Below are 142,038 nucleotides of genomic sequence, written 5' to 3' on the forward strand. Positions count from 1 at the left end.
AAATCCTAACTCCCAGTATCCAGAAACGTGACCTTGCTTGGGAATAGGGTCTTTGTAGGTGCAATTAGAGATCTCAAAATAAGATCATTCTAGATTTAGGATTGGTATCCTTATAAAGTATAAGGACAGCGAGGTTTGAGACACAGAGACACAGGAGAGGCAGTGCGACCACAGAGGCAGAGACCAAAGGGATGCAGCCATAAGCTAATGAACACAGGAGCCACCAGGAGCTAGGAGAGACAAAATCCTCCCCTCCCCACCCAAGAGCCTTTGGAGGGAGCACAGCACGCCAATATCTTGATTTTGGACTTCTGGCCCCCAGAACTGTGAGAGAATGAGTTTCTTCTGTTCTCCGCCACTGGGACTGAGGTAGTTTGTTACTGCCGCCACAGGACACTGATAGGGCCAGGAACGCACCTGCCCTCACAAGGAGAGTAGCAACCAGTAAGGGTTGGAGGGAGCTGCATTCTCAAGTGCAGTGTGGGACCCCACACCCCGCACTGGAGACCCTCGAGACCTTGTGGGCACCCCCTGACACGCAGCTCACAGCACCAGGATTGGCAGAGAATTCAGTCCCTCGGCCCTTGCCTTTGGTGGAGAGGGTGTGCTGAACTACACAAAGAGCCTGAGAGATGCAGTTTTAGGCTGAACAGAAAGCAGCCTCTGAACACTGTGGGCAGTATGTACATGGAGCAGTTCGCCTCTTGAGAGTGAAATGCACTTGCTGGAAGTACAAACAGGTCCTCTGGGGGCTTCGCTCACATGAAGGTTGATGGCTCCATGATGTGATATGAAAGAATCATATGTTTCAGGATGAGGGTGCAGGGAAACAGCCACCTGAATGCACTCCTTCCCAGAAATCAGCCCCCAGGGCCACTTCCTGATGGAGGACCCAGGCTGGCTAAAGCAGAGTTTTACCTCAGCTGGGAAATTCCGGGCCCTCGGACTACAGTGAATCCAGGCCACTAGTTCTGGAAGAATGAATGGGTTTTCCACTCACACCCCCTCCCTAGGACCCAAAGAAAGGGACTCGTGTGTATAAGCACTAGCACTGGTTTCCCCGGTGTCTCCTGGACGCCATTCCACTGAAAGCTTAAAGAGCAGAATTAACAAGACAGGCTTGAGTTTTGCTTCCAGAGAAGTGATGGATTGAGACCTCTCCATGGAGGTTGACATGGGGAAAGTGAGTCCTAAAGTGAAGAGGAGGTAATATCTGAGGATGAGGGAGAGGATGCAAGCTCCAGGACTTGAATTACCCTCAAAGGCTTCTCTTCTTGGAAGCTGGAAGTGGTTGTGTATTCAGACACACACACCAAGGAGGGGGAAGAGATGGGGTTGTGGGGCCATTTATTTGACCGCAGGCCTCAATGCCCAGAATGTTCCTCTCTTTCCTCCCTGCTGATGGTAGCTCTGTTTGGTTGTGGCTTTTCCTCTATGAAGAGTGAGGTGCTCTCCGGCACACCCTCTATCTGAGCCATCCTCATTTACCACAGTCTCTTTCCCGCCTCCCACCTTCCTTCCCTGCTGGTCAAAGTGAGACCCAGACCACTGTCAGTGCCTAATGTCTCCCTCCTGCTTCCGGTTTATTCTTTAAGAGGATATTCTTATTGAGGACTACCTCAGTTTCTCTCTCAATACCAGGGAGAGAGTTATATGGCTTTGTGCAGGACTGAAGCAGAACAAGGTCTCCCTAACTCCTTCTATCCTTTCCCTCTCTAGTTCTATCTCCTGGCCAAGCCCCTTTCTTCCTCCTCAGCTGGGAAGGCAGGCATGTTCAAGGTAGGGGGATGCCAGCTGTGTGTATATGTGTGTCCGCACACATGGAGCTCAGCACGCTAAGCACACCCTGTCTCTGCCGGTGGACCCTGTTTGCAAGGTCACTATCCTTCCCCTTTGCAGCACACCCTCATCAAGCTTTTAGAGCAAAACAAGCCACAGGGAGGGTTTCTGGGCCGCATCCAAGCAGCACTCTCTCGTGTTCTCCTCAGGCCTCCCCCACAGCTGTCGGGCCTCCATGAGGACCACATTATGCCCAGTCTCTTACAGCCATCGCCTCCTATATCGTTACTGCTGGAGGGGCCTGGAAGGAGCTGACTTGGCCCCTTGTGTTTCAGATGAGGATGCTAAGGCTGAGGGAGGGACACAGTTGTCCAAAGTCATGCCTGGCAGAGCCAGAGTCAGGGCCTGGACCAGTTATGTATGTACTGGGCAGGCTGTATTTTGATACCCTTTAGATTGGCTTTTTTTAAATTTTTTTAAAAAATTTTTGAGAGAAAGAGAAACAGAGACAGGGACAAAGTACAAGCGGAGGAGGGGCAGAGAGAGAGAGAGAGAGAGAGAGAGAGAGAGAGAATCTGAAGCAGGCTCCAGGCTCTGAGCTGTCAGCACAGAGCCCAATGCAGAGCTTGAACCCATGAACTGTGAGATCATGACCTGAGCCGAAGTCAGACACTCAACCAACTGAGTCACCCAAGTACCCCCAGCTTGACTTTATTTTTTAGTGGGGTTGGGCTTGGTGCTGGAGAGAAGTGTTGGGGGTTTCCTAACCAAGCCCTGTCCATTTCAGTGGGAGCAGGGTTAAGTTACTGTCAAGAGATTGGAGTTATTTGGAACCATTTTACTTCTTTATCCCAGTGCTGTTTTTGTGCCCTTTACAGATTCATGCCCAGTTGGCCTGACTCTTGATGCAGCCCCGTGTTATGAGAACCCCGCACTCCTGCCTCACCTCTCCAGTCCACCCTCTCCTTAAATGTCAGCATCCACTCAATGCACTGGGACACCATCTGCTGCAGGGACTCCTGTCTCCAGGGGATACCAAGATGACCTAGTGCTCTCTCCAAGTGCCCCCCTCGTCCCATTACCTGGCTTTCCTGCTCCTCTGGCTGCCCCTCACCAGCCCACCCCTTTCCTCTGACACTTACCTCTTAGAGCTCTCTGGCCTAGAAGCTGCTGCCACATTTTCTTCCCACTTGTATCTCTAAAGCTCGTGCTTCAGATCCACTCATTCCCACGGTGATGACAACTAAATCCACATCTAAGTCTCATCTGTATTTCCTGTTGCCGCATGCTGGCTCTGGTGTCCACCCCCCTCCCCGCCCCGGTCGTGGGGAACATGTGGAATGTAACAGAGGCCACCAAACTTCTGCTCAGTGTGTCTGATTACTTGAAAGTTTCTCATGAGAGACTCATTTCTTTGGCTTAAATGCTAATGCGCCTAGGAATGCTCATACATGAGGCCATTGCCAGTGTTGGTATCTTGAAGAATAGAAAGGGCTTTATTAGTGAAAATGATAGGGCATCTATATTTCAGCATAAGCTCAGAATATAAGAGTGAGGCATACCATTCAAGAATCAGTAGCAAGTACAGGGGTGCCTAGGTGGCTCAGTCGGTTTGGTGGCCGACTTCGGCTAAGGTCATGATCTCATGGTTTGTGGGTTCAAGCCCCACGTCGGGCTCTGTGCTGACAGCTAGCTCAGAGCCTGGAGCCTGTTTTGGATTCTGTGTTTCCCTCTCTCTCTGACCCTCCCCTTGTCTCTCTCTCTCTCTCAGAAATAAATAAAACGTTAAAAAAATTAAAAAACAAAGGAATCAGTAGCAAGTACAGATTTTCTAGGGCAGGGGTCTGCCAACTTTTTCTGTAAAGGGCCAGAAGTAACCAGCCTATAGATGGTAAAATTTATCTGTAATAGTCTTTGTGGACCATATGGTTTCTGTCTCACCGACTCAATTCTGTTGCTGTAGTGCAAAAGCAGCCATAGGCAGTGTTGTGGGCTGTTGTGTCCTCCTGATCTTTATGTTGAAGTCCTAACACCCAGTATCTCACAATGTAAATGTAATTGGAGGTGAGTCTTTAAAGAGATGATTAAGTTAAAATAAGGTCACTTGCTCCAATATGACAGGTGTCCTTATAAGAAGAGGAAATTTGGACACAGACAGGTACAGAATGCAGACCATGTGAAGACACGGTGAGAAGATGGCCATCTACTAGCCAAGGAGAGAGGCCTCAAAAAACCCAGCTCTGCCAGAACCTTGGTTCTGGACTTCCAGCTTCCAGAACTGTGAGAAAATAAATGTCTGTGGAGTAAGCCCCCATCTGTGGTACTTTGTTATCACAGCCTTAGTAAACCAAAACAGGCAGCATGTACACAAATGAGTGTGGCATTGAAAGGTGAACTTTGTATTATTTTTAAGCATCACAAAGTATCGTTTTTTGGAGCGCCTGAGTGGCTCAGTTGGTTAAGCGTTCAACTCCTGACTTTGGCTCAGGTCATGATCCCAGGGTCTCCAGACAGTCCAGCATCGGGATCCACGCTGAGCATGGAGCCTGCTTAAGATTCTCTCTCTCCCCACCTCTGCCACTGGCCAGTGCTCTCTCTCTCTAAAAAAAAAAATTCAAAATAGCATTCTTTTGACTTTTTTCCCCATCACTGAAAACTGTGAAAACCATTCTTAGCTGTGGGCTGTAGAAAAACAGGTGGTGAGCTGTGGTAGGCCTAGGGCTGCAGCCTGCCAACCCCTGACTAGGGCATCACTCATGACCAGGGTGAGGATGAAGCTGTGGCTGGGAGGGTAAGCCAGCTCCATGTTGGGCAGGCCATTCACCGTGAAAGAGGAAGCCATGAACATTCTAGAGCTGGGGAGTGACGTGACTGAATTGGATTTTCAGGGCCGATGTCAGTCTCTTTGCTGTAGAAGGAGATAGGGGCTTAGTAAGTCTGTTTTCATGCCAAAGCCAGGGAGCTGCTAGTGCAGCTGAGATTGTTAATTGCATTCTCCAGATTTCTCTCTTCACTCTTCCCTGCTAGAATATTTTGCAATCACATAGTGAGAATCTTGTCTCCAGGAATTGCTACCCATCTTTTTCCAGCTGTCTCCCATTTAGAGTCTCTGGTCATAAGTGACTGGAAGCTAGGCTTTCTAAAGTCTGTGACACACATCCTTCTGCATGACTGTTCTCTTTCTGGGCTGTCCTGAGCCGTAAGATGACATGCTCACTTTCTCCTATGCTCCTGTCTCACTGTCCATGGTTTCTGTCACTTTACTCAGTAATTTCTTCTTTGTGGATCAGACTGAAGCCTGAGAGGGCTGTTACCTTTGTTACCTCCTGAACCTTAAACTGTGAACAGGTGTGTCAAGAAGTGATGAAATGGTCTGTGTTTCATAGAGTGAGGTTTATGCGTATTTGAGTCATTGCTATTGTGATCTGTATTAGGGAAGCACCTTGTGTTCTGATATCTCAAACCTGTGGCGGAAGAGTCCAGTGACACGCCCTGTCTCCCCAAACCTGGTACATGGTACCATTTGGCATTGATCTGGTCCTAAAAGGTAGGTTGAGGGAAGCAGGGAGAGGGTGACCCTCTCTTTTCCACAGAGGGAAGAAAATCTGGCTTAGAGAAGAGGCAGCCAGCCCAAGGCTACACAGCCAGGCTCCAATAAAGCCAGCAAGCAGCACATTCCCAGTGTGTGGTAGTGTTCCACAGTCACCAACACCCCCGAATCCCTGCAGGGCTTGCAGGGATTCCAGGGTTCCAGAGGAAGTGTGGACTCCGCAGCCAGCACTCACTACGTCTTGTCAGCGGCTTCTCTTACCCTGTCTGCTCTCCCCTCCTCACTAAGCCTCCTCTCTAGGCAGAAAGGGCTCTCACTATTTCCTGTTTCTGGCCCTTTGCATATGCTGTTCTCTCTCTTGGGATGCTTCTGCTCCTCCAGTCCTTCTAGATGCTATCAGTATCTGGGGGCCCAGCACAAGTCTTGGCTCCTCCCTGAAGCCCCTCCTACCCACCGGAGCCTCTCCTTCCTCCAACTCTGAAGTTCCTGTTGTCTGGAGCCTTCATGGCATGAACCACACAGTCTCATTACATCTAGTGCAGTTATTCACCATTTCATGAGTTTCTTAGTTTCCACCAAAAGATCACAAGGTCAGGAGTTAAGTCATGTAGGTCTTTGCGTCCCCATCACATTTAGTATAGCCCGAAAATGGAGGTTGTTCATTGAGTTCCACAGGCAGCCATGGAAGAAGGGAGGGAGGAGGAGGGAAGGAGGGAGGAGGAGGAAAGAATGGCTGGAAAGGAAAAACAATGCTAAAAACCTTCATGTCTTTGGACGGGCAAAAATGCCATCTCTAGGAAAAAGACATGAGTGAAGAACTGGGGGTGGGGCATGGGTAGGTGGTCAGCAATGGGCTTGGCTCTAGGTGGCTTGGAACCTGGGAAGGGCCAGCTCTCTTCTGGCAGTTATAGAATCTTAGGGAGGAGTGCCTGGGTGGCTCAGTCAGTTGAACATCTGGCTCCTGATTTTGGCTCCGGTCATGATCTCACAGTTTGTAAGACTGAGCCCTGTGTTGTTAGGTTATATGCTGACAATGTGGAGTCTGCTTAGAATTCTCCCTCTTCTCCTCTCTCTGCCCCCCCCTAAAAAAAATCTTTTTAAAAAAAATTTTTTTTTTTAGGATTTGAGGGAGTGTGTGCTGGGGAGGGGAGGGTAAAAGAGGAGGGTCCCTTCGGACAATCACTGCCTCTATCATATTTCTCCTGTGGTAGTGAGTGGAGCTGGGCTGGGGTACAAGGGGTGGTAGTGGAGGGGTGTTTGATGCCTTTGGTGACAGGGATAAATGAATCCATCCCAAAGAGCAGCTCCTTTTCTAGAAATGTAGCAGTTCAGCTCTTGACTTCACTGCCTTGGAGTTTTAATTAAATGTCAAATATAATTTAAGATCACAGAGCTGATGGGTGTATGAACATGGAGTCCATTGCCTCATCTTTGTGGGTCTCCCCACCACATACCTAATTTGGAGGGTTAATTGATCACTCTTTAGTTGAATGTGATACGAGAAAGCATTTGATTTCCCTTCTCCCGTCATCTTTGGTTTTGCAATAATAGAAGAGTAAAAATCAAAAACAAACAAAACTTGCACATATGTTACATATAGAGAAAGAACTAATTGATTGGTTTGTAGGTAATTTGAGACCGATGGAAATATGTATAGCTGATTTGTAGTTTTTCTGTCCCCAGTCAGTTTTGGGGTGGCATAACCATTGCCCCATTTTCTCTGCTCGGTGCTTGGTGGCCGAGGACCTCGCTAAAGCCACCCCACAAACTTCCCTGCCCATTTTGTGGGAATTAAGAGGAGGGAATCCCATGACACCTCTACTGGTTGCCAGGTGCAGTCAGCCACAGTCTCCAGGTCACTGCAAAAACTGAGACCAATCTCTCCACTTTCCTTGTGCAGATGAGGACGCTTAGACCCGGAGAGGGAAGCGACACAGCTGAAGTCATCGGCTGGGTTAGCGGCAGAGCCAGAAACATGATTGAAACCTTTCTGAACAGTTTTACCAGTTGTTTGAAGCAGTGTATGTCCCATGGAAATAATTAGGTAACTTCATTCAACAAGTATGACATGGTGACTATAATAGAGGCTGTAGGGAATACAAAATTGTACTGGACACTACTCATAGGAGGTCATCTATGTCTTTAAGGGGGTGGTAGTTCTTCCTTTATATGATTGATGCAGTCGTTTTCCAACGCAACTATGTTACTTCCTTGTTTAAAGCTCTGTAAAGCTCTCCTTTGTACTCCTTTCCATGGTAAGTGGGCCTTTTAAATTCCTTCCTAACCTTCTTCTACAGCCTACTCCTGTCAATCCATACTGCACACTCCATCCTCCAGCCAGACCAAATTCTCACCAGCCCTAGGCATGACTTACTGCACGAAGCTTCCTCTGCCTGGATCTCTACTTGGTTGGTTAGGATGGTGTTGAGCTGCAAGCATAGGATACTGGCATAAACTGGGCTTAAGTCTGTAGGACATTATATTTCTCACATGACAAGAAGACAGGCAGTTGCCAGATGTTTGGCTATTCAGTAACACTGTCAGAATTTTAGGTGCCTTCTCCCTTTCCACTCTGCCAATACTTAACTCGTTGGCATTTTGTTGTCCTGCTCAACACCTTATGGTCGCAAGATGGCTCTAGTGGCTTTAGGCATCACGTTTGCATTCAGGGCAAGAGGAAAGAAAGGGACAGCACAAATCCATGTGTTCTTTTGCTCAGGAAAGCAAATGCTGTCCCAGAACCTTCCCCAACAGATGTCCTTTCACTTCTAACTGGGCAGAACTGGGTTACATGACCACTGTTGGATACCAGAGAACCTGGAAAGCCAAGAATCTGGCAAGGGCGATGAGGAGTTCATGACCAGCTGAAGGCTGAAGGGAATGGGTTGATGCCTCCACTCGCTCACCTCCAAGTGGGGATGGTTTTGAGGTGTGATTTATACCATTTCCCAGAGTTTCTCTGTGGGCTTGAGTTTCAGACACCCACTGGGGTAGTGGGCTTAGTAAACACATCTTCTGGGCCATTCTTCTCTACCTTGCTGGTGTTTTCCTGCACCTTCCAAGTTAGCCACATTGGTCCTTGGCCCAGGGTCTGCTTCTAGGGTGATCCAAACTAGGACATGGTCTTAGTCATCTAGGGATTTCCAGAGGTCAGCTTAGTGCTGACTTTAGAGCAGCCACCAGAAGTTCTGTGGAGTGAATAGCTGGATAGGATAGTCAGGGAGGAAAGGTTAAGCGTAGTTAAGTCACAAGGCAAAATGTGTCATGCAGCATTGTGGCAGACATTTAGTATTTCCCATTCTTTTTGCAGTTAGGTGGGAGCTAGTTGACAAGGCCCAGCCAATGGCTGGGAGGGGACATGACATGTCTCTGTGTACAGCAATCCAGTTCTCTCTTTCCTGCCATGGTTATGTCCATTGACATAGCAGGCAGTGTGCCATGATGCGAGCAGCCTAGATTTCTGAGTTCTGCTTGACTCTTGACCCAGGTGGACTTTGCATGAGTGGGAAGCAAACCATGTCAAGCCATGGAGATTTGTTGTTATCACTGAGTAATCTAGCCTAACCTGCATGATTCATTCACTAACATGTACTTTTGAATCCCTCCTATTTGGTTCCTGGTGCTGGGGAGAGAGGCAGGTGGAGAGGCTGAGTACCTGTTCCCTTGAGCTTGTCGTCTAATTACTTAGGAGGTGGACAGTTCTTGACAGTGTTTTGTCAGTTCATGCCTTCTCTTCTAGGGAAGGGTGGCTGTATCTTGGCCTTCTTCCCCCTCTCTTGGCCACCTCACTCCTGACATCTTTGGTGGAGAAATTAAGCAGATTATAGGTTTGTGGCATTATTGAGGCCAGAAGACACTAATATCCAATGTTTTTCAAAACGTTTTGATTGCAACCCACAATAGAAAATACAGTTTACATTTCATTAGTATGTAATGCATACATATGTGTATGCTTTGACGGGATCAATATCACCTGGCAATATATTCTGATATTTTGTATTCTATTCAATTTTGTTAAAGAATACTCATTGTGGCCCACTAAATTGCTTTCCATGATCCTCTGATGTGTCTACAGTTTGAACAAAAAATGAGTCTATACAGTAGAGGCTTTAGGGAACTAGAAGGTCGTGGTAAACACTGTGGCCTAGGGATGGTCTGGGAGGGTCTCCCATAGGAAAAGTTCCTTGAGCAGGTCCTGGAAGATGGGGAGGAGCTGGACCAGTAAGGGAAAGTCATTCTAGGAGAGAAGACTGAGCAAGACCGTGGCGGATAAGCCTAACTTTTTGGGGGAATAGTGGTTAGCCTACCTGTAGAGGAGTGGGCATATGGGGGTAATTGGGAACATGGAAAACAGGCAGCAGTGATACTCAAAATCACTAATACCTGGAATATCTCTGCTATCTGGAGGAACATGGGCTTTGGCCAATCAGAACATGCACCAGCTGTACCCTTTCCTGCCCTGAGCAATAGTACAAGGGTAAGCCTGACCATCTTTCTGGAAGCAGGACATGCAAGGAAAGGGGTTAGTTATGGACAGGGGTGGAAGATGGCCGTGGAACTGGGAATGGCAGGTTTGGGTACCAGAAACCCTTATGGGATGGAAAAACATCTCTGTGTTATTCTTTTTTAATTTTTTAATGTTTATTTACTTATTTATTTTGAGAGAGAGAGAGAGAGGGAGTGGGGAATGGGCAGAGAGAGAGGGAGGAGAGGAAGACACAGATTCTGAAGCAGGCTCCAGGCTGCTGAGCTGTCAGCACAGAGCCTGACGTGGGACTCTAACTCGTGAACCGCGAGATCATGACCTGAGCTGACGCTTAACCAACTGAGCCACCCAGGTACCCCAACATCTCTGTATTATTATATTTTTAAATGTTTATTTATTTTTGAGAATGAGAGTGAGTGGGGGAGGGGCGGAGAGAGAGAGGGAGAGAGACAGAGATAGCAAGCAGTCTCCATGCTGACAGCAGAGAGCCTGAGGTAGGGCTCAAACTCACCAACTGTGAGATCACAACCTGAGCCAAAGTCATCTGCTTAACCCAGGCACCCCCCAATCTTTCTTATCTTTTTATATGATTCCAAACTCCTCAGGATTTTGCACATCTCATTCCTAGGTGAGGATCCTGTCTGGCTGAAGCCTGGGAGAGAGCAGGACTCAGTGAAGGTCGGGAGCATGTCACAAATAGGAACACCTGTGTATTCTGGGGCAGCCCGGGAGACAGCCTGCTGAGATCCCTGTGCTCAGTGTTGCTGGCCTGAGGGTTGAGGGAGGCATCAGGAATCTGGCTTTAGGTCCAGCCAACAAACTTCCTTTGCCATGAGTTTCAGGATCTAATAAAGGAAGTATAACAATGTCTGCCCTGCTGACCTCAGAATTATACCATGAGCACGTGATGAGAGCAGTTAGAAATCACCTTGGAATGAAAAAGTGGCTTATGAGCAAAAGCACTGCCTTGGGGTGGTAGGGGGAGCACTTTCCTCCCGACTCGCCTAAGAAGAAAAATTTTTGTTTAAATAACACAAATGTAATAGAACTGTCCAAAGTACATGATTTCAGCAATGAAATTTGTGGGACCTAACTCGTGGTTCTCTTAGTTTTATAACAGTGTGAAAATAATACATTTTTCATCAAGATTAGAAATAAAAACAATAATAAAAATCTAACATTTATTGCATGTTGATTATGTGCCAGCCACTATACCAGGTACTTTGCATCTCACTTAATTTTCACAGCCAACCTGTACAGTGCATACTATTATCATCTTCATTTTGCAAAGAAAGATGACGAAAAAGCGGGTATAACTCAATTGGTGATGACATGGCAATTGTTCCCACCTCCCGGGAAAGCCCAGAAAGATGCAGCACCACTCCACCCACAAGTGATCCGTCATGCTGTGCCTAAGTCCACAGATGCAAGGTGCCCTCCTCTGTCCAATCCCCAAGCTGTGTAGGGTTGTCTTCCCAGCAAACACAGCCACGTTCTGCTCCCACCCCACACCTCGCTCCTCCGATTTCTCCTTGCCAAGTCTCTTAACTTCCCAAGAGCTTGGGTAGGAATGTGGTGTATTGGGCAAGTGCTCCGGGAGCAGAATAATTCTGTCACTTTCTCTGAGGTCTGAGTGATCCTCCAATTATTTCAGGACAGGGCCTGGAGAATGGGGAGGGGTGGGCAGCCATCTGGGAGCTAGACTGGGAGTCTGTGTTCCTTCCTTCTCCCATACACATAGCTACCAATATCCAAGGGAGGCTTATGGTTCCTACTGGGTCTTCCCTGAGATTCCATAGATTCCAGGGACTTCCCCATTTTCATCTGCTTTTCCAGATCTCCCCTACCCCGAGCGCCCTTGGAGGTCAAGCTCCAGGTAGACCTTCTCCATGAGCTTTTCCTTTGTCTTTTGTACTCAGGTGTATCTTTCCTTCTTGGCACCCTGTCTGTTGACATTTGGCCACATATGGTCCTTACTGTTCATACTGTGAAGAACATGTTGAGTTGAATACCATCAGTGGAGACCCATGGCTGGGATACTCCAGGAGGTATTTTTTAGGACTTCTCCCATTGGGACAATGTGTTTACAAACCCACTTAGACTTGATTCTGTCTGCTCTTGATAGATATTTATGAGAAAGGATGGTTTAATGACCTCGAATTCCTCATTTATCACTTTCTAACCATGTGCCATTGGGCAAATTGGTCCATTTTCTCAGTCCCAAAATTAGGATCATGTACCTCAAAAAGTGGTGGTGAAAATTTGAAATAATTTGTGTAAAGCACATAGCACAGTGCCTGGTTTCAATAAATGGTCCTGGGGTAGCTGAATGAACCAGGAATCAGGAGAACTGAGTTTTCTTCCTGGATCTATGACTATTCAACTGAATTTGAACAAGCTATTTCTCTCTTTGGAGCCTCAGTTTACTCGTTTGTAGAGTTGGCACGTCTGGATGATGTTTGAGATCTCTTTCACTTTTTATCCTTTTAAAGTTTTTATTTAAATTCCAGGACACATACAGTGTCATATTAGTTTCAGGTGTATAATGTAATGATTCAACACTTCCATACAACACCTGGTGCTCATCACAAGTGCAGTCCTTACTCCCCATCACCTATTTCACCCATCCCGCCACCCACCTTCGCTCCAGAAACCATCACTTTCTTCTCTAGAATTAAGAGCCTCTTTCTTCGTTTCTCTCTCTCTCACCCTGTCCCTTTTTTCATTCATTTTGTTTTTTAAATTCCACATATGAATGAAATCATGGTATTTGTCTTCCTCTGGCTGACTTATTTCAATTAGCAAAATACTCTCTAGTTCCCTCTATATCATTGTGAATGGTGAGATTTCATACTTTTTTATGGTTAAGTAATATTCCATTATATATAACACACATCGTCCTTTTTTCCCCTTAGATCTAGAGTTAGGGTTTGGGTTAGGGCCAGTGTTGGGTGAGGGTCAGGGTGAGGCTATATGCATGGTAACCTGCAGTTCAGAGACCTCTCCAGAGTGTTAGAATTAGGGTTAGGATTAGGGTTAGGGTTAGGGGTTGGTGATTAGGGTATGTGCAGGATTGCAGTTCACAGTTGCTGTTCTTTCCTTTTATGTTTCCCCCAAGTTTTTATTTAAATTTTGGTAGTTAACATATAGTTTAATATTAGTTTCAGGAGTAGAATTTAGTGATCCATCACTTCTATACACCACCCGGTGCTTATCACAGCCAAGTGCCCTCCTTAGTGCCCATCACGTATTTCATGCACCGCCCCCCGCCGCCCACCTTTCCTCCAGTAACCACCAATTTGTTCTCTAGAGTGAAGAGCCTGCTTCTTGGCTTGCCTCTCTTCTAGTTCTGATATTGTCTCTGACCCAGCCCCCACCACAGCACCTGGATGAATGAGCCCAGGAAGACTCAACTGGCTCCCAAGAGCTGCATTTCCAAGGTGCCTGCTTTTCCAGAGGACCCGGTTGCCCTCTCATTTGTGACTGGGGAAGCTTGGGCTCTTCACTGTGTGAGGCCTGGCTTGGAGAAGAGAGAACGGGCAGGAAGGAAAGAGGGGGGGTGTCTGAGAGGAGAATGGTGTGACCTTGAAGTTGGAGTCCTGTCGTCAGCCCAGAAATGACAGGTTAAGGAGGGGCTCTGGCGTGCTGCTCTTCTCAACGTTAATTACTATAATTCTGAGAAGACTTGAGTCTAAGCCTTAGAATTCCTCCAAGGAAAACGGTGCCTTTGCAGCGTCCGCAGACAAGGACGTTAGCAAACTGGCAGTCAACGCTCCATCAACTCCCCACGCAGGGAGGGCCGCCGCTGACAGATGGAGGTGTGTATGCGGCAGGGGTCAGAGCCTGCTGAGCACCTTCCCTCCTGCCTGGCTCACCTTTCCCTGAGATCACATGGCTACTCAGCTGGTCACAATTACAGAGATATGAAGACATCTATTATTTCCTGGAGGAGGGGCCGGGTGGTGGAGAGAGGGGACAGAGCAATTCTGAATGAGGAAAAAGAAGAAAAGGAAAAAGAAGATGAACATGTCCATGTTAGAGGGGATATGGGGTCCTCTCAGTGCAATCCTGGGTGGGGGGAGATGCCATGTGTGTGTGTGTGTGTGTGTGTGTGACCACGATGGTAAGTGAGGGGGCAAGGAACAGCTGGTGGGGTTTGGAGAAGCCTGACTTACACTTAAGGATCTTACTCATTCATCAGGCCCAGAAACCCTGGATACTTTCCTGATTTTGGAAATGATTATTCAGTAATTTCAATGTTGATTCTTGGCAAAATTCCAAAACAGAGGACTGAAACTGATGATTTGTGAGTTCTTGGAAAAAGGAAGGTGATTGCTAGAAGCCAGCATGAGTTCACTTAGAACACAGCAGATCAACCCACCTCCTTTCCCTCTTTTTTGACAGCTCTTAGACTGACAGTCAGTGTGGCAGGGTGCTTCTGCTCAGCGCAGGGTGGAGGGTGGTAGGTGAGGATTACCCTTCGCCCAATGTTGTTCATGTACACATGGACAGGTACCGCAGGCTGGGTGGCCTTGTGAGCTATCTCTCCCTTAAGTCTCTAGTTTTATCCTGAACGTACACAGGAGTGGGGGTGGGGGCCCACAGAGACAAGGGAGGGGGACCCCATGCCCATAGTGCCACATTGGAGGGCTGAGTCCAAGGCAAACAGGCAGGCAGGAGCAGCAAGGCTCTCTGGGAGGATCTCACCAGTAGATAGGGAGGAGTCAGGCCTGGGCCCAGGCCCTCAGGACCATCGGCACAAGGTAGGGGTATGTATGTGGGTTGTGTGGGGAGGTGGCTCTGGATTCCATAGTGGCTCAGGGCTAACTCAGAATTCTGGGGACTTGGGAACAACTTTAGACCCAGTGCAAAACTTGGGTCCTGAGTAGATTTGGTGTCCTTTCTCTCACCTCAGAAAGCCATCATGGTCCCTGCAAGTCAGACATGTCTATGGCAAACCAGGCTCTAAGTTTCTGCTTTCTTTGTAGGTAGCAGGTACCCTCAAGGAGGGCTGAGGTTTAGACAAATGTATATCACCCTGGGAATTCTTGGGAATCTTTGGGAATCAGATCCTTGGTTAAGTGGGTGGGGACTCAAAGCCATAGTAACTTGGGCATGAAAGGAAATGTGACCACATTTTATACTTAGAGGCTGATGAGACCTAGCCACTTGAACACACAGTGTAAAATCACTCATTGCAGCCTTGTGAAGAAATGACAAAGAGTGAACTTCAGTTGATAGTGCATTTTGGTGGGCCCAGAGCTGCTAGGTAACTGTCCTGAAAGGGGATTGCTTAAATCTCAAATCTCTATCTAGAAGGGAGACTCCTAGTATTGTGCCATAGAACTCAGTCCTAAACTCTCTTCAGTTAAATGATGTCATTGTTGATGTGGGTGAAGACACAGAGCAGGATTATTAAATTTTTAGATGACAGTTAGAAGGGATAATTGAGGTCCAGAGAAAGAGCTGAGAGTTTGAAAACATCCTGATAAGCTGAAATGATGCCTGAAACAAACAAGATGAAACTTAACAGGGACAAGTATTAAGCCCTATATTTAGGTAATAAAAATGAATTATGTAAGTACAGTATGGGGAAGCAGGATTTCAAATTAAAATCCTGGGTCTGGGACACATAGAGCAGCAAGCTGCCTGATGGAGGCAGCAGAGAGCAGCTGCTTTATGCAGCTCACAAGGCGAGTGGACCAAGCAGGTAGGATGCTGTTCAGGGCAGCACCATAGGACAGGCAGGCCCAACATGGGCAGGGGAGGACTGATTTGCAGAACACAGGCTCCAGGTATGTGGGTTGTCTGAATCCAAGTGGGACTGGGCTCCCTGTGCCTTGAATCAGTCCTGTCCTGGGCCTGCCTGCCCTGGCCAGTCCCCTCCTCCACAGGCGTCTGGCCAGTCTCTAAAGTAGTTTTGCATGTCCACTAGCTCAGTGAGGGGCAAAGGCTGGAAATGACACACATATAGAGATGGGAGACAGATTAGTGACAGCCTGAGGTTAGGGGGGAAGAAAGGGGTGAGGAGGTATTTGAGGGGGGAGGAGGAGGAGGTGGTGATCTTTGTGGTGAAGGAACAGTTCTGTATCTTGATTGCAGTGCTAGTTTCATGACTCCGCACTTGGGAGAGAAAATGGCATACTAGATACACACATCACTGTGTCATGTCAGTTCCTGGTTTTGATATTGTAGTATACTTATGTGAATTGTAGCCATTCAGAAAGGTCTAGGTGGTAGATCTGTACTATTTTTTTTTACTACTTCCTATGAATCTATAATTATTCTTTAAAAAGTTAAAGAAGACAAAAGAAAACAACAACCAAACTAGACTCTGCTCTGAGTGTCCAGGCGTTGGGTGGAGGAGCAGATCTCCATTCAGGCCTGTAGAAATGCACTGCTAAAACAGCCTGTGGGGAGGGAGGCAAGGCTTTGTCTGCAGGAATTCCTCAGGGTCACTGGCATTTGAAGAGCCCTTGTCAAGGCCCAGAACTTTGGAAATATAATGTTTCTGCCAGATAGAGACTAGCATGGCTCCCCAAATCTCCAGGTGCTCCTGGTGGGTGGAGGACTGGGGACACTCCACATTCCTGGGCCCCTGACAATGAGTTTGGTTAGTGATTGCTAGGGAGAGATGATTTGGGATTTTATCCTGGTAGGGACTCTCAGTTGTTGCTATTATCCAGCCTGGGAAAACCTGCCACAAGTTCTCTAAGGGCTGGAAAAGTAGAAGGTAAATGTTTCCTGGCTTGACAACTTAGAAGGGGTGGGAGCCCTGGGAAGTCACGCCCCCAACCTCAGCCCAGACCTCCCGCAGTGAGGGCTGAGGTGAGGATGAGGCTGTAGCTGTGGGGCCACCTCGAGGGAGGCTAGCTCTGCCTTTGGCTCTGGGGCAGGTGTGAGGCAGAGAGGACCCTGCTGGGAGTACACTGCACGGGGGCCCTAGCGACTTCCAGGGAGGCGGCTGCAAGTGTGTCCTCTGTCCTGGCTCTGCTAAGGCCTTGGGACTGTATTGCTCTCTGAATGCTGCTCCATCTCTCTCTTGGGGCCCAGGAGAGGCTCCTATAGTCCTGTTCCCAAAGCCAGTGCGATTTGAAAATGGATTTTCTGGAGACGACAGAAGTATCAAATATTTCTGCAAGGCTATCAAGAGGCAACCTCCTCCCCTGATGTCTTCTGGATGGGGCCAAGTGACTTTCAAGGACTCTCTTCTCCTCTGGGGTTTGCTTGCTTGCTGGGGCTCCTCCCAGTTCCCAAGACTGGTACCCACAGCATTAGCTGCACTAGGGGGGCCTCACTAAGTGAGAGATCTCACCTCATTCCCAAGGCTCCTTGCTAGTAACCAGGCCTTGGTGCTGGGCTACCTCCTCTTTTTGCCAGAGGCCCTGTGAACCAGGCCTCCGTAGCCAGTATCTCCAGTGTCACTGTCTGCTCTGTTGAGGCCTGGAGCCCACTCTGGTGATGGCATTCTCCTGGGTCTTTGGCGCTGCTCCAGTCATGCTGAGATCGGGTCTCTGAGTGACGGCTTCTTTGATGCCTCCAGCTCCCCCAGTCCCGCTGAGAGGTCCTGCTCCTGCTCCCTTAGGGCCCATTCCCTTTATATTCTCAACATGTCAAGGAGCTGGCACCAAGTGGTTGTAGATTTTGATCTATGTACTGGCAGCAAATGCCCAGGAAGGACTCTGTCTGGGAAGCGGAGGGACTTGAAGAGACTAGGGACATCAGTATAGGACAAAGGAGCAACTATAAGTCTCCAGACCAATCAAGGGAGGTGGGGAGAGGGGGAGGCTGTCTGTACCCAAGCCAGAGACAGACACACCTGGTAAGCAGGCATGGAGAAGACTACATGTTTCGGCTCATTTCCACTCCCTGAGTCCAGAGTTACGGATGGCACCAGGGGTCTGTTTGGGGACTTGTGCTCATTGGCAAAGGGGGTTGTGTCATCTGCTTTGTGCCTTTTGTATTTGATTTTCGAGGGAGATTGTGGGGCTCACAAATTCTACTTTTTGAGCTGAGCTGGTGAGAGCCCATGGCTTGTTAATTCTGTGCCTATTTCATACCACATATTAGAGGATGATGAGGGATGATAAAAGTGTGGGGTCCACTTATGCCCAGGACTGTAGGAGAAGCAGTATCTGATGCTTAAGGCACCAGACCCTATCACCTAGTGCAAGGTCTCCCTGACCTTGGCAGAATGATGTTGCTGGATGAGAAGGCGCATGCAGTTTGCATTTGCTGTTCCCTCACTACCCTTCCTCAGCCCCCATCCCTGACACCCAGGAGGGTGCCAAAGGAAGCCCATTGCAAGGATGCTGTTCATACACCAGACAGGGATTGAAAATTCAAAAGCCATTAATTAAGCATCCTGATAGCAATAGAGACTCGGATGTCAGGGAATGATGCATTAGAGCAAGGGGGGCGGGTCTGTGTGGCACTGGGGAATCTGCACCTCAAGTGAAATCATTCCCATACAAATTGTTTAAAAATGGTGTCTGCCAAAGACACATAGAATCTGGCAACTGCTGGTGCAGACCTTTCTCTTTTCTTCCTGCCCTCAGAAGCGGTCTCTCCTGGTCTAGTTCCTCAGGTTTCCTGTGACTCCAAGGAAATGGTGTGGAGTGTGAGATAAGGTCCAGTTTATTAATCTGCTCCCTGAATGACTTCAGGCAAACATTTGACCTCTCTCTGCCTTGCTTTACTCATCTGCCAAATGGGTATAACGACATCCTCTTCTAGTCCACCTTGAAGCATTGTTCTGAGGATGAAATGAAATAGTATATTTTTAAAATTCATACCCTGTTTCATTCTACAGTGGATTTGAGGCAGCTTCTAAAAATACCTGTGATATAAAGGATAAAAATAAATAATATGTGAAATCATTTTGCGATTGTACTGTAAACACGTTTTCTCTATCGTTCCTGGGAGCAGTGTGAAAGTGATAATGGATATATTATTTCCCAGACTCATTTTCAATTTAACCTTGGCCTTCAGGGCCTTAACTGAAAAGCAGGACTGTGGGGGAGGGGGTAGTGGGTGGGAAACCTCAGACGCCCGGCTATCTGCTGGACCCCAAGGTTGGCTTTGCCTGGGGATGCTTGGGGGTTGGTCAGTTCTGAATCTTTGGCCTCTGCTCCTCTACATGGAGGCTTTCCTGGCAGCTCCATTATCATTAATGCCAAACTCCCCTGAGCATCCCCCTCCATGCCTGGCCCCTGGCCTGAGTGTACAGACACAGAAAAGAAAATGACGAAGTCCTGTCCTACAGGGGCTCCTCAGGAAGGACCCTGCGAGTGAAAGTCACACTGGGCTTAGCTTGATTGGGAAAGTTATTAATTCCCTCTTATTTCAATTCTTTGTCTGGACAAGGGACACCATACCCCCCACCCTCTTCCTCCCTCACAGCGATGCTGGAAGGATGAAACGGGAACGTGCTCTGATAAAAAAAAAAAAAATTGCTATGCAAATGTAAAAAATCATCATCTCTGTTCAGCGCTGCTCTGAAGTGATTTAGAAGATAATGGAGCTGTTAGGATTTTGGAGCAGACATGACCAGGAAGGTTTGCCTTGAACACTCCGCCATAGAGTCTTTCAGGGACCTGTGCAGGTCTGGGGGCCCAGGCTACAGAGATGAGCCCTTCCCCACAGGAAATGGAATACTTATCAGTTTTGGAGCATGTACTGAATATTTAATATGTGCCTGGCACCGAGACAGGCATTATGAGGGAGAGTTGTTATGGGCTGAATTGTGTCATCCCCGGCTCCCCGCCAAATTCCTATGCGAAGTCCTAACACCCAGGGCCTCGGAATGTGAGTATATTTGGAAATAAAGTCTTTAAAGAGGCAATTAAGTTAAAATGAGGCCGTTAGGGCGGGCCTTAATCCAATTTTATAAGGGTACCTTACTACGAAGAGGATATTCAGTCACACAAAGAGATACCAGAGATGCTCACACACAGAGGAAAGACCATGTGAGGACACAGTGAGAAACAGCCACCTGCAAACCAAAGAGGGAGATCTTGGCCAGAACCAACCGTGCCAGGGCCTCGCCTTTAGGCTTCCGGCGCCCAGACCTGTGAGACAATGGATTTCTGTTGTTTAAGCCATGGAGTCCATGGCATTTTGTTTCGGCAGCCTGAGCTGACTAATGTAGATCTGCAAAGAAAAGTACAAAATAGTCACTCCTTTAATGCATACTCATTGAGTTGGGCACTATGTGGGCAGTAGATGCAAGGATGAACAAGAAAGATGCGGTTTGTGCTCTCAGGAAGCAATAGGATATTGTAGCCACTCTCAAGATGGGGAGAGAAGACCAGCACTCAGGGAAAATACAATTACATCTAATTATATGTGTGTATGTGAAGTTTACATTGAGTGGGGCTGACTTCCAGTGGTGGAAACACAGAACATAAAACTAAAAGGACATCGTTAGACAGGGGCTAGAAAGGTTCGGGGATGAAAATCTGGGCTGCTCTGGACATTTGCAGGGAACTCCCAGCCCCAGCAAGTGGTGCCCTGTGAGTGCTGCTTACCTGGAAGGCACCTCACCCGGGTCACTTCTCTGTGCTCAGGGTGGCGGCCAGGACAGCTTGTCTCCTGGGCGCCACTGCTGCCACCCTCAGGCCGCAAGCTCCTACTCTCCGATGGCCAGGGCCTGGCTGGCTCTTGTGTGCTTGTTTGCTGCCATTTCTCCAGACAGATGGGGACTGCTGGCTGTTCGTCAAGTTAGCAATTAACAAGTAATTCATTAGATGCCTAATGAACAAATTATTAACCTGGCAAGCCATGTCCAGCTGCTGACTGAGGGGGGAGAAATGGCTATTAATAAGGTCTTGGAGTGGCAGCTGTGGTTTAGTGGTTAAGGCATGGGCTGGGCGACAGGAGATGTGGGTTCTGGACTTTTGGGCCAAATCACTTTACCTCTCTAGGCCTTAGTTTGGCTGCTCATGTGGTAGGAGTAACAAAGCCCGATCAGTGGGCAAACGAAATGTCAGAAGCAGTCTGTATAAGTGCAGGGCATTCGGTTATATAAGCTTCATTCTAGCTTCCTCTGATTCCCCCTCCCCAAGCCAATGTAAGAATATCAGGACCATCCCTATAACCCCTGTAATTGCTACGTGTCACTCACAACTTACTATGTGCCTGGAGCCCTAGTATATTCAAGGACTATACAAGGCAAGACACATGTGTATAATGTGTCCCTGCTCTCAGGCACTTGCAATTCGTGGACATCAGGCATTCACACACAGCAAACTAACTACGGTACGAAGCAATTTGTGATAGGGCTGAGAGCCACAGAATTTCAGAGGGAAAAAAAGAAGTGTAAGCCCGGGTGAGGGGGGAGCCTTGCAGGAGGGCAGGGACTTGAAGCACGACTTCATTGTGTTTTTCTGATTATAAAAATAACATGCGCTCATTCTCCCAAATCTCCAAATAGAGAAAATTGGAAAGAAGAAGATAAAGATAATCCGTAATCTCATCAGCCAGAGATAACTGCTGTTGACATTTTTGTGTGTATCTGGGGAGGATTTTGACAGGCAGAGACGGGGAAAGGATATTCTAGGTGGACACAATGTCTTGAGTGAAAGCTCTGGGCTGGAGGAGGGTAAGACCTGTGGTGGGGGCTTGGGAGATGAATGTGCGGAGCAGGCAGGCTGGAGGTCCTGGAGCAGAATGGAATTGGTGGTCAGAACTGGGGTCGGTGGGAGGGGGGAAGGGCTGAAGGGGGCAGGAGGGGCCAGACTGCCATGGCAGAGGGTATGTGTGTGAGAGAGAGTGCCTTGTGCGTTGGACCAGAAGCCCCAGCCAGCAGGCCAGGCCTCTGCTCTTCAATCACACTCGTGATGCAATGGAACTTATTGATGTAGCTGTCCCACTTAGGAGAAATACTGCAAAAACCCCGGCAGGAAAAATAAACAAATATGAAGCTGTGGCATAGCTGCCAGAGGGAGTGTGGGGCCAGAGGAAGAGGCAAAGAAGGCCTGCATTTAGTGGGCCGGGGCTGCTTCAGCCGTGTGGGCAGGTCTCCATAGAGGATAAGGGACCTGTCCTGCTTTGTCCCCCATCCGGCAGGGGTGATGTCCCTCCAGAGCCTTGCCTCATCCCTAGGAGACATCTAATCCACAGATATTTTTGTCTCATAACAACAGAAAAGTTTATAGTTGGCAAAACTCTTTTCTATGAGATACTTAAAAGGGTTTGCAGGAGGCAGATCTTCTCTTTCGTTTGCCATGACAGAGACATTGATGGCACCACATAGTCCATGTCTTTATCCACATCTACCAGGCCTCATGTGGTCAGATGGGACCATGTAATTGGTTCTGGCCAATGGGCCATGGGTGAAAGTGACACGGATCATTCTGGCCAGCTGTCTCCACTCCAACTCTCTCTGCTCCAGCTTTCTCTGCTCTGTGACTCAAGATGGGTTTTGTTCCAGGAGGAGCAGCCACAGGATGATAGCGTGTCAGTCAGCCTGGATCCCTGAGTGACCACGTGGAGCAGAACTCCCTGCAAACTTAAGCGACTTGAGCATGTCGCATGAAGAAGGAAGAAACCTTTGTAACACATCCCTCGGAGACTTCGCAGTGTTTTGCTGTAGCATGGCCTAGCTTAACAACCCATTTTGGCTGACTGAGGGCTGACATTTTGCATTAACAGCAAAACAAATACCTTGCACTGGACAGCTTTCCACAGTTTATTGTAGAGCAAGTTCACATCTATCATTTCAATCCTAGGAGCAATTACATATTCAGGAATTGCCCCCTGGCAAGAGCTCAGGAAGCATTCATTCTTTATGTAATAACCTCCTTAAATCCCCACTGCTACACACATCCAATGTTTAATCAATCCCTCTCCCTACTATGCTCTAATTCTACCACTGTGTAGCTTCCAAATGGTGTTACACTTATTTGTTCTTCCATCTGCCTCCCCAAGACCAGGTTGGAAGCTCCTCGATACTGTCTTATTGAAGCCAGACAGTGTTTATCGATATTGCACATCAGCGTCTCCTGCAGCAGGTGCTTCAGTGATGTACGTGGGCAGAGTAGGTCTACCATCACTGTTTTCTTACAGTGCAGCCAGGTTAGGGGGCTAGTCCAAGGCCACACAACTAGTAAGTAGCACAGCCAGGAATGGGACCCACCTTCATGACTAACAATCACAGCCTGTTGACAGTTCTGGCGTTTTGAGGACCAGAGAAGATACTGCCAGGGTGCTTTGTGAGGCATTCCCATGATGTCTGCATTTCCTGTTTCTAAAGGCCGGTAAGCAGTCCAGCGTGGAGAGGAGCCTGGGTGGACTAAGGAGGGAGGTTGAGAGGAGTGGGGCAAGGGCTCCCTGGAGGAGGAGGCCTTGTTTGCTACACCCTCAGCAGCAGGACGGTGCCTGCAGTTTCGTGGATACTCAATCCAGTGCCCCCTTGAACAAATGGGAAGGAATGCAGAGGTGAAAGGCGGCAGGAAAGGAAGCTGCAACTTCAATTCTGAAGGTACAGATCTGTGAGGGGGTATGTGGGATGGGGAAAAGGCATGGGCTCCTGTCCTGCCCTCCCACCAGCTGTGTGCATCCTCTGGGGCCCACATGGTGTCTGTCTCCTGCCCCTGTAGACATGCTGGGGCTGGGTTGACTGCCAAGCAGGTGATATTATGTGTGGCTGGCTCATTGTTGCACCTGTGCGGTCCATTTAAGCGCTCCCAGAACACTCATTAGCAAACACAACATTGGCCATGGGGCATCCCGTATTCTTAGCTCCTCACAGGGCTAGGGGTGCAGAGGCGAGGCCTTTCTCATGCTCTGGTGGCCTGAATCCCATCCAAGGAGCGGATAGATGGAGCACGCGGGGGTGCTCCAGCAAGGGCTGGGAGCAGCACCTTGGGAAGAAATGCTTCAGGACTGACAGCAGGTGGGAGCTCTTCTGTGGCAGGGATTGGTTGTAATTAGTCATCAGATTCCACCAGGGGCTGGGTGTTTTCCTTGGCACAGTAGGTCTCTTCCAAAAGACCTGTTCTCTGTCCTCCTTTGGGGGGTGGAAAGGTCTTTGTCTTTTGAAAAGCTCTTTCACACCCCCATTGGACACTCCTGGCGTGACTGGGTACCTTGGGGTCAGCCATAGCATGATCTGAATGGTGAAGGGAGTGCTTCCCAGACACCTCCCAGAACCCCGGATCTTAGGACCAGAGGGCATTCAGAATTCATCAAGCTGCAATTGCAAATGGATTAGATGAACTTGCATACCCACTGCAAGTGACTGGTTATGGCTGCCTGGAGCGCTGCATTGAAAAGTCTTAGCTGCGATCAATTAATAGTATCTGCCATGGTTAGGAGAGGGGAGTGGTGCATGAATGCAGCAGATTTGCCTTCTCGGATCTCATTTGAATCCCTTTCTCCTGGTGCCTGATTTCCATCATTAGAGAACCATTACCTTGCATTAAGGCCTTTTCTCTCTGTTCATATTTCTTTAAAATGCATATGTGTCAAAGAGGAGTACGAAGAAGGTATTGAAGAATTCAGTGATCGATTGATCAGGATTGATTGCAAAAAAAAAAGACCATTCTCAGTTTTGCTAGTTCTGGAAAATGCAATTCACTGACAACCTTAAAATACATGGATTATCACTTGGCTTAGGATCTGTTTATCCAGACTTCCTTCCAAAGTGGCAGTTGCCTGAAAGGAAGTGGGAGAGCAGATCAGTTTGTTGGAAGGCAAGGTTGGAAACTGGAGGCCCCCCTCTCCCACAGGGTATTCCCTGCAGTGGGGACACCAGGGGTCAGAGGTGTGGAAGCGTTGACCACCTGTGGGAAGGTGCAGATCAGCTCTACTCTTTCCTCTGTTCAGAAACCCTTGTTTGGGAGAGACCTGTGTTCTTGCCACTGTTGCCCATTCTCTGTGGGCTGTGTCTTCATTGCCCACTTTGGGGGGGGGTCAGGTTTGGGGAGAACTGAGGTTGTAGCAGCCCATTTCTTTAGACTAAAAATTATTGGGGTTGCTGGGCTGAAGTGCAAGGGGTGGGGGATTACATGCTAACCAGTAAGAGTGAGGCAGTTCATTGTGTCGATCAGGAATTCTAATGAACTGTTAATGTACTAAGTCTTTATAGAATTAGACTTTAAAGTGAAGAGTATAAGCCAATATAGCTTGAATTAAAAGAACTTAAATGGCAAAAAAATTCCTTCAGCCAGATTTATCAATTTTTCCTAAGGAGAACGGAATGGGAGGAAAGAGAAGCATTATATACAGGTCAGTTAGACCCCAGTGAGTCCTGTAACAGTCCAGTAAAAGAAGTGTTTTGACCCAGGTCGGTGATCCTGCACCTGAGCCTCTGTGCACAAGAAATCAAGGAGCATTTTCAATAGAGCATGATATGTGCTCAGCTTTGGAGACCTTGGTTTTCATGTCTGAAGAAAGGGGATGTCCTTCCTTATCATGGAGCTCCAAGTCACTGGAGCAGCCAGAGCTGTGCCAAGCAGGGCACAGGGTGTGGGCTGCTCACTCCTGAAGCAGATGGGAAAGGTTTGGTCCCAAAACTTGCCATGGGATAGGGGCTGCCGCCCAAAATAGTGACTGCTTCTTGCACCAGCAGAGTATGTCTCAGACATTTCAGAGTTGCTGCCACATGCAGCATCTCGCTGGATCTTCCTTCTCCTCTGAGGCCTCCTCCTTCAGGACCTAAGGTCACACACATAGCTGGGGCGGTGCTGGTGCTGGAAACCAAGTACACTTGGGTGGCTCATTCCATGGAGTGAGTAGGGTGGAAGATGAACTGGGGATTTAGGATGGAGCACAGAGACAAGGAGAGGATAGACATTCTAACACAGACTTCTCAATTTATGTACAACTTAGTGATGGTACAAACACTCGACTTTATAATGGTGTGAAAATGATATGCATTCAGTGGAAACCATACTTTGAATTTTGAATTTGAATCTTTACATGGGCTAGCAACATATGGTACAATCTTTTCTCATGATGCTGGCCAGTGGCAGTGAGTGCAGGTACCAGTCTGCCATGCCATCACAAGGGTCAACATCTGATGCACTGACAACCATTCTGTTTTCATCTACAGCCCAGTGTTTAACCAATTACATGAGCTTTTCAACACTTTATTATAAAATAGAATGGTTTTGCCCAACTGTAGGCTAATGTAAATTTTTGGAGCACGTTTAAGGTAGGTGGCCCTAAGCTAGGACGTTCAGTAGGTTAGGCGCCTTAAACAACATTTTCTACTTATATGTTCATCATATGATGGGTTTATTGGCTGTAACCCCATCATAAGACAAGTAAGCATTGTAGTACAAAGTCTGTCCTTCCTTCCTTCCTTCCTTCCTTCCTTCCTTCCTTCCTTCCTTCCTTCCTCCCTCTTGTTCTTTAAACTAGGAAGCCCAACTATGTGCATTGTGCTATGTCCAAACGGTCCTGGACGACTCCGACTCCGACTCCTCCTCTTCCTCCTCCTCCTCCTCTTCTTCTTCTTCTTCTTCCTCTTCTCCTTTTTAAGTTTATTTATTTTGAGAGGGAGAGAGAGAGGCAGAGAGAGAGATGGAGAGAGAGAATCTCAAGCAGGCTCTACGCTTTCAGTGCAGAACTCAACTCGGGGCTCCACCCCAGGAGGAAATGTGAGGGGTCGATATCCAGAGTCTGACGCTTAACCAACTGAGCCACCCAGGCGCCCCCAAACAGTACTGGACTCTTAAAGCTGGACCCTGGCCTCCTTCCACAATGCCACACTTCCCAGTTGGGATGTTGCCCCAGGAGCCAGGTTGCAAGAATATGGAGAAATGGGTCCACACCAGGCCTGGGAAGATCAAGAATTCAGAAGCTCCACCTGCTCTCAGCAATGCAGACCCCCTACTGTGGGGCCAGCTGATCAGGGGAGGCCCAAGCAGTGAAAGAACTCAGCCAAGGCAGAACAAAGGAGATAGAAATTTACTGAATACGCTGCAAGGGAGCAGCAGGCAGGACAGTAAAGGAGAGACTGCCGGGATGCAGTGGTGGGAAGCTGCAGTGAAGCAGGGAGTGAGGAGGTATGGGAACTTATGGAATGTTCCTTTTTTGGTACCTACGCCTGGTGGTTAAGTAACCCATTGGTCAGTTAGGGCCTTTGGCTGTTTTGAGATAGGTCACCTAACAGAGTCTGTTTGTACTCAGGTAGGCCCCTGAAGTCACTGCGGGCCCTTCTACCTTACTCAGGTTTCCACTGCTAAAGCCTGCTGCTTAAAAGAGGCCTCCACACCTGGTTCAGTCAGTCCCTCCCCATCCAGAGAGCAGGGACTTACCCATTATTGGAGTAGAGAGGCAGCAGGTGCCTGGATCCCTGCAAATGGCCTGCTTTGCAGATGTGATGACTTCCACCACATCATGACTTGTGCTGGGGAGCAAGAGGTGGGGACAGGATGGCTCAGCTCCCTCTGCAGAAAGCAGACAGTGCTCAGAAGAACCCTGCTGTCAGTGAGGTTGATGGACAGCTGGCTGTCCATGGGTGTGGGCAATCTGAGGGACTCCTAGGGGACTCCCACACAAGGTCCTATCCTTGCGGACATGGGAGTCCTGGGAAGTCAGTTTCCATTTTGGCATAGGGAAGAATGTCTTAATGATCGACGCTGTCTGTGAATGCAGAATGGAAGGAGAAATGAGCACCCTGTCAAGGGAACTGTTTCTGTGAAATTGTCTTAGTTTTTACAATTAAAAATATTTTATTTTACTGAAGTGTTTGAGGAAAGGTTACCTCACAAATAGGAAATTTAGAATCAGTTAGGTCTGAGTTCAAGTCCTAGGTGGGCAACTCACTATGTGATCATGGATAAGTCACTTGTTGCCTTGACTTTTAAGCTTCTTTTATCTGAGAAAGGCTCACCTCAGAGGCCGTTTGGCATCCCAAGGGAAATGAATTTACAGAACAAAGCTTTGTAAGCTGTTGAATGCTAGGCATCTGTTGGCTCTCTATTCTTGCTGTCCAGCAAGATTCCTTCAACCCTGAGAGCCTGAGGGCTCATGATGATTAAATTCTACAATTAGCAATTCATACTTTTGGGTTAAACATTGCCCTCTCCCCCTGGGAGCTGCTGGGGCTAGAGAGGATACCTGGAAAGCATAGCGCATGGGGACAGTGGAGTAAGGAGGGAACATTTTGGATGATGAGAAAAGAAGTTCCCAGGGGGAGAGGTGGGGTGAGGAAGGGGGGGCCATGAAGGTAAATGTGTCTATCTGTCCAAACTCTAGATTGGGCCCAGGGAGGGCATATCTGCTCACAAAGGGACATTCTGGTCCCTGTTTTCTGTCCAGAGCCCCTTCTGAGCTGCCTTCCAGCCCCCTGGAGACTGCCCTGGGCCCTTCAAGTGACAGCCCATCTCAGACCTAGCTCCGGTGCTCCACCCACTTTGCGAGGCTTGGCTAAATAAAGACATAGTCCCTGTGGGGAGCTGCTGGGTCTGAGAGCTCTCCTGGGGGGCAGCAGACAGCAGGAGCTGGCTCCCCATAGCTTAGCGAAGCAATCACTGCCCCTCTCCCTGGATTTTGCCTCTGACCTTGGGTAACCTGGCAGATCGCCAGTGCCTGAGAGCCGGGGTGGGTGTGCATGCTCAGGCAGGCAGCTGGGGTCTGCCAAGCACAGTGCTGGCATGGGGACAATGCTAGGGCGTGGCCTGGATGGTGCCAACACAGGCAGAGCAGTGCAGTCAGGGCCAGTGGGGAGGAGGCTTGACAGTGAGCTGGGATATTTTAAGCTGATGGTAGCTCACCAGAAGGACCATTTACCAGCTCAGCTCCTGTCGCCACCGGGGAGTTGTGAAGCGGGCAGAGGAGAAGTGGGGTTTTGCAGTTTTCTCAGGACATCTGCGACTTCTAGTGAAAGAGTTTAGAGAAACAGTCCTTCTCAGACCTGTCCTGAATGAATGAAAGACACTGCCAAAAACTGTTGGGTGCCTTCTCCCTCTCCTCCATGATTTGCTGTGTAGGAGAAAGCAGTGGAGAGGCCCAGCACTCTGGCCGGATGAATGCTTGGCTTCTGTGTTAGAAGGAGGAAAACTCACTAGACCAGAGTATGGGAGGACCTGCTTTGGAGTCCTGACTCTCCCACTTGCTGGCTGCACTGTGACCTTGGCCATATCATGGAACATCTTCAAGCTTGAGTTGGTTCACGTGGAAGAGAAGTTAATCCTGCCATGCCTTGCTCCCAGCGATGCTATAAGGGCTTCAGGATCTTGGAGGAGGAAGCCTTGAAACTCAGAGGTGCTATATCCACATAAGGTGGTTCTGATAGCTCCCTGCCCAGTAACCATCTGCATTCCTGCATCCCTGTTGCAGCAGCAGCTTCCTCTCCCTCTAATGGGCTACCCCAGGGCCTGGGGACTCCTTGGCATAGGTGGGGCTACAGAGAGGTCTCTGAGGCCCTAGGGAGAGGCTAAGTAAAGCCAGATTCCCACCTTCCGCCAGTGCCTACCTCTAAAGAGAATGATGAGGCATGGAGAACGTTGACCGAAATCAATTAGAGAAATCAATGCCCCTGAGGGCAGTATGCACTTCTTCCCTCCTAGCCTGGTCCCACCCACCCTGCCTCAGCAGCCTTGTTTGCTCTTTGGGATCAGATAGTTTAGTTGAATCCCTGCTGGTCTCACTTCCCAGACGAGTTCTCTTCTGCCAGGGTGGGCCTCAAAGATCTGGAGTGGCTCTATGGGAAGGGAATGTTGGTGAGGAGGTCAGCCTGCCTTTAGGAAGAAAACAGGGGGCAGGAACAGGGCTGGGAAAGTCCACGGATGATCTGAGCACCATGCAGTTGTGCCATGTCAGACAGGATGCTCTTGACTTGAACTCCAAGGATGAGGCCAAACAAGGCCCGCAGGAAAGAGAAAAAAGAAATTTCAGTTTTTACAATGTTTTCACACTGTTGCTGGCCAAGGCAGGGAGAAAGGGAATGTTTAAGATGCTCTGAATTGGGGCATGAAAACTTACAGGCTGGAGAGCCATCATTTTGCTAATTTATTTTGGGGACCTAGGTTACCAGGGAGAAACCCTGAATCCCAACTGCCAGAGTTCGAATCATGATTCTGCCATTTAAAATATGACCTTGGCCAGCCTAAATCACTTTTCTTACCTCAGTCTTCTTATTTATAAATGGGGCTGTTAATAGTACTTGCCTCCACAGAGTTATTATAATAATTAAAGAAATATCAACATGTATCTTGCCATAAAGTTTTAATTATTTTTCCATGACAAAGACTGAGACGTCAGGGCTGGTCATCTTATCCTGGCTTGACCACTGTCTGAATAAAAAGCAATTTCCCTCCTCCCGGGACTCTGTGATGAATCTGTCACCAAGAGCTTGAAGGTTTATCTTTACGTTGCCTCTGACATCTTTTCCGGTCCACGCCCACCTCCTCCAGTCCTTGCCTCCTACTACTTCCTGTCCACTCCCACCACCACCTCCAGTCCACGCTCACCTCTGGTCCTTGCCCATCACTACTTGCAGTTCACGCCCACCACCTCCTCCAGGCACGCCCACCACTACTGCCAGTCCCTGCATCTTCACCTCCTGCCAAACCCACTACCACCTCCTGTCCGTGCCCACCGCCTGCCTGCTCGGGTTTTGGGCCCTCGTTACGTTAGGCGAGACTGTTAACGATTGCCTCCTAACTTCTCCTGTCACCATCCTTCACAGAGTTGTCATACCAATCTTCTGAAAATACCATTTTCATCATGTCACTCGCCTGCTCAGAGACCTTCAGTAGTTTCCAGGGGAGCAAGTCCAAAGCCTTCCCTGCTTGGTCCTCCACTGTGCATCCCAATAGGACCTTCCAGATTTTCTCCCACCAGCCCCTCCCAACCTGTGCCCGTGGTTCCTCCCCACTCTCGGCTGGTTGCTCAAACCTTTACTTGGGCTGCCCTCTTCCCAGCTCCAGCTCGAGTCCTACCTCCCTAGCAAGTCCTGAACTCCAGTGGCACTAACTCTTCTCTTACCTGGCCCCAGTGTTCCCTTGGGTTTCTTACTCTTTTCACGGGTACATGACCTGACTCTATGTGTAAATGCTTCCAGTAGGAACAGTCCAGAAAAGGGGTCCAATAAGTGTGTGCTGCTTGATTGATGGCAGGAGATTCTCTAGTGGGCTGCTGTCTCATGGTGGTTCCTGATGTGTCTAAGCTGACACTTTCTTTTTATCCCTGGTTGGGTTTTATCTCCGGGGCAAGGAAACACCCAGCCTTCTTCCCTCCACTGAAGGAAAGGAAGGGATGAGATTCTGTGGGGGGCAGCACAGGTCTGGTCAGCTGAGCTCGGTGGCTACTTCCATGTGTGCACATGCCTGTGTGTGTGTGTGTGTGTGTGTGTGTACTGCGGTGGGGCGGCAAGCCCCTGCCCCAGTTTTTCTTCCCTCTCTGCTCCCATTGTTCTTGTCCTCCAGAGAAGCCACTCCACAAGTTGAGTAGGTCTAGAGAGATGAGGCAAAGGAAGAAGCCAAAGGCCTAAGTGTTCTTCCCTCCTCTCTAAACATTATAACTTCTGGATCTTTGATGGTGGAGGGGCAGGCAAGGCAGGTGGATGGACACAAGGCTTACCTGCTGGTTAGCTCAGGGCAGCTGTGATGGGCCCTGGAAGGCAGTCTGAAGGATACAGTACCTGGGGGGTGTGAGGAAGTGTATCAGTGAAGCCCGGGGCCTTTTGCTCACACCTGCTGACTCCTTTCTCCCATGACTCCCTCTTGCAAGATCTCCTATCCATCATCCTCTACAAAGTAGTCTGTATTTTCCTTGAATCACTATAGCCTTTTATCTTCCCTTCTCATTTCGCACTAAGTTTTATGCCTTGTCATAGGTTCCCAGTTCTTTTTTCTGGATCCCAGAGGAAAAAGGTGATATTTTATGAACAACTTCCTATGAACCAGGCATTTGACTAGCTGCTCTGTGTATAGTATCTCATCAAATTTCTTCAAGTTTTTTTTTATCCTCATTTTATAAAGATTTTATAGATTAAATTGCTTATGGCTAGCATCTGTTCCTTTGTGTTTCCTCTGCAGATCCTGGTGGGGCGGGGGTGGGGGGCTTACATATAGCATGTGTTCAGGAAATAACAGTGTGGCACCTGGACTCTGCCATATCTAAGGGCAATGCAGGTTGACGGCTGGGGTCAGCAGAGGGTGGGCTGTAGTGGGAAAGGCTTATATAGACAGAGAGGAAGAGAGGGCCCAATGTCAGAGCCACAGCAAGCTCAATGTTGGTCTGGCTGGTGTTGTCCAGTGTCCTTGTGAAGGTCGGTGATGCCAAGTCCCTGAAGGGCCTCAGACGATCACCTCTTGCTACCAGATTCCCCTCCTGCCAAGAAGGCAAGTCAGTGGGAGCCATGCCTGGTGTCTATTGCTGCTTTCTCAGCCCCCTTCACCAGAAAGGGGGTCAGGCAAAGCTGCCACATACATTTCATAGAGTTGCCCTTCTTTGTGTGTGTGTGTGTATGTGTGTGTGTATGTGCGTGTATACACACACACATACATTTTTTAAATGTTTATTTAGTTTTGAAGGGAGAGAGACAGAGCACAAGTTGGGGGGGGGGCAGCAGAGAGAGGGAGACACAGAATAAGCAGGCTCCAGGCTCTGAGTTGTCAGCAAAGAGCCCAATGCCTGGCTAGACCCACCAGCTGTGAGATCATGACTTGAGCTGAAGTCCAAAGCTTAACTGCTTAACCAACTGAGCCTCCCAGGCGTCCCCCCCCCCCCCGCCCCGCCCCGTGAGTTGTCCTTCTTATACACACGTAGCCAGGGTTAAAAGACGGTTAAAGTTTTAGACAAAAACAAGTATGTGCTAATTTGGGAGCCTGGAGTAGAGTTAGCCTTTGGAAGAACAAAACGCTGCATGAGATACCAGAGTGTGGGGATGGTGGAGGGGCATTTGGGCGACCAAAAGGCCTTGACATGGGGCAGGGGAGGGAGAAAGTTTATTTACAGCAGGCTCCCATCCTCTGTCCTCCAGTCTCCCCAGACTCCCCAGCAGTATAAGCCCTATGGGCTTGTTACTCTTTCATCTACACTTTCTCGAAGCTGCTTCCTGAAGTCCCGGAATTCTGGAAAAGAGGCAGGGCGACCTTGCCAGTTGTGAAGTCTTTTCCTAGAGCTAGAGAGGCGCACAGGTAAGGCAGGGAGGGCTGCCCGGAGGAGGCTTGTTTCGGTTTATATTCCCAAGCGTTCTTGGCCAGTCTCCCACTCCCTGGGTTTGGCCGCCCTTCCATAGGGCATCATTCAGTGGAGGGTCTGGGGAGGGGATAGGGCTCCGGCCGACGCCCCACGACCAGCCAAACGAGAGAGGCATGCGAAGGAGACCCGCGCGCTATTTGCTTCCAAGGCTGGATTTAGGCTTAGGTGTTCCCGCCTAAATCCGCAAGATGGAAGTTGCTCCCTCTAGCTCTTCCACTAGCGAAGGCTGCTGGTTTTGCGAGCGACCCCTCCCTTCGAGCCCAGGTCGATTTCTAGCATTTACTCTGTTCTGGAGTCTTGTTCATTTACACACGCATGGTAAAAGACACTACCAAATACATCTTAGATCCAGTTTTGAGTAGCGCAGAAAGTTTACGAGGCTCTGGATGTACCCCACCCCTGCACCCGGGGTGCGCGCCGAAGGTAGGAATGTGTGCCCCAAAGCTGAGGGATGCAGGCTACTCGAACGTTGCTGAGGAGGAAGAGTGAAACTGGGGTGCCTGGCGTGCGTGGGCGTGTCCCCCGCGTGTCCACGGCCCCGCCGCCTCGCCCCCTCTTGCGGGAACGTGCCAGCAACCTCAGCTCTCCTTCAGCCCTTTCCCAGCCAGACGCTTCCTTTTTGGTGCCTCTGGGCGTTTACTGTAAATTCCGTGACTAAAACGCGCCGGTGAGCCCGGCCCATCGACAGATGGATCAATCGCCCCCTTCTCGGCTGGGGGAGGGGGACCCCACCCGGAGCCTCCGAAGCGTGGAGCTGCCGGCTGCCTCAGGAGAGCTCTCGGAGCTCAGCCCGCCGCCGAGCGCGGGCCGACAAGCTGGGCACGGAGGCCTGGGTCGGGCCGGTCTCGGGCTAGCCTTCCCGGGTGGGGTTCGAGCCCCGGACCCATCCCTCTGGTGCGGTTCGGGCAGGTCCGCAGTTCTTGGAGGCGGTCAGGGCTCCCGGGCACCACGGCCTTCCTTCTGCGCCAGGGGAGGAGAGACCATTGGGGAAGGGGAGTCTCGAAGAGCTGCAACGCCCGGGCGTGCGGGGGGCCGAGGGCGCCGGCTACGTGTGGGGAAAGTTCTCGAGCCCCGCGTGGAGAGCACACGTGTATGCGTGCGCGGGGCTAGACCTGGGTAGGCAGGCTGCGAGGGGACGCTGGGGCTGGCGCTGGAGGGGGCCCTTCTTTTCGCCTTCGGGGAGACGCTCAGCTTGGACCCCCCGCTCCAAGGACGCTCCCGCTCTAGGAGGGTGGAGTCCCTCCCCAGACCTTGGCCGCCAAGCCTGGGGGTTTTCGAGCGCCCCTCCCCCACACCCTCGGGATGGCTGGGGTGTCCGGGACTCCACGCCCTCCGGCCTCCGCTGAGCCTCCTCAGGCCTCTCCAGGACCCGTGGGCCGAGGCGGCGGGAGCAGGGGCAGAGGGGGTTGGAGGGCGCAGCCCGCCCGCAGCACGGGCAGGTCTGGTGGGGCTGCGGGGAGGGGGGGAGGAGGAGGGTGCGGAGCCTTTGGTGGGTTTGAGCCACAGCCCGGGGAGCCGGTCAGTTTCCGGCCAAGGCAGCAGGTCAGCCCCGAGAAGGGCGGGGGGCAGAGCAGAGGGAGTCAGCGGCGGAGCTCTCCGCTCGTCCAGCGTTCCCCGGCGCCGCCGCCAGCGCCGTGTCGCCGCCGCCGCTGCAGAGCGTCGCTGCTCCGCCGCGCGCCCGCGCCCCGCGCCGCCAGCCGCCTGGGAGCCCGAGCGCCGAGCCCCGGGCGGAGGAGAGGGGCGCGGGCGCGAGAGCCGCGGCGAGGGAGCCGCGAAGGGGGAAGGGGGCGGGCGGAGGGAGGAGCAGGGAGAGAGGGAGAAGGGGGAGGGAGAGCGGAGAGCGAGGGAGAGCTGGAAAGAGCGAGAGCAAAGAGCGAGAGCCAGGGAGAGGAGAGGGAGGGAGAGACGAGAGAAAGACACACGCACGCAGAGACACACGGTCGCTGGAATTCCATTAGAAAAAAGTGAGACGAGCAAGGGTTAGCGGGAGAAGATTTTTTTTTGAATCTTTTCTTCGTGGTGGTGCGAAAGAAGCGACTCCGGGCTCTCGTCCTCGAAGCTCTCACCGGATTGTTCCTTGACGCTAACACCCGTCGGTGGATTCCTCTCCTATTTGCATTTTATTCTGACCCCCACCCTCGCTGCTTCCTTCCAGCCCTTCACTCCCAAATCGCCTCTCCCCTACCTCCCCAGTCCGCTCCTGGGAAGCGCAGGGGAATTGGACCCACGGAGACTCACGCCTTCCCGGACCAGCGGGGGGGAGGACAGAGCGAGGACCGGGCTCTCGGCTCGTAAAGCAGATATACCCTCATATACGTGTATATTTGATTATAGTGGACAAGGGGGCGTCGAGAGGCAGCCCACCGCCCTCCTTACCCCCCCCACCCCAGAGGCGAGAATCGCAGGACTCGGGATCTTCATCGGGTGGACTAGCTTGGGATCTCCGCATTGGATTTGGGGCTGATTATCACTGCTTGGCTATTATTATTGTTGTTGTTATTATTTTTCTTACCCAAGGGAGAAAGAAAAAAAAGACACAAAAAACTGTGGGATTTATTTAACATGATCTTGGCAAACGTCTTCTGCCTCCTCTTCTTTTTAGGTGAGTACCTGCGGGCGGGGAGGGAGGGGGCGGCTTGTCCGCGGGAGCCTGGGGGGGCGCGCGTTCCGGCGCCCGCAAGAAGCCGGGAACGCGGCGGGCGAGCGGAGCGCGGGCTAGAGACCCGCCCGGAGAGCGCGCCGCGGGAGAGCCGGGCCCGGCGCTGCCGAACCGAGCGGGGCCGGGCGGCGGGCATGCGGGCGGAGGGACGCGAACCGCTGCTGGCTGGTTACGCGGGGGCTTGGGAAGGAGACGTGGAACACCCTAACCATGCCCGCACATACGCACGCACACACACGCACACTCGCTTACACGCATACGATGCTACTAGCAGTCATTTCTCTCAAAATAATGGGTTCAAATTGCGGCAACTTAAGAAAAAAGAATTCCAACTCTTGATTTGGAAGAGAGGAGGGTGGGGAGAGGCTCAGTGTCGCGGAGAGGAAGATCATGCCAGTTCCATCTTTCTTGTCGGCTCGCGGATCGACTCGGGTGGACAGCGTGCGTTTCTCCAGGAGCTCCTGCTTGGACGTGTGTGGGGGCAGCGATGGCAGCCGTCCCCTCACGGGCCAATCAGTCTCTGGGAAGTGCATCCCGCTTCCCGCACCCGAACCCCTTTCCAGTGGCCTCGCTCCCTGGAACACTTTTCAAGTTTCTCCCCACCGTTTGCCTTCCCTCCAGCCCAGACCCGAGCCAGATGCCGGGGCAGGAGTGGAGGGTTTCGGGTAGCCGTTCACTGCCTATCCTTAACCACCTCTGGCCTCGGGGGCACCCGATAGCTTGTAGGAAGAGGAGGGAGGGAGGTCAAAGTTTGCTTCCTTGGGCGAAGAAAGGGAGGAATGTTGGATAAAAAGGGATCTGAACAAAGACCAGTGCTCATTCTGTAAGCCCCCTCCTCCAAGGACAGGGAGGAGGGGCTGCCCGGTGCCCCTGAACCTTGGTCAGTCTCTTTCCCACCTAGAATTCCCAACCTCTCACCCCCTTTTGTGCTATGTGAAATCTCAGCTGCTTGGGAAATGGGTTCAGAGAGAGCATTCCGAGGGTGGAGGGTGGAGGTGAGGGAGAAGGTGTTTCCGAGGCCCTGGGCAGACCTGGAGTCCCTGGCAAGGCTGCTGCCCCAGAGAAGGTGCTCCAGAGAGGGAACTGGGGAATGCATGTGCTGAGGGAGAACACGTCTGCTTCAGTGGGGATGCTCTTCCCGCCACCCTGGCCTGCTGTTAACCAGTGGTGAGCCAGGCTGCCTAGCTGGGTCCAGAGTGTACCCTTTGCCTCCTGGAGGAGGGGAGAGGGGAAGGCCTGAGGAGGTAGGAGCCAGTCACAGAAAGATGTGGATGGTTTAATAAGTGCTTTCTTGACTTGAACAGGGGATTTGAGTCAATATTGGTTGGACCCTGGACCCTTTGTCCACCCCCATCCTCTGCCCCTTCCCAGAAACTCCCCAGGGGGCCTGGCCCTGCTATAGGGTGTGGCCTTGGAGGTCTTGCCTTCCTAAGCATTGGGCAGGTCCTCTCGTGGGCAGGGGAGGCTGTGGCTGGGGGCTGGATGGGTACTCTGGGCCCACTGTGATCCCGGAGCCCTTCCTGGCTACATACTGCAAGTGGGCTCTCATTCTGAAGGGGCTGTGATAAAACCTGACCTTTTCTCCCCACTGCTGGTTTGAAAATTCAGCTTTCTGGGGCCAAAAATGAGCAGGGCCAAGAAGAAAAGAAAATTTTATTCAGGGAAAGCAACCAGATTGTGCGCTGCTGAGCTGTGTACACCCCAGAGGTGACTTCTAACATCCCTGGGGTAGAAAACAGCAATATGGGCCCCTTAGTCCTGGCTTGGCCCAGAACCCCATGTTGCAAGCAGGCTGTTTTCAGCTGAGAGGGCTGAGGAGTTGACTGTTCTCATGATATAGATGTGTGAGAGCATGTGTGTGTGTGTGTGTGTGTGTGTGTGGGAGAGAGAGAGAGAGAGAGAGAGGTGCACCCTGGAGTCTGAGACCCTGGGTACTGAGTAGTGAGAGGAGGAGTAAGAGCTGGGGTCAGCAGCCCTTTTGGTCAGAGCCCTTCTGTTGAGATGCCCCTTTCCAAGGCTGGGGGGTGGGGGAGGGGTTAACTGAGTGACCACAGGATACTGGAAGGCTGTGGCCGACCAAGGAGAAAGGGATACGTTGGTATTAAGGAAACTTCAGCCTCAGGGCCACTTTCCTGGCAAGGAGCCCGCTGTTGGGAGTTGGTTGGAAATTCCACTTGGGAGAGAGGCTTTTGTGGAGCTTGAGACTGGGTAGACAGTTTCCGTGTGTATGAGGCACAGTGAAGCATGTTCCCAGGAGCATAGGTCTTCAGTGAGCAACCCCCCACCCCCCACTCAAGGTTCTGAGTGAGGTCTGGGGGTAGAGAGGCCTTTCTGGCCAGGCATCCTGACCTCCAGTGTTGACATGCCCAGGGAGAGATTGAAGATTCTGGCAGTTGCTGAGACGTTTCCTACAGGAGGTGTTTGTAGCTCCACGTAGTCTGTGAGTCCCCCTTGTCTCTACAAGCTGTTCCACATGTCTTTTCTTGACGGATCTGAGTTTGTTAATTTTTTTTCCCCCTGATCTGGAACTTGGGAGCATCTCTAGGATACCCTCTGACCTTTACTCTTTTAGAATTCCTGGCCCAAGGCTCTCAGTTGCTATTTCTTTCTCTTGCTGGGCTTGATTGGTTCTGGGGGTCATGACGCCAACTAGAAGAGCCAGGGATAGGTGCAGTCAGAGAGTTTGGTGAGAGGATGCACTGGCTCTCTGCAGAGCATCTTCCTGCCCCAGGCACCTGTGCCTTCTGGCAGGATGGGGACGCCCTTGCTTTTGGCACAGGAGCCCAGGATTCTGCGAGGATTGTCCTATGGGGCTCTAGACCCCACCTGTAGGGCAGGCAGGGTAAGTGCCCTTATTGCCCCAGTCTCCTAGGTCAATGCCCTGACCTTTAAACTTGCCCACAATACTCCTTTCTTAGTGTGTCTCCGACAGTGCATCCTCAGGCTCAGTCAAGGCAGGAGGGGAGAAGGCTGCTGGGATGCTGGGGTGAAGTCAGTGGAAGTCCCAGGGCTGGGTCATTCTTGAGCAGGCAGGCTGGGTGGCTAGGTGGGGGCAGCAGGTGCAAGTGAGGCTGGGTCAGCTCGGCTGTTTGTGGGTGGCCCAGATGCACTGAGTCTTGCTCAGGGACCTAGGAATTTGCTGAAGGCAGGAAATAAAGCTGCTGCCTCTACTTGGGTGGAGGACACCTCTCCAGCAAGTGCCTGGGCAGATGCCCCCACGCAACGCTGGCTTTTTCTCTGGTCTTATCTCAGGCTGGCCACAACCATCAGCTCTTCCTGTCTTGGAGTAGAGGTATGGTCAATGGGAGAGAGATTATCTTTTGCTCTGGCCTAGGGGCTCCTCTACTTCCTTTTCTTGTGGGTGGGTGTCCTCCCTTCCCAGCAGTGGAGTCCTTTTCCCTCCGCAGCTGTGGGGAGTGACAGGCTCATGGTGCAGAGCTCTGCCCCTAGGTGTCGCTGTCTCCCTGCGGTAGCCCCCCCTCCCCCCCCTTCCCTTGAGCAGGGCCTCTTGGGGGAAGGAGTGAGAAGTGGCTCTTCTGGATTGGGAATGGGGTAGGAGGGAGGGATTCTGCGGGATTCTGAGGAGGGGACTTCTGGCCATAGAATGGAGAAAGCCTCCCAGATCACTCCTGGGACTTGGAAAAGGCAGTCTTGGTCCTGGTGCACAGAAGAGCTTTTTTCTGGGGCAGGATCTGGAGTGAGGGGCTTGGAGAGGACAGGGAGACCAGGGAAATATCTGTGTCTAGAGGAAACCATTTTGGGAGCTTGATTTTGACCAGACCAAGTGGGCCCTTCCCTACCCTTCACTTCTGAATCTTGTTCCCTGAGCCCTTTCTTTCAAAGGCCTGTGGGTTTAGATGCTCTGAAGGTGATGGGTAAGAAGGGTGGCTGGATTCTGCCTGTTCACTTTTGGGGAGGTGAGGTTTCATGTGTAAGGCCAGGGTCTGCGGAGGGAAGCTCTTTCCCCTTTGTAATTGGCTTATTATTTGGTTTTGGGAAGAAAAAAAAAAAAGAGACAGAAGGGGACAGGGTTTCAGGGGAGGGAAGAAAGAGAAGAAAATAGGTGATGCTAGAGAGAGAGAGAGAGAGAGAGAGCGAGCGAGCACAGAGCTATTCAAAGAGCAAAGGTGATGGAGAAATAGACCTTAGGTGGAAGTCAGAGAGAGAGAGGTGTGTGTAAGAGAGAGACGGAAAAGGCCTGTCTGGACACAAACACACACACACACACACACAGAGGAAATCGAGTTGCTTGTCAGGCTTGCCTGCAGCACTTTCTGTCAGTGGGGCTGGGCTTGTCTACAGAAATCCTGTTTTCAGGTCTCCAGCCAGTGTGCCGTAGGACTGGAAGGTGTGGAGGGCTGGGCCGGGGAGGGGTAGCTGCTCTCTTCCAGGGATGCTTCAGGCCACAGGCTCAGGCTTGTCTCTTGGGGTCTTCTCTTAGGGTCTGGGAACTCAGAATGGACAGGCTAGGGAACCGAGGGGCCTTTTTGGCCTGTATGTGACCTTGAGTTGTCATCTCTCTTCTTTAGGTCTCAGTTTCCCCCCATGTGGGGGCTGGACACTGTGTCTCTAAAGTCCTAACAGACTAGGAATGTTAAATATTCTGCTGCTCTCCGGGCTTAGCCCAGCATGTGGGCTGGACCTCTGGCTGGAGCTGAGGTTGATGGAGGTTTGGGCAGCAGGAAAGCGAGGGTCCCTTCTGCACGCTCAGCCAGGTCCTGCAACACCCAGCTCTCTGCCGAGGCTGTGCCCTTCTTCTCTGGTTTCCTGGCCTTTTACACTCTGGTCTCCCTTGAGGATCTTCTGGCTTTACTGTGCTCTGCTCCTGGGCCCAGGGCTGCGGGGTGACAGGGTGGAATCCCAAGGGAATCTGGTTGAGCCAGGGCAGAATGACAGCTCGAGTTCTTCCCGTCTGTGGAGGGGTGTTGGTGTCTGGGAGTCCTTCCTCTGATCCGCTCTGTGGTGGGGACGCAGCATCGAGTTGGCGTTGGTGTGCTTTGGAATAACATGGGTGTGGAGTTCCCAGAAGGGCGCAAGCCCCCAGGCCTGCATCTTGGGTTAGAGATCATGGCGGCCCTCATTCATGCTTGTCTTCCCTCCCCACTACCCAGACGAGACCCTCCGCTCTTTGGCCAGCCCTTCCTCCCTGCAGGGCCCCGAGCTCCACGGCTGGCGCCCCCCAGTGGACTGCGTCCGGGCCAATGAGCTGTGCGCCGCGGAATCCAACTGCAGCTCCCGCTACCGCACGCTGCGGCAGTGCCTGGCGGGCCGGGACCGCAACACCATGCTGGCCAACAAGGAGTGCCAGGCGGCCCTGGAGGTCCTGCAGGAGAGCCCGCTCTACGACTGCCGCTGCAAGCGGGGCATGAAGAGGGAGCTGCAGTGCTTGCAGATCTACTGGAGCATCCACCTGGGGCTGACCGAGGGTAAGCCCAGCTGGGCCTGGGGTGGGGGATGCGGTGGGGATGGGGGAGGTGGGGAGCACCCGGCTGAGCGGGCGGTGGGTGGGCAGGTGCAGGTTCCCCGGAGGACTTGGTAGTGGAGGGAACTGGCCAGCTCTCTGTCGCCCCCTGCTGGAAGGGCCTAGAACGCAGAGGAAGTAGCTGTTGTAGGAGTCAGCCGGGAGGGGTGAAGGAGTGAGGGCTGGGAAGGAGAGAGGGCCAGGTGTTGGGAGAAGAAGGAGGCTGGAGAGAAGAGGGAGTAAGGGTTGGGAGAGGATGAATGATGGACACGTGAAGTGGTAACAGAGAAGGGGAGGCTGGAGATAGAGGCTGGCAGATGGAGGAGGGAGGGGTGGGTCCTGTGCATGCAGAGCTGTGCTTCCAAGCAAACCAGCTCCTGCCACTCCGCGAAGCCCTGGGCTCTGAGCTGAGGCCAGTCCCATTTCTATTCTTCCTACTGCCAGGACGCCTGTTCTTCAGGTGGCTTACTGACCCCAGGGCTGGCCTAGGCACCTTCTATAGGGCTTGGGGCACGTGTGGGCAGCTTGCAGCTTCAGGTCCCAAGGCGGAACCATACCCATTCCCTCTCCTAACAACCTGCTCCCCCATACCCTCCCCTACAGACTACAATGTGGGGGATTTGTATACAATGCAGGAGGATTGGCCACCTTGGTTAGACGTTCATTTCTTGATTCAATAACTGTTAATTAAGAGGTTATCATCTGCTAGGCCTATGGGAACACTGGAGAACAAGCTGGGGTAGCCTCTGGCTTCTTGGAGCTCAGAGTTTATGGGGAGATGCAGGTAAGTGAGGGGCTTTCTGTCACCTGGTGGTCTGAGTGCTGTTAGAAAGCACTGGTACTGTGGTAGCCCAAGGCAGCCTTTTATAAAATCTAAAGAGACTTCCTGGAAGAGACAGCCTCTGATCTGAGACTAAGGAGTGAGCTGCAGTTAACACAGCAGTGGAGGGGAGGGGGGATACGGGGAGAGTGTGGGAGGTAGAGGGGGGCTTGGGCAAAGGATGGCATGTAAGTGACTCAGTGTAGTAAAGGGGTTGGAAGTGGGGTTGGGGTGAGCAGAGGGGCGGGGTGTGGGACCTGGTGGGTGGCAGGGAGCCCTGCAAGGTGAGGCCCTGTGATCTCTGCTTCCGGACAGTGTTCACGCAGTTGGAGTGAAGAGAGTAGATTGGACGGGCTGCTTGGAGGCCGCTGCTGTGATACAGGCCTGGAGTAGTGGTGGCTGGCCAAGGACAGTGGCAGGGAAGAGGGAGGGTCCAAGGGCTATTTAGGAGGTGGAATCAACAGGTCTTGGTGAAGAGAGAGGACTAAGGAGGGCAGTTTTCTCTTTTGGGCAAGTGGGTGGGTTCACAAGAAGCAGCCAAGGGGGGGGAGGGCAGGGAGATGATGCCTTTATTTTGGGGCCCATGGCTCTCGCTGGCCATGCCATGCACACAGCTGGAGCCCAGTTGGGGAAGTGGCGCTGGACATGGAGATTGAGGAGCCACCATCAGCCTGTAGGTGTGACTGGGGCCATGGGAGTGGGCGCACGCACCCTGAGAGGAGGGCAGAGCCCCCAGGACCACCCACCAGCATTTAAAGATGTGCCAGCAGGGGAGGCAGGGGGCCTGCAGAGGTGCGGGGCAAGTGGGAGAAGTATTGGTAGAGGTGGGAGGTACAGCAGGAAACCTGGGGAGGAGGGAGGGTCCATGGTCTTCGGATGAGGCACTAATGCCTTTGGGATGAGCTTTGTAGGGGCTGCTGGGAGCAGAAGCCTGTTTGGGGAGTGAATGGGGGCTAGGGGCCGGGGAGTGGTGACTGTAGATGGCTTCTAGAACTTTGGTGTGAAGAGGAGAGGAGAACAAAGGATGACTTGTTTTGTAAGAGGCGAGAGGATGGAGCAGCTTAAATTCTAGGGTAGACTGGGAGTAGTAGGGTGTTGAGGTGAAGGTGGAGGGGCGCACTGTGGGGCAGTGCCCTTGCTTAGCCTCAGATGGAGGAGCAGGGTGTTGGAGGGAAGGAGGAAACTGGGATCGGGTGTGGGGGCTGGAGAATGAGGGATTCCTGACCAGTGTCCAAGATGGTTCCAGTCCGCCCTGAATTTGGGAGTAAACGGGGCATGTAATTATGAACAATGTTACCACTATTAATAGCAGAGTAATTCCTCACGCATCGGTCTCCCGTTCCTTGTAGCTTTAGGTCCTGGAACTAGACGTGAGCAGAGAGGGAAACACCTCCACAAAGCACGTATCGTTTATTCTCTGCAAGGTGAATAAACTGGGTCTTCACCTGGAGGATGCCTTTGTAGTTTGTGAAAACTGAGGTCCCTGATTCAACAGCTGGCTTGTTTAGTGTCTGGTTTTCTTTCCCATGGCCTTCAGTCTCAACCCAAGGGAAGTGGGGTGGTACTTTGGGGGTGGGCTTGCTGAGGGCTTGCGGGACAGATGCACTGGGGAGGGGACAGAAGAACTGCCAGCTGGAAGTGCAGGTGGGCCACCTGAGAGCCACTGGAATGGCTCCCTCAGGCATCGCCACATCAGAACGCCAAGGACCTTGCTGATCAGACCCCAGGCAGTGAGGCGTTTGAATGATAACGGTGTACGTTCTGTGCATTTATGCTGCATCCTGACATGTGGTCTTCAAGGCCCTTCCAACCCAGGAGTGCCAGGCTGGAGAGGCGTGAGCTGGCTTGTTGTTGCCTTACTGGGCAAGCATCTGTGCGCTTCAGAAGGTGAGAGCACAGATTCAGCCATGGCCCCTGTGCTGGCCAGCATACAGGCTCGAGACCCCTCCCCTGGGCCAATTGTAGAAAAGTAGACTCCGTTTTTCTCCTTCCTCAAAACCCATCCCACCCCCATTCCCGGCTCTTGGGAGGCAGAGGTAGTTTCTGCTCAGGGCTGAGCAGGGGAAGCCGAGAGGCCTTTTAACAGCAGGTAATGTTTTTGTGAGTGACAGGATCCACCTGAGAGTTAATTATTCACGGTGTAGGATGAGTGGTCTCCCCGGGGGAGGCTGCAAGCACTTCCTCCCTATTCCTTAATAACACTTAATAACCTGGCTTGGGCCTAGGGTGGGGTGGGGGATGTGGAGGGAAGAGATCTGTGCGGGTTTGGACTTTGACTGTGGCTTCTCCGTGGCCCCAGCTGGTGGGTGGCTGGTGGGTGTGATTCCTCTCTTCTCCCTCCACCTGAGGCTGAGCTGTGCCTGGTCTGAGGGCCTTAGCTGTGCACAGAGCTGGCAGAGGTGGGAATGTGGCCTCTGCTGAGCTCCTAGATGGGCCCAACTGCAAAAACCTAGAGATCATTCTGCCCCACTCCCACTTTGGTGGGGAAGCTGAGGTGCAGGGAGGAGGGCTGGTGGGACCAGGGCCCCCCAGGACTCCTTATCCAGGCCCCTTTCCAGCTGCCCTGGGGAGATTCTGTAGTCTTGGGCTCATCTTCCCCTTCTGTCACCACCACCATAACCACCAGTATTTTACATGGTGGCACCGTCACTGTTGCCTGGATGGGGGACTTGCTGGACCAGACTTCTTGACTTCTCCAAAGATGGCACTGAAGTTTGAGGTCATTCTGGTCCTTCAGATGTAAAGAGCAAAGGCCTCTCCCAGGTCATGGCCCAGGAGTCTGACATCCTAGATTTAGTTTAGTCTGGTTGCCAGGATGCCCGAAGGGCCCGGTCTCTGATTTCCCACTGGTGAATTCTGCCACAGGAACAGGAGGCATGGGTTGACTTAAATAGGATGGGCCTTTTCCAGCCAGTCCTGTGAGAGGCTGTTTCCCTTGAGAGACTCCCCCCAGTCAATCACACTAGCTGATCTATACCTGGGGGCCTACCTAGCTTTGCCAGATGCAGGAGGAAAGGACCTGGTCTGGGGGAGCAGTCCGGCTGACATAAGACTGACTCTGTGAAAAGTTAAACAGCAGCACTACTTACGGAAGAACAGTTTGGTTCAATAACACTTTTAATTTTGGAGACAGTATTCATAATGGTTAAGTACTTGGACTCTGGAGCCAGCTGCCTGGGTTTGAAACGTGCCACTACCAGCTGTGTGACCTTGGGCCAGTTCCTTAATGTCTCTGTACCCCAGTTCTTTGTCAATAAAACAGAAGAATAGTGCCTATCCCATAGAGAAATTAAGAGGATTAAATGAGTTAGTACACCTAAAGCATTTTCAGTGGTGCCGGTACAAAGAAGGCTCAGTGCAACATCATTTTTATTACAAAAAGCTCTTGTATTATTTGGCCCTAACAAATAGCAATGGCTGGTAGCCCCACCACCGGGAGTTTCTCCAGTGTCCATGGATAGAGTGGAGTTTGCTGAGATAGTACAGGCCTGTGATTGTCCAGGGGGAAGGTGGGATTGGGACTGGCCTGAAAAGAATAAGTACCTTTTGCATAGTAAGATACCACTTGGGCGCCCATTGTGCATAATGCATTGTGTGTACTGGGTGTTGCAGGACATGAGGGTATGAAATAAAGCCGTTTTTCCAGGGAGAAAATGAGCATCTGGTGATCCAACCCATTTTTGGGGGGTCTGCCAGATAGAGCAGACAGATGCCTGCTCTGTGAACCAGCAGAGGGCTGGATAAGCCTCGAGTGCTAGCCTCTGGGTGACCTTGTAGGCCTGGCTGAATGAGCCCCTGACAGGCAGATTCCAAGCCCCCTCTTCTGGATGGCTGGCACCTTCCTGCTGGTGGCCCCCACAGATGCCACCCCATGTGTACTCTTCTTTAGGTGCCGGGCCCTGGGTGGATAGGAAATCAATTTGTGAGGCTGTGGGTCATCACCTGTCTCCCCCGCCTCTTCAACACATACACGCAGTCTGAGTGATTATCCATTGATTTCTCCTCACAGTAACATCTCAGGAGGATATTTCCTCTCCTGCCGAGGTGTCGGGCAGAGGGGCGGGAGTCCCCATGTGGAGGTGGTGGGGCTCCAGGGCATCCCTGTGCCATTTATCTCCTGTCACTCACTTGTTTTCCATTCACCGAATCTCTGATGCACCCCGAAGCCTCGAGGAGAAGTCTGAGAAGCCAGCAGGTGGCTGGGAGTCAGTCAGACAAGTTGGGGATCAGGCCTCCACTCAGAAGACCTTCAGCCCCATCATGATGACATGATGGGGAAAAAGGAGGATGTTCTGTGTCCTTATGTGGCTTGGGTAGAGCCAACCTAGTGTGATGGGAGAGAATGCTGGTGTGAGGGCCAGGGAACCAGGGGCCAGGCTAGCTCTGCCATAAGTAGCTGTGTGATCTCAGTCCGGTTGCTTCACCTCTCTGGCCTACCTCAGAGTCCTCTCTTGTGAAATGAGGAAGTTGCACTGAAAGACTTTGGAGGGCCTTTGGCTTCAAACCCTGTGATTTATACCCAGCCTTCCACAGGCTGTCCAGCTCCTCAGTGCCTTCTTTCGAGAAGCATTTGGAAGTCCTTAGAAAGGGCTGGACATGCCAGGAGGTTAGTAGAGGAGAGCACTGGCAGTGCTGACCTACTGTGGGGACTTCTCCTCTAGTTGGCGAGAAAGAACTCACCCATGTGAAATGCTCACCGTTTCATTCATAACTTGCTCTCGTCTAGTCCTATAGGAAGGGTGGGCCTGTGCCTGACACTGCTTCTCTTTTCCAGGTGAGGAGTTCTACGAGGCCTCACCCTATGAGCCGGTGACCTCCCGCCTCTCGGATATCTTCAGGCTTGCTTCAATCTTCTCAGGTAAGTGGGCTCATTCTGGGGCCTCCCGGGTCCTCCCAGGTGCCCTGGCCTTCAGTTGGCTCTATCTTCCACCGGCAAGCCCCTTACTGCTTCTGAGCTTCGAGTCTTCGTCTATAAAAGAGGAAACCATAACAGCCACCCCCAAGGTTGTGTGTGGAGTGGAGCATTATGGGAATTGGCTAGAACAAACGCACCGTGCAGTAGGTCTTGAATTTGAAACCTGGTATCACTCTCCTGTTCTGCTACCGGTCTTCGCCTGCTGGGTCCTTCTTTCTAGTTCCCAACTCTTCGACTTTGGAGTTCTACTTTGGTCAAGTTGCTTAACTTTTCTGTGCCTCAGTTTCCTCACTTGTGCAGTGGGACAGTACCTACCGCGGATTGTCATGAGGTCCAAATGAGCTGATGGTTGTAAAGGGCTCAGTGGGCTGCTGGGCGGCAGGCACGGCACAGGTCCCAGATCGGAACCGTTAGCTGTGGTTGGTGGTGGTAGTATCACTACTCTCGGTTCTGCTCTGGGATTCTCCTTCCTCATGGGCTCTTCTTCTTGAACTCCGCTGAGAAGCCTCTGGTTCTCTGGTGCTCGGGCTGCCCCAGGAAGAGAAAGACTGTGCTGAGCTCTAGCTTTGCTTGTTTTGGTCTTTGTGTAGGAGTGAGTTTGTTGGTTGTTTCTTCTTGGCCTGTTCCCTCTGGCCTCTGGGAGACCTGTAGTCCCAGGGCGGTTGCCCTTGCTCCGGCACTGGTGGGTGGGGGGGTTCCGGTCTTGGGAATTGCTCTGTGGGGGCTGGGGGGTGAGCTCCTCCTGGAGCCACCACTGGTGCCCAAAGGTGGTCAGGGGGTGCTGTTACAGGACGGGGCTGCAGGCTCAGGTTTCTAGGACGTTTTGTGGCAGTATGTGGAGCCTCCTGAAGTTTCTTTTGCTCTAAACCATGGGTTCTCAATGGCAGCACCACTGACGTTTTGACCCGGGCAATTCTCTCCCGTGGGAAGAGCTGTCCTGTGAACTGTAGGATGTTTAACAGTGTCTCTGGCCTCTATCCTTTGGATGCCGGAGCAACCCGCTGAGTCGTGACAACCAAAAATGTCTCCAGACATTGCCAAATGTCTCTTGGGGGACAACCACTACCAGTAGAGAAGCAGCACTCTCAACTGTGACATGAGGGATTTTCTGGTAAGACCCGAAACCCTTTCAAATGAAGAATTCTCTAGGAGAGTGTTTCTCAAACTTTCTTTTTCCATTATTGCCCCCCTAAGGAGACAACCAATTCTCTGCAGGAAAATACTGTCTTAGTCTGCTTTGGTTGCCATAACAAAATACCATAGACTGGGGAGCTTAAACAACAGAAATTTATTATCTCATAGTTCTGGAGGCTGGAAGTTTAAGATCAAGGTCTGGCAGGGTTTGGTTTCTGCTGAGAGCTCCTTTCTTGGCTTGCAGATGCCCACCTTCTCACTGTGTCCTCACAAGGTAGGATGGGGTTAGGATAGGAAGGAGGGAGTGGGGTAGAGAGAGAGTGAGCTCTCTTCCTTATAAGGACACCAGTTCTATTGGTTATGGCTCTACCTCCTCACCTTTATGACCTCATTTAACCTTAATTACCTCCTAAAAGCTCTGTTTGCAAATAGAGTCACATTGGAGGTTAGGACTTCAGCATAGTAATTTGGTGGACACAATTTGGTCCATAGCAAATGCCAGGGAATTCCTGCCTTTTTTTTTTTTTTTTTTCCTGCCCAAGAACCAATTTTTGCTCAGTTGGGGGTGATACCCTCTACTCCCACTGAGAATACATGCTCTAAGGGATTGAGAGGGGAAGATACCTATGTACCTGGTGGGAGAAATCCTGGAACCCCATGAGAAAGGAGGCACTGGCCAAAGGGTGACCATCTAGATATGCCCTTGAGCCCTGGTGGTGGTTGGGGGTGGTGGTGAATGAAATGGAGACTTCAGAGCCGATCCTGGTTAGTTTTGGATGGAAATCCACCTTGGGACACTCCATTTGAGACAGCTTTGGGGCTCAGGTGCAGGCTGAGAATATCATCAGCAGGTGATGCTGGAGTAGGGAAGCCTTGCAGCCCCGATGTGCCCAGTCCCCACCCTGCCAGCTGAGCACTACTGCATGGGTGGGAGTCACTGCGTTTATCTCCAACAAAGAAATAGTTTTGACTTGTGCCCTGAAGGTTGAAGGTCGGAGGTCTGTTTCCCAGACTCACACTAAACATTTTTCTAGCAAAAAATCTTTACGTGATGGGCTTGATAGTCTGCAGGACAAGGATATCGACAAGACAAATGAGGAAATTATTGGGCCTCAGCTCACTGAATCAGCTTCCTTTACCTGCTGCCCGAATGAAACTGGGCCCCACATGACCCTGGATCCCTGGGCTCTAGGGTCTACACCCCATAGAGAGGAGGGGTGCCTTTGGGGTCTGTGGCAGCTCCCCCCTCATCGCTCCTGTTGACCCCTCTCCACCCAGAGTATCCTCAAAGATGGTGCTTGGGTGGTCCTGTTGGAGAAACTTGGGCACATAGCTGGGTGGAGGGCCAGGACAGGCCACCAAGAAACTAAGTGGGCCAGGCTAGGGCATACAGCAGGAAGAAGGCTGGATGGGGGCTGGGAGGCCTGGGTGTCACTGCATTCTCTGACCCAAATTAACTGAGGGGCTTTGGGCAGGTCACTGCCCTGCTGCAGGCCTTATGTTTCTTTTCTAAAGAAGGAAGACCTAAGCTTAAAGCCGGGCTCCCTAATTTTTTCCCACCAACACATACAGACAGCGGCATTATTGCCTGGCACACAAGGGTGAGCAGAGCATCTTAGAGCTCAAGGGAACATGGGGCCCGGTCCGGCTGCCCTGTAGGATCCGTATCTGGGCTCATGTGTTACCTGCCTGTGACTTTCTGGCTGGGAAGGCCTGGCCTATGTGACCCAAGATCTGAACTGGTGCTTTAGGATGACAAGGCTGCCACCCTGTAGGATCGTATGGAGCCCTTCTCCACTTACACACGCCTGTATTTGGCTGTGCATTGTCTTCTCCATCATCTGTGTGGAAAGGCTGTGAGTGGGGAGCATGGGGTCTAGAGCTCTCCTCTAGGCCACGATACCCCCAGTCAGGGCCCTAGGAACTCAGAAGAGGGTGCTCTTGTATCTTTGGGGCTCAGTTGCTACTATATCGTTAGCATCTGCTGTCTAAGAATTTGGGCCCCTGTCTTTGGGGCCTCCTGGAACATGTGTTCTTTATCTCTGGCTTCCTCTGTCTGTTGCGTTCTCAGAAAGTCCTACTGGGATCCTCTTGGCAAAAAAAGCTTCCAGGACTCCTCCAGCACTCTCTGATGCCAGAGGCCCTGGGGGAAGGGCAAGCCTCCTTTCCAACCTGCCTAGTTCAAAGACTAGGCTTAGGGTTAGGGGTTACTGGGACTAGGATTGCTGGTGTCCCAATAGTCCCGAGTCTAAGGTCAGGAGGAGAGCAGTCTGGCTCTGCCCTGAACCATGGCCACAGTGATGTTTGAGGCATCCAGGTGGGAAGGGAGTGTTCGTGGAGAAGTGAGGTTTGTCCTGTTTCTAGCAATTCAGCTGCCGTTGCAAGCATAAAACAGAGTGTTTAGGGAGGCAGCCCAGTGCACAAATAGTGTGGGCCTTGAGGTGACAGTACAAGGTTTGATTCCTGATCTGGACACTTTATTTTTTTATTTTTAGAAAGAGAGCGAGAGAGCAAGCGAGTAAAGCGGGGAGAGGGGCAGACGAGGAGAGAGAGAATCTTAAGCGGGCCCCATCCTGAGTGTGGAGCCAAATGCAGGGCTTGATCCCATGACCCAGGGATTATGACCTGAACCAAAATCAAAGTCAGATGCTCAACCGACTGAGCCACTCAGGTGCCCCACCAACCTAGCTGCTTAGGGGAGTATGATCTTGGGCCTCATTGGGCCTTCTTGAGCTGTAGTGTCTATGTTTGTAAAATGGGACTGTGATATCTACCAGCAGGGTTGATACAGAGGATTCACCCAGAATGGATGTAGAGTAACAGAATTAGTCATCCTGTCTTTGTTGAGGATGTTCAGTAAGGAATGGGGGTTTGGGAAGCTGAAGTTGAGAGTCCCTCTGTTCCCAGGTGTCTGTGATCCTGTGAATACTGAACACCAGCTGGCCGCATCTGGGGAGGCAGGTGAGGATGGAACAGGTGAAGAGAAGAGCTTCTTAAGGAAAGGAGAGATCATTCAGGCAGAGAGCAGTTGTGGAAGGGTTCTGTGGGGAGTGAGAGGATTGGTACCTCTCTGTCCACATGGAGGGAGGCCATCACTGCGAGGGGCAAGGGTCTGGGAGGGCCAGGTAGTGGTTTTCCTCAAGGTCATGGAGCCATGCCTCAGGGACAGGCAGAAGCCACAGGCAGATGGGCCACTGTTGGGCTGTGCCTTCCTGGTGAGGTCTGGGGCCTCCAGAGCCTCCATCCCATACAGGCCTTGTCAGATGCATGTATGTGTAGCATATTGACGCAAATGTATCTTTTCTGTAGCTGGAAAGGAACTCAGAGATCACCTAGGCCCACCTCCTTCCCTGACAGAAAAGGAAGCTGAGACCATGAGAACTGGGACAGACTGGTTTGGGATTCAGGTCCTTGCTCCCACCCCAGTGTCTGCCTCAGGCAGTTGCCTCTAAGCTCTGGTCTCCTCTTACACAGCGAGGGGCTGATGGAAACACCTACCTTCTAGTTTTTATTGGGACTAAATGAGATACTGCAGGTAAATGCTAGACCTAATGCTGGGACATATTGCACTAAAATACTTATTATGGAGTGATTTCTCAAAGGGCAATATGGCAGGCTATGGCAGAGCTGGCCTGGAAGCTTGCATTTGGGAAATGGTTGCAAGCCTTTTGGTGACATGAGGCTACCTCCCACCCATGATAGTGTTTGGTGGGGGCTGGAGTGGGAGGTGACTGGGCAATGTTCAGGGGACAGTAACACCTGGGGGCTCCTGCTGAGCTACTCTGGCCTTGTTGAGCTACACTGTGGAGGGCTGGGGACATGTGGAGGCTGGCAAGACACCTGGGGTCTTTTGTGGGTTGGAGGAAGAAGCCATGGGTGGCATCTGCCTTAGTTGGCCAGTAGGCCCCTGGGATGGGGGCAGGAAAGGCCTAAGGATGTTCTTTTTCAGGCTCCAGTGGCCCTTCTCTGGGGGCTCAGGAGTAGAGAAACCCTGTCCCTGCTCAGAACCTGGCAGATGGTCTGTGACAGATGAATGCCATCGCACTCTGATATGCTGGGGGCACTTGTGTGATAGTGGGTGTTGGTCTCTGTGTCTACGCATCCATGCCTCTCTGTATTCCTGGGGGTGCCTGGCACGATGCTGTGCTCCTACTACGTATCCATAGAGGATCCTAGACTAGTGGGTGGGCCTTCTAGACATAGTGTGAATCTTGGCCTTGCCCTAGGTCACTTGACCTTTCTGAACCTCATTTTCTGACCTGTAAAATGGAACAGTTAGGCCTGCCTGGTGAGGACTTGGGGGGATGCATGTGTGGCTCCTCATGTGGTACCGGGGCACCCTAGATGGGGGCCAAGGGCAGCACTGTTGAGGACTGAAGGGGAGCTAATGGCTTAGTTTGGGGTGTTAGACTGGACAAGGAAAGGCAATGAAGAGGGCCAAGCAAGTCTGAAGGGGCCCTCATATGCTGTATCTTAGGAGTATCTGAGGTTTACAGAAAGGCGGGGTGCTAGTAAGTGCTTCATGGGAGAGATGGGGCGGGGGCTGACATGTTTTGTTCAGTAAACATTGAGCTCTCTGTGTTCCTGATACTGTGTCAGACATTGCTTTAGAGTGACTCAGACTCATGTCCTCACTGTCTGCTGGGGTAGGCAGACACCCACTTAGACACCCATGTGGAGGCTTATTGTTGGTTGGCAGTGTAGACCAAGTGCTGCCCTGAGAGTTCAAGGATCCTGGGGAAATCAAGAAAGTCTTGGAAGAGGAGAGATGGGGGTCTGGGAATGCCATTCCCGGTGGCGTCATGGTCCATCTGGGACCCACTAGAGGCCTGGCCCACCTAAGATGATGAAGGAACCACACATCTTCTGGGCCTGGTGGGCTCTGAGGGCAGTGAATATAGACCCTTGTGGCAGATGGGTGATGGGCCTCTTTGGGGTCTCTTCCCTTGAGATTCCTGTCCCGGACTTCTCCAGGATGGAGCTGTGCATGACTGCCTGGCGAGGGTGCCTGGATCCCTGGGGAAGGGCTGAGTTGCCCTTGGGTGGGGGAGAGGCTTGGTCCTGGGCTCCAGAGCCGGTCCCCTGTGAAGGTTGCCTCAGTGGCCATAGTGGGGGCCTGGCCAAGTTCTGCTAGATACCTAGAGAGACCCGTTACCTTCCCCAGCTTCTCTGAGAGGGGGCCTGAGCCTTTGTGCCCCCAGTTCCTCCTCCCTTCAGGTTGCTTAGCAGAGCTTGGTGAGCAAGGGCTTTATTGGCTCAGCCTCAGCAGTGGGCTGGTGCCTCTCAGAAACCCCCTTCTGAGGCAGTGCCTGTGAGGCAGTGGTAGGGGAGGTTTGGGGATGGCAGGGGAGGAACTGAGGGAACAGCAGCCTCTCTCCCTGCCCCCCTGCATGGTGGCTTAGGCGATAAACTGCTTATCCTCGGGTTGTCTCCCTGAGCCGAATGCAGAAGCGTGTTATTTAAATTTCAAAATCACATTCTTCTTCTAACAGCTGTCAGAGACTCTGAGTGTCAACGAAAATTGGGCTTTAGCTGCAGCTCTGTAACCTCTTACACCTCCCCTTTCAGGAAGAATTCATCTGGTGGCCAGGGAGAGCCAGTGTGGGGTGGGGCAGACGGGGACTGGGGACGGAGAGGGGAGGTGACTGGGTGGATGGGATCAGGTGACCAGTGACTCTGGCCATGCTGAGCAGCAGGTGGGAGCAACTGGGAGGAGGGCAGCCTCGCCATCAAGGGGTGCCAAGGCATTTCCCTCTTGTGTTTCATTTCCTCCCCTCTCCTATCACTGCTGGTGACTCGGGCTCCTGTCAGTGGGTGGGAAGATTTGCTCGGATGAAGGTGTGAGTGGGGTGTTGGTGACTTCGTGTTTCATTACCTTTGTGTCCAAAGAAGAAATTGGTATGAGAAGAAGGAAAGAAAGAAGGAAAGAAGGAAAGAAAGAAAGAAGGAAGGAAGGAAAGAAAGAAAGAAAGAAAGAAAGAAAGAAAGAAAGAAAGAAAGAAAGAAAGAAAGAAAGAAAGAACAGAACAGGAGAGAACAAAGTTTAACCCCAAAGAAAGGCTTTGTAATGGTAAACTTTGGCATGTCATGGTTGGGGTGAGGTTTTTGGGGTAAAGGCATTTTCTGGTACTTCTAAAACAATATCTCTTAGGGATATCTACTTGCTTCCTCTTGGGTGTATGAGCCAGGACTGCCAGCAGTGGGGATGTGGGGTGATTCTGGGCTGGGTCTCTCTGCTCTTTAGAGGCTCTCAGATGGCTCTGCAAGGTTCTGTCAGCCTCTCCACCTCCTGAGCACACTACTGGCTTAGCCATGAACTAAACTCACCTGATTTATCCTGGTGGAAGGCAGGTTTTGGGTAACTGCACCGGGAATATCCCTTCCAACTATATCTGTTGATACACTCCTTTAACCCCATGGCTGTGGAAAGAAAGGAACAAGCTCAGAGTGTGTGGAGGGTGGTGTGTGGGGTGGTGTGTATGTCTATGTGTGTGTGTGTCTATGTGTGTATGTGTGCACTGTGAACATGTTACATGTTTGTGTGTGGAATGGAATGTGTGTATGAGGTGGTGTGTGCATGTGGTGTGTGTGTGTGTGTGTGTGTGTGTGTGTGTGTTGTGCCTGAGTTGGAAATGGAAAAGTGGAGGGGGTGATGTGGCCCTTCTGTTGGGGGAACAATCACTGCCTTCAGCCCTCTTTTTTACCTCCTAGGGAAGCCCTGGGAACACTTGTGCAGGGGTGAATAATCTGAGGGACATTAGAAGATGGGAAGGCTATCTTCATGTGATTAACAAAGATAATTAGTGGACTGAACCTTTGTGTATTTCGGGGCTTCCTACAGTGTGGAGGCTATGTCATCCTCTGGACACTAACGTCCCCTCCTGCAGAAGCAGTGTGTGTGTGTGTGTGTGTGTGTGTGTGTGTGTGTGTGTGTGAGAATTCATCCTTCAGACTCCCGGAATATCCCTTGGGTGCTGCGCCCTGTTTTAGCTGCCTGGGAAATGTCAGTGAACAAGACAAGGGAGACTGTTTGTTGCTCTTATGGAGCTTATTTCGATTAGCCTGAGACAGAGAACAACAGAAAACAAGCCAAAAAACAAATTAACAGCAACAACAAAAAGATAGTTCCGAATGCCATGCAAGGATTAAATAGGAAGACAGGACAGAGGTGGCTGGTGGGTCGTCCAGATTGGGAATGCCCAAATCTGACTCCCTGAAAGGATCCATCCGTGGAAAGTCTGTGGAATGGCAGAGGGATTCTAGGGAAAGGGCAGGACACCGTGAGGGAGAGTGGGGCCTGGGACCCAGTGAGTGAGGGGGAGGTGGTGGATTGGACAGTGGGCAGAGAGGCAGGCAGGGGCCAGATCACTGGGATGCTGCAGGCAAGTAAAGGACTTTGGATTTCATTTTAAGAGTGATGAGAAGCCTTTCGAGGATTTGAGGCACTGGAGTAGCACGGTATGATTTATGCTTTTGAAAAGCTTACTCTTGCACTGTGGGAGAGTAGATCATGGGGCAGGGAGGGGCATGGGCAGGGGTGGGAGCCAGAGAGCAGTTAGAGGGCTATAATACTGGCCAGAGTCCTAAGACAGTAGGGGATGGAGAGGGTGTACAACCTGGAATCTATGGTGGGGCAGAGCTAGGGACAACTGCGGTAATTTAGGCTTGAACAACAGTGGTATTGCCATATATCAGGATAGGGAAGAGGGAAGGAGAGTTCTCTGTCTACCACAGTAGGCTGGAGATACAGACCTATAGACCTCTGTCTGTAAATGCCAAGTAGGCAGTTGGATGTAAGCCTGGAGTTCTGAGAACAGGTCAGGGTTGATATATAGATTGAGAGTCGTTAGCATATAGATGGTATTTAAAGCTGTGGAGCCATGAGGTCACTAGCGAGAATGTGTGGACTGAGGGGGAGGGAGGTGGGGGCTCTCCATGCAGAGGACAAAGAGCTAGCAGAAGAGGCTGAGATGAAGGCCAATAAGGAAAGGGAAACTAAGTCAGGGGTACCGGGGCAGCCAAGAAAAGCACGGGTCTCAGGAGAGAGGAAGGGGTCAGACATGCCAAGTGTAGCCAAGAGGTCAAGTTAGAGAAGTTTAGAGACACGGCCATTGCATTTGGCAGCATGGAGGACACTAACGACTTTGACTGAAGTGTTTTTAATGGGGCTGTGAGTTGGAAGCTTGATCTGGGGAGGATGGAAGAGAGGATGTGAGGTAGCAAGGTAAAAACAGCAACTGTAGGTGGTTTTCGGAATTTCTTTGTGAAGAAGGACTTCTTATGGTGAGAAAAGTTTATTTCATAATCAGTAAAAAAAATTAGCTTATGGTTGGTGCTTCCAGTCCTGTGTCCATTCACCACAAATAAAAAATGCTGATGAAGGATATAGGTGAATCACATCAATATGAAATGCCTCAATTTTGGCTTTTAATTGTTACGAATACAAGATTAAAGCTGATATTCCATTGTGGGAACTGGTGTGAGTATGGAAAAAATCCTAATTAAAAAAATACCAAACCCACCCAAACTGCATTTAAAAAGACACAGAGCCCTCAAAAGTGGCTGAAAAAGTCCCTTCAAGTGTGAAATAATGAAATTTTAATTTTTAATTGCTTGAAACACAAAATTAAGCCTAATAAGCCTTTTGAAGCATTGGAGAAAGCATACCAACAGTGGTTAAGATTTGACAAAATGTAAAATGATATTCAAAAGGCAATTGATTTTTGGAATCAATTTTCAGTGAATTTGCCATTCATCAAATTGACTTTTGGTATGTTGGTCTGCTTCCAAAAATACAGCTTACCCTGGAGGGTGCTGGGGTGGCTGCGTGCTGTGTGGGGGTGGGGTGGGGGGAGAGTCTCAGAGAAGGTTGAGGACATTAGGCGGGGAGCCTGGACTAGCACTGCTGCCAGTGGGAGAGGGGCAGGCACCCAGAGTGGTGGGGGGCGGGGGGAATGAAGGCTGCGGTCCTGCTGGGTCCCTGGGTCTTGAGTGAGGACAGAGAACTGGCAGGTGAGGAATGCTGGGAGTGGCAAGGTCATCTCTTGGAGAAGCTGAGGTCCCGCTTCAGGCAGATGGTATGGGGCTCCTGGCCTCCACTCCCAGTGGAGAGGAAGATCCTGGAGGTGCTGCTCTCTTAAGCTTCTGGATGAGCAGATGCCACCGTGAAGCCTACCTCTTGCTCACCAGTGAGGCGACTGGGGACCCTTTTATCTTTTGGGGTGTGGTGTGTGAGGCTGGGGTGAGAGGTGCTCGAGTTGGGCTTCTTTTAGCAGGGTTATGTGAAAACAGAGAGATGTGGGGGAGGATGTGTCCAGGCGGGGAACACATTCTTAAGCAAGCATTTATGGTGCATGTGCCATGGACCGGAAACTGTGTGAGGCATTTTTATCTACATTATCCAGTCTAATCTTTAGCATAGTCCTATGTGTAGGCAGCCTGGGTGTTTTATTGTCATTTTGCAGATGAGGAAAATGAGGTTCAAGGAGGTTGCATAACTTGTCTGTGCATGCTCGCTCTGCTTGTTGGTGGCTCTGATAGGTCCTCTGCCTCCCAGTTGGGTCAGAGTCCCTGCTCATAATCACCAGCCTGGCCCCGAGCAGGGACACTCAGGCCAAGGGTAACTTTCCATTTGTTACTCTCTTCATTTCCACTAGAATGTAAGCTCCAGGAGGGCAGGAGCATTGCCAGTTTTGTTCGCTTCTCTTAGCAGTACTTTTCATGTAGTGAGTGCTCCGTGTTGTGAAAGTCAGGGAATCCTGAGTGGCAGCTGGACGTGGATGGCCCCATGAGGCCGAAGGGTGTGGAGGTGATAGTGCAGATGGCTACAACCCAACAGGGAAGGTGGGCTTCCCGTAGCTCCCCACTTTCCTGCCTTCCATCCAGCCCTATTTAGTTTGTTTTATTGACATCTCATTGTTGATGGCCTCTCTGCTCACCCTTATGTCCCTAATTATTTGGACTCAGTTGACTGTCCTTTTCTTTGAAGTTCTGATCTTGGCTTCCATGACACCCTTGTCTCCTGACTTTACACCACCTCATGGTCCACTCCTCCCAATGTCCATTAAATGATGGTGTCCAAGACTCTGTCCTGACCCCCTTCCTCTTCCTTATTGTCACCCTCAAAGTAGGCCACCTCATTTAGTCTTACAGCACTAAATAGCTTCCATGTCAGTCATGGTGTTTTATGCGTCTCGCTCCGACGTACCTTCTGCAGTCCAGACTCACTGATCCTTCTGCCTTTTCAGCATCTCCACTTGGACATCTAGTAGGCATCTGAAACTTCAGTGAAAACTGAATTATGCGTTCAGTTCTGCCCTCCTTCTTCCCTCTAGGTCTTTCCTGTTTCACAAAGTGATTCCACCATCTACCTGGTACTCAGACCCCAAACCTGGTTTTCCAGGATTTCTCTTTCTTCCTATTCAGCATCTGACCCAACCTATTGGCTTTCTTTCTAAGTTATTTGCAGAATGGGCTCAGTTTTTAAAACCTTTGTAGTTGCCACTCTACCTAGGCTACCACCTGTGGCTTCTTCCCTTACTTTTGCCTCATTAAAGAAGCACCAGCCACCTTATACTTCCGTTTGCCTGTGAACACACCAAGGTCATGCTTGTCTCAGGACCTTTGCACCTGCTTTTCCTTTTGCTTGGGATTCTTTTGCTTTGGATTTTTTGCACATTTTACTCCTGCCCATCATTCCATCTCAACTTGAATGTTACTTCCTATGACAGCCCCTTCCAGACCCCAGTCATTCTCTTCTGAATGCCCTTAGTGTATTTTCTTCATGGCACTTATCAGCACTTGAAATTACCTTATTGTTTGTGTATATGTTTATTACTGGTCTTTCTCTCACTAGACTGAAAGCCTCTGGAGAGAAGGGATTCAGTCTTTCCAGTTCACAGCTGGATTTCTAGGGCATGTGGTCAGTACCTTAAAATATTTGTTGACTGACAGCCGTGTGACTGACTGCCAGTTGATAGAGACTTGGGGGCTGTGCATGGGGGTGGCTGGTGTGGCTGTCACCCCTGTATATACAAACGTGTTTCTGTGCATACACATGCTGTGTTTACATAGACCCCTTTTAGCCTGTTTCGAAACGAGGTGGGATGGGAGCTTTCTCACTCCCTGCAGCTGTCAGAGTCTTTGACTTGTGTGTGTGCCTAGGGGTGCAGCATGAGCTTGGGGCTGGATATTACATCTGGAAAGGGGATTAGGGGCAAGCAACCAGGCTGGCAGATTCCTGGAAGGCCAGAAGAGGAGCAGAAACACCTGGGGCCCCATTGGCCTACAAGTGTCACAGAATGGTGAGCATCATCTGTTCCCACAGGGAGAGGCCTGTTGGTTTTTGGAAAGTCTACCTTCGTGAGCCTCTCATCAAGCCATCAAAGTGGTGGTGGGGGAGGGGTGAAGCACCAGAAGGCATGCTCTGATGACAACAGAGGGCTACAGATTGCCTTCTGCTGAGGGTGGGTTTGGTAAAGGGTGTGCTGGGTGGGATGTCTGCATGTTTGAGGAATGGGCATTGGCAGCCCAGCCTCTGCTCCAAGTCACTGGTTCTGCAACTTTGGAAGGCAGCCTCAGAAATCCAGATTCTTAGGGAACAGCCATAGAGCTCTTGACAGGAAGGCTTGGGGCCTGTGCATTGTCTGTAATAGGCTCTTCAAGTGACTCACAAATTCAATGAAGTTTAAGAGCCTTGACTGTAAATCAGTTACTTCCCTCCCACCGGCCAGAGCAACCAGACCAACCAGACACACTGCTGTGGGGATGAGAGATGCGCATAAGGAAAAATGCTTTAATTTATTACTTATTTTTATTTTAGAGAAAGAGAGAGCATGTGTGAGCGGGGGCAGGGCAGAGAGAGAGGGAGAGAGAGAGAATTCCAAGCAGGCTCCGTGCTGTCTGCATAGATCCCCATGCAGGGCTCAATCTCATGACTTGAGCCAAAATCAAGAGTCAGACACAACCAACTGAACCACCCAGTGTTGTTAATTTAATAGCAGTGCATTCTAACACATACTAGAAAAATGCAGAACTTAACATAGGTGTTATCATTTAGGATAAATCTGGGTAGGTACTGAAAAATTTTAAAAATGAGTCAATTGAGAAATTTAAAGATTTCATTTGAGAATTAAGAGATTTAAAGGAGACATTTGACTGCTCTGAGGTGAGTCTGTCTCTATACAAGTTCACACAGATATTTCAAAGATACCAGTTTGATGATCCAGGGATCCATGGTCTTGGCTCAGGGGAGCACCCCAGGAGGGAAGAGGGGAAGTGGCTGAGGATGGGGTGAGGGATCCCTTCTGCAGTTGTTTTCTTGGCTCTGCTGTCACGGAGGGACAGGAAGGGAAGGGCGTGAAGAAGCCAAGCCGTGTCCGCAGGGGCTGGAGCTGGGAGGCTGAGATCACTGAGGTTTTGGAAGAGTACCAGGCGTGGTTCAATCCCCCTTCACACTCTCTGGGGCAGCTGTTTCTCATCTACCCCTTGGCCCATCTGGTCTCCTCTCAGCAGGAGTGGGAGACCCGGGTGGATAGGAGCAGAGTGAGTGTGTAGCGCCGGCTGGCCGAGGCCTATGATGAACTTCTGGCTCCAGAGTCCTTCTCAGGTCCTGTGTGGTCTCTGTGTGGGGGTGGAGGGATGGGGTAGCAGGGGCCTCCCTCCCTGCCCTTCCCACATTTTAGTTCAGGGGTTCAGGCTCACACCGGGTGAGGCTGGTGTTTGCAACGCAGCATTTCTCCTTCCCCCAGTGGGGGCTCATGAAGAGAAAACAAAGCCTTCTCCACCATGGGAGAGGGAGGCGCTTAGGAGGAGGCAGTGGAGGAGGGAAGGGGCTGTCTGGTGGGCCTGTCCCCCTCCCCCGCCCTCCCACCAACATGCCTCCTCACTGGTAAGGAAAGCCGTGCCCGGGCCAGCCTCTGGGGCTGTTCTACACCAGGGCCAGTACCTGCTCTGGGAGGATCAGAAGGGACATCTTCCTGTACTAGGCAATGGCTGTTACTGCTGTCACATTTATTGTTTTTTTTTTTTTAGGAAATTTACCAAGTTTTGGCCCAGGGGTTTACATTTCCCACCCCCTAGCACAAGCTTTCACTATTCAAGCTCCAAATGGAAGGCACTGAGGCTGTAATTACAGCGGCATTAGCTCAGGAACACGCTGAGAGGAGCAGGAACAGAGCACCTGGGGGACCTAAAAGCAGCCGCGGGCCTAAATTAGCTGCTGCTCCTCGTGCGTCGTCGCCCTGCTCCTCTCTGGGGGCCCCCTCCGTCCTTGCTCTCTGCTCTCCTCCATCTCTGCCCCAGGCTGCTTTGCTCACTCTTCCCCTCTGCCCGCCAGCGCCCTGACAGGTGCACGAAACACTGAAGAACAGTGTAGAGGCGGTGCCCCCAGAGCAGCCTTTGTGTGGACGGGTGTCCTTGGATCCCGGTGCGGGTAGGCTGGTTTGGCCGCAGCTCGGGGGACAGCTTGGAGGCTGCACCACACCGGGGACAAGCCCTTGCTGTGCTCTCTTGGGCCCCCACTTTCAGTCTCTGTGTCCAGGCATCCTGAATTGCTGTCAGCTCCTCCCAGCTTTTGCCCCAGTTCTTTGTTCCCTCGGCCTGGGACCCCCTTTCTACTCTTTTTGCTTCCTCTGACTCACCCGGTAGGTTCAGCTGAGATGTCACTTCTTCAGTGACCCCTGGTCTGGGATGCTTTCATCTCTGTTGCTACAGCACCCTGATTTCCCCAATGCACAGTTTAGCACTGCCATGGGGCATTCCCCTGTCCCCAACTAGGTCTTGGGGAAGTGCTTGCACATAGTAGGCCTTCAGTAAAGACCTGAAAACCGACCTTGATTCCTTTACGGCCTTAATCCCCCTTTTGCTTTCACAACAAGAGAGGGAAATTTTCTCTTTCTGCCTTTGTAGGGCTGTTGTTGGCAGGATGTCAAGGTGAGGCTCAGTCTTTGTCCGTTGTCTGCTGACTTTCACATCTCAGCCCTTCTGGACTGGGCCGTTACGTTGATACTTGGTTAGACATGGTCCTGTGTTGACTACTGTTGCTGGCTCCACATCAGTTTGGCTTCTTTAATAATATTAGCCAACAACTTTTGAGTGCTTGTTGTGTATTAGATATTGTTCTAGGTACATTTATTTTTTCACTCATCAAATTTGTATTCAACACCTGCTGCATACCACACATTGGGAAATATGGATACAGCAGTGAGTATAACCAATAAAGCCCCTGCTTTCAAATGGAGTTTATATGTGACACAAACAAATAAATGACTAAGGAAGTGTATACCATGGCAGATGGTGATGAGTTGTGGGAAAAAGAGATCAGAGAAGGAGTAAAGAGAGTGACTTCTTATTATGTATTGGGTGGTTGGGAAGGATTCACAGATAAGGTAACATTTGAGCAGAGACTTGAAAGAAGTGAAGAAAGATCATGGGGGAGAGCTTTCCAGGAAGAGGAAGCAGCAAGTGCAAAGGCCCTGAGGTCAGGGCATATTCCAGGAAGAGCAAGGAGGCCACTGTGTCTGGAATGAAGGAAGTGACCAGGAGGAGTAGGAGGTGAGGTCACATACAGCGGTACTGGCTAACAAAAATATGAGTCACCTATATAATGCTAAGTGTTCTAATAGCTGCATTAAAAACTAAAAAGAAGCAAGTAAAATTAATTTTAACTATACATTTATTTAATATATTTCTAAAATATTTCTTCAATATGTAGTCAAACTAAAAAATATATATATATTTTAAATGTTTTTATTTACTTGTGAGAGAGAGAGAGAGAGACAACATGAGAAGGGGAGGGTCAGAGAGAGAGGGAGATACAGAATCTGAAGCAGGCTCCAGGCTCTGAGCTGTCAGCACAGAGCCTGATGAGGGGCTCGAACCCACAAACCATGAGATCATGACCTGAGCCAAAGTCAGGTGCTTAACAGACTGAGCCACCCAGGCGCCCCTAAAAAATATTAATGAAATGCTTTACGTTATTTTTTTCTTAGCGAATCTTTAAAATCTGATGTGTATTTTCAAAATCTGGTATGGACATCTCATTTTGGGCTCGCCACATTTCAGGTTCAATGGTTGTGTGTGGCTAGTGGCTACCATATTGGACAGCACAGATATAGGACTTTGAAGACCAGGCCCAGGCCTCTGAATGAGAGGGGAAGCCATAAGAAGCTTTGGGGCCTGGGAGCATTATCTCTCTGCTTAATGTTCTAGAAGGTTCAGTCCAGCTGTGATGAGAGGCAGGGGGTGGGGTGGGTGCAAGGATAGAGCATGGAGACTAGGAAGGAGGCTCTTGCCAGTATGTGGTGATGATGGCTTGGACCGCACTGGGAGCGGCGGTGGCGGTGAGAAGTGGTTGGATCCCAGATGTACTCTGGAGGTGGTACTGCCTGGTTTTGATGACGTGGCGTGTGAATGAGAGAGGAGTCAAGGAAGTACCTAGATTTTTAGCCTGAGCTAGTGGGAGGGTGAGTTGTTTCCAGACGGATGAGGGGGACGGTGGTGGGGGAACAAGCGTCTGGGAGGAATGTGTGTTTGGTTTGGGCCTGTTAAGGTTGAGAAGCAGTGTCAGCCTTTCAGGTAGAGTGGGCAAACAGGCAGTTGGATGTATGGATCTGGGGCTCAGGGGAAGCCTGGTTGGGGACAAGCCATGAGTGTCCTGGGGAGTGGGTACACATAGAGAAGTGGGGCTGAGCTCTGGAGGAAAAGGTGGACGGCTGTGAAGGCAAGTGCAGGGTGGCAGCAGGAAGCCCAGCAGAGATGGGAAGACTGTGAGGAAAGAGGGCCAGACGGGGCGGCCTGCTGTGCCTGGTATCCAGATGGGCTGAGGAGGAGGAAGCTCCAGGATCCCTGACCACTGGCAAGACAGGGAGGCAGACACCAGGCTGCATGGGTCCAGGTGAGGCCAGGAGGGGAGAAAGAGATCGCTGGTATGGACAACTCCATTGAGGGGTTTTGCTTTAAAGGAGAGCAGAAAAATAGGGTTACCTTAATGGTGAGTATATAGTCATGAGGAAGCTTTTTTTCTCTTAAGGATGGGTGATAAAATAGCTGATGGGGATGATCTAGCAGACAGAGCAAAATCAGCATGTAGGAGAGAGAAAAAATGAGCTACCTCATTCACATTCACAATAGCGCTACATGGTAGGTACTATTTTGCAGACGGGGAAACTGAGGCAAAGGAAGATTCGGTCATTTGTCCAAGGCCGCATGGCTAGTAAATAGCAGGGCCAGGAGTTGAATGCAGATGGCTCAGTTCTAGAACACCCAGTCTTATCTGCTATGCTACTGCTTCTTGGTTTCCTAGCTAGATTTGTGAGCTCCTTGAGAATGGGGCCTCCTCTTACATTTCTGACACAGCATCTAGCTGTGCAGAGGTGGGGTTTGCTAGATCTTTAATGACCAAAGAGATCTGAACACCAGGAACAGTCCTGGGAATGCTCGGGCACCTGGGCTGGCCGGGGAGGCAGGGCGTGGGGCATGGTGTTAGCTGGCCTCATCCTGCCTCTTCCCGCCACCTCCCAGGACCTTGCATGAAGTGAATGGTGCTCAGTAAATACTGGCTACATGAAAAGGCTAAGGCTCATCCATCCTAAAACCTAAGCTGATGATTCTCCTGCACTACCTGGTTCCTGCTCTGGTTTACCACCAGGGTGCTGGGTGACCTTGCCCACTCAGTGCCTTAGTTTCCTTATCTGTAAAATCAAGAGGTAGGGCTAGGTGATCTCCCATCTGGCTCTCCTGGCCGGAATGTCCCAGGTGGGCATGTACAGGCTGGATTCCTGCCTCCCTCCAGTCTGTCATCAGGATGGACAAGAGGCACACTGTGGGTGGGGTTGGCTGGCAGTGGAGGGCTGGGTGGTCCTTAGAAGAGCTGACACTTGTGGGACGGGGTAGACAGCACATAGGGAACTCGACAGATGGTGGGAATCCTGCTTCGTGTCCAAGACATTCCACCCCATTGGTAGAGCTCAAAGCCGTGGCACTAGTGGCCGGGTCCCAACATCCAGCACATGCACCTTTGGTTGGTTATGTGGTCAGCCCTGTTAGAGTCTGAGGCTGGGCTTTAGCCTCTACTTCTACTGCTAGGGCTCCCACCCAGAGCTTCCTTTTTAGGGGTTCTCCATGCTAACTAGCCGCTGTGGCGCCCCTGCCATGTGGAATTTTGAAATGCGTAGGGACAGATTTCAGTGGTCCTGTGGTGGGGGTGGGGATGGTGGTAGTGGTGGCTGCTTAAGACGCCACGATGAGAATTGTCCCTCCCTAAATGCCAGCAGTACTCTGAGCAGAAGCCTGTTCAAGTGTGCCACAGCAGGGCGCTTTGGGGTCTGGGAGCCCATCTTGCCTCAGCTGCCACTCAGTTGTGTGATCGTGAACCAGTCATTGTATTTCCCATTACCCACTTTTGTGAACAGGGCATGGACACCTAGTTGCTTGCCCTTTTTAAAAAATGTTTATTTATTTTGAGAGAGACAGAGTGCACATGTGCTCTCTCTCTCTCTCTCACTCTCTCTCTCACACACACACACACACACACACACACACACACACACACGAGTGGGGGAGGGGCAGAAAGGGGAAGAGAGAGGGAATCCTAAGCAGGCTCCACAGTGTCAGTGAAATGCTGGGGGCAGGGCTTGATCCCACAAACCGTGAGATCATGACCTGAGCTGAAATCAAGAGTCAGACACTTAACCAACTGAGCTACCCACTTCCCCCTAGTTGCTTGCCTTTTGGGTTGTGATAAGTTTTAAATGAGACTGGATTAACATTCCTCATCATCTCGGCTCACCACAGGGTCGGCTTGCTGTGCACCAGGTGTTGACCTAAGCACTCGTGGACCTGTGTATTCCCCCATTTTAATCCTCACTGCTTTTTGGGTGACCCATTTCACGGAGGAGGAAACTGAGGCAGAGGGCTTCTTGAATCCTGGGAGGTGTGCCCAGTGGGCCGGTGGCGGGGGTCTTCCCATGCCCCTGCAGGCCCGTGACCTCCCTCTCCTTCGCCCCCAGGGACAGGGGCAGACCCGGTGGCCAGCGCCAAGAGCAACCACTGCCTGGATGCCGCCAAGGCCTGCAACCTGAACGACAACTGCAAGAAGCTGCGCTCCTCCTATATCTCCATCTGCAACCGCGAGATCTCGCCTGCCGAGCGCTGCAACCGCCGCAAGTGCCACAAGGCCCTGCGCCAGTTCTTCGACCGCGTGCCGGGCGAGTACACCTACCGCATGCTCTTCTGCTCGTGCCGAGACCGCGCCTGCGCCGAGCGCCGCCGGCAGACCATCCTGCCCAGCTGCTCCTACGAGGACAAGGAGAAGCCCAACTGCCTGGATCTGCGCAGCGTGTGCCGCACGGACCACCTGTGCCGGTAAGCCCGCCCCGCAGTCCCCGCTGCGCGCTCCCGGACGCCTGCCGTCCGCGCGCGCCTTCAGCCCGGAGTTTATGGTTTGTCTGCCTTCTCTGTTCACTCGTGCTGAGCACCGTGCGAACCCAAGGTGAACAACCCAGCGGGCACAGAATTTCATAGACCTTAGAGCCTGGCCTGAGAAGGGACCGCCAGTGAATTCGGCCCCCCTCCTGAAGGAAGCCCCCACCTCTCGTCCCGGTGAGGTCATGTGGCTGGCACAAGGGGCCCTCCTAAATCGCAGAGGCAGCTCCTTTCACAGGAGAGCTGAGCCAGTCTGGTGCTGGGGCGGGGTGTGGGTTCGAGCCTGATTGCCCGGGTTTGACTTCTCCACTTACTAACTGTGTGATTTAGAGCAAGTTGTAGAAGTTTCCTGAGTCGCTGTTCCTTCATCTCTAAACAGGAGTAAAAATGTCCACATTGGGTTATTGTGAGGATTAGGTGACATGATGTGTGTCAGAAACTTAGCACAGAGCCTGGTGTATAGTAAATGTTTAATAAGCATAGCCTAATTATTAGCAAGGTTTTTTTTTGTTTGTTTGTTTTTTGGCTGTCATCACCTGAGTTGAAATTTGCGTCTGTATAGTTCTTATGTCTTCCCTGTTTGTTGTTAAGCATTTATTGAGTCCCTGTTGTGCCCAGCACTCAGTTCTAAGACCTAGGCATGCAGAGGTGAACATTGTGCTCTCTGAGCAGCAGCCTGTCCAGAAGGGGACACAGACAAAGCAGGGATCCCAGTGCAGTGGGGTCAGGGCTGGGGGCTCTCAGATGAGGCAGCTCAGGGTAGGGGCATCTGCCCCAGTCTGGGGCTCTAGAGGAGGGGGCCTTGAGCTAAACCTTGAAAAATGCGAAGGTGAAAGCCAGGGAATGTGTCAGCTGGAAAAGCATATGCAAAAGGCTGGAGGGTAGGAGAGGGCCTGATGAGGAACTGCAGATGGTGGGCGCACGTGGAGTGTGGGCTGTGAGGTGGGAAGGCCACAGGTGGCGCTGCTGGAGAGACAGAGGCCATGGGAGTGCAGAGATATTGAGGTTGCTTACTGTGTCCTGGATGCTGGTTTATTATATGGTTTGTCTAATTTAATTCTCACAACAAAGCTACCGGGTGGATAACTATTATCATCTTTACCTGTCAAATGAGGAAATAGAGACATAGAAGGTAGCTTGCCTAAGGTCACACGGCTCATACGTTTCAGAAGTGCGATCCATCCATCTACACTGCTTCTTTCCAGTGTAGTGTACTGGCCTGGACTCAGATAGCCGCTTTAGGAATGCACAGACGTGTGTATCATTTCAGATATGATTGGTAAGTAGACTCGACAGGACTGGGTGATTGGTTGAAAGTTCCCTGGAGGCAGAAATCATTTCTGTTTTGTTTACTCCACACCTCGTCCTGAAATCGTAAAGGCTGGCACATGGGAGCACTCCACCGACATTTCTTGAATGGATAAATGAATGGTGACCACTGTGTTTCCTAGTTAAGTAATTATGGGATGAAGGAGCCATTCAGTGTGTGGGATTTTGGGTGTGCAGCATTTGAGGTGCCTGGAGGACCATTGCCATTCCTTTGGCAATGTCTGGGGCGTGCTCAGTAAAGAGGCTGGAGTGGAGAAATGGGTTTGGGAGTTGCTGTGTGCCTTGTTGGTGATTAAAGCCCCGGCGGTGAGTGAAATGGTGCAGGGTGGGTTGGTAGAGTTCAAGAGCGAGTGTAGGCTGGAGAGGCCTGCAGATTTGGGCATCCTCAGTTGTTTAGGTGGCAGCACAGAGAGAGAAGCCATTGGTGTGGATAGTGAAGCAGAGCTATGCTAGAAATGCCATTCCTTCAGGGAGGGGCAAAGGAAGTGGGGCTTGTGGCCGGGGGGCTCGGAGGGTAGAAGGACAGCCAGGAGAGGGTGGGCTGCTTCACCTGGGAGAGAGGGGGTTCCTGAGGGAGGGAGTGACTGAGACATGGTGCCTCATGGTGTGTATGTGTGTGTATGAGAGAGTGTGTGAGTGTGACAGCATGTGAGTGTGAGAGTGTATGTGTGAGGGGTGTGTGAATCTGTGTGAATGAGTGAGTGGCGGGTGGAAGCCAGCTGCAGTTGGTCCAGGCCTGGCAGGAGGCGGAAGTAGAGGCAAACCCTCTTGTTGAGGACTCGCATGGACAGAAGAGAGAGAGACACATACACACACCCAGAGACAGAGGCTGCAGGGGGAAGGGAGTCCTCTCTCTACCATGGGAGCGCCAGGGTCAGGTTGGATGAAAGAGAAGCCTTATTTTGGTTTGGAAAACAAGCACTATCTTGAGTTCAGAGATGGGCCTGATCCCAAGAGCTCGCTGCAGGGCTTGGGAAAACTGTGAAGAGGGTAGGCTTTTCTCTTTTGCTACTTAAAAAAACAGGCCTCATCACATACAAACACTGATTGAGGCGATTTAAAACAAACCACACGTACAAGGGGATGGTTAGAGGTAGAAACCCGGGGCCCTGCAAAGACGTCAGGAGCCAGTGCCTCAGGTGTGCTCTCTAGCAGTCACTGAGTTGGAGCTCTGCGTCTCGTGGTGGCTGGGATAAAGTGGGACCGTGACAGGCTGCATGAGTTCTAGAACACGATGGAAGGGAGCATGGTAGTTCTTGGATGGACACATTATCTCCTTCTTCTAAGTGCTGACATGACCCGCCAGGCCGTTACACATAGTGTATATGGAATGACTGATGGACTAGGAGGTGGGCCTGGGAGAGAGCTGGAGGGCCAGCTTAAGTCTGAGTCCACTGATGACAGGCCGGGGCCTGCAGGAGCCGGTGCTCACCTATGGGCCAGGTGCACCAAGGCCAGCAGGTAACCTGCCCCCAGCCATCTCGATGAGGAGAGGTAGCAAATGAGCTGCAAGAGCAGCGGCACCCCCTTCATGAGTCCTGTGTGTTGTTCCCGGGGCAGGGGTCCATAGCACTGAGTGAGAAGGGAGAGTATAGAGTAGGGTGATTTCAGGTTTATAGAACATCTGTGTCTGTTTAAAGAACCAGAGGGGTTTTTTGTTTCTTGTTCCAGGGGTGGGGGAAGCCAGAAACAGGAGATGGGGATTAAGCCTCATATTGTAGAACCAGAAGAGGTGTTTCAGTGAGATTAAGGATTGAGAAGGTCTGGAATGAGGTGTCCCTGGAGCTAAGGGCTGACAGCCTCTGAGAGGCACTGAGCCAACTAGAGGAGGCTCCATGCATCAGGACATAAATTTAGGCAACGACCGCAGGACCTGTGAACAGTGCAGTCTCTAGATGTTTGAATTGGGGCAAGTGTAGAAGTTCTAGATGCTCCAGGATGTGACAGGTGAGCTTCTGGTCTAGAACCAGGGCATTCCTCTTACCCTCCCTGCCCAGCTCCCATCCCTGCACAGATTTAAAGTGTGATGTCCCTTTCTGTTGCTTCATTGTTGGTGTATAAAAATGCAACCAATTTCTAAAAACTAACAATAGAACTCCCCTATGACCCAGCAATAGCACTGCTAGGAATTTACCCAAGGGATACAGAAATGCTGAGGCATAGGAGCACATGTACCCCAATGTACATAGCAGCACTCTCCACAATAGCTAAAACATGGAAAGAGCCTAAGTGTCCATCAACAGATGAATGGATCAAGAAGATGTGGTTTATCTATACCATGGAATACTACATGGCAATGAGAAACAATGAAATCTGGCCATGTGTAGCAACATGGATGGATGGACCCTGAGGGTGTTATGCTGAGCGAAATAAGTCAGGCAGAGAAGGACAAATATCATATGTTTGCACGTATAGGAGGATTAGGAGGAACTTGACGGAGGCACAAGGGGGAGAAGAAGGGCGGAAATGGTGGGGGAAAGGGGGAGAGGCAAACCATGAGAGACTCTTGAATGCTGAAAATAAACTGAAGACTGATGGGTGTGGGAGGGAGGGGGGAGATGGGGATGGAGGAGGGCACTTGTGGGGATGAGCACTGGGTGTTATGTGGAAACCAACTTGACAATAAACTATTTGTAAAAATAAATAAATAAATAAATCCACTTTTTGGCTGATGAGAAAAAAAAAAAAGTGTGATGTCCTGAAACTGGCAGGACAGGACAGAAGGAGAATCTGTGTCCACGATGGGGCTGGCACGGCCTGGGGATTATAATGGCGTGGCCAGGTGTCCTCTGGGGAGCTTTGCCTGTGACTCAGAGCTGAGGCTTGAGGTGCGCTGGACCGAAACGGATTGGTAGGTGGTGGGTGGAAGTGGTCGCCGTGGTCACCCCCTAGAGCTGGAAGACCTGCCCCTGGTCTCCTGAGTGGTCCTGGGAAGACTATTTCACTCCTCATGCTCTTGGTTTCTTCACTGATCACATAGGAATGCTCACCAGTCTGCCGGGCCCCTTCCTAGGTCTGTGAGTCTGGGTTTTGGGGCAGCTTTCTCCTCTTGCACTCCCACTTGAGGTTATATTCCTGGAAGACGAGCTCTTGGCACAAGAGGACATGACAGAGACACTACCTTGGGGTAGAGGGCGTGGGAGGGGAGATTTGAAGGACCCAGGGGCAGGCCTGGAAGGGGAGGAGCTGTTCTCTTCCCATGTTCTTGCAAGCCTGACTTACTGACCCATGGACCCTTTCCCCATGGAGGAGCCCAGGAGGTGACAGGTGGCTGGAGGGGGCCATGCAGAGAAGAGGCAGCCCAGGCTTTATTCTCCATATGCCCAGGAAGGAGTACCCTCCCTTCCCTGCCTGGCATTGATCTTTCCATGTTTCTGCCCTCCAAGATAGGCACCACAGGTGGAAATCTTTACTGTGAAATGGGTGAGCTCAGTGCCGTGACATTTGGATCAGGAAATGGAGACCCCAAGCCTTCCTTTCCTGGACACTTTAATGGACAAAACTGGCTTTGATGGGGGTCATGGGAAAGCTTCTTTAGGCTGACTCTTGGAAAATGAGGCCCTTGCCTGCAGGCATCTCTCGGGACATGCCAGGTGCTCCAGTGCTATAGCACTTAGTCCTCACTTTGCCAAGCCTGCCTGGCCCCCTTCACTTTCCTGCTGGGGGAGTTGGGGCCCAGCTATGCTTCTCCCCATGTGCATCTTGGTCCAGGATTCCTAGGGGGGCAGCTTTGCCAGAGCCCACCTCACCTGGCACTACATTAAAGCAAGTCTGTTGATCTGCTTTGCGGCATACCCAGGGGCAGGCCTTGTACATTCCCAGTGTGATATTTAACAGACTCCACTGTGCTGTCTTATGAAATGTCACTAAACACAAGGTGTTGGGGTTTGAAGAAGCCTTTGGTTAAACAAGGACATCTCTGTGCTGGGGTGAGGGTTTATGGGAAGTGCTTCTGAATCCTCCCCTGACTCTTTGGACTAGGATCAGTGTGGAAGCTTCCTGGCCCGTGGTTCCAGCTGGCCCCAAATTTGCATGCTCTGTCTCTGGCTTTTGTCTGGTTTGTATCTCATGAGCCTTTAGAGCTGTACACTTAAGTCCAGGAGAGGCTTTTCCCTTAAAAGTCTTCTGATATGGAGTCTGGAAAGCCTCGAGAATCTCTTGGAATGAATCTATAGAATTTGTCTGAATTCTCTCACCCTAGTCCCCAGTGGACCGTGACCTACTTTTTTTTTAACACAATCTTTTGATTTCTACTCTCCACTTATACTCATTGCAAGGATGGCCTGGAGTGTGTGTGTGTGTGTGTGTGTGTGTGTGTGTGTGTGTGTGTGTGTGTATGGGGCTGGGAAGTTGTGGGGAGGATGGTTCTGTTGTCCTGTAAACTGTGTCCCTTTCAGGCCTCGTTTGGAAGAAGCCCTCTGAAATGCCCTGTTCTTCTTGGTCTGCCAAGAGGATATAAATAACTCGGTGCTGGCCCTGTGCCATGTCCTGGGCTGTAATTTAACCTCTGGGTGCTGAGAATGTGTATAAATAGATTCCAGCCTGGGGCTGCCCTGGCTTCTTGGGCCCCCTCGTGCAGTGGACATTGTCCTTGTCCAGGAGGAGTGCTGGGAAGGCTGAGGGGCTGGGGTCCCCCCCCCCCCAATCAAGGCTGTCCACAGGGAGCAGGAGAAGAAGTCCCTTCAGCAAGCTCAGCCTCTTGCCTCACTTGGGGCATGTCTGGGGGCTGTAGGCAGTGTATACGGGCAGGTTTGGATTTGTTTCTTGGCTCCTTGGGGTGGTCCCTCAGCTTCCTTTGGACTCTATAGAATCTGTTGATTGATGCTTTCAGTGAGTTATCTCTATAAACAGCATCAGATGATTATTTGCATGGGGTAAATGGGCTCTGGGGCTTCCCAGCCTTCACTTCTTTTAAAGGAGAGGGTCTGGAATATCTTGAAATCATATACAAAGTTTTGTGTGTATGTTCCAGAGAGAGATGCATTGCTTTCATTAGATTCTCAAAAGGTTCCTTGATCTCTCAAAGCTTAAGAACCACTGTCTTCTCTAGATGGCTAGCTAGGACTGGCTGCCTGGAGGATTGTGAATGATTGATTAGTGATGCCTGCCACAGGCACAGGAGGGGCACTGTGGATGCCCTGTTGGAATCCAGCCAGTGTTCCTGGGCCCAGCAGGTCCCCTGGAGCAGGAGGAATGCAGGCCTTACGGCCATTCCTTTATTCATTTGACAACTGTTTATTGATCATCCACTGTAGACCAGGTCTTGTACTCAGATCAGAAAGTTCATGAAGTAGCTGGAGGTCCTTGTCCTCAGTTTGCTTATAGTCTAGTGTCAGCAATCTGTTTATTGCCTCGGCAGCAAGAATAGAGCTGCACAATAAACTAGATGATAGCATTTCCACTCAGGTCCTCTTGACATCACAGTTCTGATCTGCTACCTACCAGGTCTCCCCTGGGTCACTTGGGTAACAGTGAGAGCAGCCACACACATGAACCTGGCTTTGGGTCTGCCCGATCGTGAGCAGAGCTCAGAGGCCCCAGTCCCAGTCTATTTCCAGAATGAAGCTGTGCCCAGGAGTGCCATGGGGTAGAGAAGTCACCCTCTTCCTAAGAAAACCTAACCAGCAAGGTTGTCAGTGGAGGGAGACGCTTCATGTGGGCAGCATCCTGGGAACTTCAGCCTTGCCAGAGACCCAGAAACCCATCTTCCCACTGGGGATCCATCTCATGCTGGCTCCTGCTGCTGGCCTTAGCAGGGGTCCTGCCCAAATGACTCCTCTTGGAATTACCTGTGGTATGTTGAGACCAAGCCGGAATGTTGAACATTATTTTACAAAGGCTCTGGGAAAATAAATATGGTGAGAAGCTGCTGCCTAGATATCTAGTTTACATCTTGTGGCTCTGCCCACTGCAGAGGTATTAGCACGGCTAGGCAGAGAGTGCCTTCAACCTTTCCCATCCAGGCTAGCTCTCTGGGCATCTGGGCTCCATAGAGCTCACACCCCACAGAGATGTGGTGGTGCACCCCATGTCTAGCTAAGGCCCCTCTTTTGGAGTTCTGCACGAGAACCTCTCCAGTAATGGATGATCGGCAGGAGGAATAACTCATCTGGGGGAGGTGCCACTATGCATAGAGGATCAGAATACAAGCCAGTAAGGTCTGTGCCTACCACAGGCATTACATACACTTGTGCGTGCATTTGCTTGCACGGGACTATGACACTTTCAGTTGCTGGGTTCTTGGTTGTGCCCTAGGCTCCTTGATTATTTCCACTTCCACTCATTGACATGAGCTCTCTGCTGGCTTGCTACTTAGTGTCTTAGGGTTGCTCTAACAAAATGCCATAGACAGGGGTTGGGGTGTCAAAACAGCAAACATCTTCTTACAGTTCTGGAGGCCAGAAGTCTGAGATCAGGGTAGCAACATGGTTGAGTTCTTGGTGAGGGTCATGTCCTCATGTGGCCTTCCTTGGAATGTGCATGTAAGGAGAGATCTGGTGTCTCTTCCTGTTTATATAAAGGCATGAGTTCCATCATGGGGGTTTTACCCTCATGACCTAATTACCTCTTAGAGACTCTACCTCCAAATGCCATCACATTGGGGATCAGGGTTTGAACATGTCAGTTTGGAGGGACATGAACATTCAGTCTATAGCATGAAGACTTACTCTTCATTCAAAGCTTGTTTGGTCCCCATCTCATAGCTATGCCTTCTACTGATGCTTTCTAGAACTTTGTCTGCATCCTTCATGTGGCACCAATCACATGACTTTCCTTCAGCATTTTATATTCCCAGTTAGGTCTCTGGTTTTGTTGTATTTTTATATTATATTACGACTGTGTTGACTTATTTAACAAATATTTATTGTGTGTCAGGCACTATGCTAGGCACAAGAACACAATAGAGATGGTCCCTGCACCCCTGGAGCTTATATAGTCTGATGGAGGAGAGAGGAGTAAACAGATAAATATATAATTAACATTTGCAAAATGAGCAGGATGTAGAAATAGAGGATAATGGGGGCAGAGGGAGGAGCTACTTGGACAGGGATCCAGGGCAAGTTTATCAGAGGAGGTGACATTTAAATTGAGACCTGACAAACGAGAAGCCAGAGGTAAGATGGATGGGGGAGAGCATTTCACACAGAGGGAATAGCATGTGCAGAGGTTTGGAGGAGGGAGGGCACTGGGCATTGCTAGGGAAATGAAAGAAGGCTGCTGTGGCTGGAGTAGAAGGGACCAGGCCCCTGGGGAGAGGAGCAGGAGGAGGCAGAGGGGGCAGGCAGTGCCAGGTCGCACAGGGCCTGTAGGCCATGGCAAGGAGTTTGGATTTTGTTGTAGACTGAAGTATAGTTGACATACAATGTTACATCAGTCTCAGGTATGTGACATAGTGATTTGACAATTCTATACATTATGCAGTGCTCATTATGGTAAGTGTAGTCACCCCTGTCACCACACGAAGCTACTACAATATTATTGACTGTATTCCCCATGCTGTACATTATATCCCTGTGACATATTTGTTTTATAACAAGGGATTTGAATTTTTTCCTGAGCACAATTAAAAGGAAGCTTCGAAACCACTCGTGACATTATTTAAATTGGGATATGAAAAGATGACTCTGGCTACTTTGTGGAGAGCCAAGGGAGGGGCAAGAATGGCCTCAAAGAGCCTGGGAAGAGGTTATCCAGGTATCACGAGACCAGAGGTGATGGCAGCTCAGGCCAGGGGGTGGCTGTGTGCAGAGAGATAAGTGGGCCGATATGAGATATTTGGAGGTGGAAATGATATACCTTGATGTGGGAGTGAGGAGATAAAGGAATTCAAGGGTGACCTGCTGGCTTCTGGCTTGAGCAGCTTGGTGTGTGATCATGCCATTTTCTGAGATGAGAAGTCTTGGACAGGGAGATAAATCAGGAATTCTACTTTAGGCATGTTAATTTTGAGATGCCTGGAGACATTCCTATCTGGAGCTTGACTGGGGTTATAAATTCTGAGGGTCATTAGCATATTTCTGGTATTCAAGGCTAGGGCAATGGACAGGGTCTCCCAGGGAGAGGCTGGCCTGGGCGGAGGCACTGAGAATGTGCCTGGCACCTGTGAATGTCTGGTAAGGGGTCGGTGGTGTTATTATGGTATCCCAGGAGTCAGAAGGAGATTTTTGAGAAAGTGGATGGCCATGCCAGATGCCGTTGAGAGATCCAGAAAGATGAGGACACACAGCTGACCATTGGATCTGGGAAAGTGGAAGGCACTGGTGACTTCTTCCACAGCAGTTTGGGTGAAGAGGTGATCACAGTAGCTTGATCAGAGCCATAGGAATGCTTGTCAGTTGGCTGGCCAGAGCCTCCTGGGAAGGATCCCAAAGAAAAAGGAGTGTGTGCAGCATAGAGAAGTTGCTCATCTGCCTGTTCAGTGAAGAAACGGCCAAGGGAAACCCAACACTGGCCTGGCTTTGACAAGGGTAGGGTGGGGGTCACTGCCATGGTGAGCACTCTCAGGCACTCTGCCATGGCACCCAGCAGATCCTAGGGCCACACCCTTGGCCAGGGTCAGTCTGTGATCTTGTGGCTGCCCAGCCTTAGAGATATAGTGTATGGTGTGGGCCCCATGTGCCTGATGGTCTTTGATGCTGACACATTCACTGCAGTGTGGTTAGGACCTCAAACATCCCCACCTTCCGTGTCCTCCCTGGGCTCTGAGGGGAAATGATTCAGTTGCCACTGACTCAGCTTTTCTAGCTGTGACCAAAAGGGCCCTTAAATGTGGGAAGAGACCTATCTCTAAACCCCATGGTCTTCTGAACCACCTGGATGACCCACCTTCCCAGAGAAGACAGCCTGAGGCTGCCTGCGGAACCTTGCTTTTGCAGCCTTCTTCAGCCGGGAGGCACACACTACAACACTGAGGAGTGTTTCAGAGGTGCCCCGGGGGCTACCTGCATGGGCACTCGTCTCCGGTGTTCAGGGGGTAGGATGTGGCTTTTCCCCTGGTCAGCCAGGACATGTTCTTTGTCCTCCTGGGGTGGTATCCACAGAGATGAGGCAGCTCTGTTCCCCTTCTTCCTAAGGAACGTTAGCCTGGTATCCTGGAGCTGGCTGTCCACCTCAGGACCCTTTTAGAGGCTCTTGTGGAAGACTCACAGCCCTCGTGCAGGCAGCCCTGCTCTCCCAGTGTCTCTGAGCAAGTAAGCCTATCACACCACTGTTGGTGCCCTTACAGTGGAACCAGGCACTGGGTCAGGTATGGAGGTATAGTAAGATATTCACTCTTCATTATGGAGCCGTAGGGAAATTATGGGATAGCTGCTCAGCCCGCCTTGCCCATGGTACACTGCTTTAGTCCGGCAGGGGTCCTTCCACATGTGTGGCTTCGTTACCACCTGGCTCACTGTGACGTGCTCGAGAAGAATCCCCAGATGTAGTCTTCACAGGGCAGCATGAAGCAGCTGGAGTCCGAGTCCTGGCTTCAGACCCTCACCTATGCATTGTGTGAGCTTGGGTTGGTTCGGACCCTCAGCTAGGCAGTTGTGTGAGCGTGGGCTGGTTCAGACCCTCACCTAGGCAGTTGGGTGAGCTTGGGCAGGTTCAGATCTCACCTAGGCAGTTGTGTGAGCATGGGCAGGTTCAGATCTCACCTAGGCAGTTGTGTGAACTTGGGCCAGTTCAGACCCTCACCTAGGCAGTTATGTGAGTGTGGGCCAGTTTGGACCCTCACCTAGGCAGTTGTGTGAGTTTGGGCCGGTTCAGTCCCTTACCTAGGCAGTTGTGTGAGCTTGGGTAGGTTCAGACCCTCACCTAGGCAGTTGTGTGAGCTTGGACCAGTTCGGACCCTCACCTAGGCAGTTGTGTGAGCGTGGGCAGGTTCAGATCTCACCTAGGCAGTTGTGTGAGCATGGACCAGTTGGGACCCTCACCTAGGCAGTTGTGTGAGCTTAGGCCGGTTCAGACCCTCACCTTGACAGTTGTGTGAGCAGGTTCAGATCCCACCTAGGCAGTTGTGTGAGCTTGGGCAGGTTCAGATCTCACCTAGGCAGTTGTGTGAGCATGGGCCAGTTCAGACCCTCACCTAGGCAGTTGTATGAGTGTGGGCAGGTTCAGATCTCACCTCGGCAGTTGTATGAGCTTGGGCCGGTTTGGACCCTCACCTAGGCAGTTGTATGAGCTTGGGCAGGTTCGGACCCTCACCTAGGCGGTTGGGTGAGCTTGGGCAGTTTTATCGTCATGGAGCCTCTGGGTTCTCCATCAAAATAAGGACAGTAACGTGACAATGTCATGTTGAAGTTTGGTAACCCATTAAATGGGACAGCTGTGGGTGCCCAGCACCCAGGATGCCCAGGTGAACCACAGGCCTGCCCTGGTACTAGCTGTGAGGTGGAGGACTGGCCCCACTGAGGCTGACAGGGGCCCCTGCAGAAGGTAGCTTTGGGGGATATCTGGGCCGAGTTTGAGGAATAGGCCTCTACAAGGAGGCAGGCCTCTGGTCCTCCCAGAGGGAATGCATATGTTATAAAGTGGGGACCCTATGGAAGCACAGGGAAAGCAGTGTGGTTTTCTCTGGAAGAAAATGGGACATCATGAAGTCTTTTAAGCAAGAGAGTCACATGATCCTGCCAGTGTTTTTGTTACACTTTTTTAAATGTTTTATTTATTTCTCAGAGAGAGGGAGAGAGGCAGCGTGAGCAGGGGAGAGTCAGAGAGAGAGGGAGACATAGAATCGGAAGCAGGCTCCAGGCTGTGAGCTAGCTGTCAGCACAGAGCCTGATGCGGGGCTCAAACCCATGAGCCGTGAGATCATGACCTGAGCCGAAGTCGGATGCTCAACCGACTGAACCACCCAGGCGCCCCGATCCTGCCAGCGTTTTGGAAAGATTTCTTTTGCTGCTTTGTACACAGTGGTCTGAGAAGAGTGAGGCTGGAGACCGGGTGTCCCACTGGGACTGCACTGCGATGGGTCCTGAGGTCAGGCCAAGGCACAGGGCGATTGTGGAGAGGCTGGGTCACAGACAGTCTTCAGAGACCTTCAGAGTTCAGTTCCAGGGGACCTGAGGTAGGGACCTGAGGGAGCGGGGAGTCCATCGTCTCTGGCCTGGTGGTCTGCTGACTGATGAAGCCATCACCTGAGAGAAGAGAGGGAGAGGAGGAGAGGCCTAGGCACAGAGGGAAGAGGTCTGTTTCAAGCCTATCATTGGAAGCAAGTAGAAATCCCAGTGAAGTGTTTGTGTATGTGGGAATTCAGGAGAAAGGCCAGGGCTTCATATGGAGATTATGGGATTAAGTGAGGTAATGCAGGAAGAGCAGTGAGCGTGGGGCCTGGCACATAGGCACAAGGTAAACATTACTTCCTTCAAAGAGCGTATAAGCTCATTTGGGGAGACAAGCCTCACACATCTGAAAACATTAAATACGAAGAGGAAGCCCCACTTAATTAAGTGTTGTAAGGATTAAACCGCTTGCTGCAGGCATTCAGAGAAAGGGAGCTGTGTGGCTGGAAAAGCCAGGGAAGGTGGTGTGGAGCCCCGGGTCCTGCAGCTTGGGGCAGGCAGGAGGGCAGGGCGCCCTAGGGGCAGAAGCTTCCAGGGGAGGGGGGCAGGAGGGAGAAGCGGGACTGCGCATGGCTGGTTCCAGGCAGGGAGAAATGTCCTGCTCAGAGCACACAGGTGGAGGAGACTGTGTGTGCATGTGTGTGCCCAAGGTTGGAGCTTTGAGATGCCCTGGGGAGACACAGAGCACATTGAGTTTCCCCTGTCCCTCCCAGGCCTCCCGCTGTGCATCCCAATTCCAGCAGACTCAGGGTTTTCCAAATTCGTTGCTTACTAAGAAGAAGAGAGAGCGTCTGGTGAAAAGGGTCCTGGATTAGGAGTTACACTAAATCCTAATACTGCTGTAGTTCTAGTACTACCTTTGTCAGTACCTGACTCTGGTCTGCTGGGCTAGGTAGTGAGTTCCCCATCCTCAGAGGTACATGCTAGGCAGAGGCTGGAGACCCCTTGGCAGGCCTCAGATGAGTGTCAGGTTGGATGGACTTTGTAGGTTCCTTCTGAACAGGTGTGACACAGATCTCCTGTCTCTTGGGGTCATGTGAACAGAATGGTTGAATGGATTAGTGAGCCAGGATGTTCTCTCCCCTCCCCTTTCTCTTTCCTTTCCCCCTAATTTTTCAATACTTTTAATTTACTTTTTAAAGTCTTATTTATTTTGAGAGAGACAGAGAGAGCACGCATGTACACGCACACACACAAAGAACGGGGGAGGGGCAGAGAGAGAGGGAGAGAGAGAATCTCAAGTAGCCTGCATGCTGTCAGCACAGAGCCTGACATGGGGCTCAAACCTGAGAACTGTGTGATCATGACCTGAGCCGAAATCAAAAGTCGGACGTCAGCCTACGGAGCAATCCAGGCACCTCTTTCCCTAATTTTTAAAGTGAAATTCACTTTACCATTTTTGCTGATTATAAAAGTGATATGCACTCACTATAACACATCATTCAGGCAAGTGTCCTAAAGAAAGTAGACATTATCTTCATCTCTAATACCCTGAAATAAGCCATGGTAACGTTATTGGAGAAAATATACTTCCAGACTTTGTAAATATGCATACACATATTTTGGCAAAAATGATGTCATGGAGTATGTGCTGTTTTCTAAGCTATTTATTCTCTAAGTATATTGTTAACATTCAGTCTTTGTTAGCATCTCCATACATACAAGTTTACTGGATTTTAATGGAGGTCTAGTTTTGACTACAGGTTTGTGTCCCCGGGGATGACATGTCCCACTTGTTTTTTGCACATGTATGCATTCACTCTTATGGGAGAAACTTGTGTCTGGATCTGAGCCTGCCAGAAGGCAGGGGCCCTCAGAGGGGAGTGGGTACCAGGCAGCGAGACCCTCAGAGAGCTCTTGGGTCCTGACCTGGGACTTCCTCAGGGTGCGGGGGAGACAGGGGACTGGAATGAAGCAGTGTCTCCATGGTGGGTGTGAGTGCTTGTGGCTAGCTTCTCTTGGCGAGTTTTGGTTGCTCTCAGCCAGAGTAGGTCATTAAGGAGAGTGTGGTCTGTTTCCTCTAACTTGTCAGAGGCAGCATGCAGGGTGAAGACTGTAATGGAGCCAGTGAGTTTTAGAATGGAATATGCCAAGGCCTTGTTAGCCGCCATCCAAAGACAAAGAGAGATGATGCCCAAAGTGGAAACTTTTAGGAATTGGCATGGGTGTTGACACCATTAAAAAACAAGCCAGCTGGTGAGGGTGAGGACAGGGGTCTCTGGGGCACTTTGGAGGGGCCTGGGCTGGAGAGTACCAGCAGGCTGAGCCTGGAAGGGAAGTCTGGGGCAGTGGCATATTTTCTCCACTTGGTTTTCCTAAGTGCTTTGCTTCTCTTGGGGAGTTTTAAGTAAACTAAGCAAGGATCATTGCCTGCTGCTTGCTAATCCTCCCCTAGTTCCAGCAGGGATGGGAAATCCCTGAGAAATCAACTAGTAGCTACCAAGTGGTTACCAGTGAGCTCAGAAGACCTGGGGGCCACAGTGGCAGAGGCAGTTAAGCTGCCAGCGAAGTGTAGAGCTGTACTTGGCACAGAGGTGGGCTCTCATCCCCCAGCAGGTATGCAGGGTGGGAAGAAAGCTGGGCAGGTGACCAGGTCTGGGGGACCCCTGCCTCCTCCTTCCCCTTGCTGGAAACATGTCCACAGAAACCTGGGGAGGAGGAGGCACTTTGGCCACCTCTTCTGCTTGTTTCTCATTTTGTAGTCTAGTTTCTTCAGTTAAGGCCTGTGTCTTTAAGGAGGTTGGGCAGAATCCCTAAGGATCTAGGAGTTCACCTGGAAACAGCTGCAGGAGATCTTTCAGCTCATCCCAACAAAATTTCATTTATGTATTTTTAAAGTTTATTTATTTTGGGAGAGAAAGCATGGGTTGGGGAGGGGCAGAGAGAGAGAGAGAGAGAGAGAGAGAGAGAGAGAATCCCACACAGGCTCCACACTGTCAGCATGGAGACCGACGTGGGGCTCGAACTCAAGAACTGCAAGATCATGACCTGACCCTAAATCAAGTTTCGGCAGTTCAACTGCCTGAGCCACCCAGGCGCCCCTAACAACAAAATTTCATTTATAGATGCAGAAGCTAAGGTCCAGGGACATGAAATTATCTGTCCAAAGTCACATAGGTAGGGTGTGGCAGAACCCAGGCAAAAGGTCAGGTCTTACCTCCCTGGGCAGTGCAAGGCATTTTGGCCGGGCAGTGTGTGGACTGAACAGGGAGTCAAAAACCGGGGTCTGGTACTTGGGATATGGAACATTTCTGAGTCTCAGTTTCCTTATTTAAAAGCGTATAGAATCAAGTCTGCTGTGTCCACCTTACATGGCTTTTGTAGAAAATGAGAAATCAGTGAAGGTGCTTTTAATGCTGCCAAGAAGCCACCCCTGATATCCCCTTCCCACATTCATTCATTCATTCATTTAAATGTTTAATTTATTTTTGAGAGAGAGACAGCATAAGTAGGGAAGCGGCAGAAAGAGAGGGGGACAGAGAATCTGAAGCAGGTCTGTGCTGATAGCAGAAAGCCTGATGTGGGGCTTGAACTCAGAAACTGTGAGATCATGACCTGAGCGGAAGTCAACCGCTCAGCCGACTGAGCCACCCAGGAGGCCATCCCCACATATTTAGAAGTGTGATGTGTTCATCCCCAAACCCCAGAGTCCTGGCTGTAATCTGGGGAGGAAGATAGATAGCGAAGGGGCTACTGGGGAAGGAGCAGAATGTCAGGGAAGGCTTTGTACTTGAGTACTTGCAAAGCCCTGGAACGGCTTCTGGCTTCTGCCCATGGACAGAAGGTCTAAGACCACTTGGATCACAGGCTAGACCAGACCTCTGCTTCCTTCCCTGTCCTCCCAGTTCTTACCCAGGGAGCCTGTCAGACAGTCCGGAACCTGTGTAGTCCTGCCAGAAGCCCAGCCAGTCCATGGCGGATTACAGGCTGGGCAGGAAGAGGTGGGGGGGGGCGTGGGGGTGTCCCATCACCCTCCCTTTCTTCATTGCTCTTGTCCCCCACTCCTCTTTTCCCTTGGATCAACCTCTCGGAGGTCAATGGCAGAGAGGAGGGGGGAGAAACAGAAATGATGATGACTTTGAATTTTTTCTTCTGTCGGAGCCTGGGGAGGGTGGTTGTTTTGCTTCCTGGACCTCAGCGGAGAATTCTCTGCCAGACAATCATCTCGGCGCTTTCATTGCTTTCTGATGCTCCTCTAACTGCACAGGGTCGGCTATTAAATGGTCATCAAACCTCAGCCTCTATCCCATCAATAGTCATAAAGTTGGGGAGATAAAAGCCATCAGTTTTCCATTATAGCTGAAAGCAATACTGTAGATAGCTATTTTCTGAATGCTGCAGATAGATGTATTTTAACTAGAGCAGGGTTTCCAGTGGCCCCCAGCTCAGCTGTGGGCCCTGCTGGGCCTGGGATAACTTGCCAGGTGGTTACGATGGGGTGGGGTGGGGTGGGGGGAGCCAAGGGGAGCCAGGGTGTTCTCTCTCTTGTTTCTTATCTCCTTGGAGAGTTGAAAGAGCCCATCTTGAGGTGTGGGGTGCTGGGCGGAGGCCACGGTGGTGGGACTGTGGGCTTCAGCCCTTCATTCTAACCACATACTGTGGATAAATGCAGGGGTTGTAATCTGCTCATTCTGTTGAGAAATGACCCTTTTGAGCTCGAGCTGTGGGCAGGCCAGGGGCCGGGCCCAGCGCAGGAACCTGGTGATTTGTGGGACTTCTGGAGAGGGTGAGGGGGTCAGAGCAGGCTGGGTCTGTGTGGAACAGGAGCAGCCACAGCCTGAGGAAGCCAGGAGACAGCTTTGGATGCGGGACCTTGGGAGGATGGCTGCTCCTGATATACAGTCCCCGATAGCTTCTCACAGACGAGCAGGCCATTTGGCAATGGATTTTGCAATCAAACACCTTGGCAGTGAGCAGCCATCAGATAAGTCCTCCGAATGAACTTTTCAAAGCCCTCAAGCCCTCCTGCCTCAGGTTCCTGAAGAATCTGCCTCTGAGCCTGTCTGCAGCCTCCTTTGCAGGTAGTCCTTCCGGGGATCTCTGTGTGAGGCCCCCTGGGCATGTAACTTGTCTCTGGGATGTTGCAGAGACAAGTCTCCTTTTGGAGGAGTTTTTCCTGTGAAACAGAAAGTGCCCCTTCCTTCTAGAAGACCTTGGAGGTCATCACCTCTTTGAGGCTTCTCTGTCTTCCAGGAAGCTGAGTTCTGTTGCCTGTGCTCCAACACTACTTTGTCCCCACCCATCAGAGCTATTCTTAGGATGCATTGCACTTGTAAAGTGTGTGGATTTTACTCCACAGCACTCTGGGGTCAGATCACATTTCCTGATCATTCTAAACTAGCTCCAGCTCCCCACTCCCCAGCCGGGCCAGCAGGAAATGCAATCCTAGGTAATTGAGCATCCCCTGTCTGTGGAATGCGAGCCCGGAGCCCAGCTCAGGTGTGGAAGCCTGAAGGGGCGGGAGAGGCTGGTCTTCAGCGTGTGGTGGTGTTCCTCCTGCTAGTTGCACAGTGTGCCTGGGCCTTTCAGCGTCTGCTGGGCACCCCTAGGCCCCCACAGCTATAAACTATTGACTCCAGACTTGCCCAGAGAGGCCCCTCAGGTACTTCCCTCAACGCCATGGGGTTCCCTGTCCAGCTGTTCCCAGTGGTCCTTCATCTGGGCCTTAGGACAAAGCAGCCTTCCCTCCTCCCTGGTCCCCCACTCACCAAGCCCTGGGCATCTCCAGCTCACCTTGAGCTTTCACGAGGCATCTGAAAGTAAGGCCTTTCAGCGGCAGGCACACCCAGGCCTCCCAGCCTCAAAATCCTGCTCGTCTTCTAGAAGGGGCACATGGGTGTGCAGGGAGGAAAGGAAAACACCTTTCATCATTTTAGTTCATATGCAGCTGCAACTTTGGGAATGTGAGACATAGCTGCCTTCTCCAAGTTTATTCCGTGCAGTGTGCTACGTACATCTCTTGAGCTCACAGCATGGCTTGTTCGTTTACCCCTGCATCTAGTCCAGGGCCTGGCACAGCACAAGGTGCAAGAAATACTTGAGTTCTTGAATGTTCTTTGTCTCCTTAAATAGAGGGAAGGTAGCTTAACCTTTTCTTGATGACACAGTGCTCTCCTTGACTACCCGTTCCGTTGTGCAGATGGTGTGCGCCGATGCCTTCAGGTGCTCCTGATTTATATAGAACTGTTTGCCCCTGCACTAATTAGCCCCAGATACTGTGAATTTTGAGTTGCTGTGTTTTGCTTCTCTGGTAGTTCTGTCTCCTTCTTCGTGTTTGCTGTCATTTCCTGCTAAAGGCTCTGTCTGCCCCTGGGAGTTTCCTTCTGTGTCACCCTTTCTTTTTCTCAGGTTATCCGTGGAACAGAAAACCAGAGCACCCATGTATGAGAATTATGTATGCACTAGGAGCCATTAGACTCTAAGCAAAGAGATAAAGGATTTTCTTAGGAGTAAAATATCTGTTTCAGTGTGCAAACTTTCTACTGCAAGCAGGTGGCTTCTTGTCCGTGGCAGGCTGCCAGATAAGTGACCTACAGAACTGCTGCTATGGTGGAACTCTTTCAGATTAAAAATATATATTGTAAGATGACTTTGGAAAAGGGACAAGTGAGCATATTAAGACCTTTTGGAATTGGAGTTGGTTATTGAGATGGATAATGATAGGCAAACTCTGTTTTTGCCACAAAAGAATGTGACAAGGTCCTCACTGTCCTGTTTTCCCTGATGACCTTGGGTAAGAGCACACAGTTTGACCCTGTTGTTTCGTCACTGACTGCAGGCCCAGGGATTGGGATGAGGGCGGCTTTGGCCTCTGGTGGGGTGGTGGCACCTGCACAGGGCACTGTGGGCCTGGCACGGTTGCGTTCCGGCCCTGTAGTGGTGAGCATCACACTGGTGATGGTGATAGTAAGGCCCATCCTAAGCAGCGGTGCCGTGAGGACCAGATAGAAATAAGGCATGCTGAGGGCTTCTTCTCGGATATGATGGAAGTGTGAGTCAGCTTGGTGACAGCAGCTTAATGGAAGGGACCAGGCCTTGGCTGGAATTCCTGAGTCCTACCCCTAAATCAGCCCATCTTGCTGGGAAACCTCAGGGATGCTGCAAAACCTGTTGGGGTGTGTTCCTTTATCTGAAAACAAAAGGGCTGAATGAAATAGCACTTAGCTTATATGTTTCATAAATTGATTTCTTTTTTTCTAGAATATGGGGCAGGGCCAGAGAGTGTATATGATCTGAGGAGAACGACGGGCTCAGGGCATTCATAAAGTTTCTCCCAACCAGTGAGGTAAAAGACCGAGGGCTTTGCATTGATGTCTGTCTTATGATTCTGTAAGTTCGCATGAGAAGATGCGGGGGGCTGGTGTTTAGGAGTGCTGTGCATGTGTGGATGTGTGAGGTGTGGGGACATAGAGAAGTACTGAGGGCACGTGGGCCTTGTACTGTGCATTGCTCTGCAAGGCTCGAACTTTCCCCATGCTGGCACACACACAGGAGCTGCAAAAGGGCCTTGGGTTACTCTTTGCCCCCCTGGGCAACAGCTTCATTTCTGGAGTGAGAGGGGGTGGGCTCACTGGGCCCTACAGCCCCTCCTGAGCCACAACACTGAGAACCCGAGAAAATGCCTTTCCAGTCCCTTCTCCCACCCAGGGAGGTCCTGCCCCTGGGCCCATCCCCCTTTGAGTCCTCTGGGTGGTGTGACACATGACTGGTCATCTCTCCAGGGCACTGGGGGTGCTGCATCATTGATTCTAGGTTTTCCAGGTATGAAAGCAGGTCAGAAAGCAATCTGTGGGCTGTTCTTTATAGCATTTGGGCTTCCCAGACTCAGAAATATGGGGGCTAGGCCGGGCAGGGTGGGAGGTGGCCTCCTAATAATTCTCAGAAGAGCAAAAAGGAGCGAGTCTTCCCCTGGTGACTCTCCCCGGGTCACTGTGCCCTTCAGGGCTGGCAGTGGGAGGGAGGGAGACTCAGTGTGTGTGTTCTTTGAGGGATGAGTATATAGTCACATGAGGGGCACACAGGAATGAATGTGTGTGTACACAGTCAAGAAGGATTCCTTCCATGAGTGGGTCTGTGTGGTGTCTATGGATTTTGTCAGCATGCTCCGCCAAAGTGTTTCTGAACTGCAGGGGCCACTTCTGTAAAGAATTACCTTCTTTATAGTAATGCAACCCACGCTCTCCACAGTTGTAAAGGAGGGAAAGCTGTAACTCAGGAAGGACAGGCAGGTGGGCCTCCAGGCCCCTCCCTTGTCTCCTGGGGCCCTTTCCCTAGGATCTTCTATGGGTGGCTCCCACTCCTCTGTCTGTGTGAGGGGTTGGGCAGCGCTCAGGCTCTGGTGGGAGTGCCTTTCTACGTTCTGATCCCCCTAGTCAGAACTGGATCAGCTAACATGTCCACAGACACTGAATAAAGCCTCAGGGAGGCAAAGGAAGATACACATAGGGAGTTATGTGCTTTTTGGGCCTAGCATGCTCTCTGGGGCTAGCCAGTGCCCATCCTTCTCTAATCTTGGTTTGCCCCATGTGGTGGGCACCACTTAGGATCTACTACCCAGGCACAGGGCTCTGTTGCCCAACTCTGCTGTCCAGACCCCAGAGAGCAAGTAAGCCTGCCAGACAGGACCTGTCACTTCTACTTATAGTTGATGCTGGATTATTCCCCCTTCAGGGAGGCCAGTCTTGTCCAAAAGGATGTGGCCTTCCGAAGCAGGTGACATGGGTGGAGCTCTTGTATGTCAGCCACCATGTTACTGTGTGAGGAATTTTCATGCCCGACCTTGCGTTTTCTTTATGACTCTTTGAGGCAGGCACTGTTACTATTTCTCTATGCTCAGGTAGGGACACCAAGACCAGAGATTTTAAGTGACTCATCCAAGACTACACAGCTAAGAAGGTGAGCAGAAGCCTGAAGTAGGCTGGCTCCAAAGACTTTGTTTTCACTGTTATTATTCATCGTGTCTCCAGATGTGGACCATGGGCCCCTATCTCAGTCACCTGCAGTGTTTACTAAAACACTGATTCCTGGGTCCCTCCTAAAACCTACTGAAAGAGAATCCCTGGGTTTGGGGCCCAGAAACTCAATTTCTCCTGTGTCCCTGGGTGATTGTCTTTGTAGTGAGGGTGGAGAACTAATGCATGTGGGCACACCCTGCCCGGGACCAGTGCTATGCGGGGTCCTGTAGACAAGTTCTTGCGATGTGCAGCGTGATAAATCTACTTCCTAGATCCACCTGTGAGGGGCAGCTTCTTTGCTGATGTCTCCACCTTCTCTGCATTGTCTAGAGCTCTTCCAAGGGCAGACGGAGTACACCTAGGTGGGAGAGTGGCCTGGCTGTATCTGCTGTTTACTTGTGTGGAGCATCCAAAAGCTTTTATTTTAATATTCATCTGGCATTTTTACTATTAAAACGATCTCAGCTTGTTTATCCTTTGGAAAACATCGGAAGTGTTTGGTGTGAGCCCAGTCATTGGAAATGGGATGTTAGTGCAGAGACACACTGTGGCATAAATGGAGCAAGTGGATGGGCCTAAGCCTCAAAGACCGAGTTAGGTCCCATGTGAAAACTAGTGCTTATGGTCAGAGGGTGGTGGTGCTCCCGCATGGGTCTGGCTGACCCCTGTTACAGTGAATTGGCTGTCCAAAGGCATCCTGCATGGCCATCTGCCATGCGGGGGCATGCCTGGACCTGAGGGCTCCCATGGGATCTGAGTCTGAGGACCTGAGGAAATAAGTCCTGTAGCTGTCTTTCTCTGGCAGGACACCGGGAATGAGGAGAGCATAGTGAGAATTGCTCCCTGGGGTGTTGCTGCAGCGTGCGGGTCCTGGGGACCTGGTCCTAGTGGGGCTCTGACCCTCTCCTCCAGGGCAGCTCCCGAGGGCCTACCCAGAGAAGGCCCTCAGCAGGGGCAGGGGAGCTGGCCATCCCTGGCTGGGCAGCAGACTCTGAGATCCGGGACAGTCAAAGATGCCCTTGGAGGAGTGGTTACCCAGGGCGGGCACACAGAGGGTCTCAGCCTGCATCTGAACCACCCTGGGGGCAGCGGGACGTGAGATCAAGCACCTGCTGTAATGGGAAGGTGGGTGATGAGTGTAAGTGGGTTGAACAGCATTTCTCCAAAAATTCATGTCCACCTGGAATCTAGGATGTGGGTTTATTTGATGTAATTAGTTGAGGCAACACTGGGTTAGGGTGTCCTTATAATAAGGGGAGAGCAAGCGTAAGGGCATGCTGGGAAGAAGCCATGTGAAGACAGGCAGAGGCTGGAGAGATGCAGCTAGGAGCCAAGGAACACAAGGACTGCTGGGAGCCACCAGCAGCCAGAAGAGCGGAGGGAGGCTCCTCTTCTGGCACCTTCAGAGTGAAGTACAGTGCTTTGACCTCAGATGTCTAGCTCTCAGAACTGCAAGGGAATAAGCCATTGGTGATTTGTTTAGGCAGCCCTGGGGCACAAATACGCTGAGACAGGGTCTCCCACACTTCTCCAGGGAAAGGCTGTGTTGCTGTAGTCACTGTGACCCCCAAGGCTGGCAGACCCTGGCCAAGGTCATGACAATTCATGTCCCATGAGAGGCAGGTAAGAGGTGGCTCAAATTGGCAGGTGCTATTCAAGAAAGTCTGGGAAATTCTGAGGGGGGCTTTCTGAGGAAAGGAAGTAGGAGTGAGACGGTGGGTGCTGGACACCTGGCTGGGAGAGCATGGGCCAGGGACTGTGTTCACACAAGAGGAAAAGGGGGCAGGGTGTGTTCAAGGTCAAGCAGCACCGCCCCATACCTTGAGGCCTCTCTCTTGGATTCTACTGCCTCTATCATACCCACCCCTCAAGGGCAATGGCCGTTTCACATGGGAGCAGGAGCCCAAACCCTGAGATGACCAGCAGTCTTGGGCTTTCCTGGGTTCAAGTCCCCGTCCCAGCTCTTCCCAGCTGGGTGTCCAGTCATTTTGTGTCTCTAAGGCTGGGTTTCCTTCTCTGTAAAGTGGGGGATTTTTGTGGCACCTGTCTCAGGTTTGTGAAGGGGAAACAAGGTAATGCTTTTAGAGGTGCTTAGCAGACACGTAGTAAACACACCAAATTGTTAGCTATTATTATTTAGTATTAGTTTGGTAGGTCTCAGTGAATGCAAAGGCGAGACTGAAAGGAAATAATTATAGAAAACATAAACAGCATAAAAATACAGGTTTCCAAGGTACAGGTTTCAGATCCCAAGTGCTTGGGTTGGCTCAGCACTCTGGTGGCTCTGCCTCTCCCTGGGCTGGGTACTGAGCTTCTGTGAAGCAGTCTTCTGCTCTGGCCCCTGACCTGGAGGCCTCTCAGCCTCTTCGGTCTCCTACTGCTGGTGGTAGCAGTCTGTATCTGGGTGGTGGGAGCAGGGCTGCTGCCGGTCTTGGTCCTTGTCAGAAAGTGGATTGGGTGGACCCTGCTCTGAGGTCTCAATTTTGGGAGAAACCCAGAAATCTCCTTTGGGGGTGAACTAACTGGTGTTAACCCTTGACTTGGAGCAGGAGGGGTCAGAAGGGGTGGGTTTTGAGAAGGTCTACTGTATGAAGGTGAGCACGAGCAACTCCTGGCCTAGGAGGCTGGTGTCCAGAGCTTGTGTGGGGGCCATGACTCCACTGCACCTGGCCATGCAGCCTTGCTGAGATGTTGACTATATCCCACAGGGACTTCTACCAGGAGTGATGCTCTGTGTGATGCCATTGCATATGCTACCTGTATTTGAGCCTAGAGGTGGGTCATGGGGGCTTAGGAGAGTATTGCATTCTATGAACTCTTGAATGCTTCATGGGGTATGATTATTTTTTATTTCATTTATGTTCAGTTCTGTGCACATGGACCTACTGTTGCCTTGGGGTCCTTCATTAAAATAGCACTTTCACCCTTTGTAGATCCTTTGCCTACAGATCATCAGCTACCTGATCTCAAGTTGCCATTCCTAGTTTGGGAAGGCTCTGTTTAAGGCCTTCAATAGCATGGGTATCTGCCCACTAGTTGCAGACTTACTACTACAGAAAAGTGTATCAATTGGGTATTCGAAGAATAGCTCTCTTGTCAGCTGCACAACTGGTCTACCTTCCCCATTACCACAGATTCACATATATCAAAACCCATTGTACCCCATTCCAGTGCAACAGTAGATTCTACCCCCTTTTTCCTTTGAACACCAATATCACCACCAGCAATATCCCAATGAAATACATTGCCTATAGAGACATCCAGTGGGCCAAGGGGTAGCAAGAACACCATGAAACACCATGCCCTCGTGGAAGACCAACTGTGGGTGGACACCATCAGGATTTTCTGCTGGGACATGTTACCTTCCTGTGCAGGAAGCTAGATGACTGCTTCTTGGGGCCTGGGGTCACCTGATTGACTTCTGTCCCTGTGGTGTAGTTCTCTTAGGGTGTAGTTCTCTTGTAGCTCTCTTTGAATAGAACCTGACTGCCCCTGACCCCACTTGTTTCCTAGTGGGTCTGGGCTGTGATTTGTGATTTCACTCACTATGCCCCACCATTCTGATGCGATCATATTGGGGATTAAGTTTCAACATAGAAATTTTGTGATGACACCAGAACTCAGTCTGTATCATACCCCTCAGGGGCTTCCTTCTGCTCAGGCTGGAGCCCAGGTGCCCTGCAAAGCCCTCTGTTCATTGCATCCAGACTTTGGGACATCACTCTATATTCTGCCCCAAGAATTCACTCATTCATACTCCTTGCTGGATCCACTTCCTGGCCTCCATCCCACATTGGCTCTGATGGCCTTCTCTCCCTTCCTGGGTCTGCCCTTACTTGTGTCTCATTTTCAACTCAGGATTTTCTTTCCTTTGCACTTTGTACTCACGTATCCCATCCCCTATCCTGTGAACCTCAGCCTTGGCAGAGCCCTGTAGGGTTAAGTTGGAGAGACTCAGAAGTGGTGAGGAGCTCGCCTGGGACCTAGAGTCTGTTTCTTCTAATATAAATTCATTTAAATGCTTGATGAGCTAACAAAAAGTCTTCTTACTCCTAGCCTGGCATTATATCTTCATATAGGAGTCACCACTGTTTTCCTGCCACATGGGAATGTCTCTCTGCACACTTCATCTTTTTCTCTGATAAAGCCAGAGGCTTCAGTTCAAATTCTCATAAGCTCTAGGGTCTCGATGTTTCATTGACTTATAGTAGAGGCTTTCAGGGGGCTAGTGACTAGCCCTATGGGTGCCTGTAGCCATCTGCATCCGAGTGGTTTGCCGTGGCCCCTCTGATTTCCATCTTGCCCACTCCACATGGGAGGCGCTGAGAAAAGCTGACCCACAGCAATTCTGCGGCTCTGTGTGATAAGTGCTGATGAACTACTGCCCACGCAGGATGGGTATGGCTCCCCTGCTCTCTGATGTCAAAGGGAGACTTGAAGTTGTCATTTCCTTTGGAATTGGAGGGTAGAATGGGGAGACCCATGCAAGTCAGGGCATAGCAGAAGGGCCTGGAGTTGGGGGGACTGCAGACTTTTTACTGGAGGGGTATGTGGCAGGGCCTTCACGTGGGAATGCATGTGGGTGAGTGTCCTGCTTACATGAAACAAACGGCCTGTGTTCTCTCCTTCCTGGATGCTACATTCTATGGGCTTGACCTTAAGCTGACAGGTTGGGACCCCCTAGTTTATAGATTTTGTTTTTTTAAAGCCCTTTTTGTAAAACACTAACCTCAGCGAAGGAGAAAGAAGGAAGAAAAAGAAAAAAAAAGCTGAGTTCAGCAGCTGCAGTTTGCTGTATTTTTCATCTTACATCAGCAAGTTGGGACCACAAATAATCTGGTCTTCTATGCTTCAGTGATGCTGCTGCTTGAGACTTCGCTCTCCTCCCAAGGCAGTCTGTTCCTGGGAGCCAGCATTGCTCCCCTTCCCTAACCGGCTGGCTCAGGTGGTCCAGACGTAGGTGGGCCAGGGCAGGGGATGCAGGTGGGAGGCGGAGCATAGAGGGAGCACTGACCAGCCAGGGGATAGGTCATTAATTTCGGCATGGTTTCTGGAATCAGCTAAACATTTCCTTTGAACCAGTTTCCCCAGCCTCACATTCTTTGTTAGTTCAGGAAAAATGTCATTTATAATGGATGTTGCCTTGATAAATCGCTCCCGAGAAGCATAGTGTTCTCATTAGTCTATATAATGAGAAAGACTCTTAGTTGTGACATAGCTGCCCAGATACTTACCTGATAGGAAAAATATTTGTCTATGCAGTCTGCTCTGGAAGGCCTAGAATGGAGGGCAAGGGGGACGGGGCTGAGGGTGCAAGGCTTCCTACAGGCTCTGTGGCTCTGAGGACGTGATCTCCCAGCACTTTCTGAGGGCGGACCCAAACCACACCTGGTCCTTCCTGCTTCCTGGTGACCACAGGCTGTGGTGTGTGGGCTTCTTACTGACACTGCCATACCATCCCTCTCTTGTCACCATTCTGGCTGCCTGCGCTGGGAGCTGGTCTGTTGAGTCAGCTGGAGAAGAGAATTTGGGTGCTATAGCCCTACCTTGTTCTTTTATTATTATTATTTTTTCCTGAACTAGAAAAGAATAAATGTGTTTATACTGAATTCTAGGGGTGCCTGGGTGGCTCAGTCGGTTGAGCATCCGACTTCGGCTCAGGTCATGATCCCACTGCTTGTGAGTTAGAGCCCCGCATCAGGCTCTGTGCTGACACTCAGAGCCTGGAGTCTGCTTCTGATTCTGTGTCTGCCTCTCTCTGCCCCTCCCCCACTCATGCTCTGTCTCTTTCTCAAAGGTAAAATAATAATACATTAAAAAAATTTATAGTGAATTCTGTTTTCGTGAAGTGCTTTTGCCTGTGTAGTTTCATCCCAAGTACTCTTCTGTGGAGGTATCAGAGCCACTTAGGTACTGAGAGGTGCAGTGGCATTTCTAGGGTTTATGACTTGTAAGCAGCGGCATTTTGACCCAAATACTCTACCCTGTCACTAATTCCTTTTGCCCTTCTGCTTGTTTGAGAATGGATAGTTTACTCAGCCTTTCTCCACAGGGACCCATTGGGTTTTTCTCTCCCAAGTCCCCAAGGCACTTCTTCATGTTAAGAGTGGTGCTTAAGGATGTGTGTTAATTCTTGCAGGCCACTGGGGCCTCCTTTAGCAGATGGCTATTACGAGAGGTAGCGAAGATACTTTCCCAGATTCCTAACAACTGCCAGGCAGGATTAGAGGGGGAGGAAGACAGACCCACCATAGGGCATTTTGGGGAGCTGAGCTATCTATCTTGGGGCTGAAGTTAATGCAATGTTGATGCATTTTGCTGTACTGCCAGCTAGAAATCTGCTAGTAATTTTATTTTTCAAAGGGAGCTATTAGGAGAGTTCTTGGCTCTCTTCCTGCTTTGACGAAAGTCTTCTAGGCCTCCATAGAGTAGTCCCCATCCATCTATCCATCCACCCACCCACCCATTTATAGATCCCCCCACCTCACCATCCATCCATCCTTTATCCATTCTTCCCTTCCTCCTCCCATTCAGGGGCTGTTGAGGCCCTATTTGGTGCCAAGTATGACTCTGGGCATTGGAGATTCAAGCATGAACAAGATAGTTTCTGTTCTGAAAGAACTCCTAGTTTAATGGGAAAAACAGATATGAAAAATATAAATTATAATATGGTTGGTGGTCCAAGCTCAGTAATTGGAGTTTGTGAAACATGTTCAGAGTTAGGGCAGGACATTCGCAGAAATTGTTCCGGAAGAGCTGGTGCCTAAACTGGGTCTGGAAGGGTGAACTGGTGGAGGTTTAAGGAGGGCATGGTTGGGGGATGGCATTCCTGGCAGAAGGAGCACCGTGGGATAAGGGTCCATGAAAAATCATGCTTGGGGAATGTGTGCTCTTTGATATTGCTGCAAGAGTTGGGGTGGGACAGAGGAGGCGCATGAGAAGAGATGAAATGGTGGATATCAGTGGAATCCAGATTATGGGTGGGAATCAGGGTGGTACATGATGGGCTGAAGGAGCCCTGGGCATCAGTGGGGCTTTGTCATCAGAATGGACCCTTTATAAACGCCAAGGCTGGCATGTGGGGCACAGCCCTAGGTGTTATATGGGAATCTTGGTTACCGTCTCAGAAACTACTAGATCTTTTTTTTTAATCGATGAGGATGCTCACAGAGGGGTTAGTTACTTGCCCCAGATTGTACCCCTTGTAGTTTGCAGAGCTGGGGTTGGAAGGCGATTTGGCCTGGGATGTTGCTTTTAGCCACGATGTTATTCTACCTCCTCTCTTGGTCTGCAGTTTTGGTTAAGCATCCACCTCTGGATTTTTCTCTGTATGTTATGTTTCAGGAAATGTTATTTGATGTAAGAACCTGAGTTTCTGTAACAATATACCATGGGTGTGGATGGATTGTGAAGGCCGAGAAGCACATTCTGTGGAGGTTGAAGGGAGGGGGAATGCCAAGGATAAAAAAGAAGGGGAGAGATCTGGGTCTTGTGTAGGAGGTTCTCAATGTCAGGAAGGCGAAGAATGAAGGACAGAATGGCTAGAACTGAGAACAGAGGAAATAAGCTAATGAGACTTCAGGTGTCAGTGTCTCAGGACTAATTCCTAGGGTTAGGAAGACCATGTGAGTGGCTGGCCACTGAGGTCTGGGACCTTGCTGCTCCCTGGCTCTGCAGGACCACCTGCTACTGACAACTGGTGGGAAGTGGACCTGGGTGGTGGTGGGGAGAGAGAGGGAAGAAACCTAACCTCATACCACCAGCAAGAACCATATCAGCATTCAGGGAAAGTTGAAAGAAATCTTTCAGCTGGCTGGCTACCTAGCTCAAGGCTAACCACACTCTTAACACAATAATAAGTCAATCCTCACTGAATAATTAAATAGAGAGCCTTCATAAGTATTGACTTAATGTGACAGCAAGTCTATAGTGACTCGGGGTTTGCTTATGTAAACACAATCTCTTGTTCAGCTTACTTAGCAGTTCAATGAAATAGAACAGTCCTTCAATTAAAATCAAATGATGCGTGTGTTTAATTCTTTTCTCTTCTTACTGGGTAATAATAGATTTGGAACTAGGTGAAGATTGGATTGGGGAAAAATGGAGAAAAGGGTATCTGCCCATCTGCTTGAGTTTTCAGAGGACATGAAAGAGCCTATCGAATGGTGGTCTCTAGAAGAAGGATATTGTCTTGGCTCTTTTCTCTGAGCCCTGGGTGGGAGATCCACCCAGACCCTACTGGTCGATCTTCTCCCAAAGCAGGCTCATGTTGGCCACTGTGGTTGGTGTATCTGTCTCTTGATGGTGGCCTAGGTCTAATTGATTGCTTTTGGTCAGTTGGGGGTGCAGTGGCTCCAACCACAGCACTCTATAGGCCATTTCTCATGGCTCACCTGGAGGGGAGATAGAGGGGTGCTGTGGGATCTCCAGGCTGGATGGCAAGGAGGGGCCAAGGAGCAGGGTAGCACCCCACTTATTTCCTTGGGTGATTCCAGAGAGAAATAAACCTCCCTCGTTCTGTGGCTTCAGAATGCTAGGAGAAGGGGACGGAGTGGTGTGCTGGGTAAAGGGATGGAGGGTGAGGGTGTGGGCTGTGTGGTGGAAGGGAAAACCCAAAGGCTTCGGAGCTAAGATTTGAAGCTAAGTCTTCTGACCTTGTTGCTGAGATAGTAACTGAGTTAATTAACCTCTAAGTCTTCGTTTCCTTATCTGTAAAGCAGAGGTAATAATGCCAACTTCAGAGAATTGTTGTCAGAGTAAAATGTGAGGATGTTAGTGGAAGTACTTTGTGTGACACTGTACAAATGCAGAGGGTGCCTGTTAATAGATCAGAGATGTTATGTCCCTTGGCTTGAAGGGAAAAGACTTGTGCCTTCTAACACCATGTTCTGTGCTCAGGAGTGGTTAGTGGAGTCTTCTGATCTTAACAAGAGTGCAGCAAGTGCTGCCAGGGCATCTGCTACATGCCAGGCACTGTCCAAGCACTTACATACATTTGCTCATTGGACACCTTATTCAGTCCTTGCCATGACCACATAAAGTAAATACTATTGTTATGTCCATTTTCCAGGTGAAGAAATGGAGGCCTGGAGAGATTTAATGACCTACTCAAGGTCACACAGCCAGTGAGTAGCTAAGCCAAGGCTCAAACCCAGTCAGTATGGCGTGATGTTGGAAATTGGATCTTCTGGCTGAGTGTGCTTCTGGCTGGGGTGCAGGGAAGAGGGGTTCTTGTGAATTCAGGACCTCCTGTGTGAGGACAGCACAATTTCTACTTGTGGCAGCCTGCCCTGGGGTTGTGGTCATGTCCAGAGGGTCTGGTGTGCATTTCCTAGCTCTGTACCAGGTTGTTTCCAGCCAGCAAGCTCCTAAGTATTGGAGCTGCCCCAGAGGGAAGAGCCAGTTTTCTGAGATGGTAGCTTTTTTCTCTCAGCCTCTTTGTCTTGGGACAGAGGGTCAGTTAAATTTGCTGATGTTCCTGGAACTAATAACACTTTCTCTAAATGAAGGCTTAGAAAAATCATTGTTTATAATAACTCAGGATTCCTGAGCCTTGTTCAATTAAACTTGAAGAAATAATTACAATCTTAAAGCAACTTTATTAAAAGAGAGCATAACGAACAGTGTATTCTATTAGCATCTTTTGAAATTTACTTCTGGATCTTGTTAGTTTTTGCGCTTACCATTTTCCCCTGTTTGCAACGAGGGTATGCAAACTCTATTGTCTTCTGATTTTTAATCCCCTCACGTGATTTCATGTTTGAATTTTCATAAATTGGCACAATCTATGTCCTTGTTGTTTTTAATAGCAGCGTTGCTTTCTGTGGCTCATCTGTCTGAGCCATCCCCCTCTAGTTAAGCTGGGGAAAGAATCCAAGGCAAAGTCCATTCTCCTTCATGAATTTTATTAGCATCTGTTTTCCACGTTACTCTCACTGAGCTACTCTTGCAATCCTGGCTCTTTCACATAGGCTAGTCAGACCCTTTGTGGGTTTGGTTTTTGATCTGTGTCCTTTTCAGTGTATGCCTCTTTTTGGTTCCTTTGAACTTGGGCAGAGAAGATCATATAAAATCAGAGAGTGAAGCTAAATGTTAGTGAAGAATTTTTCTGTTTTAAGTGACAGAGACCCAACTAGCTTAAGAAAATTAAAAAGGAATTTATTGGCTTCCAATAAAGTTTAGAAAGGGCAGGAATATATTCCAGGACTGAAATACAAATAGGCCTTTCTCTCTCTCTCTCCTTGTCTCTTGTTTCTGACTCTCTCTGTGGATTAGCTGCATGTTTATTCTTCTTGTGATTGTGAGGCTAGAGCTATGGCCCTGTTTCATCTGGGCTCATGTCTGTGGTGTCTCCTAACCAGAGAGAAAAGAATACTCATCCTTGCCTGCTCCATTAGGAAACCCCCAGGGAAACACTCTGTTTAGCCTAGTTTGTGTTACTTCCTTATCCCTAAACTAGTCTGTGTGGCCAGGGACAGAGTTGTATGGTTCTCCCAGCCCAGATCATGTGTCTAAGTTTGGCCTAGGAGGTAGAGTGCCATGGTTGACAGCCTTTATGAGAGCTACCTGGCTGGAGGAGCTCCCCAGGGGAGCTGCTATTCTGAGCAGGTAGAATAAATGTTCACTGCACACTTGAAGAATAAACAGAAAGGAAAGAAGCCAGGTTGGTACTTGACTTCATGAAACAAGTGGTGGCAGTCTCCTGGAGGAGCAGCAGAGGACGAAGGATCAGGCTGTCCAGAGTGAGCCCTGGAGGTGTCAGAAAGCAGCCATGTGGGTGAAATCCGTTTTCCCCTTTCTCAGTGTCACATAACATTGAACCTACTTAACCAAGCCCTGCACTGCTTGGGGGAACCTCAGAGAGCCGTTCACGAGGCACTTGGTCTATTAAAGCCATTTTCTCTGCCTTTCCATATATTGTCTGTGAGGCCGATCAAGAGTAATTTGCACTTCTTGGGAGTCCCTTTTCCCTTCCATGAAATATTCAAGTGCCCTGTTTGTTTGCATGAGGGCAGTGCTGGTGGCTGCCTTTGGAATCATCATCAGCAGTGGTGGATCATGACAGTACAGCCAGAGAAAAGACCCTATCCTTGTTAGCAGGTGCCTGGTCATGGTATTCTGGCTGTAGGGTATGTGTGGCCTACCTCTCGGAGCTGCTGTGTTCTTGCTGTGGAATATGCCTACTTTGTGGATTTGTTCAGAACATTCAATGAGGTAACTGCGTCTGGTACATAATAGGACCTCAATAAATATTAGCTCCCTTTTCTCCTTCTCCACTTTTAAGACTATCAATAGAAACCCATTGGTTTCCATGGCAGCAGCATAAAAGGTATAATCTGATAAATGGGAACTTTGGAAAGCTGACAAGAACTTCAAACCAAAAAGCCATGTACTGGCTGGCATTGGAATGCTTTGGGGTTCCAAGGAGCATTTCACCTTGTATTATTTTAGGGTAGATAGATTTGAGAAAATATATGTGTTTGGGAAGGCATTTATAGTTTGGATCAAGGGTGGTATTATTGATAACAGGTGCCTGTACTTTCTTTTGGCTGACACCAAAGCATAGAACTGAGAAGTGTGTATCCAAGTGTAAATGTGTGTCTGTGTGGGGACTAATGTATGTGCATATGTGTCCAAACATGAGCACTCTTTGCCGTGTAAGCAGGAGCCTTCTCAGGCCATGGCATGAAGCATTATTTTATTCCATGGTGAGGTCATAAAGTGGGATATTTAAAGCCGAGACCAGGGAGTGGGGTTCGAAGGGCCCCCAGAAGCCCAGCTCTGTAGCCTGTGTAGACTGCCATATCCCTAAACTTCAGCCTGCCTCAGAATCACCTGGAGGACTTGTTAAAGCACAGATTGTTGGACCCTGCCCCTAGAATTTCACATCTTGTATGTCTGGGGAGGCCTGGAGAATTTGCTTTTCTAACGAGTTCCCAGTGGATGCCAGTGCTGTTGCTCTGTGAACCACACTTAGAGAACCACTAATCTGAAGGGAGTCCATGCCACCTCTGCAGTCTGGGTGATTTCTACTTGTATGGCTGATCTTTGCACATCGAACCTTGCCTCTTCTTCCCTCTGTAGGAGCACATCTGCCTAATCAAATAGGGTTGCCAGATCTAACAAATGAAACTTCCGGATTGCCAGTTAAATTTGAATTCCAGATGAACAATGAACTGTTTAGAATTAGTATTAGTTATGTTTAGTTTAATATTAGTATGTCCCAGATACTGCATGGGATATACTTACACTAAAAAATTCATTGTTTATCTGATACTCAAGTTAAATGGACATCCCATATTTAATCTGGCAACTGTTTAATCAAATTGAGGGTCAAGTGTCTCTCTGTGCCTCTCCTGCTGCTTCCGTGTGATTGAATAGGCTACAGCTGCTAATGAAACCAGCCCAGAGAGGGTTTGTGTTTTTCGGACAGAGCCACCTGCTGCCCCTGAGCTCATTTGGCAGTCTTCACTTGATCTCCCTGGGATGGACTTGGCTTTGTTCACATTGGCTCTTTTGCTGGTTCTCTGTGCCTTTCTTTGTCTGTCTGTCTCTCTTTTTCTCATGCTTTCTTTTATGCCTGCTTTCCTATGGTGGTTCTTAAAGGTGGAAATTTGCAAAGTGATGGGGCTGGGCCAAGGAGAAGTCTTCCTAGCAGTGAGAATGAAATCCAGAGAAGACCTCATGGGGTCTGCAGGGAGGAGCAGCATCAGGCCGGGGGAGGGCGCAGAGAGCCCCAGCTGGCTGGCCACTGTGCACTATGAAAAGGATAACATTTGCCTTGGAGAATGCGCCTCCCAGGGCTGGGCAGAGAGCGCTCATGTGGCTGCTTCACACAGTGGTTGGAGTCCAGTGTGTCGCCAGCTTGAAGGAAATTGACGCCACTTGGTCTTTGTTGCTGACAGAGGGAGCTGGCTGCCGTGGATGTCAGCCTGTCTTGAGGGGCAGAGAGAATCTGAGCAATCAAAGGCCTTCTGGAGACTTGGATGCAGCATCCTCCTAACTGCCCCATTTGGCCCTCTCTCTTGCCAAGATCGCTTTGACGCTAAGAATGAAGAGATGGAGGAACAGAAGGCCGAGCTGTGGCCCTTCCCTTCACCTGCTCCTCTGATGGCTGCTGGGCCTGGGCTTACCTCCTCTCCTCCCAGTGCTCTGAATGGAGCCAGAGAGCCTGCTTAAAGGAAGTAGGCTGTGGTGTTAGAGGGCTCTGGCAAAGGAACCTTGCATATGCTTTGGGAGCTGGTGTTCCTCCTACTGTGTCCGTAGAGTGGCATGGAGAGTGATTGATGGTGGGGTAGGGAAGCTGTCTTTCACCTGGGATCCAAGGGATGACTCTGGAGCCTCGTGGTGAGGGAGAGCACCCGCACTGCCTTGTGTGGGAAACAGACCCACCTTGGCAGGTTGAATGGGTATTTTTCCTTCTCTCCCAGACCCAGGAAAAGCTGTTCCCTGTTTGTACTTGCCAGTGCTTGGCAGGCACAGAGCTGTGGACAAGATGTCTGGATAGAGGAGGAAGATAAGGTGATGTCTCCTCTGGTGCCCCAGCTGTCTCACATAGCCCTGTGGGGGGAGAGAGGCAGGCACGACTCACCCATATGATAACTGGGAACACAGCTCAGAGACATGACAGGCTTGCCCAAGGTCACACAGCCGGCGAGTGATAGAGCATGGTCATGAGACAGATACTCTTTCCTCTCCCAGAAGCTGGATCTGCCCGCCTTGCTCTCACTCAGGGCTCTTTCACCTTCCAGTTTCCGGCATCCTTTTCTTTCATCTCTTCTCCAGGGGCTTTGTCTATCTTTGTGGACAGTCATATTCTCCTTGCTCATGCTTTGCACCTTCTCCAGCCCCACAGGGCCAGGTGACATTTTGAGAGGCTTCGTGGATGGTGGAGCCAGGCAAGATCCTCAAGGTTCCCAGTGTCAGTGAGTGGGGAACTAATTTTGCAGAAGGGAAGTGGGCAGCATGCTCCACAGGAAGGTGAGCTGACCGTGACCTCTCATCAAGCTCTGGGCCCAGGCCTGGTGGGCACTCTGACCCCATTAGCTGAGATTTCCTTTCTGACATTGCACTGACATGTGTGGCCTTCCCAGCCTTAGTCTGTCAGTCAAGTGGCAGGGGCTCAATGCATGTTTGGAGGAAGAATGAAGACATTGGTGAAGTCTGCTGCTCTAGGAACACAAGTACCAGCTGGAGAGACCAAATAGAGCAGTATCAGTGTCTCTATGCAGTTAAGTACGAAATTGCCTGGTCCAGACCGTGCGTGTAGCTGGAATAGAGATGGGAGAAATCTACACAGCTGGGGTGGTCAGCAAGGGTTTTGTGGGGAAGGGCTGCAGGTAGGCCTTGTGGGGGAGCTAGGAGGGACTCAGGCCCTGGTGTGATCACATAGCTTTGGAATGCACTCATATACTTTGGTTAAGAGATGATTTGAATGCCTCTTTGGTAGGGAGGAGATGGCAACTGGTGGCCTTGCTTGTTGTCTAGCAGCTTCCTTGCCCTGCACCCTGCAGGAGCTTGGTTCTGACTTCATGCTGCCCACCTGCAGCCCAGCCCCCCTTAGTGTTGGGGCCTGATGTCCCCTTGGCTCCTTCTGGAGGGAGGCATCTGGCCAAAGCAGACAGTGAAGTCCCTGAAGGGGCTGTGCGAGTCTCCTGTGGCTGCCATAACAAAGCCCCGCAAGCTGGGAGGCTTAAAAGAGAAGTGTATTCTCTCACAGTTCTGGAGGCCAGAAGTCCCACATCAGGGTGCCAGCAAGGCTGTGTTCCCCAAAGGCTTGGAGGAGGAATCCGCTCCGTGCCTTTGTCTCAGCTGCTGGTATTGCCTGCAGACCTTGGCCTTCCTGACCTTGTAGATGCGTTGCTCAGTCTCTGCCTCCATCTTACCATGCGTTCTCACTGTGTCTGCGTCCCTTCTCCCCTTCTTATAAGGGTACCAGTCATTAGTTGGAGGGCTCACCATAATCCACTGTCACCTCATCTTGGTCACGTCTGCCAAGAGCTCATTCTGACATAAGGTCCCATCACGGGTACTGGGAGTCAGGACGCGATTCAGCGCACAGGAGGTGCCTAGAGCTTTTGTTTTACTTGCCTCTAGGTCTCCACTACATATTAAAGTCTGTGTCTCTGGGAGGCTGGGGTGTAGGCAGAGGCCACCGTACTCACCCTGTCAGTGTCTTCATGCACATGCGGGGTGCACAGTGGGACAGACGCTGCTCTTGCCGGTCAAGATGGAGTCTTACTCTGCAGGGGCTGAAGTCTTGGTTAGAAATGCTGTTTCTCCCTGTTTCGGTGCTTGGTGATGAGGAGATAGGCGGTGTCTTTCTGGGCAGGAAGGAGGGGGAAGACACCTGAAGGCTTCCTGTTTTCAGGGACGCAGAATGTTGGCTCTGGAAGCACCTCCAGGAGCTTTTGCATGGGAGCAGTGAGACCTGCCAGAGAGGGCGTCCACCGTGTTCGTTCTGGGGCGGGGCCCTGGCTCCACTGCTCAAGGACTTTGTGATCTTGGGCAACTTATTTAGCTTCTCTGAGTCTCAGCGTCCTCTGTGAAGTGGGATAGTGACAACGATTGCTGGTCAGATCTCACAGAGTTCAGGGCTCAGTGTTTGTGAGGATTGAAGGATAAATGGATGGATGTGGAAGTATCTTTTCTGAAATCATTTTTATTGTGGTAAGTTATACATTACATAAAATTCACCATTTTTAACCATTTTTGAGTGTAGTTTTCAGTGACATGAAGTACATCCACTGTGTTGTGTAACCATAACTGCCTCCACCTCCAGAACTTTTTCATCTTCCTAGACTTGTGAAAATGTCCTTCACTGAGAGCACTTTCCATTACATTTGATAAATCAGGAAAACCAAGTCCCTAAGAAGGAAGGACTTGGTGAGCCACCCAGTGAATTAGGGGCACAGCTGAAGTGAGAACCCTGGTCATCTGTCCATTCAGTGCTCATCACCTTCTGTCTCCCACACCTCTGTGGGCTGCAGGGTCTGGGGACACATGAGGCATCATTGGGGTTGAATTCCTCTGCAGAGCATCCTCTCCCCCAAACCCCATCTCCCAGGACAAACCAGAATGTGTCCCATGGTGAAATACACAGAGCCACCTGCTGCGAGGGTGTTCCTGTCAGGCTGTCCTGGTCTCTCTGAGCCTCTGATCTCTCTCTGCCTACTCCTTTCTCAGACAGGACAGAGTTCCAGTGGAGGACCAGGGAAGCTGAACTTGGGGCAGCCTTTGGGTGACTTTGTGAGGTGCCTTATGGCGTGGAGAGAGTGGGGGCAGGGAGTCAAGGGCTGCGTTCTGGCCTGTCCTGTTGCTACCACAGTCTCCTCGCTGAGCGTGTATTTGTTGAGGCCCTACTGTGTGCCCATCATTGGGAAAATACTGGTGAATGAGATCGTATTCCTCGCTGCTTGGGGCTGCTGTGAGACACAAATGGTACGACACATGAGGACCCCATGGCAAAGGGCACTCACCTGTAGGAAGTGATGGCAGGTGGGGAGGTGAGATGGCCAAGCTGACAGTAGCCAGGGTGCCAGGGCAGGTTAGACTTGGGTGCCCTGGGCTCCATGCGACTTTCCACATCAGGCGCTGGAGACAGACCCTGGCCAGAGAGCATCTGTTTGCCTTTAGGTGGCTCATGATCAAGGAAGGATATACTCACATAGTTATGAAGCAGTATCATGGGTGCCAACAGAGAGGAAGGGGTGATGGCAGGTTATATCACCCAGGGAAGAAAGGGCTGACTCTGCCCTTGTGGGACAGGGGGCCAGTTGGAAGGACTGTATGTGAAGCTTTGCTCTGACTTGGTTTAGAAGAGGCCTGTCAGGAAAGCCTAGAGGAACTCGTTCTTTACCTGCCTGAGGGCTGGCTCCTTTGAGCCTCAACTGGATCCTGGGAGGTAGCTGGGGCAGGGATGATTGTATGCATTTTGCAGATAGGAAGAATGATATGTTGAAGGCCTTGGCTAGATCATCCAGGAGTGTGGCCAAGCAGAAAGCAGAGCCCAGCTTTCCTTCCCTGCTCACAGGCACTCGTGGCAAACCCACCCAGGGTTCTCTCGGTGGTCCTCTCACTGGAAGATCCATTCAGAGCCCACCATGCCTAAACCGTGTACCTGGCTCTCCAGGAAGTGCTGCCCTCAAGGAACAATCAGCCTGATGCCCCCCTCAAGGCCTGGTTCCCCCCATGTTTGTCTCCATCTTCCTAGCTTCCCCCTGCCCTGGGAACCTGCAGGCAGGAGCTGCTCTGCCGCAGAAAAGGCGGGAAGGCAGCCAATCTAAACCGTTGTCTCTGTTGGGTCTTCTCCTGACACCAGGTCCCGGCTGGCAGACTTCCATGCCAATTGTCGTGCCTCCTACCAGACGCTCACCAGCTGCCCTGCCGACAATTACCAGGCGTGTCTGGGCTCCTACGCCGGCATGATTGGTAAGCTGCCCCCGCACACCTGGGCTCATGGTGGCTCCTGGCTGCCCGATCCCTGTGGGCAGGGGTCCTGGCTCAGGGCCAGAGGGTGGACAGCCTGAGCTTGCTCTTCTTTGTGGTGGGAAATCAGAGGAGAAGCCAGCCTTTTATCATGGGGGGAGGAGGGCCCCGGGCCCTTATAAAGCTTTCAAAATGAGAAAGCAACATTTATTGCATGGTTTTGACTTTCTAGGTACCAAGCTGAACAGTTTACACCAACTCTTTTAATTCTCACAACAGTGCTTACTAGGGAGGAGTTGGTATCTCCATTCTAGAGATGGGGAAACTGAGGCTTAGAGAGGTTGAGTCACTTGCACAGGTTCCCCTAGCTAGTAAATGCTGGTGCTGGGATGTAAACCCAGGATGTGAACCTTAGTCTCCCTGGATCTAGAGCACATGTTCTGCTTGCTGGTGAAGAAGGCAAAGGCCCAGGGAAGCAGGGGGCAGGGTGGTGGCTCCTGGATACTTCCTCTGCTGTCTTGCTCTGTCCTCAGTGTTCATTCCCCTCTGCCCCCTGTGGCCATGGCCACATGGTTGCTGGGATAATAACGGTCCATCTGTTTGAATGTTTGTGTGTTTGAGGGGGCAGGTGGGAGGGACGGACGGTTCCCCAGCCTCTTCTCTGTTGTGTCTGGGGCCTGGGGCCCAAAGAGAAGGCCTTACCATTCCTGTCTCCTTTGCTTTCCCTTTCTCCCTGCCCAGGGTTTGATATGACACCCAACTACGTGGACTCCAACCCCACTGGCATCGTGGTGTCCCCCTGGTGCAGTTGTCGTGGGAGTGGGAACATGGAGGAGGAGTGTGAGAAGTTCCTGAGGGACTTCACCGAGAACCCATGCCTCCGTAAGTCCGAGCAGGTCCTCCCCAGGCCTCCCAGTCCCAGAGGGGCCCTGGAGGCCTGCCTTTGCCATGCCCTTCTTTCTCCATTGGGATGGCCAGTGATAGTCTATGGGGGCTTCCCCAGCGACCCACAGAGAACTTGGGCTTTGTGCTCTTGGAGACTCATCCTACTGAGTGGTCAGTAGGCCAGCCCGAATTTACCACTGGAGGCCTTGAACCTATGTCAGGCCAAGGTCGAAAGTTTCTGGTCTGTTATCCTGAGGGCTTCAGTCAGGTTCCTTCAGGGACAGCCCTGTGATGAGGATCTCAGCATCTATCACTTGTCCCTTTAAGGATCTGTTTCCCCTTAGAATTGGTGACTGCAAGTCTCAAAATTGCTAATTAAAGGCTAGAGAGAGAGAGGTTAGCCACCAGTTCTGCCTGCCTCGCTCTTTTCAGTCTGACACTCTTGCTTCCAACCCACTTGAAAATCTCCTCCTACCTTCCTTCTGTCCTTTCTTCCTTCCTTCCGTCAGTCCATCCTTCCTTTCTGTATGGCACTGAGGATTCAGAGAGATGAGCCATGGTGCCTGCCATTGAGCAGCGTGGTGTCTGATGGAGGCACACTGTCAGGGGGTCACTCTAGGGTGGAGGTCAGTACAGGGCACTCCAGGAGCCCAGACTGGTGCCACCAGTCAGCCTGGAGGAGGAGGCCCTGGAAGCTTCTCAGAAGCTGGCCCCTTGAAGGAGAGTGGGCACCTGTCAGCTGACGAGGCAGGGAGGGCACGCCAGTCTACCCTGGGCAGGGACTGTTTGCAGGAAACGTGGGCTACGCAGTCTTGCTGTAGAGTATGAGAACACCTGGGGTTATCTGGACAGGGAGAGAGAATCCTCCTCACGAAGGGCCTTGCAGTCTTAAAAGTGTTAGGGTCTTATGGGCCTGCAGGTGGTGGAGGTGGGGGTGCAGGTCACTGAAGGGGAGTCAGCAGGTGGCATTGTGGGCAGACCTGCACTGCAGAAGGCCCACTCTCTGGTTCCAGTGTGCAGGGTTGGGGCTGTGCTTCTGACAGGTGACCCAGCAGGCCTGCTCAGAGCAGGGAGCAGTTGCTCCCAGAGAGGCCAGTGTGACTGAGCCGGAGCAGTGGTGGGCAAGGGACAGGAGAGATGGAGTGCACAGATTTTTAGGTGGTGGGCTCAACTGCTGGCAAGTGGGTGGTCAGAGAAGCATGGTGGGGGGCTTGGGTGGGGAGGGATGACCCCTGCAAGACCGGAAACATGAGCAGAAAGCAGTGATGCAACAGGAGGGAGCGGTGCCTTGTTGGGGCATAGATGTGACAAACTTGAGGTGCATCTGGGACCTGGAGGTGGAGATTTCTGGAGGCACTTGGCTCCAGGGTCACATCTTGGGGACAGTTTGGTCCAAGAAGCCCTATTCCCATTATTTAGTCTTCAGTGCACTGGTGTTGATGGTGTGGGAGTGGGTGAGGCCACCCTGGAGGTGGGCTGAGTCTGGAGCTCTTAGAATGCCAGTGGCAGGGCCTGGAAATATCTGAGGTGACAGAGGAGCCAGCAGAACCTGTGTGGGGGTCAGAGGGAGGGGCAGGGGTGGGGGATGGAGGTGGGGGTGGGGTGTTGGTGAGGGGGAAGCTTTGAGGTAGGGGCTGGGCTGCCGCACCGGATGCTACAGAGAAGCCAGTGCTCACTGCCTGGCACCTGGCCTGCTGCCTCCTCCCAGGTTCCCCACACCCACTTCTCCTCCTCCCTTCCTCTTCCACATTTTTTTAAATTATGTTTCAAATTCTGGTTAGTTAACATATAATGTAATTTTGGTTTCAGGAGTAGAATTGAGTGATTCATCACTTACAAAGAACACCCAGTGCTCATCCCAGCAGGTGCCCTCCTTAATACCCATCACCCGTTTAGCCCATCCCCCACCCACCTCCTTCTATCAACCCTTGGTTTGTTCTCTATCTTAAGAATCTCTTTTATGGTTTGCCTTTCTCTTTTCTTTTTTACCCCTATGCTCATCTGTTTTGTTTTTTAAATTCCACATGAGCGAAATCATACGGTATTTGTCTTTCTCTGACTTATGTCACTTAGCATAATACTGTCTAGCTCCATCCACATCACTGCAAATGGCAAGAGTCCATTCTTCTTTATGGCTGAATAATATTCCACCATATATATAATATATTTATATTTATTTACACCACAACTTTATCCATTCATCAGTCGATGGACAGTTGGGCTCCACATTTCTTTCTGTTGTTTCTTTGTCTTTTGCAACTTCCCTCTTGCTATTTTCTTCTCTACATGTGAGATGTCAGTACTGTCTAAAAGGGGACTCCAGAGAAATTAAGTTTGGACAAGCCATACCCTGTCCCTGGCTCTGAGCTGTTACAGGGAAGGCAGCGTTGGGATGTGAAGGAAGAAATGATGGAGGCAGCCCCTGATTTCTCTGTGCCTACCTGCTCTCACCCCCCACAGGGAATGCTATCCAGGCCTTTGGCAACGGCACAGATGTGAACCTCTCCCCTAAAAGCCCCTCATTCCAGGCCACACAGGCCCCTCGGGTGGAGAAAACGCCTTCTTTGCCAGATGACCTCAGTGATAGCACCAGCCTGGGGACCAGCGTCATCACCACCTGCACATCTGTCCAGGTGAGGGGATGTGGCTCTGCACCTGGGAGGGCAGGCTGAGGGCATAGAGAAGCACCAGGATACCAGAGGTGGGCGTGGGAAATTAGCTCACCAGGGGCGAGGGACAGGATGCGCAAGTTCCTGCCCTTGGGTCAGGACGCAAGAGGCAAGGAAGAGCTGTTGGGGGCTAGTTTTTTGTGCATACATTGCATAGGAGTTCACCTGACAAGTAGGAAGCACAGGATTGTGCTAGATAGCATGGGGTGCCCAGGAAATGGAACAGTTACCACATACTAACCATCTGCTAATTACCAGGGGTTATGCTAGCAGATTCTCTGCCTGCTTCATTGAATTTTCTCACAGTGAGGTTTTGGTGTTCATGTTTTACACACAGGAAACTGACCCAGGAAGGGTAGGCAGCATACTCAAGGTCACACAGCTGGTTAGTGGTGGAATAAGGTTTGAAATCTATATCAGACCCCAAAACCCATAATGTTCATTTGTTTGTCCATCTGTCTGTCCATCTATTCATCGAGCATGTGTTATGTACGCGTTGTGTGCCAGGACTTACGGGAGATGTGAGGGAGACCTTGGTGAATAAAACTAACACAGTCCTGGGTTTTGTGGTCCTTATGGTCTTGTCCAGGGTCAGACAATTCAACAAGCATCAGGCATGGACTGCCATGGACTGGGCTCACTGTCACGATAGGGGACACATGTGGCACTGTGGTGGTACATCCTAGGGCTCCCCACTCGGCCTTTCTCCACTGGGCTGCCTTCCTGCTGTCATGACATTTGCTATAGTAGATTCTTTGCTTAGGCAGTTGGATCTAGTCAGAACACACACACATACACACACACACACACACTCATACACAACACACACACACACACACATACACCCACACACGTATACACACAGTACACATACATATACCCACACACAACACACACAAACACAACGCACTCACTCTTACACTCACATACACACATATACATATACACACACTCACACAACATACCCACTCACACACATACATATACGCACTCTCTCACATACTCTCACATAATACACTCACTTATACACTCACACCCACATACATACACACACACACTCATACACAACACACACACACATACATACACCCACACACGTATACACACAGTACACATACATATACCCACACACAACGCACTCACTCTTACAGTCACATACACACATATACATATACACACACACAACATACCCACTCACACACATACATATACACACTCTCACACTCACATACTCTCACATAATACACTCACTCATACACTCACAACCACATACATACACACACACTTTCTCACACTCACACACACACGCCTCTAGAACAAAGAGTGTAAAAGGACCGACCCCATGCAGAGTATCGCTGAAGAGGAAGGAGGGAACACCAAGGTTGAGGGTGGTGGTGGGGTACAGTGCGGGAGGTGGGCCTAGAATTGGCAAGAAGGTTGGGGGTGGCAGGGGGGCACAGCCTAAGCGTGGGTGAGGGGGCAGGGCGATCAAGGCCTGGCTGTGTGCCAGGCAGTGCAGACACCAGGCTGAATGGGGTGCCATGCTCGTGGACAGTGCACATCTGCTACAAAGTTTCCCTCGTGTGCAATGAGGCAGTTCTGAGACCTAGCATACAGCAAGGTGACTGTAGCTGACAGTATCGTGTTATGTTGAAATAAGCTGAGAGAGTAAACCCTAGGTGTTCTCTCCACAAAAAAGAAAAATAAAAGGACAGTGTTCAAGGTGTGAAGTGAGGGATATATTGAGTGGCATGTGGTAAATATTTCACAGTACATGTGCCCATATATTGGGTCATCAGGTTGTACACTGTGAATACATGCAATTTTTGATGGTCAATTACAACCTCAGGAAAGCTGCAGAAAACCTAATGAGCATTCCCAGTGCCAGAACAGGACTTGAGCAGGGACCCGTCCTACCACAGGAGCCAGGGTGAATGCCCGTCCTGGTTGGGAAGCCCACCCCCCTCCCCCCATCCCCATGGTGGGCTTCTCTCTGCTGAAACATCTGGCCTCCAGGGACCTCATGTTAGGCTCGGCATGGCCTTCCACGCCCTGGGCCCCTCCATCAGGTCGCTCCTCCACATCTGGGCTGAGGAGTCCGTGCCACCCTCGGGCAGCTCCTAATTACACTTGCCAGGCTTGAGTGGCTGCGGGCAGGGGCTCGGGGGCCCGCTGCACACACAGTTGCCAGCTCAATTTCATGCTAGAGTGGCGGGCAGCTTGCCAGTCAGGGGCTGGCCACCTGTCAGGTGACCGTGCTCTGGCATGGCCCACGTGTCCCTTGGGGCGCCACCAGCCTCCCTGGGCCCTTCGGGGCTGGCTTACCCAGGGAAGTGCTGACTCAGCAAGTGGCTGCGGCTCTTTCCCAAGACTCTTACTGTGACCCGACTCACCGTGGGTGTGGAAGAGTTCAAGGGTGTGGCGTCTTGCCCTCACTGCAGCCCCACTCAGCTGTTTAGTGCTTGGTGGCTCTGACTCCTTTTTAAAAATTTTTTCCTCTTTTTCTTCAGCAGTTTGCTAAACCGTGGCCTGGTTTCTTTTCACCCCAGCCTGGTTTTCTTGATTCACCATCTTGGGGCTTGTCTTACACTTGGTTTGATCCAGTGGAGATAATACACCATCAGTATCTGAGATGATATACATGAAAGTGTCTACAGACAGAGGAGCGCTTCGAATGCAGGGGGCTGAGCTGGGAAGCTGACTGGCAGGGGGCTATCAGGGACCGCCTACTCACAGTCTCTTGACTAAGTCACTCTGGGCAGGACAGCTGAGAGTGGCCATCCCAGGAGAAAAGGAAGAGATGTGGACCCTCCGAAGGGGCCTGGCAACCTCCTCCTGGTTCCTTCCCACTGAAAGGGAAGGGGAGGGGCCAGATTCCGTTTTAATCACAACCTGTTTGGTGAGCACCTGCTGCTCTGTGCCGGATGCTGGGAGTGCAGAGGGAATAAACCCTCGTCCCTGCTCTCAGCCTGGCTGGAGGCTGGCGGGGGTGGTTTGTCCCCATACCCTCTCCCTCAGCTCTGCTGGCTTGGAAGGGCTCCATGGTGGCCTTTGTGGGGGCCTTGGGAGCGACAGCAACCCAGAGCTACAGAAAGGAGTCCTTACTCCTCTCAGGGGAGTGAGGGCAGAGACAGGAAGCTGAGGCCAGGGTGGGAGGGAGGGTGGAGGAGGATGGGCACCTTATACACCTCCTGGAGAAAGAGGCAATGCCATTTTACTTATTATCTCTGTCCTCTTCCCTGTCCATAGGCCCAGACCCTTGGGAAAGCCTTAGGGACCCCGTTTACTGACCCGGAGATGGCAGCGAGTTGGGGACCCCACATAAGTGACTGGACATTAGGACAAGAGGGCCTTCTGAGATCTCCTTCTCAAGCCCCAGAGTATGGAAGCTTGGTGGAGATGGTAATTTGTCCAGGGACCCCAGCCCCCAGCTCCCGAACCGTCTCCTCTGGCTGCGCTGCACTGGGTCCTCCCCTAGATCTGCTACCCCAGAGGGCTTTCTCACGGTGGGGGGCAGGGTCTGCATCTGGAGTGCTTGTCCTCATCTGGGGCTGCTGCACAAAGACCTGGGTGTCTCAGCCACCACAGAGGAGCCAGGAGCCAGCAGGTCCCTGAGTTGGCCCTGCGTCTGGGCATCCTTGATGCTATTTTGAGTCCTGCTCTTGTGTGTTTCCATTTCTGGCTGTGGTCATTGCTCCCGGCAGCCTTGCCTTCCTGGAACCATCTGGAACTTGGAGAAAGCATGGCAGGATCTGCAAAATGGTCTCTCCTCTTCCCTTCTGGCCTTGCCTATATACGTGTAGGTACAAACACCCTTGTGTGAATTCCCTCCCTGACATGTACGTGGCTGGTCAGGCCTGGTCTCTTATCGCCCAGCCAGGCTGTCCCATGGTGTAGGCCTGAGGGCCGCAGTGAGTGGGTTGCTGGCCTGTGCACTTGTCAGTCCCTCTGAGTGAAGAGCCTGTGCTTCCTCTCTCTGCTTGGCAAGTCCTATTTGCCTTCCCCCTTTGGGGTCCTCCCCCCGACTCTGCTCCTGCTTTGGCTTACTTGAGCCCCCATCACGATGTACCCTGCTCCCTCTACCAGGTGAGCGTCCCTGCTGGACAGAGGCTGCCTCTCAGCCTCCTTGTTGCCTTGCAGACCCTGCTCAGTGCGTGGCATTGAGTAGGTGCTCCAGACAGGTTGAGGGAAGAGCCCAGAGTCCCCGGTTCATTGGGTTTGTTGGAACTTCCTGCTCTCCATTCTAGAACAGGTTTTGAGTGCTTTATTGCTTGCAGGCAGCTCTGTGCAGCTTCCCTCCTTCTCATAGATGCCATCTGCATGCCATGATGGTAGGGAGGTGAAGTCTTTCTCTGGAGGATCAGGAAGATTGGTTAGAAGGTTTGTTCATCACCTGATAGAGCCTGGACAAGGGCGGTGCAGTGAGGGTGGGGAAGGCGGGGAGTCTGGCAGCGGGCTCTTGCTTTCTCTGGTCATGGTTTGTTCCAGTGTCCTTGGCATTCCCTGTGGTTTGTTCTGAACACTTCGTAGGGACCCATCAAATCAACTGGGGTCTCACCTTTCCCAGGGCTGCAGGGCCCTGGCAACACAGTCTCCTTTGCTCTTTTGATCTCTACCAGCCAGTTTTTGCTCTCTCCCTTTATCCTCCCCATCACACCTGGTGGAATTAGAAATGAATTTGGAGGAGTTGATGCAGCACCCCCTCAATGTACCTGCAGTAGGCTCAGCAGCCTGCAGACACTTTCATCTCCTCCTCCTCTTGCCTGCTGGCTGGCTGGGTCTCTTACCCAGCATTCAGGCCTGTGGTCATCGGAGTGGAGGACCAAGAGGCCTGTTAGGGTGCCATAGGTCTATCATGCATATAGTTCTGATAATAAAAATATGGCAGGTTTCAAAGCTTTGAAAGGCTTGAATGCATTCCTTCTTTTCTTCCCTTCCTCTGGCTCCCCTTAAAGTCATTCATTTATTTGTCCGTCAGTGCATTCATTCATTTACTCAGTGTAGATTCTTCCTGCATGTTCTCTGTTCCAGGTTCTGAGGCTGACAGTTCACTAGGCCAGTACCTTGGTCCCACACTCATAGTATGGACAGGATGCACACTCAGATAATCGGAGGGGGGCAGGAAGCGATTGGCACCCCAGGATGGTGGATAAAGTGACACGGGGTCCAGAGGAGGGAGGGCTGCTTTGGATTGGGAATGGAAGCAGAGGACTCACGGGCATAGTAAACCTTGCTGCTAGACCTGGAAGAACAGAGATTGCTGAGCATGTGGAGACATGGAATTGGGGTGGAGTGGTTGAGGGTGTCCAGGCAGAGGGGCAAGTGGGAGTGAGGGCATGGAGTCAGCATAGTGAGGAACAGGTTTAGTAGGGGGTCTGCTGGCTGTATCTGGCCTGCTGCCTGTTTGGATAAATCAGGGTTTATTGGAACACAGCCACACCCCATTGTTTATAGATTTTTCATGTGCTACAGGCAGAGTTGCCTAAAATACTAACTATCCCGGCCCTTTGTAGAAAATGTTTGCCTGTCCTGGTCTAGAGGAAGAACAGGCCCAGGGATGGGTGAGAATACCAGGTACTCACATGGTAGGAGGGGTGGGAATGCAGTCTGATGAGCAGGCTGAAGCAGGGGTTTGGAGGGGCCATGGAAGGCTTTGGATTGCAGAGCGTGCCAATGAGAAGATGAATGCTGTGATTTGGGAAGATTGTGACAGCAGGTAGAGATTGATTGGCAAGGGAGATGCGCTTGCAGACGTGTCTGATCTTTGCCATAATCAATAGTCATAGGTAGGCAAGATAGAAGCGTTGGGCCAGGGGTAGCAGGTAGTGGAGAGGAAGAGGAGTGAGTTACTGGGTGGGCCTGTTAGGAGGGAGGCGGCCAAGGACATTGAGATTTGGGGGTAGGGTGAGGACCGAAGCAGCAGACACAGTTTTTCCATGGATGCAACACTGGGCTTCATCCCTAGCACCTGGACTGCCAGGTCTGGCTTTAGGAGTGGGGACAGAGGTGGGCAACTTCCTGGGCAAAAACCCCTCCGAGAGAAATTTCTAGAAGGACGAACTTTGCCTTTGCTGCCATTCTTCCTCTGTGTCTGTGTCCCTTCCCTCATTCAGGTCCCCCAGTGCCACCTGGTTCTTTCATACTTCTGGAGGCCCCCTGTAATACAGCCAAGGATACAAAGCCCCTGTGCCTACCTTTATGTCAGAAGAATTTGCTATTAAAAGCCCTGCCTCTTGCCATCCTTGCAGCCCAGACCTGTGCCCTTTGGGACACTGTAGCCCAACAGTGCCTGAGCTTGCCTTGAGGGGAGGAGAGGCTCAGAGTAGTGATGGGGGCGGGACAGACGTGGGAAACTCACCTCTGTTCCCATAAACTTGTTCCATCGGGGTCCAAGAAAATTGGGTGAGACGGGCATTGTGGTGGCCTTTGCGGGGCACAGCCTCAGAGGGCAGCTTGCAGCCTGTGGGATTTGGGGAGCAAGGCAGCGTCTTCTGCTCCCATTTACTTAACTGGTGCTGAGGTGACTGTGTGGATGTTTATTTCTCTCATTAGGGTGCGAGCAGAGCTGTGACTCATTCATCTTTAGAACCCCTTGCGGGAGCAGTGGAGGAAAGTTAATGGTGAGGGAGGGAGGCAGTGAATCTGAGCCACTGGTGGTTTTGCCATTAAGTAGTGGAACCTTCTCTCTGCACCTCTCCCGTATGCTGCTTTCAGAAAAGGTCAGCGGATGGGCAAACCCCCGCACTGCTCTGTGTGGCTGGGGCTGGGTTGGGGGTCTCAGGTTTGCCACCGGGGAGATTACTTCAACCTTCACCCACTGCTGGAAGTCAGGTGCTGGAGTCCACCTGGGGTAGAGACTGCTCCCTGCACTGTGGGGTAGGGCTGAGGTAGCCCCAGGCTAAGGCTGACGCTGGGTTTCACCTCACAGCCCCTTTCTGGGCCCCTCCTGCATTTCTCATAGGCCCTGCCTTAGAATGCCAAACTAAGCTTGGCTCGGCATCATGCTTTGTGGAATTGGGGTGCACACCCTTATAGGTGTGCGGAGCTTTCCTGTGCCATGTGCACTGTCTCATGTAATCGTCACAGTGGGTCAATGAGATGCGTTTGTCTATCCTTATTTTATAGATGAGAAGACTGATGTTCCAGTAGATGAAGGGACTTTCCCGGGTCACTGGATAAATAAGGCTCGAGCCCAGGGCTCTGGTCTCTCAGGCTCTTCCTTCCTTGGATCCAGGAATTGTCCTCTGAGGATGGACACCAAGGGTTAGGACCCTTTGGTCTTAAACAGAAAGACTGCAAGGGTCTGTAAGGATAAAAATCTGTAAGCTCTATTTCATAGCACTTGAAGAAAGTACTTTGGGATGGCGAGAGGAAGCTCAGGGTGTCACCTGGGCATTCAGCACACATTCAGTGTGTGGCTGGTGTCCCTGGAGCCTGCTGGACTGACATGTCATTGGTTGAGAGGACTTAGGTGAATGCTGTGGGTGATGGATACACAGTGGGTCACACAGGGCACAGGGGGAGGTCCTGTCCTTGGTCTTCATGGAGGCCTGTCCTTTTCTCCCACTACAGGCCCTGTGGCACCTGTCAGAGGCGAGCAAGCAAGGATTGGGTTGCCTTGGGGCTGGCCCAGGGGTGTGTGTCACTTTCTCTTGATGTGGGTCAGATGAGAGGATGTAGGCTCCTCCTCTGCTCCTTCCTCTCCTGTTACCCTCCTTCTCCTCTGTGCTCTGCCTTCCTCTCTGTTCCCTTCTCCCTTCCCCCCCGCCCCCCCCCATCCTCCATGCTCCCCCCACCACCTCCAACCTCTTCGCATGTACTCTTTGTCTCCTAAGGTGCTGCCTCTCCTTTTTCTCTCTGTTCCCTTCCTCTCTTGATCCTTTCCTCCTGCTCCTCCTTCCCCTCTTTTTTCCTTGAATAATTGCTAACATCCCCCTCTGTTCTAAGAGGAGCCTGTCAAATCTGCTCACTCCGAGGGGCAAAATCTAGCCAGAGGCCGGCTGCTCCAGGTGAGATCTGCGTGCAGATGTCCCCTCCTTGCTGCTGTTTGAACCCTCTGTCTTAGTGCCCCTGTGCTTTGCTGGTTTCTCCCTGCATGGCTTGACCTGGGGTGCACCTTCCAGAGATGCCAGGCCTGTGTCAAGGACCCATCACAGAAGGTTGTACTGCCAGGCCCTCATTTAGTTGTTTTCTCAAACCTTACTTATTTTTAAGCAGTAAGCTGTTTTTAAAATCACTTTTTGTGTAGAGCTCCAACGTCTAGAACAAACAAAATCCAAGTTGCTTTGGTTGGGGGTGAGGACACTCATCCTGGCTGTTTGATTTGATGCAGGTTCCATTTTAGTGGCACTGGGGGAGGGGGCCACAGGAAGAGGACGTGGGCCTGGAGACAGAGACCTGCAATGCAAGGAACCAGTGTAGCTGGAAAGAATGCCAGGAAAAGCAGGTGCTGGGGCAAGTGGCACAGGGTATCAGAGGTACTGCGAGTTGCTCAGGGGGGTGATCGAGGGAGGATTGTGTAGATGAGGGCAGTTGGATGGAGGGCAGTGGTGACAGCACAGTCCCTGGGGTGGGGTGGGTGGGCTCTGTCTTCCACAGCCCTGGCTGGAGCTGCACTTGGTCTGTGGCAGTAGAATCCTGTCCTTGGGTTCCAAAGGGCCCTTCTTTAGGAACAAAGGTGGGTGTCATGGCCGGCCTGCATCTTGGCACCTGAAGTCATGGGCACTGTGGCCTTGAACAAGATCTTCCTGGGTCAGGTTCCTGGTTCCATTTCTGTTGTGCTCCTCATCACCATGGTAGTATCTCCACGATTAGGAGTGACTTGGATTTTGGCTGGCCTCTGTGTGACAGCTGGGGCCTTATTTAGCTGACCAGATGCCCAGGGTGGTAGATTGCCTATGATATTTAAGGGATTATTGATACTTCTGTCCAAGAGCAGTGATTTAGGAATGATTTCTTGGGCTTCCTGGTGCTTATGGTGGCCAGAGCTTCCCCACAAGTGCCTTGGGAACCAAGCCATTTGAAGCCAGGGTAGAAACACCATGTCCCCCAGCTGGTTCCCATGGATCATTATTATGATGATAACAAAGGACACTTTCTTTTGCTTACCCTCTGGTCCTGTATCCAAGTGGTTATGCCAGGAGCTGAGAACCCTAGAATCATCAGTAAGCCAGCCTTCCTTTCTCATTCATCATCTTGGGCCACCAAGCTCCCAGGTGCCACACATCTGTGTAGGGTGGAATGGCCAATGCCTGGCACTGTTACCTGATGCCTTCCTAACATGCACCAGTGGCAGACATCACTAATCAATTACAGTTCTCTTTCCCACAAGCCAAGATAAGGGCTTATAAGCTTTTTGGAGCTGGCACTTGGTTGCTGGTTCTGATCTGTGACATTCATTCATTGAGTCATCCTTTCATTCATCTAGTTGAGCATTTACTGAGCTGGTGTTATGAGCCAGACACTGCCCAATGCAAGGAAAAGGAGCCATGCTCCCTGCCCTGTCAGAGGAGCTCTAAGTTTAGTAGACAAATATGCAAATGTCTTATTATTATTACATCATGCTTTAAGTTTAAAGCAGAGTTAGGAATCCCTTCTCCAGGAGCGCCAGGGCGACAGGACCTAAGTGCTGATGGTGTGAGAAAGGGACCAGGTCTTTTTGCTGCATGGGATTGAGCCAGCACTTTTCATGTGAACCTTGTGCTTAATGATGACAGTGGTGGATGGCAGGGCCACGGACTCTTTGGCCTAATAAGTCATGGGACAAAGCTCGGCCAGACACCCAGCTCTGGTGGCCTGTCCTTACTAGCACCTTCTCTTCCACAGGAACAGGGGCTGAAGGCCAATAACTCCAAAGAGTTAAGCATGTGCTTCACAGAGGTGAGTGAAGGGCAGAGTGGGGTGGGTGGGTGCAGGGGAATGGGCCAGAAGAGGGTGTTTCCTAGGTGAGTCTTTGACTCTGAGCCCCCAGAGCCCATTGCATGAGTTTCTGGCCCACCTATACTTGGGTATATGCTCACCATGCTGGGCAGCCAGGGGCCTTGGCTGTCTCCTTGGATGAAACATAAACAGATGCTCTGAATAGAGGCCCTCTTAAGCCCTCCTGACTCCTTATGACAAGTGTCCTGAACACCTACTCCATGCTGGTTCTGTGATATTGAGATTGGGAAATGGAAAAAGACACAGTCCCTTCCTAAAAGGAGCCCCAACACAGGAGTGTATCTGTGATTACATATATAGTGTGGGTGTAGGTATTTACACAGAGAGAGAGAGAGAGGAAAAGAAAGGAAGTATAAGCTTCTAGAGAAGGAGAGTGCTCAGAGATGTGCAGGGAAGAAGCTTCATGGAGCAGAGGGATTCAAAGACATTTAGGAACAGGAAGAACAGAGCTTCTCCCTCCTCCTCTCAGGAAGCAGGTGCTTGTAGACCCTGAGAGCTCCTTCTTGAGACCTTAGTACCATCCTTTCTTTCTGATCTGTGTCCACAGACCCTCTTCCTCACTTGGCAGTGTCAGCCCATTTCCCTGGGGACTGCTGCCCTGGCCCGCAGAGCCTGGGGCTCAGCTCGGCTCAGCTCTGTGGAAGCCCAGCTCTGCCTGCAAGCGAGCACACAGCAGGGACCCTGGGTGGATGGGGAGGGCAGGGGCTCAAGGACTCCACTTCTCGAGTGCTTTCCTTTGCCTGATCCCAGCCCTGCTGACTCCTTTGTTTTCTGTCTTTTGTTGTGCTCTTTGCTTCTGTCTCCCCTTGTGCCGTGGCTGCAGCTCACGACCAATATCATCCCAGGGAGTAACAAGGTGATCAAACCTAACTCAGGCCCCTGCAGAGCCAGACCGTCAGCTGCCTTGACCGCTGTCTCCTTCCTGATGCTGAAGCTGGCCTTGTAGGCTCTGGGACCCATGTCGGGGGATTTCTGGAAACTACGCAGATGAGAACACCCGCCTGACAACGTGGAAACACACACACACACACACACACACACACACACACACACACACACACCTTGCAAAAAAATTTTTCCCCACCTTGTCTCTGAACCTGTCTCCTCCCAGGTTTCTTCTCTGGAGAAGATTTTCTAAACCAAACAGACAAGCAGGCGGGCAGCCTGAGAGCTGGCCCAGAGGTCCCTCTGCAAGGGAAACCCAGCACTGAGGAGGGTGCAAGAGTCTAGAAATGTCCTTCACTTTCTCCTGGTGTTTTCCCCTCTGGACCCCACTGACGTAAGAGACTAAGATGACACCCCTGTGGCCCGAAGGACTGTGGCTGTGCTGATGTGAACTGGGGCCAGGGACCCCCATGGGCGGCTTGGCAGAGGGCGTCGGGCAGCGGAGCAGCCAGGCTGGATGCTGGGGGTCCAGCTGGGCACCTCACCACCTCCACTTGGCTTCGAGGATGGAGTTTATTTTGCCCTCTCTGTCTGCATCTGACCTGGGAACCCCCAGTGATGCTTGTGGAGGGCATGGTACCAGGCCCCCTGACTGTGGCACAGAGGGGCTTCTAGGGCCAGCTCCAGGGCGCTTGGGAGCTCAGCCCTCTGGGGACACCCCTTGGGCAAAGGGAGCAAAACTTGGGCACCAGCTCAAGGCTGCTGTTTCCTGCTTGGTGGCAGGAATTTTGAAATCAAAGAGAAATGATCCTTCGTTGGCTCTTTTGGTTTCTTGTGGGTTCATTTGGTGGGTCTCCTACCAGGGAGAGGGGTCTGTGTGAGGGGCATGGTGGGACACCTGCCAGCACCGTGCTCTGCTGGCCGCACTCTCTCCTCCTCTCAGCCCCCTGTTCCTCTTTTCCACGTTCTCTCCTCATTTCCCAGACAAGCGCCAACTCTATGTACATAACACAACTCCTTTCTCAACATATATGTATATATACATCCATATACATATATTGTGTGGTTTCTCCTTTTTTCCTTTTTTTAAGAAACAAAACTATCAAAGTAATACCCCAACAAATGAGCGAAAATGTATTATTGTAAAGTTTATTTTTTTTAACAATGTTGTCTATAATGGGAAACAAAGGAGATTGACTCCCTGTGTCTCTGCCCCCGTTGGGCTGACTGGGCTGTGGAAAGGGGTTCCTGATCCGTATTCATACTTAGCCAAGGCTCCAATAAACATACTAGGAAGCAATTTGCCTTCTGCCTCGCTCCGGTGTGCCTTCTCCCCTATTTTTGTCCTTGGCACAGTGCCTCCTCTTGGCTGCTTACCTGGGCTCCTAGTGGGCCTTGGTGTGTGTGTGTGTGTGTGTGTGTGTGTGTGTGTATACATGTGTGCACACATGCATGTGCACACATGTCTCCATCTGTTATGTGTCTTTGATATGGGTGAAGGAGCTCCTTTAGGAGATGGTTTTACACTTGGTGGATCTCTGTATCCCAGCTATGTTGAGCCTGCTGGGTCCTTCTTCACCCATCGTCCCCTACCTTCCTTTACCTGTCAGTACCAGTGCCCATTGGTCCCCGCCTTGAAGAGAAAGAAAGCACCTGTGGGGACCTGAAGAGGCAAGAGACAACTTGACCTTGACCTTGATCTCGGGTATGTTTTTGTTTTAAGGCTGCCTGTGTGGTCCTATTAAGTGGCCCCATTGGTCTTATGTGAAGTGAGGTGGTATCTTCCCACTGGGACTCCTGGTTTATTTAAGGTATGTGATTATGAAGGCAGGGATCTGGCCTTCTGGGTCCTATCAGAGAAGAAAGGTGACTGTGGTCCATCCGTTCTCTTTTTCTCCATTTACTCCCCAGGCTCCACCTGGACCCTGGGCCTGCCGTATTCTCCAGAGAGATTTTCCCTGGAGAAGGCTAGGAGGATGGCTCCTGGCTGAGTGTATGCATGCGTGCACCCCTGTGCAGGCTTGTGAGTGTTCACATGCATGTATGAGTGTGTGCACATGGTAAGACGGAGGAGGAAGACTGTCTCGTGAGGGGGTGCTCCCACTGTCAGGGCTGCACATGATCCCATCCCATCTCATCAGGAAATGAGATACTGTTTTCCAGTCTCCCAATTCTGGGTCTCCCCAGATGGCTCCTGTTTCCAGTTGTAGAAACATTGGCAACATTGGCCCATGGAGGTGATTAGTGTGGTGTACAGGTTCCAGCCTGTGTGTGGAGGGACAGTGGGCCAGCGAACTGTCTTTCCCAGCCACCACTGGCCTTACTGTGTGTAGAGGTGGCTGTGGAGGTTACTTGGGAATCCATGTTCTTTGTAAACAGCAAAGACTGGCTAACTTAAAAGTCTTTGGGGGGAAAGGCTCAGAATCAGTGGAAGGTGGGGGCACCAGGGGTAGGTACGGCAGGAACCAAAGGACATCTGAAGGGGCAGAAGGCATGATCTCAAGGGTCAGCATGCTGCTGCCTCTGTGATGAACGACCACTAGCTTGTCCAACCAGCTGTACCAGGGCCTTGTGCCTTCCTCCTGCCATACTTTGGTGAGAGAGGAGAATATCTCATATCTGGCATTCCTAATGTGATATAAGCCCTTGGCTTGCATAATGAGGGAGAGAAGATTTCCCAAAAGGAAATGGGGGTGCCATGATGAAAGAGGAATAGATGCGGGGCAGCTTTACTCTGCCTTAAAACCTCTCCCTGTCCAGGTATCACATAGCTGAAATTTTACCATGAAATATTCATTCCTTTGGTTGAGATGATTCCTGTTCTCTGTATTCCTCTCAAAATGTGTAAATAAAACTGGGAAGAATAAAATGTTACTATCTTAATGCTAATTAGTTTAATAGTTTGAATGAATCTTAGTTAAAATTAAGACATTTGGACCTAGACATTGAGATTGGGCGTGGATAAATGGAGATAAATGGAAAGGGGCAGGAATGGAATCAGGAGAAGATTCCAGAGATAGAGCTGAAATGTTTTTAGAGTTCTTCAGGGGAGAGTCGGCTGCATGAAGTATAGGCTCACTGTGCCTTTATCACAGTCAGCAAAGTCTATACAATGTGCTTTCTTTGCCACTAGCCCATTGGGGATTCCTGATCTGGGGTATGCATCTATCTGCAACTAAGCTCTAGTACCTTGATGAGATGGAGATCACATAGGAATGCTTTTCCTCTCCTTGGGGAGGCTTCCAGCCTGGGAAGATTTTGCTCAGCCAAGACCCAGACATCATCTTCCCACTTTGCTCATGCCCTGCCACCCTCCTATAATGTAGATAAGACCAATCAGAATGGGTTAAAGACCCAGTGGAGACCTATGATGGTGGCAGATCCAAGAAGGCCAGTTCAGGAGCACAGAGGACTCAGTATCAAGTGAGGTACACCCTGGTCCTGAGCTGACCTTGGTGGTGAGCTGCACAGCTGGACCTCTGCCTTGTTCTAAGACCAGATGCAGGGTCATTATCTCACCTCCCTGCATCCCACACTCTGCTGTCATAACCTACTTGCCAACATAGGTTAACCAGGACTCAGCCCAACCCTGCTCTCTAGAGTCCTTCTAAGACACAAGGCCTGAGTGGATTCTTAGGCCCTAGCTGGGCCCTGCTGTCACCACCAGATCTTCTAGATGCTGAGTAGCTCCAGGGCTGCCAGGATGCCCCACTGGCATCTGCTTTCTGGATCCTGCCCGTGGCTCACCTGCTTACTGAGATGCTTACCCAGGAACCCTGGTTTAGCCTGGGCTGGTCCCAGGGCTCCCAGATCTGATGGTCCACTTGCAAGGGCTTAACTTCATGCCAAAGGGCCTCATGGAGGGTGGTGTGCACATGGCTGTCCCTAGTTCCCAGCCCTGTCCCAGGGACTGCCTGATGCCTGTATAAGACAAAGACTTGCCTTTCCTCACATAAGAGCAAAGCTTCAGTGTTGCCTGCTGCCAGAGAAATTCTTTGCCAGTCTTTTCTAATGTGTGAAATGAGCTTAAGCTGGGTGTTCCCTCTCTTGTAGGCTAGGATACCAGGGGATAAAACTGGCCATACACTCTGTGTTAATAGAAGCAAATGTATTCATAGCCTGTTGCCTATTTCTTTAAAATCTGGGTGGGGAGTAGATATTTATCTTTTAGAAAGAGATTTAGGGCGCCTTGGTGACTCAGTTGGTTAAGCATCTGACTCTTGGTTTTGGCTTAGGTCATGATCTCTCAGCTTCATGGGCTTGAGTCCTGCATTGGACTCTGTTGGCAGCGCAGAACCTGCTTGGGATTCTCTCTCTCTCCCTCTCTAGCTGCCCTGCCTCCACTCATGCTGTCTGTCTCTCTCAAAATAAATAAATAAAATTTTTTAAAGAAAGAGATTTAATTTTTTAAGGAAAGGGTAGTCATTTGGAGCCAAAACTGGTAAAAAAGTTGGTATTTAAAAAAATGTTTATTTTTGAGAAAGAAAGAGTGCAAGCACGCACGCAAGTTAGGGAGGGGAAGAGAGAGAGGGAGATAGAGGATCCAAAGCCGGCTCTGTGCTGACAGCAGAGAGCCCAGTGCTGGGCTCAAACTCATGAACTGCAAGATCACGACCTGAGCTGATGTGGTAAAGTCGGACGCTTAACCGACTGAGCCATCCAGACACTCCAAAAAGTTGGTACCATTCTTAGTGGTAGGCTTAAATGGTGGAAAGACTGGTTTCTGTCATATTGTTCAAACTTGGTTACTTCATCTACAAAGTTCTGTTAGAGGATAATTAAGGTCCTTCTCAACTCTGAATGAGCTCTAGAGAGGGAGAGAGACACAGAGCCAGAGGCTGACACTGCTTCCAGTGCTTTTCCTGCCCAGTGCCTCCAGTGTTCTGAGCAAGGGGGACTCAGCCCTGTCTGCCACATGACCATTTCGAATTTCTGAGTTCAGATGTGTTTTCTAAAATCCCAGCCGTACCACTTCATTGTTACATTTCTATCTTAAGACAAGTGAGCAAATGGAAAGGGCTTTGAAATCTTTACAAAGGTGTGGTTTATAAAATCAGGACTGTGCAGAGAAGCATCAGTTAATCAGAGCATTATTTGCCACGTTCCACTTCTGGAGTGAAGTGCTTTTTTGTGCTGTACCTTCCAGAGCAGAAAAAGGGAAATGAACATTTTAGGAGGATTTTAATAGCGTTACTCAAAACTGAAACCAAATGTGGGTATTTTAAAATATGTATATATAAGATCTAACTAACGCTTACATAGCCTTCACATGTGCCAGACACTGTTCCAAAATTGTTTGAGTATCAACTCATTTCATTCCCATGGGGATGCAGTGAGGTTGGCTCTGCTTCCCCATACCACAGATGAGCAGACTGAAGCATGGACAAGTTGCCATCCTGCCCAAGATAATACAGAGGGTAGGTGGCGTGGTGGTGCTCAGATGCAAGCCCAGCTGGGCTGCCCTGTGGGTCTGAGCTCAGACTGCTGTGGGGGCTGCTGCCCGAGCTGTGCCGCCACATTTGTCCTGTGCTGACCCACAGCTGGCCTGGCAAAGGCAGCCACTTCCCTGGGGGCTCCAGTTAATCTGTGCTTCACCGCTGTGCTCTCCCTTCCTTCTCCAGCCTACAGGGCAAATGGTGAGGGCATTCTGTAAACTGGTTCATGAAATCCAGTATAGTGTGGACTCCAGAAGGGAGAAAGGCACGAGGAAGATGCAGCTCTGGACGTGGCCCACCCAGCTCTTCCTGGTGGAGAGTGTCCTACCTCACTGTTTGCTAGGACGAATGCGGACCTTGTGGGGAAACAGCTTGGTGGGAAGATGGCCTCTTGGAGAAGGAGACTGACCATCTGGGGACCTGCCTACTGACTCTGAACTGCGTTTGCCTTGGGGACACCATGGTGGTGGCGAAAGAGGAACCATTTGGGGCTCAGGCAGACCTGAGTTTGAATTACACATCTGCCGCTGACCAGACAGGTGATCACGTCCAGTATGAGCCTCAGGTTTCTCATCTATAAAGTGAGGATGGCCATCCCTGCCTCGTTGCAACACTTGTTGGGATATAAATGGGATTATACCTGGCAAGGGCCTGGTGCACAGTGGGCAGGCCCTCAGCCATTCCCCTTGCACCACCAGTGGGCCAGCCAGCCTGGACCTCCACAGATTCTTGGCACCTGCCTGGCCCACCAGGTCTCCTCCTCATGGCCGCCAAATGCCTTGTGGCAAACCCAAGAACATGATGATCATTAGGCCCCTGGACTGTGCTCTTTGAAGCATAGCCTTGTGGAGTTGAGAGGGCAGGAGAGGTGGGGAGAGAAAAAAAAGGAAACTCCTTATTTATAAAGCACGGTTGACTTGATCTATGAGTCACTGGGGACACTGGCTACAGAACAGCCAAATGTCATGCTCTCTCTGGAGTCCTTTTGATTGGCCACCTCCTCTCCATGCATGAAGGCAGGAGATGTACCGCTGCAGTGACATCTCAGCTCAAGGGCACCAGGGCACTTGCATCTCAGGTCAGCAGCCCCAAACGGAGAGCAGGAAGCATCCGTCAGCTGTGAGGCCTGGGAGTAATGTCGGCACCCATGGGTAACAGGCTGGCATGGGGTCCTGGAGGGCCCAAGGCAAGCTTGGGAACTCCCTGTGAGGAGGGAGCCCCAGGCCCCAAACCCCTGTTTTGTGATGAATTCTGAGTTACCTCCATGATTTCTGAGGAGAGCTTTCTCTCTTCTGTGATTTCCCTATAGAAAAAAAATGCTGGCAATCAGGTGTGAGTCTGATGACATGTTCAAGCTCATGCTCTCCTCAAGAATTGGAGGGTATACTTGAAACGGTGTCAGGGGATCTGCGCTCAAAGTCTGGCTGGCCATCCATCATCTAAGTCACTGAACTGTGAGCCTCAGAAAGGTTGCTCTAGATCTGGGATCAGCAAACTCTTTCTGTAAAGGGCCAAATAATAAGTAGCATAGGCTTTGTGGGTCATGGTGTTTTGGCCACCAACTACCAGCTTGGCCTTTGTAACTTGCCTATTTACAGTCATAGGCATCATGTAAATCATGGGACTTTTCTGTATTCCATAAATCTGTATTTACAAAAGCAGACACAGGCTGAACTTGGCCTAGGGGTTGTAGTTTGCCACCACTTGCTCTAAATAATCTCTGAGACCAAGCTCTCAATGCTGGGCATTCTGACTACTGAGCTTTGGTGGCAGGAGTGCTGATGGGTGGAAGCACTGCAGTCATCCTGGGGTAGGAAGAAGAGAGAGGGCAGTCTGTCACTGTGACAAGGGAGGTGAAATTGGTGAGAGAAGACACCAGGAGGAAGGTCCCTGTGCTGGGCGGGAAGGAGGAGAGAACCACATAGCTATGGGCAGTGATCACAGAGGTGCAGTCTGGAGCATGAGGGCTGCAGTTGTGTTCTGCACAGAGGCTTTTGGCCAGGAGGGAAAATGGGGTGGAAATTCATTCAGCTGCGCTCAACTCATCCATCCTTAGGCCCACCCAGGGCCTGAGGGTGGGGGGCATCGCTTGCTGGTTTGCACAAGGGCTCCTGTATGAGCTGGAGCAGGGCGTGTGGCCAAGAGCAAGAACAGTTGCTGCTCTAGGGTTCTGGGGCCAGGAGGGGAGAAGGGTCACAAGTGCACACTGAGAAAGTGGGGTGTGGCATCAGGGCCCCTGAGAACCCCTGTGTGGCTGTCGGCAAGTCACTTAACCTGGTTGGGCCCGCCCTTTCCTCATCTACAAAGGGAAGGGTCAGAGGTACTGTTCTCTAAGCTTCCTTTCCACAAATGGGATTCTGTGATTTTATGACTGCCAGCTATTTCTGAACTCACTAGCCCGGCACAGAATGACTTGGAAGGAGACGGAATTCATCTCTCTTTCAATAAATGCCGCCACCTGCTTGGTTGCTCCAATTTTTCACCAAGTGTCTTGTGCAGAGCTTCGGACTGCTGCCGTGGGGCTCATTCTGGGTATGGCTGATGATGGTGCCCCCTCAGGCTCTGCCTCATTTCTTTTCATTGCAAGGCAGTGTTTCCCAGAAAGTCAACACCTGCTGGGGCTACGTGGGGCTGTGCCTACCATGTCCTGGTTGAGTCCCCGTCTTGACCCGGATGCTGCTCAGAGGTCAGAGGTCATGGAGCTGTTTACACGTGGACCACCCAGGCAGGAGGTGACTAATTCTCATCAAATATCTCTGCAGGAGGAGTTTGCCCAGCCAACTTGGCCAGTGTGATTCGGGATGCTGAAGCTTGGGCAGCCAGAAAAGAGGCATCTGGGAAAACCTCCCCGGTGATTTTTCCTAGGCCTGCACAATGGACTCCCCTTCTTTCCTGCCTGCCCACCCACACACAAGAGCTTGACAATTTAAAATAAAGGCTGCAGCTCTCACTCTACTTCATTTAAACACCAGAGTCTAGCCTAGTGGGCCAAACAAATCCTTGTGGGATGACACCTCTGGCCCAGTGCATCTTTCACTTTTATCCTCCATGGAAGATGAAAGGCCTTTTTTTTCAAGGGCCTCTACAACCTGAAATCACTCTTAATTCTCATTGTGTGAGAGAGCTGGGTGAGTGTGAGGCCACAGGACACGAAGGACTCTAAAATGCCTGCCTCCTGGAAGTTTGTAGCTGGGAGCTGAGAGAAATAACCTTCTCTTCCAAATGAGGAGGCGACTTTATTGATGACTGGAAATGGTTCAGAGGGGGGCTATTGTCCTGGTGATAGGGATGACCCCTTGGCAGCCCTTCAAACCTGTCCAGATCCGTGCATCTCAATGTCTGGATGTCTGGGGCCTGGACAGCCATGGAGAAGACAGGTCTAGAAAGACCCCCGGGCAATCAGAGGAGTGTTCGTGGGAGCAGCCACAAGTGTGAGTCCCTGCCGTGGATGGGAGGGGCTGAGCTCACGCTGTGGCCCTCGTTCCTCTTTGGGCGTTAGCCGGCAGGGCCTCCTCCACTCACCCTGGCACCTGCCCCTGAGTCTGCCGGACAAAGGACCCCATGAATCTGGGGGACAGTTCAGCCTGCTCAGTCCTCCATGTGGGCACCTCCACATAGACTCGGGGATTCATGGCTCCAGTGTGAAATCCAATGGCATCAGGACAGTGGGAGGGCTGGGGATGGGTACTACCTCCTTCTGAAAAACTGTGACTGATGGAGTGATTGGTTTCCATGGAAGGAGGGGGGTCCTGAGGATCCCTCTGACTTCCAGCTGCTGTCCCAGAGTCCCTTCCCTTTTTACGCCACCTGCTGCTGTCCCTGGTGAAGACTGTGGCCTTGGACACTTCCTTTTGTTGAAGCCACTCCAGGGCCTACATTTTAGGCAGAGAAATTTGGGTTTTGACTGTGGGTGTGGCTCAACAGATGAGCTGACTCCCAGGTACCATGGGGCATCCAGAATTCAGACTATCCAGTCATTCTTTTCCTGGAATGCTGTCTTTCCTCCTCCTATCCATCATCTTCTGCCAGACTGGTTTTCTCTGGCGTCACCTCCTGGCATGGGCATCTGTTCAGCATCTGTAGACCTGAAGAAATAAGGGCTTTCCTCCCTCAAGTCCTCTGGTTCATGTCAGGTTTGTGCTTCCTCTTAGTGGCTGAGCCCAATTGAGTGGCATTTGGGGGGATGTGTCCCCTCAAAGTGCCTGAACTAGCTGCTCTCTGCTTCCATCTCAATCATCCCATTCGTGCTCGCCCCACCATCCAGTCCTGCCACTGGCAGTGTCCTCTCCATGGGCTGTGGAGTTGAATGCAGAAACCTATAGGGTCCCTGTCAGCTTGGCAGGCAGCCTCCCTCCATCCACATGGTTTGCCCTAGGAGCGCCATCATCCCTACTAGCAGCCTCTTCAAATTTTCCTGTGCGTTTTCTTGCATCCCTCCATCCACTGGGACCAAATGAGAAGACTCATCTGAATGAGTTGGGAGGTCAAGAGAGACTCACCTAAATGAATAACAAAATCTGAACTTTAGACTCTTGCTGAACGAGTAGTATGATGTCTTTGTAGTAAGCCAAAGCCTTTGTGATGGCCTGTGAGGCCCACGAGATCTGGCTGGCTGCCTTTCCCACCTTCTCCCCAACTGCTCTCCTCTGCCCACTCTGCCCCAGCCACATTGGCCTCCTTGCTGTTCTTTGAACATGTCAGGCTGGCTCCCACTTCAGGGTCTCTGTAGTGGCTGTTCCATCTGTCTAGGGCACTCTTCTGGTCATTATAGCTACCTTTCCTGCTCCCTGCTTCAGGTTGCTGTTCAAATGTCAGCCAATTGATGACACCGTTTCTGTCTAGGACTCCTCTCTTGGTCCCCTCTTCAGGACTTCCCACTCCCTAACACTACTTCCCCAAAGCAGGTGTCACCTTCTCACAGGCTATACATACACATATATGTTCATGTGTGTTTGGGGTGTGTGTGTGTGTGTGTGTGTGTTGGTTGTTTATGACCTGCCTCCTTCCAAGGATGTAATCTCCAAAAGGACAGGATCTCCATCTGTTGTGTTTTCATTGCTGTATCCTTAGCACCTAGAAGAGTGCATGGCAGAGAGGGACCTCCACAAATGTTTGTTGATTGACTGAAAGTCGATAAGGAGTTTTAGAGGATCCCCGGAGAATGAGCAGGTGGCACATTGAGAGAAAACAGGGTGGGGGAGGAACAGAGAGCATCTTGAATTAGCATATCAAAGCAGAAGCCCAGGGAGTGCAGGGCCGGATGCATTTTCCTTAGTGTTGAAATAAGTCCAGAGCCTGTACTATCTCCCAGGCCACACAGAGTGTACTTAACAGCAGGGCAGATACTAGAACTCAGGATTCTGTTTGTTAGTCTGATCCTCCTCCCACCCTGGACAATGGCTTCTTCTCTTAGGTGGTTGTATACATACCCTGTGATCTCATTGCAAAGAACTAATTTGCTTAGCAAATTCTTCTGGTGGATAGGAAGAAGGGAACTTTCAGTGGAGGTGGGAAGGCACCACGGGTTTACACTGGTCAGCTTTGATGAGGGTGTCTGAAGAAAAGCCTTGGCTGAAAGTGGAAACTTGAACATCTGTTTAAACAAATTCAGTGGAGTTCCTCTGCAGGAAGCCTATTTTATAATCAAGCTCGCAGTCATCTGGATTTCTGTATTCCCATTCCTCCAAAGCACTGTATGTCCTCGTTTACCCAGCCTCACTCTCCTAGTTAAAAAATTGGGAGGCTGGTAAGGAAAAATCTACCCAGGGTATGAGACTGAGCTTGGAAGGGTTAAAGAGAGGCCCTGGATGGCGAGGTGGAGGAAGGGGGCAGGGGGTTTATTCACTCTGTGGAGCTGCTGATAATAAAAGGGGAAAATTAAGTCTTGCTTGTTCAGGTATGTGATTGAGAAAGGCCGTCAGCAGAGGGACAAGGAGCTTGTTAGAAATCACCAGGCCATTACAACTGAGATCAACAGCTGCCTCTTGAAATGGGGAGGAAATAGATACAATCTCAGGGAGGCGATAAAATTGAAAGGTTCCAGTGCGCCCTGGTGAACAAACATAACCTCATACAAAGTCTATTTGGGTGAGCAGTCTCCTTATCATAATTATCCTCCCAGCTACTGGTGGTGGAGAGTGAGAGGCATTCATCAGGAGGCCCGAGTCAGGGGTCACAGGCAAAGTTCCCTCGCCTCCTGTCAGGGGTCACAAAGCTGCTGACTTTTAAAGACAAAGGAGAAGTCAGGGACCAGGAATGGCAAACCCTGGGTCTTAAGTTTTTGAAATGTACAGACAATCTTCTGCTTAAGAAAATGCTTCATGTGCATGACACAGGGCTCTCCTTTCCATGGAGGGCAAGTAGGGAAGGGCTGCTTGCGGCACTGCCTGCGGGAGCTCCACCCCTGAGCAACCGACTGCATGGCTGAAGGGCCATGCTTTCTCTCCTGCACTCCTGTTCTGCGGTGAGGGGTGATGGGTATGTGCACTGCAGTGAGCACGTACACATTTCTTCTTGGTGGAACAATGACAGTGGGTGGAATTGTTCACTCTGACAATTCTCTGAACCAAATCTGAGTTCCTTTCTGCGAAGCTGACTGACAAATCAAAGGGCAGTGGGCTGAGAAAGGGCTGGACCATGCGGACTAGTCTCTTTGGCCTTGCCCTGCAGCCACCCAGCTGCTTGTGGTCTCAGGTGCCTAGGGGATCACGGTTGGGCCTGGTGGTGGGCTGGGGGGAAGCCCCCGCTGCAGAAGGGTCCTGTTGCCTGTCCATCTGCCTTCCTGTCTCAAATCTGGCTGAGAGCCTGTCAGTCCAGGGCATTTCCTCCAGTGGCCCCTGTAATGGCACTCTTCCTGTGATAATTTGCAACTAGTGAAGAATTTTGCTAAGCCTTTCATTTGGCTTTTTAAAACTTTTAAAAAATGTTTAATTTATTTTTGGGAGAGACAGACAGAGCATGAGTAAGGAAAGGACAGAAAGGGGGGATGGGGGAGACATAGAATCTGAAGCAGGCTTCAGGCTCTAAGCTGTTAGCACAGAATCCGACTTGGGTCTCGAACCTACGAACTGGGAGGTCATGACCTGAGCTGAAGTTGGACCCTTAACCAACTGAGCCACCCAGGCACCCCTTCCTTCATTTGGCTTTTAAAAATGTCATTAACTGTTTGCACACGAACTCAGAGAGAAATCCAAAGAAGAGTGGATAGGGAGAAAAGTATCCATAGAGAAGGTTGTGGAGGGATTTCCCCTCTCACTCTAGTTGGCTTCCCTATGCATGGGGGAGATTGCTTCATAATAAAAGATAGGTAGGATTTGGATGGGGTCTAGGATGTATTTGCCTTTTGGGGAATTCTGCTCATGGCCCTCAGGGCTGTAGTGAAGTGGCAGTGCCTTTGAGATGGAGGACAGGCAAAGGACGGAGAGGTCCTAACAAGCTCCTCATCACTGAGAAGTAGTCATTGGTGGGGACTGACCAGCTGCTTCACTAGGATGGGCAAGACCTGTGGCTGGGCGTGGAGTAAAAGGTGTGAGGGAGTCCGGAAAGCAAGGCTATAGTACCTGTCGTGGTCTAGGTGAGTTCGTCTCTCTTTCAAAGTAATAAAAGTAAAAAAAATTTTCAAAAAGCATGCAGTAATTGTAAAAGATTGAAATGTAAAAGATCAAACCCCACTGAACAGGAAAGAAAAGATGGTTATATCTGTTACCTAAACTAAAGTGTTTTATATAACCACTTGTTTGTTCATTCACCTTTATTTGATGGGCATTTATTGAGTACCTCATACATTCCAGATAGCAGGTGTTCCATGCTCGGTGAACTGAAGGACATCCTCAAAGAACCTAAAGCTGGGGGTGGGATGAATGCGTGCATGCATGTCTACATGTGTACGCACGTGTATGTGTGTGCACGCATGTGTGCACGCATGTGTGTATGTGTTGAACGCACGTGTGTAATACATACGCATGTATTCGTATACATGTATATGCACATGCATGCAAGCACACACATACATGTGTACGTGTGTGCATATACATGCATGCATGTGTGTGCGTGTGTGCATATACATGTATACGTGTGTGCGTGCATGTATGTGTTGAGAGAAAGGGAGTGGGAATGTCAGCCAGACAAGGTTCTGTTTGAAGAAAGCATGAATACCAGAAGCACTGAAGTAGGCCTCTTTCCCAGACGTGGGGAATCAGAGAAGGTTTCCTTGAAGGAGGTGTGAGAGAGGTTAGGTTGTACAAGTATTTCGGGTATTATAGCTCCTAAGCACAAAATTTAATTGAGCTTTCTGGCAACCAAGGACAAAAGGGGAAATATGATCTGTTCTACAGTGGTCTAACATCAAGGAAGACCTCATTTTTCCTGTACTAAAATCTAAGATCATGTATATCACAGCCATTGCTTATAATGGGCCATGTCTTCCAGAATGGGTTTGCAGACAAAGCAAACTTTCATCAGGTGGCAGGGACTTACAGCAATTTCCCCAAGAGAGCTGAGAGTGGAATACTAGAATGTCCCCCAGTGCTCGTATTTATACAGGGAATCAACCTAATACAGTTACCTTATATGGATTTCCAATTCTCAAACTTGGTGCAGCAAGTGAGCGAGAAAAATGTAGGTGTGGGCAAAGAGGGAATAAAGAAAATGAGGGGATGAGGGCGAGTGGGAGAGAGAGAATTTCAAGCAGGCTCTGCACTGTTAGTGGAGAGCCCAATGCGTGTCTCGAACTCATGAACCGTGAGATCATGACCTGAACCAAAGTCAAATGCCTAACCAACTGAGCCACCCAGGTACACCTGCACAGTTTTTATTATACACACAACTTTAGATTACAACTTTAGAGCTGGGGATATAAATAAATGAACAGAGAGATAGCTAAGTTTCTCTTCCACAACACTTCTTTGCCAGCTCCCGCCAGTGAGTGCCTTGTGCTCGAGAACATAGACTTTGGAGCAGAGCAGGACGTGCATTTTCCTGGCTCTGTCACTTAACAGCTGTGTGCACTTGGGCAGACTTGTCTGCTTCTCTGACCTTCTGTTGTCTTATTTAAAAATTTTTAATGTTTTATTTATTTCTGAGAGAGAGAGAGACGGCATGAAGAGGGGAGGGTCAGAGAGAGAGGGAGACACAGAATCTGAAACAGGCTCCAGGCTCTGAGCTGGCAGTCAGCACTGAGCCTGACGCGGGGCTCGAACCCACGAACCATGAGATCATGACCTGAGCCGAAGTCGAATGCTTAACCGACTGAGCCACCCAGGTGCCCCACTGTTGTCTTATTTATAAAAATGGAGGTAAAGAAATTTCCCTCATAGGGCAATGGGAGATGAAGTAGACCATGTAAGTGAAGTGTGCAACAGAGTATTTGGCCATAATAAGTGCTCAGCAAATATTTATCATGAGTGAAAGAAAGTCTCCAGCTCAGTGATATGATGCACCTCGTGTGTCCAACCATTCTAAGCTCACTTTAAGCTCCCTGAGGCCAGGTACCTTGCCTTATGCTCCTTTTGTGTAAGCTGGACCACCCAACTGAACACATCAGCTCTCTACGTCCCTGAATAGACTTCTGAACACCACTGGAGACACTGTCCAGACAAATACCAGGCTGGTTCATGGACTTATAGCACATGGATCTGAAAGGGGCCTTTGTGGTCAGGGGTCTGCCTCTCATTTTATGTGGGAAAAATGGGGTTTAGGCAGCTGCTATCATGTCCTAGGGCTACATTGGGGTGGACAGCCTGGCCCCAGACCTGGGCTCCTGACATCAGGCAAGAACACCTTCCACTCTGTTGTGTCCCTGGCCAGGACCAGTGGCCCAGGATATTGGCCTTCCCACACCTGGCTTCAAGGCGCTGTCCTGAAGTTGCAGTAATTACCCATGGAGCTTTATGTTTCCAAAGTGCTATTTCACACCTATGATCTCATTTCGTCCTTGCAGAGACTATGTGAAACAAGCCAGCAGTAATTTTCATCTGGATTCTCTGTGAGAAGCTTAAGGACCAGAGAGGTCAAGTGATGGGGTGGAGATCCCACAGCCAGCTAGTGGCAGAGCTGGAATAGAAACTGAACCTGGGGCCCTGGTTCAGTGCTCTTTGTCCCGAGCCTAGGGAGAGTGCCTCCAGGGGCTGTCTCTAGCAGCTGGCACACTCTCTGAAGTTTGCTCTGAAGAAGGTCAGAGCTTGAATCCCAACCAGTCCAGCCCGCAGAAGCTGCGAGAGCCTGGCCTTTTGGTGAGGCCACCTTTGCCCATGACTTAACACAGGATGATGACATCAGGGAAGACAGAGGGCTTAGCTTTGAAGGTCTTGATTTGTCTCTGGGGCTGGGTTCAAAGTCAAAAGCTCTGACAGGCAGCGTGGCCAAAGACAGTATTAATGTGATATGGGTCGTGCGGAGGGCTGCATGTAGAGTAAAGACTCTGAAGTTTGCCTCTGAAGCTGTATCGTGTGTACACACAGGCCTCCATTCAGAGTGGCCTCCCAGACACATGCACGAATTGGCATTTAGCAACTTTCCAAATTCGAATTGCAGTATAAAATTAAATCCACATTTAAGGGCTTTTAAAGCATAGCCTATTTATTCAGTGGCTCTTTATGAAGCCCTCACCGATTTGTAATCTATGCGGTAACTCATTCCACGTTGCTGAGAGCTGGGTGTTAACCCTTTCCTAGAAGAATGATCTCTCTCCCCAGACAAAGCTGGTCTCAGTAACCTGGTCTCAGACAGGTTGAGGCCCTGGGGATGCTGCTCACTCAAGGAGGCAGGTGAACCCCTGGTTAGGGGAGGTGATCTCTTTGTACACTTCCTCCTGCCCTGATGACCTACTTCTTCGGCTGCTACTCTGGAAATTCTCATGGGCCCAAGAGCCTGAGATGCAGAAAAATTTATTCATCCAACACCATTTATCTAGAGCCTACTATGTGCTGACTCTGGGGGAGTCCAAGGAGGAAAAGCTTTGAAAAGTTCCCAGTGGGCCATGTGGCAGGGTGGGCTTCCACTTCACACACATGGGCGACTGGTGCCATGAGCTCTTGCCCCCCACCCCTTCCCCACATCTTCTCCAGGAGTGAGGAGGGACTTGGCAGCCCCCCAGGAAGACCCCCAGGCCTCGGCTTAGCTCCCTCTGGTGGGTAGGCTGTTCTCTGACAGTTTTCAATTAAGTCTGTTCTAGGGAGGAAGATCCTTCCCTGCTACTTGGGCTAATGCAAGCAACTTTCTCTGCGGTCTCCTTCTGGAGAGAATGGCTCGGGCCTTAGGGGGTGTTTCTTCCACTTCTGTTGGGGAGCATTTGTGCTAATAATTTGCCATCTCGCTTACATAACTGGGCCTTTGTCAGCGGTTTTCCGATGGGACCTTATGTGAAGTTGGGGTTTGCTGTTCAGTAAGCATTTCTGAGAAATGCTCCAGAAAGCTTATGGTGCTATAATTGTACCTCTGTCCTGCTGGGCTCCGCGTGCCACTGGGATGCTAACTCAGGCTCCCAAACCTTTGTGGTGTGCCCGGGGGCTCTCTGTCATGGAGGCATCTGCTCCTGAGTACACTCAATCCAGGAAGCTCTCTGAGTCCGTATACACTGGCAGGGCCCAGCACACCCAGCTCTGGCCTCAGTGGGAGCAAGGACATTTTACTGGAAGGGGCAGAGCATGGTAGAAAGAGCTCTCCTATCTGAAACATGAGCCCACGTCTAGCCCTGCACCCTCTTGTTAAATGTAAAGCTCAAACTTCAAACCTCATTAACAAAAATCTCATTAATGGCAATGATAGTAACTAACATTAAATGAGTGCCTTTTAGGCATTTTACATGTGTTATCTTATTTAATCCTATTAATATTCCTATGAGAAGTTATGATTCTCTCCATTTTACAAGCATGGAAACTGAGGCTAACAGAGGCTTAATTCCTTGTCTAAGGTCATTTGGTTGTGGTAAATGGTAGTGGTGGGTGATTGGGATTTGAACCTGGGGTCTCCTGCTTATTGCTTTGTTAACTTGTACAAATGGACATCCAAACACATATTGGATGTTTTCTATAAATTCAGCTCTGAAATACAAATGAAGTCCTTGCCCTGACGACACTCAGAGTCTAATGTGGGAGGCCTTGTTTGAAGCACAGCATGTGGGCACAGCCTCGGAGAAAGTGCTCAGTGGAGGATGTGCAGAGCACGCAGCCCCAGAGGGCTCCACCAGGGCAGGCTAAGTATCAGCGACATGCAGGTGGCATGCAGGAAAGGGTCAGCCTTCATGGCAGTGGTGGGGTGCTTGAGCTGAGTCTGGAAGAGTGGGCAAGAGAGGCCAGACAGCCAGGGGGAGAAGGGCACCCCAGCAGAAGGAACAGCATGTAGAGATGCACAGAGAGATGAGGGTTACCACTGGCACTGAGCACCTTCGGTTGTTTGGTGTGCTGGAATATGTCAGGCCGAGGACCAACAGGAAGCTCATATGTCTGGAAGAAGTCTCATGGATAGAGGAAGGGCCTAAATGGAAAGACGAGGAAAAATTCTTGGATCTCAACGTCTTGCTGAGGCTCATCTCTGCCATCCATCAATGCCTTTCTCTTTCACCTTTAAAACTTAAAACTCATTTTGCATATGGCCCCCTTTGGCGTCAGTGTTGTAGGATTTCACCCCCGCATTAAGCAATCACAAGCTGCTGAGCCCAGCTACGTGCTCTGGGGCATCTGGGAATGTCTCCATCCTTGGAAAACCTCCTCCCCAGTCTTAGCACATAGATAGCACCTACTAAACTTGTAACCTGTCATCCACCTGCCCACCAGGCTACAGTGACACTGAACCATCCCAATCCTAAATTGGATGTTCAGGAGAGTATGAAATCAGTGTGTCCCACTAAACTTCTTCAGTGCCTCTTATGCCCTCTCAGAAAATCTCAAGTAGGAAGAGTTGGGATGGACATTGGCTACAAATATTTGGTGGCAGGAATTGGCAGAGGGAACACAGCCAATTCAGGCTTCACACTCGCCATGCTTATCACCCCATGCCACACCGGCCTCAAGGCCCTGAAGCCAGAACTCATTCTGCCATCCACCCCTAGCCCCACCCCTGTTGGGAAGATTGGATATCATGAAAAGGCCAGTACTCACTGGGCTAATGTATACATTTTTTTTTTTTTAATGTTTTATTTATTTCTAGGAGAGAGAGAGAGAGACAGCGTGAGCAGGGGAGGGCCAGAGAGAGAGGGAGTCACAGACTGAAACAGGCTCCAGGCTCTGAGCTGGCAGTCAGCACAGAGCCCGACGCGGGGCCCGAACCCACGAACTGCGAGATCATGACCCAAGCGAAAGTTGGACGCTTAACCGACTAAGCCACCCAGGCGCCCCATAATGTATACATTTAATATAATTTCAATAACATACCAATGGGTTTTGTTTTCCTCCTGGAACTAGACAAGGTATTATAAAGTTTATATGGAAATTTAAATAAGCAAAAATCCCCTGAGAAATAATTAAAAAGAAAGAAAAAACCTATGAGTGGAGACGAGCCCTATCAGATGATACAAACAGTATATAGCCTCAGTAATTACAATGGTGTGGCAGTGGCATAGAAAAGTAGTCCAAAGGGACAGCCATGCTCCCAAGATAGGCCCAGAACATTTATAAAAAATTAGTAAATGATACAAGTGGCCTCTCAAATCAGTATAGTAAAGATGAATTTTAAATAAAGGATATTAGGACCACAAAATAGCCATTTTAAGAAAAAGATACATTTGGCTCTGTGCTTCATGCCATGTATTGGGAAAATCTCCAAGTGGAATGAAGATTTAAATGTTAAACACAAACATAAAAGTCATAAGGAAACATGAAGACCACCTTTGATGAAGACAACCTTCCTCACTATGATTCAAAATCTAGAAGCCAAGGAAAAGATGGGTAAATTTGATCATGTAACGATAAAAAAGTTTATGCATGCCCCAAATGCTGTAAGTAGAGTCAAAAGACAAATGATAAATGGAGAAAAAAGTATTTGCAACACAAATGATAAATGGAGAAAAAAGTATTTGCAACACATATATCCCAAAGAGCTAATCCTTCTAACATGAAAAGAATTAGAAATCAGGAAAAAGGCCCATATCCCAAGAGGAAAATGGACAAGGGAAGGGTGCCTGGGTGGCTCAGTTGGTCAAGTGTCCATGACTTTAGCTCAGATCATGATCTCATGGTTTGTGGGATCGTGCCCTGTGGTGAGCTCTGAGCTGACCGTGTGGAGCCTGCTTGGGATTCTCTCTCTCTGTCCCTCCCCTGCTTACACACTCCCTCTCTCTCACACAAAATAGATAAATAGGAGCGCCTGGGGGGCTTAGTCGGTTAAGCGGCTGACTTCGGCTCAGGTCATGATCTCACGGTTCGTGGGTTCAGGCCCCACATCGGGCTCTGTGCTGACTGCCAGCTCAGAGCCTGGAGCCTGTTTCAGTCTGTGACTCCCTCTCTCTCTGGCCCTCCCCTGCTCACAGTGTCTTTCTCTCTCTCTCTCTTTCAGAAGTAAATAAAACATTGAAAAAAAATTTTAAAAATAGATAAGTAAACTTTAAAAAAGAAAAAAAAAGCGGAAAAAGGATATGAACACTGGGTTCACAAAAAGAAATGCAAACGGTCCTTTCCCCTTTGCACACATACACAACCTGTTTATAATGAGAGGGATGCAAATGAAAACTACACTAAGTTCTCACCTCTCAAATCAGGCAAAACTCCAAATCTTGATGAAACAGTGCTGGCAAAGTTGTGGGGAAGCATGTGGCCTCTGCTGTTGCTGGTGGGGTGTAAAGTGGAGTACTTCTTCGGATGAGACCCTGGGTATCACCCATCTGTCTCCCAGTGTCACAAATGCATCCCACCTTTCTGCCCAGCAATCTCACCTCTGGGGGTCTGTCCTACAGACACAGCTGCACATGTGTGAAATCACACATGCACAAAGTCACACATGACAGTGTTGCCGCTGATGACAGAACACTAGGAACAACATGGAGTCTGGAAAAGGGGAAGGGGTGAATACATTATGGTACATCTACCTAGTGGAGAACTGCAGGGGTAAGAAATGAAGAGGAAAATCTCCATGTAGGGATGTGTAGAGATCGCCAGGATATTTTTGTTAAGTGAAAAAAAAATTAGGTAGACAATGTGTAAACAGTATCGTATCTTTATGAAAAAATGGGAAGAAATAAGAATATATATATTCCTTTGTGCTTGTATTTGCCTGGAGAAATATTGTGAAGATAATAAGGAATGGATCAAAGGGTTATCTGTGGTAGGGGAGAGGGGAGGTACCGAGCAAGGCTTCTCTGGGTTTATTTTTTTATTTAGCTTGGGCTTAATAATTTTTTATCGGACTTGTCCTGGAAGTCTGTATGTTCTAATCCAGCTTGATCATAAGAATCACTTGCGTTACTTGTTAAAATCGATCCAGATCCCAGGCCACTGTCTGTGATGGGCCCTGGGAAGTTACGTATCCCCCACAGGCACCCAGTTACCCTGCAAGGGAAAGGAAGCTTGGGAGAGTGCTGAAGCTCATCCATGGCCACAGGAGCCAGTCAGACAAGACCGACCCTGTGTCACCACCCAGGTCCTGAAAACCCAGGTTCAAATTGGATGGCGTGAAAATCTTGCTCCTTCCCCTGGAGATCCTGATTTGCTCCTCCCTAGGGACTGGTCCTCCCATTGCACAGAGAATTACTGCAGTTAGATGCTTGTCTCCAGCATCAAAAGCATGTTGGATTTCATTTTCCACAGTTTGAATGATGAAAATGACATACATTTGTTTCTGTTTTTAAATATGAAATATTATACTCTCAAAGATACTTTTTCAAACTACCCCTACCCTGCCCGGTTCCCCAGGGAATTCTGAGAACTCTGATAGATATCCCAATCCACCCATCCAGCAATGTCCCTCTCACACCCCCAAACATTGCTCAGAGAAACTGATGGAAGACGCTTAGAGTGATCCCTCTGGTCCTTCCTCTCCCTCTACTGTCACGGGGATAACGCAGAGAAAGCCCCTAGTCCTGAGAGGTGGGCATTGGGCAGTAGCCCTGGGGGATCTCCGGGCACCAAGCTGTCTCTTCTTTCTGTCCTTCTGGACCTCCCTTCCTTATCCCATGGGCTGTGTGTCCCATGGGCCATATGTTCCTACAGGCTGTGTTCCCATGGGCTGTGTGTCCACAGGCAGGTCACCTCTTCCACCTCACCTCCTTGCTGACTCTGGAGCTAGGCACTTTTTTTTTTTTTAAGGGTTTTATTGCTAATCTTCATTGGTAGCAGCAAAGAGTAATCCAAATAATGATGATGTGGGAGTTATAGAGGCTGGGGAAACAGCAAAACCATGGTCTTGCTCCTCAGGCATCAATTCTGAGGCCCTCTCTGGGATGCACTCTGGAAGTTAGGGAGATGTTCGTGGAGATACCGTGCCAAGCATCAGGCCTTTAAGCCCCTCGGCTGCCAAGAACATGCCAGAAGGACCTGGAGGGGCTCTGGCTAAGCGGCGTCCAGCTAGGGCTCTCTGCGGGCCTCTAGCCAAAGAGGCAAGACACAGAAAGGAATGTGGGCATTGAGCGGTGGAGGCCAGCCTTCTCCAAGGACAGTGGTGGTTCTCTGCAGCCTGGCCCTTTGCCCCACACTCTCTTGGCTGTTGCAGCTTGATTGTTTTTATGTGTGTGTATATGTTTGTTTGTTTGTTTGTTTATTTATTTATTTATTTATTTATTTTGTATTAGAGGAAAAAGGCTGTTTCCTTCCTGTTTCTCCCTGAAGCCCCCAAGGACTAATGAGAGTGTCATGGAAAAACTTGGATTTTCCCATTTGCTGCTAACAATGAGGAATTGTGAGCTAGGGATCAAATTTGCCAAATCCGGCCTGTGGTAAATCTTGGGTGTGAGGTGCTGGCAAGAAAAGCTCCACTGTCTTGCCAGCACCCTACCCTGCAGGGGTCCCATCTGTGACCCCTGCCTCCCATTGGCAGAACATCTTCTCGGAGTAGGGAGAAGAAGTCGCTGTGAGACTGGGGGCATTCCCCTTCTCCTCTGAGCCTCAGTTTCCTCCCCAGTTAAATGAGGGAGCTGCTCTAGGTCCCTCTCCAG

At 50.6% G+C, this 142,038-nt stretch overlaps 1 protein-coding gene across 1 annotated transcript; it reads left to right on the forward strand.

Annotated features, from left to right (window-relative positions):
- The first annotated feature begins 34,946 nt into the window (after window positions 1-34,946).
- On the forward strand, window positions 34,947-120,830 carry GFRA2 (GDNF family receptor alpha 2). The gene is made up of 9 exons (XM_039243815.1): window positions 34,947-35,580; window positions 40,749-41,063; window positions 46,693-46,776; window positions 65,976-66,330; window positions 105,042-105,151; window positions 105,890-106,030; window positions 108,494-108,666; window positions 118,528-118,581; window positions 119,465-120,830. The coding sequence occupies exons 1-9, from the start codon at window positions 35,541-35,543 to the stop codon at window positions 119,585-119,587; spliced, it is 1,395 nt and encodes a 464-aa protein (XP_039099746.1). The 5' UTR covers window positions 34,947-35,540; the 3' UTR covers window positions 119,588-120,830.
- The last annotated feature ends 21,208 nt before the right edge of the window (window positions 120,831-142,038 follow it).

The sequence above is a fragment of the Hyaena hyaena genome, unplaced genomic scaffold, assembly GCF_003009895.1.
Source record: "Hyaena hyaena isolate Hyena2069 unplaced genomic scaffold, ASM300989v1 scaffold_230, whole genome shotgun sequence".
Taxonomy (NCBI): Eukaryota; Metazoa; Chordata; class Mammalia; order Carnivora; family Hyaenidae; genus Hyaena; species Hyaena hyaena.

Coding starts and splice junctions, on each gene's coding strand:
- GFRA2 (XM_039243815.1), top strand. CDS start 35,541: ATGATCTTGGCAAACGTCTTCTGCCTCCTCTTCTTTTTAG. Junction 35,581..40,748: donor CTGCCTCCTCTTCTTTTTAG/GTGAGTACCTGC, acceptor CCCACTACCCAG/ACGAGACCCTCCGCTCTTTG. Junction 106,031..108,493: donor CACCGAGAACCCATGCCTCC/GTAAGTCCGAGC, acceptor CACCCCCCACAG/GGAATGCTATCCAGGCCTTT.